The following is a 144179-nucleotide window of genomic DNA, read 5'->3' as shown; positions in this document are numbered from 1 at the left end:
GTGTTTAAATTTGGTCAACTTTTGGTCAAACTTGATCTTTGGGTATGTGAATATGAGCAAATGTGAGTATGAATTCTAGTAACAATTCTATGCAACTTCTCATTCAACCTTTCAAAATGGAGAAATGATGGTCTCTTAAATAGACATTCCTTGAATTCATCAACGGTCACAATTAAAGGTGAAGTTCAATCATAAAAGGAGATTTCCAAATTAAAGGGAGTTAATAGATTTAATTTGAGTAAAATAATGAGTTAACTGATTCAATTTGAGTAGAAAAAGGAGTTAACTAATTTAACTCATTTTTTTATCAATACTGAACTGAAAATTTCCCTTTTTGAACTGAAGAGAGATTTTTTTGAGATATGTCATTTAATAAAATGAGATATGCTCTCATATTTACTTTTTCTATTTAATTAAATAATCTGTAATTATTTAGAGACACTTTTCTTATTTAATTAAATAACTTAACTTAATTAATTTGGAGTGGCTTCTCATTTAATTAAATAACTTTGTTTAAATAATTAGAAGTAAGTACTACATTTAATTAAATAATTTTGTTTAATTATTTCATAATGCTTTTTGAAACTGGCAAACTCAAGTCATCCGTGGTTAAATCTGATCAACTTTTGGTCAAACTTGATCTTTGCGTATGTGAATATGAGCAAATGTGAGTATGAATTTTGACAACAATTTGATGCAAATTCTCATTCAACCTTTCAAAATGATGAGATGAAGGTCTCTTAAATAGACTTTTCTGAAATTCATCAACGGTTGAGATTGATTTCAATCAACGGTCAGGACTAAAGGTGAAATTCAGTCATAAAGGGAGATTTTCAAATTAAAGGGAGTTAACAGATTTAATTTGAGTAAAATAAAGAGTTAATTGATTCAATTTGAGTAGAAAAAGGAGTTAACTGATTTAACACATTTTTGATCAATAATGAACTAGAAATTTCCCTTTTTGAATTGAAGAGAGATTTTTTTGAGATATTTAAGTTAATAAAATGAGATATGGTCTCATAATTTCATTTTCTATTTAATTAAATAATCTTTAATTAATTAGAGACACTTTTCTTATTTAATTAAATAACTTCATTTAATTAATTTTGAATGGCTTTTCATCTAATTAAATAACTTTGATTAATTAATTAGAATTACGTATTGTATTTAATTAAATAATTTCGTTTAATTATTTCAAAATTCTTTTCAAAACTACTCAACTCAAGTCAACCATAGTTAAATCTGGTCAACTTTTGGTCAAACTTGATCTTTGCATATGTGAATATGAGCAAATGTGAGTATGAATTCCAGCAACAATTCGATGCAAATTCTCATTCAACCTTTCAAAATGAAGAGATGAGGGTCTCTTAAATAGACTTTCCTGGAATTCATTAACGATTCAGATCGATTTCAATCAACGATCAGGATTAAAGGTGAAGTTCAGTCATAAAAGGAGATTTCCAAATTAAAGGGAGTTAACGGATTTAATTTGAGTAAAATAAGGAGTTAATTGATTCAATTTTAGTAGAAAAAAGCGTTAATTGATTTAACTCATTTTTGATCAATAGTGAACTGGAAATTTCTCTTTCTGAACTGAAGAGAGATTTTATTGAGATATTTAATTTAATAAAATGCGATATGCTCTCATAATTACTTTTTCTATTTAATTAAATAATCTTTAATTAATTAGAGACACTTTTCTTATTTAATTAAATAACTTCATTTAATTAATTTTGAATGGCTTCTCATTTAATTAAATAACTTTGATTAATTAATTAGAATTAAGTACTCCATTTAATTAAATAATTTTGTTTAATTATTTCAAAATTCTTTTTGAAACTACTCAACTCAAGTCAACCATGGTTAAATCTAGTCAACTTTTGGTGAAACTTGATCTTTGCGTATGTGAATATGAGCAAATGTGAGTATGAATTCAAGCAACAATTCGATGCAAATTTCCATTCAACCTTTCAAAATGAAGAGATGAGGGTCTCTTAAATAGACTTTCCTGGAATTCATCAACGATTCATATCGATTTCAATCAACGGTCATGATTAAAGGTGAAGTTCAGTCATAAAGGGAGATTTCCAAATTACAGGGAGTTAACATATTTAATTTGAGTAAAATAAGGAGTTAATTGATTCAATTTGAGTAAAAAAAAGAGTTAATTGATTTAACTCATTTTTGATCAATAGTGAACTGGAAATTTCTCTTTCTGAACTGAAGAGAGATTTTATTGAGATATTTAATTTAATAAAATGAGATATGCTCTCATAATTACTTTTTCTATTTAATTAAATAATCTTTAATTAATTAGAGACACTTTTCTTATTTAATTAAATAGCTTCATTTAATTAATTAGGAATGGCTTCTCATTTAATTAAATAACTTTGTTTAATTAATTAGAAGTAAGTACTCCATTTAATTAAAGAATTTCGTTTAATTATTTCAAAATTCTTTTCGAAACTACTCAACTCAAGTCAACCATTGTTAAATCTGGTCAACTTTTGGTCAAGCTTGATCTTTGCGTATGTGAATATGAGCAAATGTGAGTATAAATTCCAGCAACAATTTAATGCAAATTGTCATTCAACCTTTCAAAATGAAGAGATGAGGGTCTTTTAAATAGGCTTTCCTGGAATTCATCAACGGTTGAGATCGATTTCAATTAACGGTCAGTGTTAAAGGTGAACTTCAGTCATAAAGGGAGATTTCCAAATTAAAGGAAGTTAACAAATTTAATTTGAGTAAAATAAGGAGTTAACATATTCAATTTGTGTAGAAAAAGGAGTTAACTAATTTAACTCATTTTTGATCAATAGTGAACTGAAAATTTTCCTATTTGAACTGAAGAGAGATTTTGTTGAGATATTTAATTTCATAAAATGAGATAAACACTCATAATTACTTTTTCTATTTAATTAAGTAATCTTTAATTAATTAGAGATAATTTTCTTATTTAATTAAATAACTTCATTTAATTAATCAGGAATGGCTTCTTATTTAATTAAATAACCTTGCTTAATTAATTAGAATTAAGTACTCCATTTAATTAAATAATTTTATTTAATTATTTCAAAATTTTTTTCGAAACTAGTCAACTTAAGTCAACCATTTTTAAATCTGGTCAACTTTTTGTCAAACTTGATCTTTGCGTATGTGAATATGAGCAAATGTGAGTATGAAGTCCAGCAACAATTCGATGTAAATTCTCATTCAACCTTCCAAAATGAAGAGATGAGGGTCTCTTAAATAGACTTTCCTGGAATTCATCAACAATTGAGATCGATTTCAATCAACGGTCAGGATTAAAGGTGAAGTTCAGTCATAAAGGGAGATTTCCAAATTAAAGGGAGTTAACAGATTTTATTTGAGTAAAATAAGGAGTTAACTAATTCAATTTTAGTAGAAAAAGGAGTTAATTGATTTAACTAATTTTTTATCACTAGAGAACTGGAAATTTCCCTTTTTGAATTGAAGACAGATTTTGCTGAGATATTTAATTTAATAAAATGAGATATGCTCTCATAATTACTTTTTTTATTTAATTAAATAATCTTTAATTAATTAAAGAAACTTTTCCTATTAATTAAATAACTTCATTTAATTAGTTAGGAATGGCTTCTCATTTAATTAAATAACTTTGTTTAATTAATAAGAAGTAAGTACTCTATTTAATTAAATAATTTCGTTTAAATATTTCAAAATTCTTTTTGAAACTAGTCAACTCAAGTCAACCGTGGTTAAATTTGGTCATCTTTTGGTCAAACATGACCTTTTCGTATGTGAATATGAGCAAATATGAGAATGACTTCCAGCAACAATTCGATGCAAATTCTCATTCAACCTTTCAAAATGAAGAGATGAGGGTCTCTTAAATAGACTTTCCTGGAATTCATCAATGATTGAGATCGATTTCTATCAACGGTCAGGATTAAAGGTGAAGTTCAGTCATAAAGAGAGATTTTCAAATTAAAGGGAGTTAACAGATTTAGTTTGAGTAAAATAAGGAGTTAGCTGATTCAATTCGAGTAGAAAAGGAGTTAACTGATTTAATTCATTTTTTATCAATAGTGAACTGAAAATTTCCCTTTTTGAACTAAAGAGAGATTTTGTTAAGATATTTAATTTAATAAAATGAGATATGCTCTCATAATTACTTTTTTTATTTAATTAAATAATCTTTAATTAATTAGAGACACTTTTCCTATTTAATTAAATAACTTCATTTAATTAGTTAGGAATGGCTTCTCATTTAATTAAATAACTTTGTTTAATTAATTAGAAGTAAGTACTCCATTTAATTAAATAATTTCGTTTAATTATTTCAAAATTCTTTTTGAAACTAGTCAACTCAAGTCAACCATGGTTAAATCTGGTCAACTGTTTGTCAAACTTGATCTTTGCATATGTAAATATGAGCAAATGTGAGTATGAATTCAAGCAACAATTCGATGCAAATTCTCATTCAACCGTTCAAAATGAAGAGATCAGGGTCTCTTAAGTAGAGTTTCTTGAAATTCATCAATGGTTGAGATCGATTTCTATCAATGGTCGAGATTAAAGGTGAAGTTCAGTCATAAAGGGAGATTTCTAAATTAAAGGGAGTTAACGGATTTAATTTGAGTAAAATAAGGAGTTAACTGATTCAATTTGAGTAGAAAAAGGAGTTGACTAATTTAACTCATTTTTTATCAATAGTGAACTGGAAATTTTCCTTTTTGAACTGAACAGATATTTTGTTGAGATATTTAGTTTAATGAAATGAGATACGCTCTCATAATTATTTTTTCTATTTAATTAAATAATATTTAATTAATTAGAGACACTTTTCTTATTTAATTAAATAACTTTATTTAATTAATTAGGAATGGCTTCTCATTTAATTGAATAACTTTGTTTAATTAATTAGAAGTAAGTACTCCATTTATTTAAATAATTTTGTTTAATTATTTCAAAAAAAAATTGAAACAAGTCAACTCAAGCCAATCGTGGTTAAATTTGGTCAAATTTTGGTCAAACTTGATCTTTGCGTATGTGAATATGAGCAAATGTGAGTATGAATTCCAACAACAATTCGATGCAAATTCTCATTCAACCTTTCAAAATGAAGAGATGAGGGTCTCTTAAATAGACTTTCCTAGAATTAATCAACGGTTGAGATCGATTTCAATCAACGGTCAGGATTAAAGGTGAAGTTCAGTCATGAAAGGATATTTTCAAATTAAAGGGAGTTAATGTATTTAGTTTGAGTAAAATAAACAGTTCACTGATTCAATTTGAGTAGAAAAATGAGTTAACTGATTTAACTCATTTTTGATCAAAACTGAACTGGAAATTTCCCTTTTTGAACTGAAGAGAGATTTTATTGATATATTTAATTTAATAAAATGAGATATGCTGTCATAATTACTTTTTCTATTTAATTAAATAGTCTTTAGTTAATTAGAGCCACTCTTCTTATTTAATTAAATAATTTCATTCAATTAATTAGGAATGGCTTCTTATTTAATTAAATAACTTTGTTTAATTAATTAGAAGTAAGTAATCCATTTAATTAAATAATTTTGTTTAATTATTTCAAATTTTTTTTTGAAACTAGTCAACTCAATTCAACCGTGGTTAAATCTAGTCAACTTTTGGCCAAACTAGATCTTTGCATATGTGAATATGAGCAAATGTGAGTATGAATTCTAGCAACAATTCGATGCAAATTCTCATTTAACCTTTCAAAAAGAAGAGATGAGGGTCTCTTAAATAGACTTTTTTGGAATTCGCCAATGGTTGAGATCGATTTCAATCGAGTTAATTGATTTAATTTGAGTAAAATAAGGAGTTAACTGATTCAATTTAATTAAATAATCTTTAATTACTTTTTCTATTTAATTAAATAATCTTTAATTAATTAGAGACACTTTTCTTATTTAATTAAATAAGTTCATTTAATTAATTGGGAATGGCTTCTCATTTAATTAAATAACTTTGTTTAATTAATTAGAAGTAGGTACCCAATGGTTGAGATCGATTTCAATCGAGTTAATTGATTTAATTTGAGTAAAATAAGGAGTTAACTGATTCAATTTAATTAAATAATCTTTAATTACTTTTTCTATTTAATTAAATAATCTTTAATTAATTAGAGACACTTTTCTTATTTAATTAAATAAGTTCATTTAATTAATTGGGAATGGCTTCTCATTTAATTAAATAACTTTGTTTAATTTTGTTTAATTATTTCAAAATTCTTTTCAAAACTAGTCAACTGAAATCAACCGTGGTTAAATCTGTTCAACTTTTGGTCAAACTTGATCTTTGCATATGTGAGTATCAGCAAATGTGAGTATGAATTCTAACAACAATTCGATGCAAATTCTCATTCAACCTTTCAAAATGAAGAGATGAGGGTCACTTAAATAGACTTTCATAAAATTCATCAATGGTTGAGATCGATTTCAATCAATGGTCAAGATTAAAGGTGAAGTTCAGTCATAAAGGGACATTTCTAAATTAAAGAGAGTTAACAGATTTAATTTGAGTAAAATAAGGAGTTAACTGATTCAATTTGAGTAGAAAAAGGAGTTAACTGATTTAACTCATTTTTTATCAATAGTAAACTGGAAATTTCCCTTTTTGAAATGAAGAGAGATTTTGTTGACACATTTAATTTAATAAAATGAGATATGCTCTGAAAATTACTTTTTCTATTTAATTAAATAATCTTTAATAAATTAGAGACACTTTTCTTATTTAATTAAATAACTTCATTTAATTAAGTAGGAATGGCTTCTCATTTAATTAAATAACTTTGTTTAATTAATTAAAAGTAAGTACTCCATTTAATTAAATAATTTCGTTTAATTATTTCATAATTTTTTTCGAAACTAGTCAACTCAAGTCAACCGTGGTTAAATCTGGTCAACTTTTGGTCAAACTTGATCTTTGCGTATGTGAATATGGGCAAATGTGAGTATGAATTCCAGCAACAATTCGATGCAAATTCTCATTCAACCTTTCAAAATGAAGAGATGAGGGTCTTTTAATTAGACTTTCTTGGAATTCATCAACGGTTGAGATCGATTTCAATCAATGGTCAGGTTTAAAGGTGAAGTTCAGTAAAAAAGGGAGATTTCTAAATTAAAGGGAGTTAACAGATATAATTTCATTAAAATATGGAGTTAACCAATTCAATTTGAGTAGAAAAATGAGTTAACTGAATTAACTCATTTTTTATCAATAGGGAACTGGAAATTTCCCTTTTTGAATTGAAGACAGTTTTTGTTGACATATTTAATTTAATAAAATGAGATATGCTCTCATAATTACTTTTTCTATTTAATTAAATAATCTTTAATTAATTAGAGACACTTTTCTTATTTAAATAAATAACTTCATTTAATTAGTTAGGAATGAGTTCTTATTTAATTAAATAACTTTTTTTAATTAATTAGAAGTATGTACTCCATTTAGTCGAATAATTTTGTTTAATTATTTCAAAATTCTTTTCGAAACTAGTCAACTCAAGTCAGTTGTGGTTAAATCTGGTCAGCTTTTGGTCAAACTTGATCTTTGCATATGTGAATATGAGTGTGAGTATGAATTCCAGCAACAATTCAATGTAAATTCTCATTCAACCTTTCAAAACGAAGAGATGAGGGTCTCTTAAATAGACTTTCTTGAAATTCATCAATGGTTGAGATCGATTTCAATCAATGGTCACGATTAAAGGTGAAGTTCAGTCATAAAGGGAGATTTCAAAATTAAAGGGTGTTAACAGATTAAATTTGAGTGAAATAAGGAGTTAAGTGATTCAATTTGGGTAGAAAAAGGAGTTAACTGATTTAACTCATTTTTGATCAATAGTGAACAGGAAATTTCCTTTTTTGAACTAAAGAGAGATTTTGTTGGGATATTTAATTTAATAAAATGAGATATGCTCTCATAATTACTTTTTCTATTTAATTAAATAATCTTTAATTATTTAGAGACACTTTTCTTATTTAATTAAATAACTTCATTTAATTAATTAAGAATGGCTTCTCATTTAATTAAATAACTTTGTTTAATTAATTAGAAGTAAGTACTCCATTTAATTAAATAATTTAGTTTAATTATTTCAAAATTCTTTTCGAAACTAGTCAACTCAAGTCAATCGTGGTTAAATCTGGTCAACTTTTGGTCAAACTTGATCTTTGTGTATGTGAATATGAGCAAATGTGAGTATGAATTCTAGCAACAATTCGATGCAAATTCTCATTCAACCTTTCAAAATGAAGAGATGAGGGTGTAATGCGCCACCAAGGATCCAAGGAATTAACCTAGAATTTCACTAAGTTTTAAAAATAAATTTTTTTTTTTTTTTTATGATAGTAAACATCACATATAACTTATGCACAATAACGGAAGCAATAGCATTGTCTATCTAAAAGTAAACATAACATAAATAATAGATTGCATTCTTTGAGATCCCTTAACGTTGAATTACATACATGAATCCATCTAGTACAACATCCTCATGAAATAATAATGATAAGTCCAATGTTTACACATTACATTTCAAATGCTCATTCATCCACTGTACATGTCACAGGGTATGACAAGCTCAAAAATATACATACATAGAATAAGGTACATCATCCTATTCTAATCCATGATACATCATAGTAGAGATAATCACATGATACAACATCATAGAGAACATATATGTCCATCATAAAGATCAAACATAATAAACTAAGTGCACGGTTCCTCCCAACCGTCAGTAGCATCATTAGACCATTGTGGATCCTAGCCATCCCTCCGTACGTAACATTCCAAATCATCGAAGAGATCATCAGTATTACATAGTAGGAATGTCACTCCTAATAAATACAACATCATATGTAGAAGTAATCTAGCATGAAAATAAAAGCATAAGATAACATCATCTAACATATGCTAATCATCAATGAAAAAGGATACATATCCATCTTCATGAAGGATGCATCAGCCACGATGTCTCAATGAATCTCAAAATGATAAGAGTGAAAAATACACTACCACCTGACCGTGTGGTACCTAAGTGGTCCACTCCCACCGTGCTAAGGAGATAATCTCAAGTCCCAAGCAGGCTATCAAAATCACATAACACATATCTCTATAAGTGTAGGAATCTTAAAAGTATACTAACTCAAAGGTTCCAAACACAAAATCTGACATCTAATCTCTAGAGGCACACAATGACATGTAGGAACCTACCATGCAAGCGGAAAAGTGTCATCGCAATTATCACATACAAGTTACCCCGGCAGTTAGCTAAACTCCACGGGTCCATACTGATTTCATGTGGCCACTAGTATCCTCTCATACTATCGAGGTATACTACGAAATGCAAGGTCGCAACCATGCATCTCACTACTCCCATCCTAGCCTGTACAAGCACTCAAGGCATGGGTGAGAACAAAACACTTATCTTTTTAAGTTCATTCAGTTAGTATTAGGTGTGAATATTATCACTTATTAATCCAACTTACAATGAGTTACCCTGGCAGCCTCTTAGGGCCCCGGCCCCCATTGCAAGCCACTTCCCATCACTACATGCAGATATCCTACCCTAATGCTCATGGACTCATAAATCAAAAAATCACAAAAGATAATCCATAAAATCATCAAATATGCATAAAAGCATCAAATCTCCATGAGCTAACATCCATAGAAAATCATGAACACAACAACTCTCTATTAGCAACTGAAGTATCACTGATAATCAAATATCCAATGGTTCTCAATAACCAACATATATATATATATATATATATATATATATATATATATATATCAATCAAATTGATCGAAGACTCCAAAAATGGTTGAGTCAAACATGTCACATCATGACATCATCAAAATAAATCCACATTACAATCCCATCATGGCGACTAGAAAATAACCAAGGATAACTGATCGATGACCAAAAATAATGGTTAAGTCAAGTGTCTCAAACATAAGAATCTAAACTATAACAATCAGTAATCACAACCAATATATAGAGCATTCCATCACATAACCATAGTTGGGTTTATAAAGATCGAGATTAAAAAATCATCATGTCACCACAATCACATAACCCCCAAGCCTCTGGGAGACATCCTATACTGGTCAACACTAGTCAACCTAAAACCCAATGTAACGCCCTGCCAAGGGATCCAAAGAATTAACCTAGAGTTTCACTAAGTTTGGTAACTTTTTTTATTTTTATTTTTTACATGAAAGTAAATACCATACATAACTTATTCACAATAAAGGAAGCAATAGCAATGTCCATCTAAAAGTAAATATAACATACATAACCGATTTCATTCTTTAAGAATCTCTTAACATTGAGTTACATCTAAATTAACTAACATACATGAATCCATCTAGTACAAAATCCACATGAAATAATAATGATAAGTCCAATGTTCATACATTACATTTCCAAATGCTCAATCATCCATTATACATGTCACAGGGTATGAAGGCTTAAAAGAATATACATATGTGAAATAAGGTACATCATCCTATTCTAATCCATGATACATCAAAGACAATCACATGATACACATGATAAATCATCATAGAATACATATACATCCGTCATAAGATCAAACATAACTAACTAAGTGCACGGTTCCTCCCTACCGTTAATAGCATCATTAGACCATCGTGGGCCCTAGCCATCCCTCTGTGCGTAACATCCCAAATCACCGAAGAGATCATCGATATTAACATAGTAAGAATGTCACTCCTAACATATACAACATCATATGTAGAAAGTAATCTAACATGCAAATATAAGAATAAGATAACATCATCTAACATATGCTAATCATCAATGAAAAAGGATACATATACACCATCATGAAGGACACTTCAACCATGATGTCTCAATGAATCTCAAAATGATAAGAGTGGAAAATACACTACCACCTGACCGCGTGGTACCTAAGTGGTCCACTCCCACCGTGCTGAGGAGATAATCTCAAGTCCCAAATAGGCTATCCAAATCACATAGCACAAATCTCTATAAGTCCAAGAATCCTAAAGGTATACTAAGTCAAGGTTCCAATCAAAAAACTGACATCTACTTCCCAGAGGCACACAATGACATGTAGGAACCTACTATGCAAGTGAAAAAGTGTCATCACATTTATCACGTACAAGTTACCCTGGCAGTTAGCTAAACTCCACGGGTCCATACTAATCTCATGCGGCCACTAGTATCCTCTCATACTGACAAGGCATACTATGGAATGCAAGATCACAACCATGCGTTCTCACTACTCCCATCCTGGCCTATACAAGCACTCAAGGCATGGGCGAGAACCAAAACACTTATCTTTTTAGGTTCATTCAGTTAGTATTAGGTGTGAATGTTATTACTTATTAATCCAACTTACAATGAGTTACCCTGGCAGCCTCTTAGGGCCTCGGCCCCCATTGCAAGCCACTTCACATCACTACATGCAGATATCCTACCCTAATGCTCATGGACTCATAGATCTAAAAATTACAAAAGATAATCCATAAAATCATCAAGTATGGATAAAAGCATCAAATCTCCATGAGAAAACATCCATAGAAAAGCATGAATACAACAACTCTCTATTGGCAACTGAAGTATCACTAATAATCAAAGTATCCAATGGTTCTCAATAACCAAAATATATCTCAATCATACTGATCGAAGACTCCAAAAATGGTTGAGTCAAACATGTCACAACATGACATCATCAAGAATATGTCCACATTTTAGTCCCATCATGGTGATTAGAAAATAACCAAGGATAACTGATCAATGACCAAAAATAATGGTTAAGTCAAGTGTCTCATAAATAAATAAATAAAAATCTCAACTATAACAATCAATATTCACATCCAATACATAAAGCATTTCATCACATAACCATGGTTGGGTTTATAAAGATCGAGATTAAAACATCATCATGGCATCACAGTCACATAACCCCCAAGCCTCTAGTAGACGTCCTATAACTGGTCAACACTAGTTAACTCAAAACTCAAAACAATAGCATAAAGAATACACAATGTAAACACATGTTTTGGTTTTGCTAAGTTTTCAATTTTGAATTCAAATGCAAAAGTCTCAGTTTACGTTTCCAAGTTTAGAGAAAGAATTAGAGGAACATTTTGTACGTTTTTCCATGTATTATTTTTGGATGGATAAAAGTTTTCCTTTCTAAAACTAAAATTCGATTTCCAATTATAATATTTTATTGAAATCGTTCCCCACCAACCTTTTAATTAAATTTGTATTATAAAATGATTCTTTATTATAAAAGATGAGCCCTTGAATCTTTTATCAAACAATAATAATTCAAATTTATAAATTACATATTTACATATTACATATATACATATATATATATATATATATATATATTTAAATATATATATATATATATATATATATATATATATATATACATACATATATAATTTATAAATAATTATTATCGCATTTTATAAAATCGAATAATATTAATTTTGATTTATATCATATAACATATGAAAATCTAATACAATAAAAGTCAAATTTCATAACATTCTTTCCTTTTAACAAAACAAAGCCAAATTATAATATACAAACGCTTATCGAAATCGTATAACATTAAACATATAACATTTGGCAGTTTTTTTTTTTTTAAAAACAAAGTCGTCCGCCTGATATGACGCGGTACCAAGTGCTTGGTACTCTGCTGTCGCAGAGTACTATGGTGATAGCGGGTACAGAGTACCCCTATCGTCGCAGTACCTGTGACGGCAGGTACTTTGTCGGCCTGCGTGGCTCGAAACACAATATTATATATATATTTTTATAACATTTTTAATAAAACATTTCCCCATTGATGCAGTTCGAAATTGAAACAAAATTTTAGCGCTGCGAATAATAAAATGCCCTTGTTTAGTATATATAAAAATATATATATATATATATATATATATATATATATATATATATATATATATATATATATATATATATATATATATATATATATCTATAAATGTATTTGTATATATGCATTCATAGACTTTAATCAAGTTTTAGAGCATATATATATATATATATATAAATGTTTTCTGTATGCAGATTTGACCAATATAAACATGCATATACACAGTTTATTAAAAACCTCTAATTTTCAGAATTCCCCCATAGACCTTTGATCTCCAAAATTTTCAGTAATTAATTCTAATGGGTTTGACTATGAATTTCAACCCTAGCCCCGTTTTCCCTTTTTTTTTTCTATGCATATTAAAATTCTCAAATAAATTTATATGCCCAAATTGAAAATGCATACAATAAAAATATGAAATTCCTCAGAAGACAGATGGAAGACACAAAGAAGATAGGAATGCATGATGCAGAAATAGCATAAGAAAAATCACAAGAATCTACCCGAATTTTGATACTAATTCGCTTTTCCTCAGAAAACCCGCAGAGCAAGCTCCCTTCTTCAAAGTTCTTGAGTCCTCCAATGCTCCAATTGCTCTCCATGCTCTCTCTCCAAGCTTCTATGAATGCCTTAATATAAAGAGCTCACAAGAAACTTTTGGAATGCTTCTTGAAACCGTTGAAAGGTGTCACCAACTAACATGGGTCTTTTCCAACCTTTTTTATGAGTCATAGAATTGTAGACACCTTGTGCTTAATTGATGCACTAACCCCCATGTTTTTGACACATCTTAATTCCCATGCAAGCTTATAACTCTAATTTACTTTTTAAATAATTTCTATTTAAATTTTATAACTTTCATTTTAATTTTTATAACTTTTATTATTATTATTTTATTTATTACTTTATTATTATTTTATAATTATTATTAATTTTAATTTCTATTTTTCTTTTATTTAATTCCTTTTCTCCAATAATTCACATTTAATTAATTACAATCAAAATATCAAAGATCATGATATTTTATTAATTTTTTCAAATAAATAATTTATTAATTAAATCTATTTATTAAGACTTAATTAATAAACAATTCACCATAGACCTCCAAGATAAAATATGAAAATCCATCATAGAACAAATCATACAAAATCAGTCTAAAGGGTTAAAAATCATGAAATATGTCATCCGACACATCCGGTGGGTATTCAACTCTGATACTTGTCCTAACTCACTAGGACAAATGGTTTTTAGGTTTGGGATTTGGACTTGAGAATTTATCTCCCTTCTCTTATCATTGAGATAGTATAATAGGGCACACTCATCCTAGCAATTCAGGGAAGTCGATACCTGGTACTTGCAACCTGCAGAAAACCAATGCATGTACATACAATATATAATGCTAAGCTAAACAAACAATGGCAGGAAGTGGTGCATCATATAGATCCTGACTAAGCAGGTGACTATGACTCCCTTCCTTAACCACATTAGATATGCCATACAATAAGAAAATACGCACACCATACACATGCAAGTATGGGGTAAGTAACCATAATAAATCACATGAGATAATAAACCATCTAACTAATCATCATTAATAACTAAAAACAAAGTAATGATCATCATACATACATGAAATGTAAAGTCTAAATGATCTCATCATATATCAACTGAATCCATATCATAATATCTGATAGTGTCAAAACAACACCACTAAACCATCAACATAAAACTAGTCTGCATAGTCTGATAACAATAAGTCTAGAAAAGATGTGAACGAGAGTAGGCACTACACCCAAAACAATAGCATAACTTATACACAATGTAAACACATGTTTTGGTTTGAATTTAAATGTGGAGATCTCAGTTTAAGTTTCCAAGTTTGAAGAATGAATGGAGAACACATATATTGTTTTTGGATAAATAAAAGTTTCCTTATTAGAACTAAAAAAAAATCCATTTTCAATTAATAACATTTGTTTGATACATCCCCCACTCAACTATCAATTCCTTATTTAATAATTTAAAACATTTAAATTATTAAATATTTGAAAATTATTAAAGAGTCACCTTTATGAAAATAAACCATCAATATAAGTCATTGATCAAATAATAACTTGAATTTATAAATAACATATTTATATATTACATACATACATACATACATATATATATATATATACATATGTAAATATGTTTTCATAAAATCGAATTAACAATTTTTGATTGACTTCATATTACATAGCAATGAGAAATTAAATGTATATAAACGTTTTAACATAAACATTATTATTATTATTATTTGCTTAACATAAACATCAATTAAAACCTCCCAACTCTTGCTGTGGTACGCAGTACCTACGGTCGCAGGCACTGCGCTGACAGTGGGTACGTAGTACCCCTGTCGCCGCAGACCTACGACGGCAGGCCTCTGCCTTTCGCCAGTGCGAGGTACGAAATGTGCCCATGGCATATAATATATAAATTTTTTTCCATGCGATATAAATCACAATGCGAATTAATAAATTTTTCACTGTGATTTAATCAATCGCTCAATTTGATGCATTATATATAAATATACATAGGTATATATATATATATTAGTATATATATATATATATGTATGTATGTATGTATGTATGTATGTATGTATGTATATATATTCAAATTTTATAATAGATCCATAATAAATGTATACATATACATATATATATATATATATATATATATATATATATTTATATATATGTATATGTACATAGATCTGAATATGTACCCATGTATGTTTTTCACAAAGATTATATCTATAATTAAGAATAAGATATTTGCATTATAGAATGCATATAAAGTTCTCCAATTAAATTAATCTACCCACATTGAGAATGCATATAAATATGAAACTTCTCAGAAGACATATGGAAGACACGAAGAAGACAGGGAATGCATGATGTGAAAATAGCAAAAGTAAAATCACAAGAATCTATCCGAATTCTGATGTTAAATCGCTCTTCCTCAGAAAATTCGCAGAGCAAGCTCCTCCTTTCTTCAGAATGCTCGAGTCCTCCAATGCTCCACTTGCTCTCCAAACGCTATGTCTAAGCTTCTATGAATGCTTGAATATAAAGAGCTTTCAGAAAAAATCTAGAATGCTTCTAGAAACAGCTAGAAGGTGTCACCAACTAAGCATGGGTCTTTTCCAACCTTCAAGATGAGCCTTAGCGTTGTAGAAACCATGTGATTAATTGATGCACTAACCCCCATGTTGTTGACACTTGAGAAATAGAGAAGTGCGTTAATTCCCATGCAAGCTTATAACTCCAATTACTTTTTATATAATTTTTATTTAAATATTTATAACTTTCATTTTAACTTTATAACTTTTATTATTATTATTTATTTATTACTTTATTATTATTTTATTATTATTATTAATTTTAATTTCTAATTTTCTTTTATTTAATTCATTTTTTCTCAATTAATTCCATTCAATTAATTATAATCAAAATATCAAATAACATGATATTTTATATTAATCTTCTCAAATGATTAATTTATTAATTAAATCCATTTATTAAGACTTAATTAATAGAAAATTCACCATAGACCTCCAAGATAAAATATGAAAACCCATTATAGAGCAAATCACTCAAAATCAGTCTAAAGGGTTAAAAATCATGAATCATGTCATCCGACACATTCGGTAGGTAAAATAATCAGATACTTGTCCTACCTCACTAGGACAATTGGTTTAAAGGTTTGGGATTTGGACTTAAAAATTTATCTCCCTTCTCTTATCATTGAGATAGTATAATAGGGTACGCTCATCCTGGCAATTCAGGGAAGCCGATACCCAATATCTACAACCTGCAGAAAAACCATGCATATACATACAATATATATAATGCTAAGCTAAACAGATAATGCCAAGAAGTGGTGCATCGTGTAGATCCTGACTAAGCAGATGACTACAACTCCCTTCCTTAACCACATCAAAAATGCCATACAATAAGAAAACACGCACACCATATACATGCAAGTATGGGGTAAGTATCCATAATAAAACACATAAGATAATAAACCATCCATCTAATCATCAATAATAATTGAAAACAGTGTAATGATCATCATGTATGCATAAAATGTAAAATCTAAATGATCTCATCATATAACTACTGAATCCATAACATAAAAATAGTCTATCATAGTCTGAAGATAATAACAATGTCCAGAAAAGATGTAAACAAGGGTAGGCACTACACAGGGTCTCTTAAATAGACTTTCTTAGAATTCATCAACGGTTGAGATCGATTTCAATCAACGGTCAGGATTAAAAGTGAAGTTCAGTCATAAAGGGAGATTTTCAAACTAAAGGGAGTTAACAGATTTAATTTGAGTAAAATAAGGAGTTAACTGATTCAACTTGAGTAGTAAAAGGAGTTAACCAATTTAACTCATTTTTGATCAATAGTGAAATGAAAATTTGCCTTTTTGAACTGAAGAGAGATTTTGTTGAGATATTTAATTTAACAAAATGAGATATGCTCTCATAATTACTTTTTCTATTTAATTAAATAATCTTTAATTAATTAGAGACACTTTTCTTATTTGATTAAATAACTTCATTTAATTAATTAGGAATGACTTCTAATTTAATTAAATAACTTTGTTTAATTAATTAGAAGTAAGTACTCCATTTAATTAAATAATATTATTTAATTATTTTAAAATTCTTTTCGAAACTAGTCAACTCAAGTCAACCGTGGTTAAATCTGGTCAACTTTTGGTCAAACTTGATCTTTGCGTATGTGAATATGAGCAAATGTGAGTATGAATTCCAGTAACCATTCGATGCAAATTCTCATTCAACTTTTCAAAATCAAGAGATGAGGGTCTCTTAAATAGACTTTCCTGGAATTCATCAACGGTTGAGATCGATTTCAATCAACGGTCAAGATTAAAGGTGAAGCTCAGTCATAAACGGAGATTTCCAAATTAAAGGGAGTTAATAGATTTAATTTGAGTAAAATAAGAAGTTAATTGATTCAATTTGAGTAGAAAACGGAGTTAACTGATTTAAATCATTTTTGATCAATAGTGAACTAGAAATTTCCCTGTTTGAACTGAAGAGAGATTTTGTTGAGATATTTAATTTAATAAAATGAGATATGCTCTCATAATTACATTTTCTATTTAATTAAATAATCTTTAATTAATTAGAGACACTTTTCTTGTTTAATTAAATAACATCATTTAATTAATTAGGAATGGCTTCTCATTTAATTAAACAACTTTGTTTAATTAATTAGAAGTAAGTACTCCATTTAATTAAATAATTTTGTTTAATTATTTCAAAATTCTTTTTGAAACTAGTCAACTCAAGTCAACCGTAGATAAATCTGGTCAAGTTTTGGTCAAATTTGATATTTGTGTATGTGACTATGAGCAAATGTGAGTATGAATTCCAGCAACAATTCGATGCAAATTCTCATTCAACCTTTCAAAATGAAGAGATGAGAGTCTCTTAAATAGACTTTCTTGGAATTGATCAACAGTTGAGATCGATTTCAATCAACGGTCAGGATTAAAGGTGAAGTTCAGTCATAAAGGGAGATTTCCAAATTAAAGGGAGTTAACAGATTTAATTTGTGTAAAACAAGGAGTTAACTAATTCAATTTTAGTAGAAAAAGGACTTAACTGATTTAACTCATTTTTTATCAATATTGAACTGAAAATTTTCCTTTTTGAACCAAAGAGAGATTTTGTTGAGATATTTAATTTAATAAAATGAGATATGCTCTCATAATTACTTTTTCTATTTAATTAAATAATCTTTATTTAATTAGAGACACTTTTCTTATTTAATTAAATAACTTCATTTAATTAATCAGGAATGGCATCTCATTTAATTAAATAACTTTGTTTAATTAATTAGAAGTAAGTACTCCATTTAATTAAATAATTTCATTTAATTACTTTAAAATTTTTTTCGAAACTAGTCAACTCAAGTCAACCGTGGTTAAATCTAGTCAACTTTTGGTCAAACTTGATCTTTGCGTATGTGGATATGAGCAAATGTGAGTATGAATTTTGGCAACAATTCGATCCAAATTCTCATTCAACCTTACAAAATGAAGAGATGAGGGTCTCTTAAATAGACTTTCCTAGAATTCATCAACGGTTGAAATCGATTTCAATCAACGGTTAGGATTAAAGGTGTAGTTCTGTCATAAAGGAAGATTTCCAAATTAAAGGGAGTTAACGGATTTAATTTCAGTAAAATAAGGAGTTAAGTGATTCAATTTGAGTAGAAAAAGGAGTTAACTAATTTAACTCTTTTTTGATCAATAGTGAACTGAAAATTTCCCTTTTTGAACTGAAGAGAGATGTTGTTGAGATATTTAATTTAATAAAATGAGATATGCTCTCATAATTACTCTTTCTATTTAATTAAATAATCTTTAATTAATTAGAGACAAATTTCTTATATCATTAAACAACTTCATTTAATTAATTAGGAATGGGTTCTCATTTAATTAAATAAATTTGTGTAATTAATTAGAATTAAGTACTCCATTTAATTAAATAATTTCATTTAATTATTTCAAATTTTTTTTCGAAACTAATCAACTCAAGTCAACCTTTGTTAAATATGGTCAACTTTTGGTGAAAGTTGATCTTTGTGTATGTGGATATGAGCAAATGTGAGTATGAATTCCATAAACAATTCGATGCAAATTCTCATTGAACCTTTCAAAATGAAGAGATGAGGGTCTCTTAAATAGACTTTACTAGAATTCATCAACAGTTGAGATCGATTTCTATCAACGGTCAGGATTAAAGGTGAAGTTCAGTCATAAAAGGAGATTTCCAAATTAAAAGGAGTTAATAGATTTAATTTGAGTAAAATAAGGAGTTGACTAATTCAATTTGAGTTGAAAAAGGAGTTAACTAATTTAACTCATTTTTGATCAATAGTGAATTGAAAATTTCCCTTTTTGAACTGAAGAGAGATTTTGTTGATATATTTAATTTAATAAAATGAGATATGCTCTCATAATTACTTTTTCTATTTAATTAAATAATCTTTAATTAATTAGAGACACTTTTCTTGTTTAATTAAATAACTTGATTTAATTAGTTAGGAATGGCTTCTCGTTTAAAATAAATAACTTTGTTTAATTAATTAGAAGTAAGTACTCCATTTAATTAAATAATTTTGTTTAATTATTTGAAAATTCTTTTCGAAACTAGTCAACTCAAGTCAACCATGGTTAAATCTGGTCAACTTTTGGTCAAACTTGATCTTTGCGTATGTGAATATGAGAAAATGTGAGTATGAATTTCAGCAACAATTCGATGCAAATTATCATTCAACCTTTCAAAATGAAGGGATGAGGGTCTCTTAAATAGAATTTCCTAGAATTCATCAACGATTGAGATCGATTTCAATCAACGGTCAGGATTAAAGGTGAAGTTCAGTCATAAAGGAGATTTCCAAATTAAAAGGAGTTAACGGATTTAATTTGACTAAAATAAGGAGTTAATTGATTCAATTTGAGTACAAAAAGGAGTTGACTGATTTAACTCATTTTTTATCAATAGTGAACTGGAAATTTCCCTTTTTGAACTGAAGAGAGATTTTGTTGAGATATTTAATTTAATAAAATGAGATATGCTCTCATAATTACTTTTTCTATTTAATTAAATAATCTTTAATTAATTAGAGACACTTTTCTTATTTAATTAAATAACTTCATTTAATTAATTAGGAATGGCTTGTCATTTAATTAAATAATTTTGTTTCATTAATTAGAAGTAAGTACCCTATTTAATTAAATAATTTCATTTAATTATTTCAGAATTCTTTACGAAACTAGTCTATAGAAGTCAACCGTGGGTAAATTTGGTCAACTTTTGGTCAAACTTGATCTTTGCATATGTGAATATGAGCAAATGTGAGTATGAATTCCAGCAACAATTTGATGTAAATTCTCATTCAACCTTTGAAAATGAAGAGATGAGGGTCTCTTAAATAGACTTTCCTGGAATTCATCAATGGTTGAGATCGATTTCAATCAACGGTTAGGATTAAAGATGAAGTTCAGTCATAAAGGTAGATTTCCAAATTAAAGGGAGTTAACAGATTTAATTTGAGTAAAATAGGAGTTAACTGATTCAATTTGAGTAGAAAAAGCAGTTAACGGATTCAACTCATTTTTTATTAATAGTAAACTGGAAATTTCCCTTTTTGAACTGAAGCGAGATTTTGTTGAGATATTTAATTTAATAAAATGAGATATGCTCTCATAATTACTTTTTCTTTTTAATTAAATAATCTTTAATTAATTAGAGACACTTTTCTTATTTAATTAAATAACTTCATTTAATTAATTTTGAATGGCTTCTCATTTAATTAAATAACTTTGTTTAATTAATTAAAAGTAAGTACTCCATTTAATTAAATAATTTCATTTAATTATTTCAAAATTCTTTTCAAAACTAGTCAACTCAAGTCAAGCGTGGCTAAATCTGGTAAACTTTTGGTCAAACTTGATCTTTGCGTATGTGGATATAAGCAAATGTGAGTATGAATTCCAGCAACAATTCGATGCAAATTCTCATTCAACTTTTCAAAATGAAGAGATGAGGGTCACTTAAATAGACTTTCCTGGAATTCATCAACAGTTGAGATCGATTTCAATCAACGGTCGGGATTAAAGGTGAAGTTCAGTCATAATGGTAGATTTCCAAATTAAAGGGAGTTAACAGATTTAATTTGAGTAAAATAAGGAGTTAACTAATTCAATTTGAGTAGAAAAAGGAGTTAACTGATTTAACTCATTTTTGATCAATAGTGAACTAGAAATTTGCCTTTTCGAACTGAAGAGAGATTTTGTTGAGATATTTAATTTAATAAAATGAGATATGCTCTCATAATTACTTTTTCTATTTAATCAAATAATCTTTAATTAATTAGAGACACTTTTCTTATTTAATTAAATAACTTCATTTAATTAATTAGGAATGGCTTCTCATTTAATTAAATAACTTTGTTTAATTAATTAGAAGTAAGTACTCTATTTAATTAAATAATTTTGTTTAATTATCTCAAAAAAAAATTTGAAACTAGTCAACTCAAGTCAACCATGATTAAATCTGGTCAACTTTTGGTCAAACTTGATCTTTGCATATGTGAATATGAGCAAATGTGAGTATGAATTCCAGCAACAATTCGATGCAAATTCTCATTCAACCTTTAAAAATGAAGAGATGAGGGTCTCCTAAATAGACTTTCCTGGAATTCGTCAATAGTTGAGATCGATTTCAATCAACAGTCGGGATTAAAGGTGAAGTTCAGTCATAAAGGGAGATTTCCAAATTAAAGGGAGTTAACAGATTTAATTTGAGTAAAATAAGGAGTTAACTAATTCAATTTGAGTAGAAAAAGGAGTTAACTGATTTAACTAATTTTTTATCAATAGTGAACTAGAAATTTCCCTTTTTGAACTGAAGAGAGATTTTGTTGAGATATTTAATTTAATAAAATGAGATATCCTCTCATAATTACTTTTTCTATTTAATTAAATAATCTTTAATTAATTAGAAATGGCTTCTCATTTAATTAAATAACTTTCTTTAATTAATTAGAAGTAAGTACTCTATTTAATTAAATAATTTTGTTTAATTATCTCAGAAAAAAAATTGAAACTAGTCAACTCAAGTCAACCATGGTTAAATCTGGTCAACTTTTGGTCAAACTTGATCTTTGCGTATGTGAATATGAGCAAATGTGAGTATGAATTCCAGCAACAATTCGATGCAAATTCTCATTCAACCTTTCAAAATGAAGAGATGAGGGTCTCCTAAATAGACTTTCCTGGAATTCATCAACAGTTGAGATCGATTTCAATCAACGGTCGGGATTAAAGGTGAAGTTCAGTCATAAAGGGATATTTCCAAATTAAAGGGAGTTAACAGATTTAATTTGAGTAAAATAAGGAGTTAAATGATTCAATTTGAGTAGAAAAAGGATTTAACTGATTTAACTGATTTTTTATCAATAGTGAACTAGAAATTTCCCTTTTTGAACTGAAGAGAAATTTTGTTGAGATATTTAATTTAATAAAATGAGATATGCTCTCATAATTACTTTTTCTATTTAATTAAATAATCTTTAATTAGGTAGAGACACTTTTCTTATTTAATTATATAACTTTATTTAATTAATTAGGAAAAGGATTCTCATTTAATTAAATAACTTTGTTTAATTAATTAGAAGTAAGTACTCCATTTAATTAAATAATTTCAAAAAAAATTTCGAGACTAGTCAACTCAAGTCAACCATGGTTAAATCTAGTCAACTTTTGGTCAAACTTGATCTTTGCGTATGTGGATATGAGCAAATGTGAGTATGAATTCTAGCAACAATTCGATGCAAATTCTCATTCAACCTTTCAAAATGAAGAGATGAGGGTCTCTTAAATAGACTTTCCTGGAATTCATCAATGGTTGAGATTGATTTTAATCAACGGTCAGGATTAAATGTGAAGTTCAGTCATAAAATCAGATGTCATGCCCAAATCTCGAAGGCAAAAACACACACTAAATTTTTTTTTTTTAAAATAATAATTAAAGTGCTCTACGTTTAAATGATAGATATAAGTTTTAGTACAGGTTCTCTACATTAACCTTCAACAATAAGAAATAATTATTTAAATGACAATGTAATGTATTTGAGTTTAGATCAATTGAAAGTATGTAATCAACAGCAACTATAAATTCCTTAGACAATTATCGATTGACAATCTTAATCGATATAGGAAATTCACTCTAAGAAAACAATAAACTAAAATTAAAACTGAATATATATATATATATATATATATATATATATATATATATATATATATATATATATATATATATATATATATATATATAGATATCTAAAATTTATTAACTTAAACATTCCAACTATTTTAACATAAAAATCAACTATCATAAACTTAGTAATTTTAAATTTAATCCACTAACAACTAAATAAATTCTAACTAATTATGAAATTTAAAGCTTCCTAAAATAATTAAACAATTAAAACAAATCTAAAAACCTAAACTATCTAAATCTAATATCTATACTTAAATAAATTTAAACTGACTTCTCTTAAATTCATTCGAATTATCAAAACAAGAACTCATTAAAAGACATATCGCATCTACCCATACACCTATATAAACTATACTTAATTTTATTCCAATCATAATTTTATAAAAATCAAATAAAACATTTCTAATATAATGACCATATGAATTTAAATTAAGATAATAAAAATATTTCATGAAACGTTATCTACAATTTTTAACAATACTTTAACAAAACTAAAACATTATTAGCTATAATTTTAAAGCAATCATTCTAATTATCATTTTAATAAAGTCTATTAATTAACTAATCATTAATTTAAAACTTTATAAGATAGTAAAACAACTAAATTGATTTAAAACTAAACTAAGTCCAATTGAATTCTATCTTAATTTTTGATACAAAACTAAAATAAACTATATTTGATATAACATAACTAAATTAAATATTCACTATCATCCATATCTTACACTAATCTACATTTCTTAAACTTAATTAAGTTAGTTAACAACTAACTAAATAAAACATAAACTAGCAATAACTAATATTTTTAAACAAAACTAAACTAAAATCAAAAAACACTTAATGCTAAACTAACCTACCTACTCTAACCACTAACCAACAACCTACTAACCCTACTATACCCCCCCATACCCCACTTGCTTGGGCAAATTCCCAAGTGGGGTGCGCTGCCCCATGCCTGCAAGCACAAACCCAAGTGGCGTATGTTGACCCCCTTTCCCATCAAACGTGGGGTGGTGACCATATTCAAGGGGGAGGAAAAGTATTAAAGCAAACATCTATCCATGTTTTAAAACAATTAAAACTCCCATCCCTAAAAGAGGTGAGCACTCAAAATATTAGGAAAAGATGGGAGATGGGATGGGGGGACAGAATGACGTCACCCTCCCATCAGCCACCCTCTTACCACAAACACTATCTACTATGCATTTTTCAATACATGCGTTCATAAAAGATAAAAGAGGTGGAACAAAAGCAAGGTTTGCTATCTTTGTTTAACAAAAAACCTAAATGTTTTTCCCCACAAGTTGAGTACCCATTTTCAAAAGAAGATGGGGATGGGACAATGGTGACATCATCACATGATGACTAAAGACTTTGCAAGGCTTAAAACTTATTTAAAGAGCATCTTAGGATTTGACGCCCAAGGAGGGATGGTAAGCATTAAAAAGATAAAGTTTTTGTGGTAAGAAGGATATTAGAAGCTAGGATATTTAGATTTTTATAAAGTATTTTTTAAAAATCATTGAGGGTCTATTATAATATTAGACTATAATAGTATGAACTCACTGTTTTTTTTTGCCATACAATTTCTAGAATGATATATGTGCTACTACAGGCCTTATTTTTTTTTTCCATGCATTTGAAACTTACTTGTAGGTTTAAGTCTTGCTATGGAGTTTTATAGGATTGGTGTTTTTAATTCATAATGATATTAACTTATCACCGTATTATGTATCATGCTCAACAAAAATCAACTATTGCAAGATCATCAAAATCTACGTAAATTTCTTATGAATTCCTAAATACTATGCATTTCAATAATACCCACATTACATGAAAAAATCATCTACATATTCATTTAAGTATCTATTATAACTGATGGAGCAAAACTTGAATAACATAGTGACTAAACTAGTCTTAAGGCATTTGAGAAAATAAGGAGATCGGGATGATGATGTTCTATTCATTTTAAGGGAGTATCTAACACACAAATTTCTTGCGAATTTACTTCCAACACAAACAACCATGAACTAAATCATATCAAACCCAAAGGAGATACCATACATTTACAAATTGAATCTTGCATAATTGAACATCCTCATTTCATCTTGTCTTTGATATACATTAATATGGAGAAATAAAATACGAAAACTCCAAGAGAAGCAAAAATTACTCAATCACTTATTTTATTAACAACCTGATTCAAGGGCTCAACCGGGAAAGAATTGGGAAGAAAACCCGGCTTCGTTGCCAATCCAACAAAGTTTGAAATACAACTTACATAGGGTTTCAATCCTAAATCACAACAATTTTAATTGGATTTTCTTCATGACCCTCATCAAGGGATTCATAACAATTTTTGCATCATATTTCTAGTACCTTGGAGGGAACAGAAATTGACCGGATGACAACCAAGCATACCCAAGAGCCAATCAAACATACATATTCATACATGATTTACACAAAGGGATTTACAATGAATCAACACTAAGGAAAGGTGGATTCTTCCAACCAGGAGAAGTCAAGCACAACACCAATAGATGCCCAATCGGGGCCATATACCAAGAACTTCCATTCTTCCATTTCAACATAGCATAATCATATAAGGTTTGTGCTGACAGGTAGGGGCCCATAACACCCTACCCTTTCTCCGTCTTCTCATCCTAAGAAGAGACTCTACACTGGTTGGAGTCCAACTAAACAGACCTTTCTCAAAATTGGTCACTTCTGCCCTCTCCAAGGGTGAGTAATACCAAAACACCCATGCAAGAAAAATCTCAACATTGCAAACATGAACATGAAAGGAAATCATCCAAAAATAACATGGTTTTCAAAGCTTCCCAACATACCCACAAACATACAAACATTGAAACAACAAAAAAGTAGCATAAGCATGAAACAAGAATGAAATCTGAACAAGGGAGATGACAATTCCTACCTGCACAATGAGGTAATGGCAATGAACAAATTTGAGTAGCGTTTCCCTTTCCTTGCTTCAACCTTCAAGAACTCCTCTCCAAATGTAGAGATTGGGTAACCCCCTCAACTAGTCCAATGAAGGCCTCTAAATAAGCCTCTAACTCAAGCACCCAAAAGGAGTAATAACTACTTCCACCCACATAAAAATTTTAGAAACTCCTAACTCAACCTACACTATGGTTAAACTAAAAGTGGAGATGAGGTGAGGTAACTCAAGATAACCATGGTCAATTTTCGCACAAAGGCAAAAAGAGACTTTTTGAGTGACCTCAAAAGTCAATAAAAGGGGCTTAGGGGTTGGAAAAGACCCCTAACCCATACCCATACCCTTTGGGTATAATTATATCATGTTTTAAGCCTTAGGAAAAAGGTATAGAGCCAAAAAAACTCTAAGAATAAAATAGGACCTTCCAACACTCTATCATTGCAGATTAAACACTAATCCGGATTAAGGGAAGACTAACCTCGATAAGAACCCAAAAGCATACTAACACAAACTAAACCAACTTGGGTCCAAAGGTTAAACAACTAACCCTAAATAGCACACTGAAGGACATGAACAATTTACGACTGTCAAGCGACACTAAAAGAATCATAATTACGAACATTAACATTTACTGAACATAGAAAGATACATACATACATCTCAACATAAAATACGTGAATTACGAACAACAAGGTTTCCAAAATTAACACATAGAAATCATTTCTATTCCTTTGTCGATTTCCTTGACTAAAATGTCTGCACGCTCATTGCACACATCAGTAGTCCCAAAAATCACATGTACATATATACGTATCAAAAATTCACATAAATTGAAACAATCATCAATCAGGGTTACTTGCATCCTACTTATATTCTTCATCATAACGATTCCAAAATCAATGTGTTAATCCTACATTTTACTTAATTCCTCAACATATATATACATAAAGCATTAAATGACGGACATCAATATCTGAAAATAACATCACACAATATGAAATAATATGATATGATCAAGTATCTGATAACGTCTCGACATCTCAAATCACGAGTAACAAAAAGATAAAGTAACAACTAAGGCTACGAAGGGTCGGGGCGAGGCCTCAACTTTTGGTCAAACCTGATCATTGCGTATGTGGATATGAGCAAATGCAAGTATGAATCCCAGCAACAATTCGATGCAAATTCTCACTTAACCTTTCAAAATGAAGAGATGAGGGTCTCTTAAATAGACTTTCCTAGAATTCATCAATGGTTGAGATCGATTTCAATCAATGGTCAGGATTAAAGGTGAAATTCAGTCATAAAGGAAGATTTCCAAATTAAAGGGAGTTAATAGATTTAATTTTAGTAAAATAAGAAGTTAACTGATTCAATTTGAGTAGAAGAAAGAGTTAACTGATTTAACTCATTTCTGATCAATAGTGAACTAGAAATTTCCTTTTTTGAACTGAAGAGAGATTTTGTTGAGATATTTCATTTAATAAAATGAGATATGCACTCATAATTACTTTTTCTATTTAATTAAATAATCTTGAATTAATTAGAGACAGTTTTCTTATTTAATTAAATAACTTCATTTAATTAATTAGCAATGGCTTCTCATTTAATTAAATAACTTTGTTTAATTAAATAGAAGTAAGTACTCCATTTAATTAAATAATTTAATTTAATTATTTCAAAATTCTCTTCGAAACTAGTCAACTCAAGTCAACCGTAGTTAAATCTGGTCAACTTTTGGTCAAACTTGATCTTTTCGTATGTGGATATGAGCAAATGTGAGTATAAATTCCGACAACAATTCGATGCAAATTCTCATTCAACCTTTCAAAATGAAGAGATGAGGGTCTCTTAAATAGACTTTCCTGAAATTCATCAACGGTTGAGATTGATTTCAATCAATGGTCAGGATTAAAGGTGAAGTTCAGTCATAAAGGAAGATTTCCAAATTAAAGGGAGTTAACATATTTAATTTGAGTAAAATAAGGAGTTAACTGTTTCAATTTGAGTAGAAAAAGGAGTTAACTGATTTAACTCATTTTTGATCAATAGTGAACTGAAAATTTCCCTTTTTGAACTGAAGAGAGATTTTGTTGAGATATTTAATTTAATAAAATGAGATATGCTCTCATAATTACTTTTTCTATTTAATTAAATAATCTTTAATTAATTAGAGACACTTTTCTTATTTAATTAAATAACTTCATTAATTAATTAGAAATGGCTTCTCATTTAATTAAATAACTTTGTTTAATTAATTACAAGTAAGTACTCTAATTAATTAAATAATTTCATTTAATTATTTTTAAAAAAATTCGAAACTAGTCAACTAAAGTCAACCATGGTTAAATTTGGTCAACTTTTGGTCAAATTTGATCTCTGCGTATGTAAATATGAGCAAATGTGAGTATGAATTCCAGCAACAATTCGATACAAATTCTCATTTAACCTTTCAAAATGAAGAGATGAGGGTCTCTTAAATAGACTTTCTTGGAATTCATCAACGGTTGAGATCGATTTCAATCAACGGTCAGGATTAAAGGTGAAGTTCAGTCATAAAGGAAGATTGCCAAATTAAAGAGAGTTAATAGATTTAATTTGAGTAAAATAAGGAGTTAACTGATTCAATTTGAGTAGAAGAAGGAGTTAACTGATTTAACTTATTTCTGATCAATAGTGAACTAGAAATTTCGCTTTTTGAAATGAAGAGAGATTTTGTTGAGATATTTAATTTAATAAAATGAGATATGCTCTCATAATTACTTTTTCTATTTAGTTAAATAATCTTTAATTAACTAGAGACACTTTTCTTATTTAATTAAATAACTTCATTTAATTAATTAGGAATGGCTTCTCATTTAATTGAATAGCTTTGTTTAATTAAATAGAAGTAAGTACTCCATTTAATTAAATAATTTCGTTTAATTATTTCAAAATTCTTTTCAAAACTAGTCAACTCAAGTCAACCGTGGTTAAATCTAATCAACTATAGGTCAAACTTGATCTTTGTGTATGTGAATATGAGCAAATGTGAGTATGAATTTCGAAAACAATTCGATGCAAATTCTCATTCAACCTTTGAAAATGAAGAGATGAGGGTCTCTTAAATAGACTTTCTTGGAATTCATCAATGGTTGACATCAATTTCAATCAACGGTCAAGATTAAAGGTGAAGTTCAGTCATAAAGAGAGATTTCCAAATTAAAGGGAGTTAACAGATTTAATTTGATTAAAATAAGAAGTTAACTGGTTCAATTTGAGTAGAAAAAGGAGTTAACTGATTTAACTCATTTTTGATCAATAGTGAACTGGAAATTTCTCTTTTTGAACTGAAGAGAGATTTTGTTGAGATATTTAATTTAATAAAATGAGATATGCTCTCATAATTACATTTTCTATTTAATTAAATAAGCTTTAATTAATTAGAGACACTTTTCTTATTTAATTAAATAACTTCATTTAATTAATTAGGAATGGCTTCTCATTTAATTAAATAACATTGTTTAATTAATTAGAAGTAAGTAATCCATTTAATTAAATAATTTCTTTTGATTATTTCAAAAAAAATTTGAAACTAGCCAAATAGACTCAATCGTGATTAAATCTGGTCAACTTTTGGTCAAACTTGATCTTTGCGTATGTGAATATGAGCAAATGTGAGTATGAGTTCCAGCAACAATTCGATCCAAATTCTCATTCAACCTTTCAAAATGAAGAGATGAGGGTCTCTTAAATAGACTTTCTTGGAATTCATCAACGATTGAGATCGATTTCAATCATCGGTCAAGATTAAAGGTGAAGTTCAGCCATAAAGGGAAATTTCCAAATTAAAGGGAGTTAACGGATTTAATTTGAGTAAAATAAGGAGTTAACTGATTTAACTCATTTTTTATCAATAGTGAACTAGAAATTTCCCTTTTTGAACTGAAGAGAGATTTTGTTGAGATATTTCATTTAATAAAATGAGATAAGCTCTCATACTTACTTTTTCTATTAAATTAAATAATCTTTAATTAATTAAAGACACTTTTCTTATTTAATTAAATGTCTTCATTTAATTAATTAGGAATGGCTTCTAATTTAATTAAATAACTTTGTTTAGTTAATTAGAAGTAAGTACTCCATTTAATTAAATAATTTTGTTTAATTATTTTAAAATTCTTTTCGAAACTAGTCAACTCAATTCAACTGTGGTTAAATCTTGTCAACTTTTGATCAAACCTGATATTTGCGTATGTGAATATGAGCAAATGTGAGTATGAATTCCAATAGCAATTTGATGCAAATTCTCATTCAACCTTTCAAAATGAAGAGATGAGGGTCTCTTAAATAGACTTTCTTGGAATTCATCAATGGTTGAGATCGATTTACAATCACCGGTCAGGATTAAATGTGATGTTTAGTTATAAAGGGAGATTTCCAAATTAAAGAGAGTTAATGCATTTAATTTGAGTAAAATAAGGAGTTAATTGATTCAATTTGAGTAGGAAAAGGAGTTAATTGATTGAACTCATTTTTTATCAATAGTGAACTGAAAATTTCCCTTTTAGAACTGAAGAGAGATTTTTTTGAGATATTTCATTTAATAAAATGAGATATGCTCTCATAATTTCTTTTTTAATATAATTAAATAATATTTAATTAGTTAGAGACACTTTTCTTATTTAATGAAATAACTTTATTTAATTAATTAGGAATGGCTTCTCATTTATTTAGATAACTTTCTTTAATTAATTCGCAATAGGTACTCCATTTAATTTTATAATTTCGTCGAATTATTTCAAAATTCTTTCTGAAACAAGTCAAAGAAAGTCAACTGTGGTTAAATTTGGTCAACTTTTGGTCAAACTTGATCTTTGCGTATGTGAATATGAGCAAATGTGAATATGAATTCCAACAACAATTCGATGCAAATTCTCATTCAACCTTTCAAACTGAAGAGATGTGGGTCTCTTATATAGACTTTCTTGGAATTCATCAACGGTTGAGATTGATTTCAATCAACATTTAGGATTAAAGGTGAAGTTCAGTCATAAAGGGAGATTTCCAAATTAAAGGGAGTTAACGGATTTAATTTGAGTAAAATAAGGAGTTAACTAATTCAATTTGAGTAGAAAAAGGAGTTAACTGATTTAACTCATTTTTGATCAATAGTGAACTGAAAATTTCCCTTTTTGAACTGAAGAGAGATTTTGTTGAGATATTTAATTTAATAAAATGAGATATGCTCTCATAACTACTTTTTCTATTTAATTAAATAATCTTTAATTAATTAGAGACACTTTTCTTATTTAATTAAATAAATTCATTTAATTAATTAGGAATGGCTTCTCATTTAATTAAATAACTTTGTTTAATTAATTAGAAGTAAGTACTCCATTTAATTAAATAATTTCGTTTAATTATTTCAAAATTCTTTTCGAAACTAGTCAACTGAAGTCAACCATGGTTAAATCTGGTCAACTTTTGGTCAAACTTGATCTTTGCGTATGTGAATATGAGCAAATGTTGTTATGAATTTCGACAACAATTCGATGCAAATTCTCATTCAACCTTCCAAAATTAAGAGATAAGGGTCTCTTAAATAGACTTTTCTTGAATTCATCAACGGTTGAGATCGATTTCAATCAACGGTCAGGATTAAAGGTGAAGTTCAGTCATAAAGGGTGATTTCTAAATTAAAGGGAGTTAACAGATTTAACTCTTTTTTGATCAATAGTGAACTGGAAAATTCCCTTTTTCAACTGAAGAGAGATTTTGTTGAGATATTTAATTTAATAAAATGAAATATGCTCTCATAATTATTTTTTCTGTTTAATTAAATAATCTTTAGTTAATTAGAGACACTTTTCTTATTTAATTAAATAACTTCATTTAATTAATTAGGAATGGCTTCTCAATTAATTAAATAACTTTGTTTAATTAATTAGAAGTAAGTACTCCATTTAGTTAAATAATTTCGTTTAATTATTTCAAAATTCTTTTCGAAAGTAGACAACTCAAGTCAACCGTGGTTAAATCTGATCAACTTTTGGTCAAACTTGATCTTTGTGTATGTCAATATGAGCAAATGTGATTACGAATTTTGGCAACAATTCGATGCAAATTCTCATTCAACCTTTCAAAGTGAAGAGATGAGGATCTCTTAAATAGACTTTCCTAGAATTCATCAACGATTGAGATCAATTTCAATCAACGGTCAAGATTAAAGGTGAAGTTTAGTCATAAAGGGAGATTTCCAAATTAAAGGGCGTTAATGGATTTAATTTGAGCAAAATAAGAAGTTAACTGATTCAATTTGAGTAGTAAAAAGAGTTAACTGATTTAACTCATTTTTTATCAATAGTGAACTAGAAATTCCCCTTTTTCAACTGAAGAGAGATTTTGTTGAGTTATTTATTTTAATAAAAATGAGATATGCTCTCATAATTACTTTTTCTATTTAATTAAATAAGCTTTGATTAATTAGAGACACTATTCTTATTTAAATAAATAACTTCATTTAATTAATTAGAATGACTTCTCATTTGATTAAATAACATTGCTTAATTAATTAGAACTAAGTACTCTATTTAATTAAATAATTTCGTTTAATTATTTCAAAATTCTTTTTGAAATTGGTTAAACGGAGTTAACGGATTTAATTTGAGCAAAATGAGGAGTTAACTGATTCAATTTGAGAAGAAAAAGGAGTTAACTGATTTAACTCATTTTTTATCAATAGTAAACTGGAAATTTCTCTTTTTGAACTGAAAAGAGATTTTTTTGAGATATTTCATTTAATAAAATGAGATATGCTCTCATAATTGCTTTTTCTATTTAATTAAATAATATTAAATTAATTAGAGACGCTTTTCTTATTTAATTAAATAACTTCATTTAATTAATTAGGAATGGCTTCTCATTTAATTAAATAACTTTTTTTAATTAATTAGAAGTAAGTACTCCATTTAATTAAATAATTTCATTTAATTATTTTAAAATTCTTTTAAAAACTAGTCAACTCAAGTCAACCGTGGTTAAATCTGGTCAACTTTTGGTCAAACTTGATCTTTGCGTATGTGAATATGAAAAAATGTGAGTATGAATTCCAGCAACAATTTGATGCAAATTCTCATTCAACCGTTCAAAATGAAGAGATGAAGGTCTCTTAAATAGACTTTCCTGGAATTCATCAACAGTTGAGATCAATTTCAATCAACGGTCAGGATTAAACGTGAAGTTTAGTCATAAAGGGAGATTTCCAAATTAAAGGGAGTTAACGCATTTAATTTAAGTAAAATAAGGAGTTAACTAATTCAATTTGAGTAGAAAAAGATGTTAATTGATTTAACTCATTTTTTATCAATAGTGAATTGGAAATTTCCCTTTTAGAACTGAAGAGAGATTTTGTTGAGATATTTAATTTAATAAAATGAGATATGCTCTCATAATTTCTTTTTATATATAATTAAATAATCTTTAATTAATTAGAGACACTTTTCTTATTTAATTAAATAACTTTATTTAATTAATTAGGAATGACTTCTCATTTAATTAGATAACTTTGTTTAATTAATTAGAAGTAAGTACTCCATTTAATTAAACAATTTTGTTTAATTATTTTAAAATTCTTTTTGAAACTAGTCAAAGCAAGTCGATCATGGTTAAATCTGGTCAACTTTTGGTCAAACTTGATCTTTGTGTACGTGAATATGAGCAAATGTGAATATGAATTCCATAAACAATTCGATGCAAATTCTCATTCAACCTTTCAAAATGAAGAGATGAGGGTCTCTTAAATAGACTTTGCTAGAATTCATCAACGGTTGAGATCAATTTCAATCAACGTTTAGGATTAAAGGTGAAGTTCAGTCATAAAGGGAGATTTCTAAATTAAAGGGAGTTAACGGATTTAATTTGAGTAAAATAAAGAGTTAACTGATTAAATTTTTGTAGAAAATGGAGTTAACTTATTTAACTCATTTCTGATCAATAGTGAACTGAAAATTTCCCTTTTTGAACTGAAGAGAGATTTTGCTGAGATATTTAACTTAATAAAATGAGATATGCTCTAATAATTACTTTTTCTATTTAATTAAATAATCTTTAATCAATTAGAGACACTTTTCTTATTTAATTAAATATCTTCATTTAATTAATTTGGAATGGCTTCTCATTTAATTAAATAACTTTGTTTAATTAATTAGAAGTAAATACTCCATTTAATTAAATAATTCATTTAATTATTTTAAAATTCTTTTTGAAATTAGTCAACTCAAGTCAACCGTGGTTAAATCTGATCAACTTTTGATCAAACTTGATCTTTGCATATGTGAATATGAGCAAATGTGAGTATGAATTCAAGCAACAATTCGATGCAAATTCTAATTCAACATTTCAAAATGAAGAGATGAGGGTCTCTTAAATAGACTTTTCTAGAATTCATCAACGGTTGAGATCGATTTCAATCAACGGTCAGGATTAAAGGTGAAGTTCAGTCATAAAGGACGATTTCAAAATTAAAAAGAGTTAACAAATTTAATTTGAGTAAAATAGGGAGTTAACTTATTCGATTTGAGTAGAAAAAAGAGTTAACTTATTTAACTCATTTTTTATCAATAGTAAACTGGAAATTTCCCGTTTTGAACTGAAGAGAAATTTTGTTGTGATATTTAATTTAATAAAATGAGATATGCTCGCATAATTACTTTTTCTATTTAATTAAATAACTTCATTTAATTAATAAGGAATGGCTTCTCATTTAAGTAAATAACTTTCTTTAATTAATTAGATGTAAGTACTCTATTTAATTAAATAATTTTGTTTAATTATTTCAAAATACTTTTCGAAACTAGTCAATTCATGTCAACCGTGGTTAAATTTGATCAACTTTTGGTCAAACTTGATCTTTACATATGTGAATGTGAGCAAATGGGAGTATGAATTCTAGCAACAATTCGATGCAAATTCTCATTCGACCTTTCAAAATGAAGAGATGAAGGTCTCTTAAATAGACTTTCCTTGAATTCATCAACGGTTGAGACCGATTTCAATCAACGGTCAGGATTAAAGGTGAAGTTCAGTCATAAAGGGAGATTTCCAAATTAATAGGAGTTAACGGATTTAATTTGAGTAAAATAAGGAGTTAACTAATTCAATTTGAGTAAAAAAAGGAGTTAACTAATTTAACTCATTTTTGATCAATAGTGAACTGGAAATTTCCCTTTTTGAATTGAAGAGAGATTTTGCTGAGATATTTAATTTAATAAAATGAGATATGCTCTCATAGCTACTTTTTCCATTTAATTAAATAATATTTAATTAATTAGAGACACTTTTCTTATTTAATTAAATAACTTCATTTAATTAATTAGGAATGGCTTCTCATTTAATTAAATAACTTTGTTTAACTACTTAGAAGTAAATACTCTATTTAATTAAATAATTTCATTTAATTATTTCAAATTTTTTTTCAAAACTGGTCAACTCAAGTCAACTATGGTTAAATCTGATCAAGTTTTTGTCAAACTTGATCTTTGCGTATGTGAATATGAGCAAATGTGAGTATGACTTCCAGCAAAAATTCGATGCAAATTCTCATTCAACCTTTGAAAATGAAGAGATGAGGGTCTCTTAAATAGACTTTCCTGGAATTCATCAACGATTGAGATCGATTTCAATCAACAGTCAAGATTAAAGCTGAAGTTCAGTCATAAAGGGAGATTTCAATATTAAAGGGAGTTAATGGATTTAATTTGAGTAAAATAACGACTTAACTGATTCAATTTGAGTAGAAAAAGGAGTTAACTAATTTAACTCATTTTTGATCAATAATGAACTAGAAATTTCCCTTTTTGAACTAAAGAGAGATTTTTTTGAGATATTTAATTTAATAAAATGTGATATGCTCTCATTATTACTTTTTCTATTTAATTAAATAATCTTTAATTAATTAGAGACACTTTTCTTATTTAATTAAATAACTTCATTTAATTAATTAGTAATGGCTTGTCATTTAATTAAATAACTTTGTTTAACTACTTAGAAGTAAGTACTCCATTTATTTAAATAATTTCATTTAATTATTTCAAAATTCTTTTCAAAACTAGTCAACTCAAGTCTACCGTGGTTAAATCTTGTCAATTTTTGGTCAAACTTGATCTTTGGGTAGGTCAATATGAGCAAATGTGAGTATGAATTTCAACAACAATTCGATGCAAATTCTCATTCAACATTTTTAAATGAAGAGATGAGGGTCTCTTAAATAGACTTTCCTGAAATTCATCAATGATTGAGATCGATTTCAATCAACGGTCAGGATTAAAGGTGAAGTTAAGTCATAAAGGGAGATTTCCAAACTAAAGAGAGTTAACAGATTTAATTTGAGTAAAATAAGGAGTTAACTGATTCAGTTTGAGTAGAAAAAGGAGTTAACTGGTTTAACTCATTTTTTATCAATAGTGAACAGAAAATTTCCCTTTCTGAACTGAAGAGAGATCTTGTTGAAATATTTAGTTTAATATACTGAGATATGCTCTCATAATTATTTTTTATATTTAATTAAATGATCTTTAATTAATTATAGACACTTTTTATATTTAATCAAACAACTTCATTTAATTAATTAGGAATGGCTTCTCATTTAATTAAATAACTTTATTTAATTAATCAGCAGTAAGTACTCCATTTAATTAAATAATTTCATTTAATTATTTTAAAATTCTTTTCGAAACTACTGAACTCAAGTCAACCGTGGTTAAATCTGGTAAACATTTACACAAACTTGATCTTTGCATTTGTGGATATGAGCAAATGTGTGTATGAATTTCAGCAACAATTTGATGCAAATTCTCATTCAACCTTTCAAAATGAAGAGATGAGGGTCTCTTAAATAGACTTTCCTGAAATTCATCAACGGTTGAGATCGATTTTAATCAACGGTCAGGATTAAATGTGAAGTTCAGTCATAAAGGAAGATTTTCAAATTAAAGGGAGTTAACAGATTTAATTTGAGTAAAATAAGGAGTTAACTGATTCAATTTGACTAGAAAAAGGTGTTATCCGATTTAACTCATTTTTTATCAATAGTGAACTGGAAATTTCCCTTTTTGAACTGAACAGAGATTTTGTTGAGATATTTAATTTAATAAAATGAGATATGCTCTCAAAATTTCATTTTCTATTTAATTAAATAATCTTTAATTAATTGGAGATACTTTTCTTATTTAATTAAATAAATTCATTTAATTAATTAGGAATGGCTTCTCATTTAATTAAATAACTTTATTTAATAGAAGTAAATACTCCATTTAATTAAATAATTTCATTTAATTATTTAAAAATTCTTTTTGAAACTAGTAAACTCAAGTCAACCGTGGCTAAATCTGGTCAACTTTTTGTCAAACTTGATCTTTGCTTATGTGAATATGAGCAAATGTGAGTATGAATTCTAGCAACAATTCGATGCAAATTCTGATTTAACCTTTCAAGATGAAGAGATGAGGGTCTCTTAAATAGACTTTTCTAGATTTCATCAACGATTGAGATCGATTTCAATCAACGGTCAGGATTAAAGGTGAAGTTCAGTCATAAAGGGAGATTTCCAAATTAAAGGGAGTTAAGAGATTTAATTTGAGTAAAATATGGAGTTAACTGATTCAATTTGAGTAGAAAAAGGAGTTAACTGATTTAACTCATTTTTTATCAATAGTGAACTGAATATTTTTCTTTTTGAACTGAAGAGAGATTTTGTTGAGATATTTAATTTAATAAAATGAGATATGCTCTTATAATTATTTTTTCTATTTAATTAAATAATTTTTAATTAATTAGAGACATTTTTCTTATTTAATTAAATATCTTCATTTAATAAATTAGCAATGGCTTCTCATTTAATTAAATAACTTTGTTCAATTAATTAGAAGTAAGTACTCCATTTAATTAAATAATTTTGTTTAATTATTTCAAAATTCTTTTCGAAACTAGTCAAATCAAGTCAACCGTGGTTAAATCTGGTCAACTTTTGGTCAAACTTGATTTTTGCGTATGTGAATATGATCAAATGTGAATATGAATTCCAACAACAATTCGATGCAATTTCTCATTCAACCTTTCAAAATGAAGAGCTGAGGGTCCCTTAAATAGACTTTCTTAGAATTCATCAACAATTGAGATCGATTTCAATCAACGTTTAGGATTAAAGGAGAAGTTCAATCATAAAGGGTGATTGCCAAATTCAAGGGAGTTAAAGGATTTAATTTGAGTAAAATAAGAAGTTAACTGATTCAATTTGAGTAGAAAAAGGAGTTAACTCATTTAACTCATTTTTTATCAATAGTGAACTGGAAATTTCCCTTTTTGAACTAAATAGAGATTTTGTTGAGATATTTAATTTAATAAAATGAGATATGCTCTCATAATTACCTTTTCTATTTAATTAAATAATCTTTAATTAATTAGAGACACTTTTCTTATTGAATTAAATATCTTCATTTAATAAATTAGCAATGGCTTCTCATTTAATTAAATAACCTTTTTCAATTAATTAGAAGTAAGTACTCCATTTAATTAAATAATTTCATTTAATTATTTCAAAATTCTTTTCGAAACTAGTCAACTCAAGTCAACCGTGGTTAAATCTGGTCAACTTTTCGTCAAACTTGATATTTGCGTATGTGAATATGAGCAAATGTGAGTATGAATTCCAGCAACAATTCGATTCAAATTCTGATTCAACCTTTCAAAATGAAGAGATGAGGGCCTCTTAAATAGACTTTCTTGGAATTCATCAATGGTTGAGATCGATTTCAATCAACTGTCAGGATTAAAGGTGAAGTTCAGTCATAAAGGAAAATTTTCTAATCAAAGGGAGTTAACGGATTTAATTTGAGTAAAATAAAAAGTTAACTGATTCAATTTGAGTAGAAAAAGAAGTTATCTGATTTAACTCTTTTTTTATCAATAGTGAACTGAAAATTTCCCTTTTTGAACTGAAGAGAGATTTTTTTGAGATATTTAATTTAATAAAATGAGATATGCTCTCATAATTACTTTTTCTATTTAATTAAATAATCTTTAATTAATTAGAGACACTTTTCTTATTTAATTAAATAACTTCATTTAATTAATTAGGAATGGCTTCTCATTTAATTAAATAACTTTGTTTAATTAATTGGAAGTAAGTACTCCATTTAATTAAATAATTTCATTTAATTACTTCAAAATTCTTTTCGAAACTAGTCAACTCAAGTCGACCGTGGTTAAATTTGGTCAACTTTTGGTCAAACATGATCTTTGCGTATGCGAATATGAGCAAATGTGAGTATGAATTTAAGCAACAATTCGATGCAAATTCTTAGTCAACCTTTCAAAATGAACAGATGAGGGTCTCTTAAATAGAGTTTCCTAAAATTCATAATCAATTATAACTCATTGCTATATATATATATATATATATATATATATTATATAGCATTGATGTAAAAACATACATTAATAGTTTGTTAGACCCAACAAACATTAATAAATAAACTAATCACAACTATAAATAGTCGATCTAGAGAATCTTTACATAAACCTCATTAGTTAATATCTAACTAACTCTTAACACCATTAAGGTGTATCAATAATTTACATGACGAATTAAGAATAACATATTAATTCAATCCATAGCATTGTTATGATATAACAATGACTCCCTAAGTTGATTCATATAAACATGTAGCTCACCATTTACGATTAGAATATTATATTAATAACTCAATTAGGACTTGATGAAATATTATCAAAATTTGAAGCACTTAATGGAATTATCGATAACCATTCCATAATTAAAATTGATCTAAGGCTTATTAATATACTCTAATTATTAATCAATCTCAATTAAATTTAATTGAATTAATTAATAATTATAGAAAACTAACTATACTTATCATTTATTATTAGTTTTTTAATCTTAAACAATTATTAATAAATGATCATTCCAATATTATAGCGATTAATATTTGAATCATATCTTCGTTCATTTAATCAACTAGTCAAAGAATATCAAATCCTCCATATCAATATCTCTTTCTATGTGATCTACATCAACAAATTATTATTAATCAATAATTCATAATCAATTATAACTCAATGCTATATATATATATATATATATATATATATATATATATATATATATATATATATATATATATATATATATATATTATAGCATTGATGTAAAAACATACATTAATTTTCAATATAAAACTGTATTAATTATCTAAAAATTTAATTAGCTTGAGTATTCAAATCTCATTAATATTATATTATGTATATACATATATATACATATATATAACAATTAATATTATATATATATATACATATACATTTACAACAACACATTACAATTAATAAAAATCGAATCGCATCACATAACAAACTGATGTATGAAAGTATCAACTCCACGTTTTTAAAAGCATGGCGTAGGCTTTAAAGCCGTGGCCAATCGTACATACATAGTGGGCCTTTAAATGATTGAGGCCTGCAAATCGCAGGTACCCTGCGATGATGCAAGTACTCTGCGATCACGTAGAGCCTGCATCTGATGTCACCGCCCGTAAAGGAATGAAGGGGGGGTGTGGTGGTTAAAACCCCACCCACCCATATATATATATTTTCTTTTAATAAAATGTTCGTAGTAATGTTTACTATTGTGTGCTAAAACATGAGATTCGGATTTATTAAATAAATTTTTCCATTTCGACTTTACAAAGATATATATACATATATGTATATATGTATATACGTACATGTATGTATGTATATATATATATATATATATGTATATATATATACACACTATTGCTATCAATTATTATTGCATTTAAAATATATATATAATTATTTATATGCAAATTTATAAAGGGAAATATATACTCAAATTTAAAGGCTTAAGCAAGAATTCTTCCCTTTAAATAATTGTTTTCTAAACATATCCATTAATTCATCCAATGTATTTAACTATAAATTTGAAATCATCTTTCTCAATTTAATTCTAATTCGAACCCAAACCCGTTTAGATCTATTGTCTCTTTAATTGCATCTAGGGTTTTCTAATGTTTCCTTCTCAACCAAATAAATACATATCTAGATTCTAATTCAAATTGCAAATTCATTCATGGAATATAATCAGAGACATATAACATAATGATGAAGATAGGAAGAGAAATGGTGCAAAGAGAATATGCAAATATCACGAGTGCGCCTGGACACTGATGCTAATTTGCCATGCCTCAGAAGTCCATAGAAAATCCTTTCTTTCTCCATCATTTGCAATCCTTCCAAGATCCAAGCCAACTGAGAATCTCCAAGTGGCTAAAAATGCTAGACGAAGCATGGAAGCATATAGAAGCATATGAGCATGAAGAAGAATATGAGCTTGTAGCTTGTAGCTTCCATTAAGCTTCTACTTCAGCTTGTCCAAACACACTAGGAGCACCTCTATTTAAAGGCCTCTAAGATGCATCTAGAGTGTCTCTAGAAACAACTAGAAGATAAGCATGACAACCAAGCATGGGTCTTCTCCAACCTTCTAGATGAGTCTTAAGGTTGTAGACACCATGTGCTCAAATAAAATGCTAACTTCTAAATGTAGACAACTTGTGCAAACTTAGAGTGCAAACTCCAGTATTGTCTACATGACAACTCCCGAGAATTTGCAAACTCCTATGTGAGCAAATATTAAAATAATGCACATTAATTAATATAATATTTACTTTTACTCTTTTCAATTTAATTTATTTATTTATTAAATCTCATGCACTAACTTTAATAATTCCACTTTTCAATCTTAATATATTTATATTTTAATCACATGAAATTTAGAATCTTTTAATAATTTTAAATATATTTTCCACTTTTGAATTTCATTTCCAAAATTTAATTGCTAAAATATTTATTAGCTTTAATAATAATATTATTTAGTCATTTATTTAAAAATGAACTCCAAATATATTATTATTAAAATAAATATTGTCACATTCCAAATTTAAACTTTTAACTTTTTATTTTCAAATTTAATTATTTTATTTAATTAATTTCTTAATTAATTAAATAAAATAAATATTAAAATACTATATTAATTTTTCATTAAATTAAACCATTAATTAAATCTTTTAAGTAGGCTTAATTAATAGAAAATAAATCAAAGACTCACAAGGTAAAAATATGAAAACCCATCAAAACCAAAATACATACAAAATCAAACCAAGGGTTAATATCACGAATTATGTCATCCAACATATTCAGAGGGTACTCAACTCGGATACTTGTCCTAATTTTACAATTAGAACAAATGGTTTAAAGGGTTGGGATTTGGACTTGAGAATTTATCTCCCCTCTCTTATCATTGAGATAGTGTAATAGGGTACGCTCATCCTGGCAATTCAGGGAAGTTGATACCCAGTACCTGCAACCTGCATAAAAACCATGCATGTACAAACACAATATATACTAAGCTAAATAGGCAATGGAAGGAAGTGGTGCATCGTGTACATCCCGACTAGCAGGTGACTACGACTCCCTTCCTTAACCCATCAGACACGTCGTACAAAAGAAAACAGGCAAAGCAAACACACACACCATACACATGCAAGTATGGGGTAAATATCTATAATAAAACACATATGATAATAAATCATCTTACTAATCATCATTAATGACTGAAAGCAATGTAATAATCATCATCAATAATTGTGAATACTAAAAATAATCATCATACATACATGAAATGTAGAGTTTAAGTAGTCTCATCACATAATAAACTGAATCCATAGCACAATATCTGATAATCTCAAAAGAATGCTACTAACCAACAACATAAAATTAGCTCTAAAAGAGTTCAACAATGTTAGCAAAATGTGAACTAGGGGCAGACACTACAGAATTCCAGTAACAATTCGATGCAAATTCTCATTCAACCTTTCAAAATGAAGAGATGAGGGTCTCTTAAATAGAGTTTCCAGGAATTCATCAACGGTTGAGAATGATTTTATTCAGCGGTCAGGATTAAAGGTGAAGTTTAGTCATAAAGGTAGATTTCCAAATTAAAGGGAGTTAATATATTTAATTTGACTAAAATAAGGAGTTAACTGATTCAATTTTAGTAGAAAAAGGAGTTAACTGATTTAACTCATTTTTTATCAATAGTGAACTGAAAATTTCCCCTTTTGAACTGAAGAGAGATTTTGTTGAGATATTTAATTTAATAAAATGAGATATGCTCTGATAATTACGTTTTCTATTTAATTAAATAATTTTTAATTAATTCGAGACACTTTTCTTTTTTAATAAAATAACTTCATTTAATTAATTAGGAATGGCTTCTCATTTAATTAAATAACTTTGTTTAATTAATTAGAAGTAAGTACTCCATTTAATTAAATAATTTCGTTTAATTATTTAAAAATTCTATTCGAAACTAGTCAACTAAAGTCAATTGTAGTTAAATCTGGTCAACTTTTGGTCAAACTTGATATTTACGTATGTGAATATGAGCAAATGTGAGTATGAATTCCAACAACAATTCGATGCAAATTCTCATTCAACCTTTCAAAATGAAGAGATGAGGGTCTCTTAAATAAACTTTCTTGGAATTCATCAACGGTTGAGATCGATTTCAATCAACGGTCAGGATTAAAGGTGAAGTTTAGTCATAAAGGGAGATCTTCAAATTAAAGGGAGTTAACAGATTTAATTTGAGTAAAATACCGAGTTAACTGATTCAATTTGAGTAGAAAAAAAAGTTAACTGATTTAACTCATTTTTTATCAATAGTGAACTGAAAATTTCTCTTTTCGAACTGAAGAGAAATTTTGTTGAGATATTTAATTTAATAAAATGAGATATGCTCTCATAATTACTTTTTCTATTTAGTTAAGTAATCTTTAATTAATTAGAGACACTTTTCTTTATTAATTAAATAATTTCATTTAATTAATTAGGAATGGCTTCTCATTTAATTAAATAACTTTTTTTAATAAATTAGAAGTAAGTACTCAATTTAATAAAATAATGTCGTTCAATTATTTCAAAATTCTTTTCAAAACTAGTCAACTCAAGTCAACCATGGTTAAATCTGGTCAAATTTTGGTCCAACTTGATCTTTGCGTATGTGAATATGAGAAAATGTGAGTATGAATTCCAGCAACAATTTGATGCAAATTCTCATTCAACCTTTGAAAATGAAGAGATGAGGGTCTCTTAAATAGACTTTCCTGAAATTCATCAACGGTTGATATCGATTTCAATCAACAGTCAGGATTAAAGATAAAGTTCAGTCATAAAGGGAGATTTCCAAATTAAAAGGAGTTAACAAATTTAATTTGAGTAAAATAAAGAGTTAACTGATTCAATTTGAGTAGAAAAAGGAGTTAACTGATTTAACTCATTTTTGATCAAAAGTGAACTGAAAATTTCCCTTTTTCAACTAAAGAGAGATCTTGTTGAAATATTTAATTTAATAAAATGAGATATGCTCTCATAATTACTTTTTCTATTTAATTAAATAATTTTTAATTAATTAGAGACACTTTTCTTATTTAATTAAATAACTTCATTTAATTAATTAGGAATGGTTTTGCATTTAATCAAATAACCTTGTTTAATTAATTAAAAGTAAGTACTCCATTTAATTAAATAATTTCATTTAATTATTTCAAAATTCTTTTCGAAACTAGTCAACCCAAGTCAACTGTAGTTAAATCTGGTCAACTTTTGGTCAAACTTGATCTTTGCGTATGTGAATAAGAGCAAATGTGAGTATGAATTCCAACAACAATTCGATGCACATTCTCATTCAACCTTTCAAAATGAATAGATGAGGATCTCTTAAATAGACTTTCTTGGAATTCATCAACGATTGAGATTGATTTCAATCAACGGTTAGGACTAAAGTTTAAGTTTAGTCATAAAGGGAGATTTTCAAATTAAAGGGAGTTAACAGATTTAATTTGAGTAAAATGCGGAGTTAACTGATTCAATTCGAGTAGAAAAAAAAGACAACTGATTTAACTCATTTTTTATCAATAGTGAACCGGAAATTTTCCTTTTTAAACTGAAGAGAGATTTTTTTGAGATATTTAATTTAATAAAAAGAGATATGCTCTCATAATTACTTTTTCTATTTAGTTATATAATCTTTAATTAATTAGAGACACTTTTCTTTATTAATTAAATAACTTCATTTAATTAATTAAGAATGACTTCTCATTTAATTAAATAACTTTGTTTAATTAATTAGAAGTAACTACTCCATTTAATTAAATAATTTTGTTCAATTATTTTAAATTCCTTTCAAAACTAGTCAACTCAAGTCAACCCTGGTTAAATCTGGTCAAATTTTGGTCAAACTTGATCTTTGCATATGTGAATATGAGCAGATGTGAGTATGAATTTCAGCAACAATTTGATGCAAATTCTCATTCAACCTTTCAAAATGAAGAGATGAGGGTCTCTTAAATAGACTTTCTTAGAATTCATCAACGGTTGAGATCGATTTAAATTAAAGGTTAGGATTAAAGGTGAAGATCAGTCATAAAGGGAGATTTTCAAATTAAAGAGAGTTAGCAGATTTAATTTTAGTAAAATAAGGAGTTAAATGATTCAATTTGAGTAGAAAAAGGAGTTAACTGATTTAACTCATTTTTGATCAATAGTGAAGTGGAAATATCCCTTTTTGAACTGAAGAGAGATTTTGTTGAAATATTTAATTTAATAAAAGGAGATATGCGCTAATAATTACTTTGTCTATTTAATTAAATAATCTTTAATTAATTAAAGGCACTTTTCTTATTTAATTAAATAACTTCATTTAATTAATTAGGAATGGCTTCTCATTTAATTAAATAACTTTGTTTAATTAATTAGAAGTAAGTACTCCATTTATGTAAATAATTTCGTTCAATTATTTCAAAATTCTTTTTGAAACTAGTCAACTGAAGTCAACTGTGGTTAAATTTGGTCAACTTCTGGTCAAACTTAATCTTTGCGTATGTGAATATGAGCAAATGTGAGTATGAATTCCAGCAACAATTCGATGCAAATTCTCATTCAACCTTTTAAAATGAAAAGATGAGGGTCTCTTAAATAGACTTTCCTAAAATTCATCAACGGTTGAGATCGATTTCAATCAGCAGTCAGGATTAAAGGTGAAGCTCAGTCATAAAGGGAGATTTTCAAATTAAAGGGAGTTAACAGATTTAATTTCAGTAAAATTAGGAGTTAACTTATTCAATTTAAGTAGAAAAACGAGTGAACTGATTTAACTCATTTTTCATCAATAGTGAACTCGAAATTTCCCTTTTTGAACTGAAGAGAAATTTTGTTGAGATATTTGATTTAATAAAATGAGATATGCTCTCATAATTACTTTTTCAATTTAATTAAAAAACTTCATTTAATTAATTAGGAATGGCTTCACATTTAATTAAATAACTTTGTTTAATTAATTAGGAGTAAGTATTTCATTTAATTAAATAATTCCGTGTAATTATTTCAAAATTCTTTTCAAAACTAGTTAGCTCAAGTCAACCGTGGTTAAATTTGGTCAACTTTTAGTCAAATTTGATCTTTGCGTATGTGAATATTAGTAAATGTGAGTATGAATACCAGCAACAATTTGATGCAAATTCTCATTCAACCTTTCAAAAAGAAGAGATGAGGGTCTCTTAAATAGGCTTTCCTGTAATACATCAACGGTTGAGATTGATTTCAATCAACGGTTAGGATTAAAGGTGAAGTTCAGTCATAAAGGGAGATTTCCAAATTAAAGGTAGTTAACAAATTTAATTTGAGTAAAATAAGGAGTTAACTGATTCAATTTGAGTAGAAAAAGGAGTGAACTGATTTAACTCATTTTTTATCAATAGTGAACTGGAAATTTTCCTTTTTGAATTGAAGAGAGATTTTGTTGAGATATTTAATTTAATAAAATTAGATATGATCTTATAATTACTTTTTCTATTTAATTAAATAATCTTTAATTAATTAGAGACACTTTTCTCATTTAATTAAATAACTTCATTTAATTAATTAGGAATGACTTCTCATTTAATTAAATAACTTTATTTAATTAATTACAGGTAAGTACTCCATTTAATTAAATAATTTTCTCTAATTATTTCAAACTTTTTTTTGAAACTAGTCAACTCAAGTTAACCGTGGTTAAATCTGGTCAACTTTTGGTTAAACTTGATCTGTGCATATGTGAATATGAGCAAATGGGAGTATGAATTCCAGTAACTACTCGATGCAAATTCTCATTCAACCTTTCAAAATGAAGAGATGAGGGTCTCTTGAATAGACTTTCTTGAAATTCATCAACGGTTGAGATCGATTTCAATCAACGGTCAGGATTAAAGGTGAAGTTCAGTCATAAAGGGAGATTTCCAAATTAAAGGGAGTTAACATATTTAATTTCAGTAAAATAAGGAGTTAACTGATTCAATTTGAGTAGAAAAAGGAGTTAATTGATTTAACTCATTTTTGTTCAATAGTGAATTTCAAATTTCCCTTTTTGAATTGAAGAGAGCTTTTTTTGAGATATTTAATTTAATAAAATGAGATATGCTCTCATAATTATTATTTTTATTTAATTAAATATTCTTTAATTAATTAGAGACACTTTTCTTATTTAATTAAATAACTTCATTTAGTTAACTAGCAATGGTTTCTCATTTAATTAAATAACTTTGTTTAATTAATTAGAAGTAAGTAGTCCAATTAATTAAATAATTTTATTTAATTATTTCAAAATTATTTTCGAAACTAGTCAACTCAAGTCATCTTGCTTAAATCTGGTCAACTTTTGGTCAAACTTAATCTTTGCGTATGTGAATATGAGCAAATGTGAGTCTGAATTCCTACAACAATTCGATGCAAATTCTCATTGAACTTTTCAAAATAAAGAGATGAGGGTCTTTTAAATAGACTTCCTTGGAATTCATCAACGGTTTAGATCGATTTCAATCAGCGGTCAGGATTAAAGGTGAAGTTTAGTCATAAAGGGAGATTTCCAAATTAAAGGGAGTTAATAGATTTAATTTGAGTAAAATAAGGAGTTAACTGATTCAATTTGATTAGAAAAAAGAGTTGACTGATTTAACTCATTTTTTATCAATAGCGAATTAGAAATTTCCCTTTTTGAACTGAAGAGAGATTTTGTTGAGATACTTAGTTTAATAAAATGAGATCTTCTCTCATAATTACTTTTTCTATTTAATTAAGTAATCTTTAATTAATTAGAGACACTTTTCTTATTTAATTAAATAACTTCATTTAATTAATTGGGAATGGCTTCTCATTTAATTAAATAACCTTGTTTAATTAATTAGAAGTAAGTACTCTAGTTAATTAAATAATTTTGTTTAATTATTTCAAATTTTTTTCGAAACTAGTCAACTTAAGTCAACCGTAGTTGAATCTGGTCAACTTTTGGTCAAACTTGATCTTTGCGTATGTGAATATGAGAAAATGTGAGTATGAATTCTAGCAACATTTCGATGCAAATTCTCATTCAACCTTTCAAAATGAAGAGATGAGGGTCTCTTAAATAGACTTTCCTGGAATTAATCAACAGTTGAAATCGATTTCAATCAATGGTCAGGATTAAAGCTGAAGTTCAGTCATAATGGGAGATTTCACAATTAAAGGGAGTTAATAGATTTAATTTGAGTAAAATAAGGAGTTAACTGATTCAATTTGAGTAGAAAAAGGAGTTAACTAATTTAACTCATTTTTGATCAATAGTGAAATAGAAATTTCCCTTTTTGAACTAAAGAGAGATTTTGTTGAGATATTTAATTTAATAAAATGAGATATGCTCTCATAATTAGTTTTTCTATTTAATTAAATAATCTTTAATTAATTAGAGACACTTTTCTTATTTAATTAAATAACTTCGTTTAATTAGTTAGGAATGGCTTTTCATTTAATTAAATAATTTTGTTTAATTAATTAGAAGTAAGTACTCCATTTAATTAAATAATTTCATTTAATTATTTCAAAATTATTTTCGAAACTAGTCAACTCAAGTCAACCGTTGTTAAATCTGGTCAACTTTTGGTCAAACTTGATCTTTGCGTATGTGAATATGAGCAAATGTGAGTATGAATTCCAGCAACAATTTGATGCAAATTCTCATTCAACCTTTCAAAATGAAGAGATGAGGGTCTCTTAAATAGACTTTTCTGGAATTCATCAACAGTTGAGATCAATTTCAATCAAAGGTCAGGATTAAAGGTGAAGTTCAGTCATAAAGGGAGATTTCCAAATTAAAGGGAGTTAACAGATTTAATTTGAGTAAAATAAAGAGTTAACTGATTCAATTTGAATAGAAAAAGGATTTAACTGATTTAACTCATTTTTGATCAACAGTGAACTAAAAATTTCCGTTTTTGAACTAAAGAGATATTTTGTTGAGATATTTAATTTAATTAAATGAAGATATTTAATTTAATTTTGAAACTAGTCAACTCAAGTCAACTGTGGTTAAATCTGGTCAACTTTTGGTCAAACTTGATCTTTGCATATGTGAATATGAGAAAATGTGAGTATGAATCCTGGCAACAATTCGATGCAAATTCTCATTCAACTTTTCAAAATGGAGAGATGAGGGTCTCTTAAATAGACTTTCTTGGAATTCATCAACGGTTGAGATCGATTTCAATCACCGGTCAGGATTAAAGGTGAAGTTCAGTCATAAAGGAAGATTTCCAAATTAAAAGGAGTTAACAGATTTAATTTGTGTAAAATAAAGAGTTAACTGATTCAATTTGAGTAGAAAAAAGAATTAACTGATTTAACTCATTTTTGATCAATAGTGAACTGGAAATTTCCCTTTTTGAACTGAAGAGAGATTTTGTTGAGATATTTAATTTAATAAAATGAGATATGCTCTCATAATTACTTTTTTCTAATTAATTAAATAATCTTTAATTAATTCGAGACACTTTTGTTATTTAATTAAATAACTTCATTTAATCAATTAGGAATGGCTTCTCATTTAATTAAATATCTTTGTTTAATTAATTAGAAGTACTCCATTTAATTAAATAATTTCATTTAATTATTTCAAAATTCTTTTTGAAACTAGACAACTCAAGTCAACTGTGGTTTAATTTGGTTAACTTTTCCTCAAACTTGATCTTTGCGTATGTGAATATGAGGAAATGTGAGTATGAATTCCGGCAACAATTCGATGCAAATTCTCATTCAACTTTTCAAAATGAAGAGATGAGGGTCTCTTAAATAGACTTTCCTGAAATTCATCAACGGTCAAGATTGATTTCAATCATCGGTCAGGATTAAAAGTGAAGTTCAGTCATAAAGGGAGATTTCGAAATTAAAGGGTGTTAACAGATTTAATTTGAGTAAAATAAGGAGTTAACTAATTCAATATGAGTAGAAAAAGCAATTAACTGATTTAACTCATTTTTGATCAATAGAGAACTGAAAATTTCCCTTTTTGAACTGAAAAGAGATTTTGTTGAGAAATATAATTTAATAAAATGAGATATGCTCTAATAATTACTTTTTCTATTTAATTAAATAATCTTTAATTAATTAGGGACACTTTTCTTATTTAATTAAATAACTTCATTTAATTAATTAGGAATGGCATCTCATTTAATTAAATAGCTTTGTTTAATTAATTAGAAGTAAGTACTCCATTTAATTTAATAATTTCATTTAATTATTTCAAAAAAAAATTCGAAACTAGTCAACTCAAGTCAACTGTGGTTAAATCTGGTCAACTTTTGGTCAAACTTGATCTTTGCGTATGTGAATATGAGCAAATGTGAGTATGAATTCTGACAACAATTAGATGCAAATTCTCATTCAACCTTTCAAAATGAAGAGATGAGGGTCTCTTAAATAAACTTTCCTAGAATTCATCAACGGTTGAGATCAATTTCAATCAACGGTCAAGATTAGAGGTGAAGTTCAGTCATAAAGTGAGATTTGCAAATTAAAGGGAGTTAACAGATTTAATTTAAGTAAAATAAAGAGTTAACTGATTCAGTTTGAGTAGAAAAAGGTGTTAACTGATTTAACTCATTTTTGATCAATAGTGAACTAGAAATTTCCCTTTTTGAAATGAAGAGGGTCTTTGGTGAGACATTTAATATAATAAAATGAGATATGCTCTCATAATTAATTTTTCTATTTAATTAAATATTCTTTAATTAATTAGAGACACTTTTCTTATTTAATTAAATAACTTCATTCAGTTAATTAGCAATAGTTTCTCATTTAATTTAATAACTTTGTTTAATTAATTAGAAGTAAGTACTTCATTTAATTAAATAATTTTATTTAATTATTTCAAAATTCTTTTCGAAACTAGTCAACTCAAGTCAACTTGCTTAAATCTGGTGAACTTTTGGTCAAACTTGATCTTTGCGTATGTGAATATGAGCAAATGTGAGTATGAATTCCAGCAACAATTCGATGCAAATTCTCATTCAACCTTTCAAAATGAAGAGATGAGGGTCTCTTAAATAGACTTTCCTGGAATTCATCAACGGTTGAGATCGATTTCAATTAGCGGTCAGGATTAAAGGTGAAGTTTAGTCATAAAGGGATATTTCCAAATTAAAGGGAGTTAACAGATTTAATTTGAGTAAAATAAGGAGTTAACTGATTCAATTTGAGTAGAAAAAAGAGTTGACTGATTTAACTCATTTTTTATCGATAGCGAATTAGAAATTTCTCTTTTTGAACTGAAGAGAGATTTTGTTGAGATATTTAGTTTAATAAAATGAGATATGCTCTCATAATTATTTTTTCTATTTAATTAAGTAATCTTTAATTAATTAGAGACGCTTTTCTTATTTAATTAAATAACTTCATTTAATTAATTGGGAATGGCTTCTCATTTAATTAAATAACTTTGTTTAATTAATTAGATGTAAGTACTCTAGTTAATTAAATAATTTTATTTAATTATTTCAAATTTTTTTTTGAAACTAGTCAACTCAAGTCAACCGTGGTTAAATCTGGTCAACTTTTGGTCAAACTTGATCTTTTTGTATGTGAATATGAGAAAATGTGAGTATGAATTCTAGCAACAATTCGATGCAAATTCTCATTCAACCTTTCAAAATGAAGAGATGAGGGTCTCTTAAATAGACTTTCCTGAAATTCATCAATGGTTGAGATCGATTTCAATCAGCGGTCAGGATTAAAGGTGAAGTTCAGTCATAAAGGGAGATTTCCAAATTAAAGCGAGTTAATAGATTTAATTTGAGTAAAATAAGGAGTTAACTAATTCAATTTGAGTAGAAAAAGGAGTTAACTAATTTAACTCATTTTTGATCAATAGTGAATTGGAAATTTCCCTTTTTGAACTAAAGAGAGATTTTGTTGAGATATTTAATTTAATAAAATGAGATATGCTCTCATTAATTACGTTTTCTATTTAATTAAATAATCATTAATTAATTAGAGACACTTTTCTTATCTAATTAAATAACTTCATTTAATTAGTTAGGAATGGCTTCTCATTTAATTAAATAATTTTGTTCAATTAATTAAAAGTAAGTACTCCATTCAATTAAATAATTTCGTTTAATTATTTCAAAATTCTTTTCGAAACTAGTCAACTCAAGTCAACCGTGCTTAAATTTGGTCAACTTTTGGTCAAACTTGATATTTGCATATGTGAATATGAGCAAATGTGAGTATAATTCCAACAACAATTTGATGCAAATTCTCATTCAACCTTTCAAAATGAAAAGATGAGGGTCTCTTAAATAGACTTTCCTGAAATTCATCAATGGTTGAGCTCAATTTCAATCAATGGTCAGGATTAAAGGTGAAGTTTAGTCATAAAGGGAGATTTCCAAATTAAACGGTGTTAACAGATTTAATTTGAGTAAAATAAGGAGTTAACTGATTCAATTTGAGTAGAAAAAGGAGTTAACTGATTTAACTCATTTTTTATCAATAGTGAATAGGAAAATTCCCTTTTTGAACTGAAGAGAGATTTTGTTGAGATATTTAATTTAATAAAATGAGATAAGCTCTCATAATTACTTTTTCTATTTAATTAAATAATCTTTAATTAATTAGAAACACTTTTCTTATTTATTTAAATAACTTCGTTTAATTAGTTAGGAATGGCTTTTCATTTAATTAAAGATTATTTAATTAAATAGAAAAAGTAATTATGAGAGCATACCTCATTTTATTAAATTAAATATCTCAACAAAATCTCTCTTTAGTTCAAAAAGGGAAATTTCTAGTTCACTATTGATCAAAAATGAGTTAAATCAGTTAACTCTTTTTTTTACTCTAATCGAATCAGTTAACTCCTTTTTTTACTCAAATAAAATCTGTTAACTCCTTTTAATTTGGAAATCTCCCTTTATGACTAAACTTGTAACGCCCCGCCAAGGGATCCAATGAATTAACCTAGTTTTTCACTAAATTTGGTAACATTTAAAAAAAAAAAAAAATAACATGAAAGTAAATACCACATATAACTTGTACATAATAACGAAAGAAATAGCAGTGTCCATCTAAAAGTAAACATAACAGACATAATCGATTTCATTATTTAAGAATCCCTTAACGTTGAGTTACATCTAAATTAACTAAAATACATGAATCCATCTAGTACAACATCCACATGAAATAATAATGATAAGTCCAATGTTCATACATTACATTTCCAAATGCTCAATCATCCACTGTATATGTCACAGGGTATGAAGGCTTAAAAGAATATACATATGTGAAATAAGGTACATCATCCTATTCTAATTCATGATACATCAAAGACAATCACATGATACATCATCATAGAATACATATACATCCATCATAAGATCAAACATAACTAACTAAGTGTACGGTTCCTCCCAACCGTTAATTAGCATCATTAGACCATCGTGGGCCCTAGCCATCCCTCCGTGCGTAACATCCCAAATCACCGAAGAGATCATCGATATTATCGTAATAAGAATGTCACTCCTAACATATACAACATCATATGTAGAAAGTAATCTAACATGCAAATATAAGCATAAGATAACATCATATGACATATGCTAATCATCAATGAAAGGATACATATCCACCATCACAAAGGACGCATCAACCACGATGTCTCAGTGAATCTCAAATGATAAGAGTAAAAAATACACCACCGCCTAACCGCGTGGTACCTAAGTGGTCCACTCCCACCGTGTTGAGGAGATAATCTCAAGTCCCAAATAGGCTATCCAAATCACATAGCACAAATCTCTATAAGTCCAGGAATCCTAAAGGTATATTAACTCAAGGTTCCAATCACAAAATTGACATCTACTTCCCAGAGGCACACAATGACATGTAGAAACCTACTATGCAAGTGAGAAAGTGTCATCACATTTATCATGTACAAGTTACTCTGGCAGTTAGCTAAACTCCACGGGTCCATATTGATCTCATGTGGCCACTAGTATCATCTCATACTGACAAGGCATACTATGGAATGCAAGGTCGCAACCATGCATTCTCACTACTCCCATCCTAGCCTATACAAGCACTCAAGGCATGGGCGAGAACCAAAAAACTTATGTTTTTGGGTTCATTCAGTTAGTATTAGGTGTGAATGTTATCACTTATTAATCCAACTTACAATGAGTTACCTTGGTAGCCTCTTAGGGCCTTGGCCCCCATTGCAAGCCACTTCCCGTCACTACATGCAGATATCCTACCCTAATGCTCATAGACTCATAAATCTCAAAATTATAAAAGATAATCCATAAAATCATCAAATATGCATAAAAGAATCAAATCTCCATGAGCAAAAATCCATAGAAAATCATGAACACAACAGCTCTCTATTGGCAACTGAAGTATCACTGATAATCAAAGTATCCAATGGTTTTCAATAACCAAAATATATCTCAATCATATTGATCAAAGACTCCAAAAATGGTTGAGTCAAACATGTCACAACATGACATCATCAAGAATATATCCACATTTTAGTCCCATCATGGCGACTAGAAAATAACCAAAGATAGTTGATCGATGACCAAAAATAATGGTTAAGTCAAGTATCTCATAAATAAAAAAATCTCAACTATAACAATCAGTATTCACATCCAATACATAGAGCATTCCATCAAATAAACATGGTTGGGATATAAAGATCAGGATTAAAACATCATCATGGCATCACAGTCAACACTAGTCAACCCAAAACCCAAAACAATAGCATAAAGAATACACAATGTAAACACATGTTTTGGTTTTGCTAAGTTTTCAATTTTGAATTCAAATGCAAAAGTCTCTGTTTACTTTTCCAAGTTTAGAGAAAGAATTAGAGAAACATTTTGTACGTTTTTCCATGTATTATTTTTGGATGGATAAAAGTTTTCCTTTCTAAAACTAAAATCCGATTTCCAATTATAATATTTTATTGAAATTGTTCCCCACCAACCTTTTTATTAAATTTGTATTATAAAATGATTCTTTGTTATAAAAGCTGATCCCTTGAATATTTTATCAAACAATAATAATTCAAATTTATAAATTACATATTTACATATTACACACACACACACACACACACACACATATTTATATATATATATATACATACATATATAATATATAAATAATTATTATCGCATTTTATAAAATTGAATAATATTAATTTTGATTTATATCATATAACATATGAAAATCTAATACAATAAATGTTGAATTTCATAACATTCTTTCCTTTTAACAAAACAAAGCCGAATTATAATATACAAATGCTGGTTGAAATCGTATAACATTAAACATATAATATTCGGCAGTCTTTTTTGAAAAAAAAAGTCATCTGCCTGATATGATGCGGTACCAAGTGCTTGGTACTCTGCTGTCGCAGAGTACTATGGCAACAGCGGGTACAGAGTACCCCTGTCATCACAGTACCTGCGAGAACAGGTACTCTGCCAGCCTGCGTGGCTCAAAACACAATATTATATATATATTTTTTATAACATTTTTAATAAAACATTTCCCCATTGATGCGGTTCAAAATTGAAATAAAATTTCATCGCTGCGAATAATAAAATGCCCTTGTTCAGTATATATATATATCTATGAATGTATTTGTATATATGCATTCGCAGACTTTAATCAAGTTTTACAACATATATATATATATATATATAAATATTTTCTGTATGCAGATTTGACCAATATAAACATGTATATACATACTTTATTAAAAACTTCTAATTTTCAGAATTCCCTCATAGACCTTTGATCTCCAAAATTTCCAATAATTAATTCTAATGGGTTTGACTATGAATTTAAACCCTAGCCTCGTTTTCCTTTTTTTTTTGCTATGCATATTAAAATTCTCAAATAAATTTATATGCCCAAATTAAAAATGCATACAATAAAAAATATGAAATTTCTCAGAAGACATATGGAAGACACGAAGAAGATAGGAATGCATGATGCGAAAATAGGATAAGAAAAATTACAAGAATCTACTCGGATTCTAATGCTAATTCATTTTTTCTCAAAAAACCCGCAGAGCAAGCTACCTTCTTCAAAGTTCTTGAGTCCTCCAATGCTCCAATTGCTCTCCATGCTCTCTCTCTAAGCTTCTATGAATGCCTGAATATAAAGAGCTCTCAAGAAACCTTTGGAATGTTTCTTGAATCCGCTGAAAGGTGTCACCAACTAAGCATGGGTCTTTTCCAACCTTTTTTATGAGTCATAGAATTGTACTCACCTTGTGCTTAATTGATGCACTAACCCCTATGTTGTTGACACATGTTAATTCCCATGCAAGCTTATAACTCCAATTTACTTTTTAAATAATTTCTATTTAAATTTTATAATTTTCATTTTAATTTTTATAACTTTTATTATTATTATTTTATTTATTACTTTTGTCATGCCCAAACTTAGGGCAAAAACACACCAACAATTTATATATATATATATATATATATATATATATATATATATATATATATATATATATATATATATATATATATATATATATATATATAAAGTTAATATTAATTAAACCCACTAAGTTGATAAGTTTAAATTAGTTAAAAACGCATGTACATTGCAAGACAATTAATACATTTCCCTCAATAGTGTCCTGATAATTTCATAAAAGTTTATAACCAATGGGTATGAATAGATCGTTTAAACTGAGCATTCATTTTTAACTTGATTTCGATCTTTGTTTCGTTATTACTTTTCTTTAAAACAGTTATACAATTTGCCATTTACCTTGTAATAACCCTTGCAAAATTCAACTAAAAAAAATTCATTCTAGGTTAATCCAATTATTTGCTTAACATCTAAAGTCTATACTAAACTTTTAAATTAAAACTAATTATTTCTCTAAAAGTAAATACTAACATATTTATTAAATCTAATATAACAACATATATTAAATCCAGGATAATATTATATAATCAATATAGTTAATTAAATCATAAACAATAATTTTACATTATTTTAAATCAATTCATCCTCTTTATACTTACCCCATAGTTAACATTATACCAAACAATAATCATATAAATCTTAAGTTAAACCAAATAATACAACCAATAACAAAGCTAATTAATTTTCAACTGAAATCTAACACTATTATCAATCTAACATTAATTATCCAAGTAGCATATACTAAATACCCTTTAACTAATACTAAAAAAATTAATACGATTAACAACATATCCTAACAAACATCTTAATAAACTTGAATTAACTATCTCCGAAGGCTTAATAGCTAATGAAAAGAAGAAAAAAATAAATAATTAAATAAATACTAATTAATTAATATACAATAAAATAAATTACTAAAAAGAATTAATTAAATTACTAATAAAAAAAGTAAAAACTAACTAAACTTAAAAACTTTTAAAAACTATCCTAACAACTAACTTACCCCTCTACTAACTAAATTAAAACAAGCCCAAACTTATTAACTACACCACTAAACTCTTTTAACTACACTCCTGCGCCTTAAATTATGCCGCCCACATGGGCAAGGACTTAAGCAAAATGCAGCCCAAGGTTTTACATATGCTGACCAAGCTTTATGCATGGAAAAAGTCAAATGGCTTAGGAAAAAGCATAGCATGAGGTGGTTGAAAATTTTAAACAGCCAGTACACATTTGAAGCTGCCCCATGCTTTATTCCATTTGCTAAATGATGGTTATGTCAGGTATGACAGAGGGTACGTGATCCCAAGGCAGGCAGAGAAGTCGCATGGGATGGGGAACATGGGATATTTCAACCCTTTAACAAGCAGTTTCCCTTAATTTAAGAACTAACTTCAAACTTCCCATCCTCCTTGTCATGTCGTGTGGTTAATGGGGCTGCATAAATTTAATTGAAAGCATGGGTTATGTCAGCATTTATTTCACAGACTTTAGTTATAAGTCAAATCTACTCCTTGTTCAAAAACTGACGCCTAGAAATGTGAGGGGTAGTTAAGACTCAGGATACAAAGGAGGGATAATTGCTAAAAGTTTATTTGGTAAGACTTTGGATATTTACAATTATTAATTAGTATTTCTTTTTCCAATTTTTTTTTTAAATTTAAATTTTGAAATAAGAGATCTACAGAGAATATTCTCTATTCTACCATGATTTAATTTCTTTTCTCATGCAAAATCCAGAGAGCATTTTTCTCTTGGAAATTTTCTTTTGAAGCTTTATTTTTTTATAAGCATAGATTACAAGGTAATGGATATATTTATTTTCTTTTGTTCTACAAGGAATATATTAATAGAATAGATTTATAACAAGAAGTTAATATTTGGGTCACAATAATGCATGATAAATTTGATCTCCTAGATAACTTAAATTGCAATAAATCAACCATAGCCATTGTTTTCTTTCCTCAATCATAATTTTCATTTTGAACATAAAAGGAACTAGAAAATTTTGCTTACTAAACCATCATCATTTCATCCTAATTTTTGATGTGCATCCATCCAAAATAATGTGTTACAAAATTTAATCACATGACCAACAATTATGCTCAAAACACCAATTTTATTGGCAAACCTGATTCAAGGCTCAGCCGGGAAAGAATCAAGAAGAAAACCTGGCTTCATTGCCATATACAATAAGGTTTAAAATACAAATTTACAATAGGATCTCAATCCCAAATTTCAACAATTTTATCAAATTTTCTTCATGATCAAATCAAGGAGTTTGTAATATTTTCTGAATCTCATTTCAAGAACCATGGAGGAAACCAATATCTGATCGGGTGACAACCAAGCAGAACCAAGAGAACATCAAGCATGCATAATCATACATGGTTTACACAATAAGATTCACAATGAATCAAAACTAGGGAAAGGTGGATTCTTCCAATAGGAGAAGTCAAGCACAACACCCATTCAGATGCCCAATTGGGGCTAATAACCAAGAACTTCCATTCTTCCATTTAAACTTGCCATACTCATACCAGGTTTGTGCTGACGGGTTGGGGCCCATAACACCCTACCCTTTATCCCTCTTCTCTTCCTGAGAAGAGACTCTACACAGGTTGGAGTCCAACTAAATAGACCTTTCCCAAAATTGGTCACTTCTGCCCTCTCCAAGGGTGAGTAATACTAAAACACCCATGTAAGGAAAACTCAAAAATTGCAAACATAAACAAGAAAGGAAAACAACCAAAAATGACATGATTTTCAAATCTTCCCACAACCATATAAATAGTGAAACAACAACAAGATAACACGAACATGAAACCAAACATAAAAACTGAATAAGGGAGATGAGAATTTCCTACCTTCACAAAGAGGTAATGGCAATGAACAAGTTTGAGTAGAGTATCCCTTCCCTTCCTTCCTTCAAGCTTCAAGAAAACTTCTCTAAATGTAGAGATTGGGTAACAACCAACTAGTCCAAGGAAGGCCTCTAAATATGCCTCCAACTCAACCACCCAAAAGGAGCAATAACTATTTCCACCCACTAGCAACTCTAGAAACTCCTAACTCAACCTACACTATGGTTAAACCCTAAGTGGAGATGAGGTGAGGTAACTCAAGATAACCATGGTCAATTTTCGTACAAAGGCAAAAAGGGACTTTTTGGGTGACCTCAAAAGTCAAAAAAAAAGGGCTTAGGGGTTGGAAAAGACCCCTAACCCATACCCATACCCTTTGGTTAGAATAATAACAAGTTTTAAAGCCTAGGAAAGAGGTTTAGAGTCAAATAAAATCTAGGAATAAAATAGGTCCAACTTACTACTTTAACTTGCAAATAAGCACTAATCCGGATTAAGGGATGACTAACCTTGATTAAGAACCTAATAGAAAACTAACACTAACTTGAACCAACTTGAGTCCAAAGGTTAAACAATTAACCCTAAAATGCACACCGAAGCACATAAAAATTTTTCAAGTGTCAAGCGACACTGAAAGAACATAATTACGAACATTAACATTCACTGAACAAGGAAGATGCATACATACATCTCACAATAAAAAATAAAAAATAAAGTGAATTACGAACAACAAAGTTTTCAAATTTAGCACATAGAGATTAGTTTTTTTCCTCCGTAGGGTTTCTCAGCTAAAATATCTGCACACTCATTGCACACATTAGTAGTCCCGTAAAATCACATGTACATAAATGTATACGTATTCATAAATTCTCATAAATTAAAACATACATCAATAAGGGTTTCTTCATCCTACTTAATTCTTAACCATTTAAAATGTCTTAAATCAAAGTCTCGATCCTACCTTTACTGATTTCATCAACATACATATACATGAAACATTAAATGACAATCATCAAATATATCTGAAAATAACATCACACAACATGAAATAATAAAATATGTTCTAAGCATCAGATACTGTCTCGACATCTCGAGTTGTGAATAACAAAATAAGGGTAATGTATCACTATGCTACGATGGGTCGGGGTGAGGCCTCACAACTTTATTATTATTTTATAATTATTATTAATTTTAATTTATAGTTTTCTTTTATTTAATTTCTTTTCCCCAATAATTCACATTTAATTAATTACAATCAAAATATCAAAGATCATGATATTTTATTAATTTTTTCAAATAAATAATTTATTAATTAAATCTAATTATTAAGACTTAATTAATAAACAATTCACCATAGACCTCCAAGATAAAATTTGAAAACCCATCATAGAACAAATCATACAAAATCAGTCTAAAGGGTTAAAAATCATGAAATATGTCATCCGACACATCCGGTGGGTATTCAACTTTGATACTTGTCCTAACTCACTAGGACAAATGGTTTTTAGGTTTGGGATTTGGACTTGAGAATTTATCTTCCTTCTCTTATCATTGAGATAGTATAATAGGGTATGCTCATCCTGGCAATTCAAGGAAGTCGATACCCGGTACCTGCAACCTGCAAAAAAATCATGCATGTACATACAATATATAATGCTAAGCTAAACAGACAATGGTAGGAAGTGGTGCATCGTGTAGATCCTGACTAAGCAGGTGACTACGACTCCCTTTCTTAACCACATCAGATACACCATACAATAAGAAAATACACACTCTATACACATGCAAGTATGGGATAAGTAACCATAATAAAACACATGAGATAATAAACCATCTAACTAATCATCATTAATAACTGAAAACAATGTAATGATCATCATATATACATGAAATGTAAAGTCTAAATGATCTCATCATATATCAACTAGATCCATATCATAATATCTGATAGTGTCAAAACAACAACACTAAACCATCAACATAAAACTAGTCTACATAGTCAGATAACAATAAGTCTAGAAAAGATGTGAAGGAGGGTAGGCACTACAGAACTTCAACTTTAATCTTGACAGTTGATTGAAATCGATCTCAACTGTTGATGAATTCTAAGAAAGTCTATTTAAGAGACCCTCATCTCTTCATTTTGAAAGGTTGAATGAGAATTTGCATCAAATTGTTACTGGAATTCATACTCACATTTGCTCATATTCACATACACAAAATTCAAGTTTGACCAAAAGTTGACCAGATTTAACCACAGTTGACTTGAGTTGACAAGTTTTGAAATTTTTTTTGAAATAATTAAATGAAATTATATAATTAAATGGAGTACTTACTTCTAAGTAATTAAACAAAGTTATTTAATTAAATGAGAAGCCATTCCTAATTAATTAAATGAAGTTAATTAATTAAATAAGAAAAGTGTCTGTAATTAATTAAAAATTATTTAATTAAATAGAAAAAGTAATTATGAGAGCATATCTCATTTTATTAAATTAAATATCTCAACAAAATCTCTCTTCAGTTCAAAAAGGGAAATTTCCAGTTCACTATTGATCAAAAATGAGTTAAATCAGTTAACTCCTTTTTCTACTCAAATTGAATCAGTTAACTCCTTATTTTACTCAAATTAAATCTGTTAACTCACTTTAATTTGGAAATCTCCCTTTATGACTGAACTTCAACTTTAATCCTGACCGTTGATTGAAATCGATCTCAACCGTTGATGAATTTTAGGAAAGTCTATTTAAGAGACCCTCATCTCTTCATTTTGAAAGGTTGAATGAGAATTTGCATCGAATTGTTGCTGGAATTCATACTCACATTTGCTCATATTCACATACACAAAGATCAAGTTTGACAAAAAGTTGACCAGATTTAACCACGGTTGACTTGAGTTGACTAGTTTCGAAAAGAATTTTGAAATAATTAAACCAAATTATTTAATTAAATGGAGTACTTACTTCTAATTAATTAAACAAAGTTATTTAATTAAATGAGAAGCCATTCCTAATTAATTAAATGAAGTTATTTAGTTAAATAAGAAAAGTGTCTCTAATTAATTAAAGAATATTTAATTAAATAGAAAAAGAAATTATGAGAGCATATCTCATTTTATTAAATTAAATATCTCAACAAAATCTCTCTTCAGTTCAAAAAGGGAAATTTCTAGTTTACTATTGATAAAAAATGAGTTAAATGAGTTAACTCTTTTTTCTAATCAAATTGAATCAGTTAACTCCTTATTTTACTCAAATTAAATCTGTTAACTCCCTTTAATTTGGAAATCTCCCTTTATGACTGAACTTCACCTTTAATATTGACCGTTGATTGAAATCAATCTCAACCGTTGATGAATTTTAGTAAAGTCTATTTAAGAGACCCTCATCTGTTCATTTTGAAAGGTTGAATGAGAATTTGCATCGAATTGTTGCTGAAATTCATACTCACATTTGCTCATATTCACATACGCAAAGATCAAGTTTGACCAAAAGTTGACCAGATTTAACCACTGTTGACTTGAGTTGACTAATTTTGAAAAGAATTGTGAAATAATTAAATGAAATTATTTAATTAAATGGAGTACTTACTTCTAATTAATTAAAACAAGTTATTTAATTAAATGAGAAGCCATTCCTAATTAATTAAATGAAGTTATTTAATTAAATAAGAAAATTGTCTCTAATTAATTAAAGATTATTTAATTAAATAGAAAAAGTAATTATCAGAACATATCTCATTTTATTAAATTAAATATCTCAACAAAACCTCTCTTCAGTTCAAAAAGGGAAATTTCCACTTCACTATTGATAAAAAATGAGTTAAATCAGTTAACTCCTTTTTTTACTCAAATTGAATTAGTTAACTCCTTATTTTACTCAAATTAAATTTGTTAACTCCCTCTAATTTGAAAATCTCCCTTTATGACTGAACTTCACCTTTAATCCTGACTGTTGATTGAAATCGATCTCAACCGTTGATGAATTCTAGGAAAGTCTATTTAAGAGACCCTCATCTCTTCATTTTGAAAAGTTGAATGAGAATTTGCATCAAATTGTTGCTAGAATTCATACTCACATTTACTCATATTCACATACAAAAAAATCAAGTTTGACCAAAAGTTGACCAGATTTAACCACGGTTCACTTGAGTTGACTAGTTTCGAAAAGAATTTTGAAATAATTAAACAAAATTATTTAATTAAATGGAGTACTTACTTCTAATTAATTAAACAAAGTTATTTAATTAAATGAGAAGCCATTCCTAATTAATTGAATGAAGTTATTTAATTAAAAAAGAAAAGTGTCTCTAATTAATTAAAGATTATTTAATTAAATAGAAAAAGTTATTATGAGAGCATATCTCATTTTATTAAATTAAATATCTCAACAAAATCTCTCTTCAGTTCAAAAAGGAAAATTTCCTGTTCACTATTAATAAAAAATGAGTTAAATCAGTTAACTCCTTTTTCTACTCAAATTGAATCAGTTAACTCCTTATTTTACTCAAATTAAATCTGTTAACTCCCTTTAATTTGGAAATCTCCTTTTATGAGTGAACTTCACCTTTAATCCTAACCGTTGTTTGAAATCGATCTCAACCATTGATGAATTCCAAGAAAGTCTATTTAACAGACCCTCATCTCTTCATTTTGAAAGGTTGAATGAGAATTTGCATCGAATTGTTGCTGGAATTCATACTCACATTTGCTCATATTCACATACACAAAGATCAAGTTTGACCAATAGTTGACCAGATTTAACCACGGTTGACTTGAGTTGACTAGTTTCAAAAAGAATTTTGAAGTAAACAAAATTATTTAATTAGATGGAGTACTTACTTTTAATTAATTAAACAAAGTTATTTAATTAAGTGATAAGCCATTCCTAATTAATTAAATGAAGTTATTTAATTAAATAAGAAAAGTGTCTCTAATTAATTAAAGATTATTTAATTAAATAGAAAAAGTAATTATGAGAGCATATCTCATTTTATTAAATTAAATATCGCAAAAAAATCTCTCTTCAGTTCAAAAAGTGAAATTTCCAGTTCATTATTGATCAAAAATGAGTTAAATTAGTTAACTCCTTTTTTTACTCAGATTGAATCAGTTAACTCCTTATTTTACTCAAATTAAATCTGTTAACTCACTTTAATTTGGAAATCTCCCTTTATAACCAAACTTCACCTTTAATCCTGACTGTTGATTGAAATCGATCTCAACCATTGATGAATTCCAATAAAGTCTATTTAAGAGACCCTCATCTCTTCATTTTGAAACGTTGAATGAGAATTTGCATCGAATTGTTGCTGGAATTCATACTCACATTTGCTCATATTCACATACGCAATATCAAGTTTGACCAAAAGTTGACCAGATTTAACCATGGTTGACTTGAGTTGACTAGTTTCGAAAAGAATTTCAAAATAATTAAATGAAATTATTTAATTAAATGGAGTACTTACTTGTAATGAATTAAATAAGAAGCCATTCCTAATTAATTAAACGAAGTTATTTAATTAAATAAGAAAAGTGTCTCTAATTAATTAAAGATTATTTAATTAAATAGAAAAAGTAATTATGAGAGCATATCTCATTTTATTAAATTAAATATCTCAACAAAATCTCTCTTCAGTTCAAAAAGAAAAATTTTCAGTTCACTATTGATGATAAATGAGTTAAATCAACTAACTCCTTTTTCTACTCAAATTGAATCAGTTAACTCCTTATTTTACTCAAATTAAATCTGTTAACTCCCTTTAATTTGGAAATCTCCCTTTATGACTAAACTTCACCTTTAATCCTGACCGTTGATTGAAATCGATCTCAACAGTTGATGAATTCCAAGAAAGTCTATTTAAGAGACCCTCATCTCTTCATTTTGAAAGGTTGAATGAGAATTTGCATCGAATTGTTGTTGGAATTCATACTCACATTTTCTCATATTGACATACGCAAAGATCAAGTTTGAACAAAAGTTGACCAGATTTAAGCACGGTTGACTTGAGTTGAGTAGTTTCGAAAAGAATTTTGAAATAATTAAACAAAATTATTTAATTAAATGGAGTCCTTACTTCTAATTAATTAAACAAAGTTATTTAATTAAATGAGAAGCCATTCCTAATTAATTAAATGAAGTTATTTAATTAAATAAGAAAAGTTTCTGTAATTAATTAAAGATTATTTAATTAAATAGAAAAAGTAATTATGAGAGCATATCTCATTTTATTAAATTAAATATCTCAACAAAGTCTCTCTTCAGTTCAAAAAGGGAAATTTCTAGTTCACTATTGATCAAAAATGAGTTAAATCAATTAACTCCTTTTTCTTCTCAAATTGAATCAGTTAACTCCTTATTTTACTCAAATTAAATCTGTTAACTCCCTTTAATTTAGAAATCTGCCTTTATGACTGAACTTCACCTTTAATCCTGACAGTTGATTGAAATCGATCTCAACCGTTGATGAATTCTAGGAAAGTCTATTTAAGAGACCCTCATCTCTTCATTTTGAAAGGTTGAATTAGAATTTGCATTGAATTATTGCTAGAATTCATACTCACATTTGCTTATATTCACATATGCAAAGATCAAGTTTGACCAAAAGCTAACTAGATTTAACCACGGTTGACTTGAGTTGAGTAGTTTCGAAAAGAATTTTGAAATAATTAAATGAAATTATTTAATTAAATGGAGTACTTACTTATAATTAATTAAACAAAGTTATTTAATTAAATGAGAAGCCATTCCTAATTAATTAAATGTAGTTATTTAATTAAATAAGAAAAGTGTCTCTAATTAATTAAAGATTATTTAATTAAATAGAAAAAGTAATTATGAGAGCATATCTCATTTTATTAAATTAAATATCTCAACAAAATCTCTCTTCAGTTCAAAAAGGGAAATTTCCAATTCACTATTGATCAAAAATGAGTTAAATCAGTTAACTCCTTTTTCTACTCAAATTGAATCAGTTAACTCTTTATTTTACTTAAATTAAATATGTTAACTCCCTTTAATTTGGAAATCTCCCTTTATGACTGAACTTCACCTTTAATCCCAACCGTTGATTGAAATCGATCTCAACCGTTGATGAATTCCAGCAAATTCTATTTAAGAGACCCTCATCTCTTCTTTTTGAAAGTTTGAATGAGAATTTGCATCGAATTGTTGCTGGAATTCATAGTCACATTTGCTCATATTCACATACGTAAATATCAAGTTTGACCAAAAGTTGACCAGAGTTAACCACGGTTGGCATGAGTTGACTAGTTTCGAAAAGAATTTTGAAATATTTAAACAAAATTATTTAATTAAATGGAGTATTTACTTCTTATTAATTAAACAATGTTATTTAATTAAATGAGAAGCCATTCCTAATTAATTAAATGAAGTTATTTAATTAAATAAGAAAAGTGTCTCTAATTAATTAAAGATTATTTAATTAAATAGAAAAAGTAATTATGAGAGCATATCTCATTTTATTAAATTAAATATCTCAACAAAATATCTTTTCAGTTCAAAAAGGGAAATTTCTAGTTCACTATTGATCAAAAATGAGTTAAATCAGTTAACACCTTTTTCTACTCAAATTGAATTAGTTAACTTCTTATTTTACTCAAATTAAATCTGTTAACTCTCTTTAATTTGGAAATCTCTCTTTATGACTGAACTTCACCTTTAATCCTGACCATTGATTGAAATCAATCTCAACCGTTGATGAATTCTAGGAAAGTCTATTTAAGAGACCCTCATCTCTTCATTTTGAAAGGTTGAATGAGAATTTGCATCGAATTGTTGCTAGAATTCATACTCACATTTTCTCATATTCACATACGCAAAGATCAAGTTTGACCAAAACTTGACTGTATTTAACCACGGTTGACTTGAGTTGACTACTTTCAAATTTTTTTTTGAAATAATTAAATGAAATTATTTAATTAAATGGAGCACTTACTTCTAATTAATTAAACAAAGTTATTTAATTAAATGAGAAGCCATTCCTAATTAATTAAATGAAGTTATTTAATTAAATAAGAAAAGTGTCTCTAATTAATTAAAGATTATTTAATTAAATAGAAAAAGTAATTATGATAGCATATCTCATTTTTCTAAATTAAATATCTCAAAAAAATCTCTCTTCAGTTCAAAAATGGAAAGTTGTAGTTCATTATTGATCAAAAATGAGTTAAATCAGTTAACTCCTTTTTCTACTCAAATTGAATTAGTTAACTCCTTATTTTACTCAAATTAAATCTGTTAACTCCCTTTAATTTGGAAATCTCCCTTTATGATTGAACTTCACTTTTAATCCTGACCGTTGATTGAAATCGATCTCAATCGTTGATGAATTCTAGGAAAGTCTATTTTAGAGACTCTCATCTCTTCATTTTGAAAGGTTGAATGAAAATTTGCATCGAATTGTTGCTGAAATTCATACTCACATTTTCTCATATTCACATACGCAAAGATCACGTTTGACCAAAAGTTGACCAAATTTAGCCACGGTTGACTAGTTTCAAAGAGAATTTTGAAATAATTAAAGAAAATTATTTAATTAAATGGAGTAGTTACTTCTAATTAATTAAACAAAGTTATTTAATTAAATAAGAAGCCATTCCTAATTAATTAAATGAAGTTATTTAATTAAATAAGAAAATTGTCTCTAATTAATTAAAGATTATTTAATTAAATAGGAAAATTAATTATGAGAGCATATCTCATTTTATAAAATTAAATATCTATACAAAATCTCTCTTCAGTTCAAAAAGTGAAATTTCCAATTCATTATTGATAAAAAATGAGTTAAATCAGTTAACTCCTTTTTCTACTCAAATTGAATTAGTTAACTCTTTATTTTACTCAAATTAAATCTGTTAACTCCCTTTAATTTGAAAATCTCCTTTTATGACTGAACTTCACCTTTAATCCTGACCGTTGATTGAAATCGATCTCAACCGTTGATGAATTCCAGGAAAGTCTATTTAAGAGACCCTCATCTCTTCATTTTGAAACGTTGAATGAGAATTTGCATCGAATTGTTGCTGGAATTCATACTCACATTTTCTCATATTCACATACGCAAAGATCAAGTTTGACAAAAAGTTGACCAGATTTAACCACGGTTGACTTGAGTTGACTAGTTTTGAAAAAAAATTTAAATAATTAAACAAAATTATTTAATTAAATGGAGTACTTACTTCTAATTTATTAAACAAAGTTATTTAATTAAATGAGAAGCTATTCCTAATTAATTAAATGAAGTTATTTAATTTGTGAGTCCTCACCCAATTCGTCATAGTACCAATTAGATAATTGCATTACGGTGATTTTAATCCTATGTTTGATACACTTTTAAGAATATAGGGTTATGTCATTTTAATATCTGCATTTTGATGATCCGCAATTACCTCTGCATATGATGACCTAATTGATGCATTTAATGATTCTATTTCATGTTGTAAGCTATTGACATTGCTTTAATAGAAATTGAATGGTAGAAATGCTTGTAATATAAGAAGGTAATGTTGAAGTGGAAATTAGAATTAAAAGATAAATTTTGTTATGCATTGAGCCCTAACCCGCATACCTAGGGATTCAATAGTTATGGATTCAACATCTTGTTGTAGAATATGAAGTTATTCAGAATATTAAATTGACCATGTTATGTTGATAAGTAAAGTTTAGTTTTATAGTGTTTTGAACATTTTACATGGAAATTGTTAGAAGAAGTAATGTAATTATAAGGTATGAAGTATGGAACTCAAATGTCGAATGTGATATGTAAGTTTTGATATTTTAATATTTTCAAGGTTATATTTGAAATGATTAAGAAAGGGAAAGTTAATTTGAGATGATGAAATATATACAAGTCTAATGTTGAATGAGATAATGATTAATTTTACATATGCTTATATGATTTTCTTGGACTACTGACGCTCGAGTTTAGTGTGCAGGAATTTGACCATGGGTTAAAGGGGAATTAAGGCTCAAACTACTACAAAGATGACATAACCAAGGTTGAATCAGTGGAAATGATTCAAACCTAATTGTAATGTGTTTTATTTCGTATATGTGAATTGTATGTGTGCGTAGTAGCCTAGTTCATTTATTATTGTAAAACAATTCTCTTTTTTTAATATAATGTGATATTTTGTGTGTGTCACTTGACACTTGTGCTTTTTATGTGATATGACATGTTATTCTTCAATGGATCATGTGGCCACCTTATTTTGTGATAAATGCCTTAATTAAGGAATTTGATTATTGCCTTAGTCGGTAAAAGGACAAGGTCATCACCTTGGGGAATTTGAAATTTGAATCACGTAGCTTTGGGAGGGTCATAAAGTAACTTTAAGGTAAGTTGGGATTAAAATTAACCCCACCCATGTTAGTACTATAGGCTAGGGAGCTATTAATGACTTCTAGGGTGTCTAGTGGACCTAGGAGACCCCATGAAAATGAGATTCTTTATGGAATCCGAAAATGAGAAACCACTTGGCCACTCTCTAATTTTAGAGATAGTTAGGTTTTGAAGGGAGAGGAGGGGAGCTCTACTGCAACTATCCTTACCCTGGCTTGGACCAAGGTTGGTATCTCAAGCTTGCTTCCTTTCCTTTTTCTTTCTTTTAGCATGGTTAAGCCAATCTGCAAGTGTGGAGTTTATCAATGTTGTATGCATTGTGGAGTAGCATTCATGTGAGTGTTTGAATGGTGTTCATTTCATGTAGATTAGTGTGACACCATTGTGCATCTTGTTATATTGTGTGGAGTATTGTGAGTATGAGGTTTGGATTTCCTCTATTTCCTTGTTGCATTATGGGTGTTGATATTGTGTTGTGATAATGTGATGTGCTCTTGAAAATCTTTTGTTTTATTGCTACTTGGTTTTGTTTTCTTGTTATGCTTGAGTGTTCTTATGGGTGTGGGACTTACACTCACCCTTGTGGAAAGGGAAGAGAAGTCCAGGGTGAACGGGCAGTAGTTGGATTGCATAGTTGAGGACCTTGGATTATGGGCTCCATTGTATGCCATTGTCATATTCATATTTTTCCTTGGAGGAGGATAAGAAAAAAAAAAATGGTGAGGAAGGAAGTAACTGACGTATGGGTTTGTAGGAAGCTAAAGCTGTTGGTTGTGTGTGGTGGAGGATGTTGTGTTGGTAGTGTGTGTGGTGGAAGATGTTTATGAAGCCCCGAAAGGGCATGATATTATGAATCCCCACAAGGGCCTTGTATTTTGTTGATTTAGCCCTGAAAGGGCATGAGTTTTATGGCAAATATGATATGAAATGGTAAACCTTGTTGTGTTTCCACCTTCACCCTATGTTCAAGGTTCCAATGGTGAGCCTTTGTGAAATATCCTTGGGATGGGATTTGTTGCAGTTTTGTTATGTGGTGTATATGTTTCTTACAAGTGTGTATGTGGATTTTGTTTGAGCCTTATTCCCCTAGCGTGGGGGTGGTCTCTTTGAGGCCTATGGTTGGGCGGAAAGCACCCATGGTCCTTGTTGTTTTGTTGTGATGCATTTGCAAGTTCTTAGAGAAAAATCTTGGAAACCTAGAGTCCTTGTTATCTTCCATGTCCATAGGAGGAGGAGACAATATTGCATTGAGATGAGATACAGAGAAAAACTCCATTTTTTTATGTGAGCCTAAAAGTATTGTAAGAGAAAGCTACTATCTTGGTTCGATTTTCAAAGGAAAGGTTGTGAGTGCTCATGTGTAGTAAAAGTATTTTCCATTGTGTATATTATGATATGTTGACTTCACCACCTTTTTGTGTATCATGAGGGTATCACTGAAGATAATTTATTGTAATAATATTGTTGTTTCATTTTATGGTAACACCAATCAAAGATCCAAATTACTTGATGTTCTTGAGTGGAATGCAAAAGAAATTTGATATCATAGAAGAGATAATATTCATATGAGGGATTATCCTGGTGGATTGCTATTATTATTTTAGTTCCATTGTTTACCAATTGTGAATGTACATTCAAATCTAGATCTGCATAAGAAGATAACTTTGAAAAAATGGTTTCGAAATTTCATAATTCATAGATAGGGATAATTCAGATAACTTCATATAAAGTCTTGTCATGAAATGTTGAGTTATTGGATTAAGTTAATGTTTTGAATGCTAAATGAATCACAATTTTAAAACTATACTTAGTTTATAATTATCTCCTAATTATCCTTGCAATAACTTACCTTGAATATTCTAGATTACAGAAGAAGAAAATCAAGTGATGATATAAAATATACAAGACTTAAGACATAAGTTTACTGTAGGTGCACATTTTATCCTCTGGAAAATGTATGAGAAAGTAAAATAAATCTCTTCTCTTAATACAGACATTAAAATATTCAAGAGTATTCCTTAGACTACTAGGACCCTATAACCTATAAAGCATATTTTAACAAAATAAACTAAACATCATATTAATTGCATTAGAAGGGACCTCATATGAGACACATAACTCGAGTTAACACCCTATCAAATCAAAAGAAACTTTTTTTTAAAAAAATAATACAATGCTCATGTTAAACAAACCTAAACTAGCACCAAGTAAGATTTTAAACAAGACATAGCGTGACAAACAACCTACTATATTATCTACCCTAGGCTAGCATGGGTTGGTGAATGAGAAAACAATTTAATATGCTATGGAGACCAAGGTATTTAATTTCTCTGACATGACCAAGACTTATTTCATCCACCTATTCCCTAGGTGCTTTGTGCCTTCAAATATTATATTGGAATACCATGCAAGTTTATGACATAATTCTGACAAGAGGGAATGGCTTCCATTTTGTCCTTGACGCCTTGATTTGCCTTGGAAGAAGTTATGGCATTTTATATGTCTTTCTTCACCCACCTAATTAAGACTAGGATAAACTCCACGCTGCCAACAATATGGGACCAAGTAGCAAGTTGATTTAACATGGGAATTCAAAATGTATATCTTCTAGCTCAAAATTAATAGGATTTGACTCATGGAAAAGGCGCCTATGCTTGTCTTAGCCAAAACTTTGGTAAGTGAGTCCACCATGGAGAGAAACCCAAGGAATTTGCTTGGTCTATGGGTAAGTAAAGAAGATTATGGGGTAGTAGTATGTGGGTAGTAGGGTGATTTGGAACTTTGCTAGAGAAAAAGTACTTCATCTTCTTAAAAGAAATGTGAGTGGGGTCAAGTTAATGTACTATGACTAATAGGGTATTTTAGATAGATGGATAGTTAATATGTTCATATGCATTCATTTTGTTACCTTAGTATTAGTAAGGATAGATTATCTTTTAAAATCATTCTTTTATGATATATGTTTATATAAATGAATTGATCATTCTTTTCACTACAATTTCAATTGTAGTAGGTATTGACCCTAATATTAAAATGTGATGTCGCTTGCATTAGAGATATAATATGAATAATAAATAGATAATTCAATCTTAATAACTATGTCAATGAAATATGTAAGTTGGGATATGAAAAAAATAAAAATATACACCCATTGATTTTGGGAACATTTTAAATACTCTAGAAAAGTGTTAATTATGTATATATTGTTATTTGAATCGATTGCCTAGAGGAGAATACTTGGCATCAAAGTTGATGATAGTTCTAATGGGTGGTTAATCAAGGGTTACATGCATTGAAGAAATGTTAACTCATATGACAAATTAGTAAAGATGACATTGAAATGTGGAGTACAGATTGATGTAGTAGGTATGAGTATTCTCTTTCCAAACCCTGGGTCAGTAGATGTCAGAGGGATGTCCAACTCAGTGATGATATAGTTTTAACACACATATGTCTTTTGGAGGTTATTTAGGCTTATGAAATTAATTAATTAAGAATAATAATAATAATAATAACTTTTAAATTAAAAAAAAATTGTGCTTAATGTACATTTAGGGTAAATTTAGGGCATGACATAATTAAATAAGAAAAGTATCTCTAATTAATTAAAGATTATTTAATTAAATAGAAAAAGTAATTATGAGTGCATATCTCATTTTATTAAATTAAATATCTCAACAAAATCTTTCTTCAGTTCAAAAAGGGAAATTTCCAGTTCACTATTGATCAAAAATGAGTTAAATCAATTAACTCCTTTTTCTACTCAAATTGAATCAGTTAACTCCTTATTTTACTCAAATTAAATCTGTTAACTTCCTTTAATTTGGAAATCTCCCTTTATGACTGAACTTCACCTTTAATCCTGACCATTGATTGAAATCGATCTCAACCGTTGATGAATTCCAAGAAAGTCTATTTAAGACACCCTCATCTCTTCATTTTGAAAGGTTGAATGAGAATTTGCATCAAATTGTTGCTGGAATTCATACTCACATTTGCTCATATTTACATACGCAAAGATCAAGTTTGACCAAAAGTTGACCAGATTTAACCACGGTTGACTTGAGTTGACTAGTTTCAAAAAGAATTTTGAAATAATTAAACAAAATTATTTAATTAAATGGAGTACTTACTTTTAATTAATTAAACAAAGTTATTTAATTAAGTGAGAAGCCATTCCTACTTAATTAAATGAAGTTATTTAATTAATTAAGAAAAGTGTCTCTAATTAATTAAAGATTATTTAATTAAATAGAAAAAGTAATTATAAGAGCATATCTCATTTTATCAAATTAAATATCTCAACAAAATCTCTCTTCAGTTCAAAAAGGGAAATTTCCAGTTCACTATTGATAAAAAAATGAGTTAAATTAGTAAACTCATTTTTCTACTCAAATTGAATCAATTAACTCCTTATTTTAGTCAAATTAAATCTGTTAACTCCCTTTAATTTGGAAATCTCCCTTTATGACTAAACTTCACCTTTAATCTTGACCGTTGATTGAAATCAATCTCAACTGTTGATGAATTCTAGGAAAGTCTATTTAAGAGACCCTCATCTCTTCATTTTGAAAGGTTGAATGAGAATTTGCATTGAATTGTTTTTGGAATTCATACTCACATTTGCTCATATTCACATACACAAAGATCAAGTTTGACCAAAAGTTTACCAGAGATCTCCTATCATTCACTCCCCCACCAGGAATCTGGTTATTAGCCTCAATATTATCAAGACGTTTGAGAATTCTTTGAAGTACCAAAGCTTGGTCTGCCTAATTATTCTGGTTGTTACCAACCCCAACATTCGGATCAAACTGATCATTTCCAGCATCATTTTGGTACCTAGGACCTCTACCACGGCCCCTACCTCTGCCTTTGCCTCTGCCTCTGCTAGCAAGGTCATCCTAAGGGATACTGCGTCCTCGAATTCCTCTAGTGACAAGAGGAATGATAGCAACCTAGAAACAAAAATCTATTAATAATGCATCGATGACGGGTTAAACCCTATAACCCAAAAGTCCTGGTTATTCTGAACCTGGCTCTGATACCAAATGTAATGCTACACAAGACATAACCAAAAGAATCTAAAACAAAATACAATTCCTTAAACGCAATAATTTTTTTTTTTATAAAATAATCTCAACACAAGTTCCAATACAAGGACAGAATCACTCTTATACAGAAAAGTTCCCAATGAAAGAGAATATCGTCCAAATACATTTTCATTACAATAAGAATACATAAAGAGTTCAGAACTATAATGAAATACAATTTCATTTCTTGACACCTATGTCCAATATAGGAATCCTAACTACTGATTAAAAAAAAAAACTTCGATAAACATCCTTAGCTACTTGAAACTTGAAGCACCTGAAAATCACATAGAAAGCAACATAACACAAATAGGGGCTCAGTACATACTGAGTTTAAAAGTGAAATCCATCTGCATACATGTTAGCACCAACATATAGATATCCAAAAATAGATTTCTAATCCATCTAACATAGTGCAAATCTAGTAATAATATGCAAGAAGTAAACAATTACTTTGCATTGCTAAATTAAACCCGCACCAAGAATAACTCATAAATGAAACATATATATTCTGAGGTGTCATCGTTATGGCACTAAGTTTTTGCATCCAAATATGGTATGGTCTTAGTCATCATATAATGGTATTCTCTATTTTACTTGTCATTGACTGAATAGAGACATGCCTTTTCTCCGTACTTAACCATATAGGTTTAAGTCATAGGGAAGGCCAATTATCTTTTATGTGAAATTAACCCACCCAATTTATTTTTAAGTTATCACTAAATTAATTAACTGAATAGGATAAACCAAATTCAGCCACCTTGATATACGTTCATCACAACTATTCTTAAACAAACTTCAAACAGATTTACTAAGAATGCACATGTAATGAATAACTATTCAATATAACCTGTAATACTACATTCCTTATCAAATCGAAACACATCCTCTTCTGCCAATTTCGAAAGTAAACTTAGGTCATTACAACAACAAAAACCAAAACTATAATACGAAGATCCCATAAATATAATTACACCGACTTAACAATTTAATGACATTTATTGAACCTTAATACTATACAATTGAATACCGCTGATATAACAAACTAACTTATCCTTCGTAATGACTAAGATATTAAAGTAATTTATGATAATAATGAAATTTCATTAATCACATATCATAAATTCACCTTTTTATTTGAAAACAACTTTTTGTTCAACAATGAATTCTAACAGTTCTGTAATCAAATATGTAACAAAATACATCTTTTGAAATAAAAGACTTCTATTTTAAAGCATTTAATTTCAACAAAAACATATTAAAGCTAATGAAATAATTCTTATCCATTTACACATTCTTGACAGATTACCTATCTTCAAGGTTTCTTCAATATTTATACAGAGATCAAAGACAATGATGTCGACTTAACATCTGTATATATATATATATATATATATATATCATTCTAATGCAAATTATTTTGTTTCACGAAAAGTTTTCATGTAAATCTTTTAGCATTTTACACAACTATTTAACAATATGTCAATACCCTGATTATATATGTATGTTTGTTTTCAAAATTACAATTTATACGTTATGTCAAAATATCATTCCTGTCAGTGATAAAAAATGAACAGAATACAACTTCCTTTGAAAATATTTAACAAAGATTGACTAATGCTTTTAACATGTTTACTGCCGACTGTTCTTACTGAAATTAACTACAACCTATAGTTCCATATTGACATTAAAACCAACTGTATACAATATCATCGAACAGGTCAATTTAATAATAGAATTTCCAAATCAAATTTCATTTGTGACACAAGACAAATGTTTGACAAAATGTCGTTGTTGGAAAATGAAGATGGGGTAACTGAGAGGGGAGGGGTCAATCAGTTACCACAAAAACAAATTCAACAGTCCCAAAGATGCCTTAAACTTAGTTGCTGCTGCTACTTGTTAAACACATAAATTGCTGCTTAAAACTAGATAGATGTTTAGTTAATTTATTAAGCATTTACTGAAATAAGCAACCATGCAAAAGAAAGCAATCATGAACACAATAGACACCAGATTTACGTGGAAACCCAATATGGGGAAAACCACCAGCAACTAGTCACCAATTTTCACTCTTCTGAAGTGAGCCCTGTTAGGAGCCAACCCTGTTAAAGGTTACAAAACACACTATTAGGTGTGACCCTGTTAGAGGATTTAATCACCCTGTTAGGAGTGGCCTTGTAAGAGGTCTTTAGAACAATTCAACTGAATTGCCACCCTGTTAAAGGATTTATGGAATGGCTGTTAAACCAACTCTGTTAGGAGATTTTGGAATCACTATTACAATGGTTAGAAAGCAACAATGAATGATCTGAAAATACATGCAACTTATCTTGCTGAATACAGATCTTAGTTTAGCTCCACAAGGTTCTTACTGATTAAATATATCTTTGCAGCTCCAAGATTTCCCTCTGCTCAACTCTTCTTAGGCACACGCAAGTCTCTTCCTTGCACTTCCTTGCACTATCCGTATCTACTCTCTATTCCACACTTTTCCGCATCTTGAGCACCTCTTTATATACTATACATAATACCAGGTTGGCCCAACCAACTTGACAAAACATATTTCATAGTCAGCTTGAACTAACAATCAAAACAAAAATTCTTCACTGGCCGACGTTGCTCGGTTAATACAGAACAAAAAAAAAAAAAAAAAAATTGCTTCCTGTGTTAACCGGCAGAACTCGATAAAAACTACAATTATCGGGGAATTCGGTAAACCTGCCACTTCCTTTGGAAACCGACTAGACTCGGTAAAAGCTGTCTTCGATTACCGAGTGAGCTCGGTGAAAACTAAGCTTTCCTTAGCTTACCGTGCGAACTCGGTTAACACTAACCGTCCGCTACAAAATCCTTTGATACCCGAGTGATCTCGGTAAGAACTAAACTTTCCTTAGCTTACCGTGAAAACTCGGTTAACACTAACTCACCGTGTGACATACAGGAATGCTCGGTATACACTGCAAAAGGCCTTACTGACCGACTGAGCTCAGTAGACTCTATAAATTGTTTTTTTGACCGACAAAACTCGGTAGACTCTGTCTGATAACTGATATGGAATTTTTGTAACATCAAAGACAATACACAATTACTTAATTGTATCCAACAATCTCTCTCTTTGGCATTGATGGCAACACAACATGTCATAGCAGAAATGAAATTTGAAAGAAAGTCTACAGCAACACAACACAATTAATAATTCTCCCTCTAAGATAGAGAACTCTCCCTCTTACAGTAATCTCCCTCTGTGAAGAAATTACATAATCAAATTTCGGAAAGATATGATAGTAAAACTCTCCCTCTTTGAAAACACATGCCAAAGACAATCCAATTTCAATGAATTTCATTGTACCTTTAGTACTTATTCATATGCAATATTTCCTTGATTTGCTGCATCAACTGATGATTGTTCAATTTTGTAAGAGTTGATGCATCACTAAAACTTATTTTTAGTGAACTTCAGATAGGGGAATAACCCCTAACTTACCTCTGAGATACAAAAATGTATCCTTAGGTAAAGGCTTTGTGAATATGTCAGCAATCTGTTCCTTTGAATGGACATATTCCAATCTGATTTCCTTGTCCTGCACCAATTCTCTGACAAAGTGATACTTGATTGCAATGTGCTTAGTCTTAGAATGCATTACTGGATTCTTAGATATGTTGATTGCACTTGTATTATCACAAAACATGACAACTAGTTCCTTGATTTCCATCTTCATGCCTTGTAGTAATTGCTTGAACCAAACAATATTAGAACAGTTTACTGCTGCAGCAACATACTCTGCCTCTGCTGTTGATTGAGATGTACAATTTTGCTTTTTGCTTGTCCAAGAAACCAACCTCTTTCCAAGAAAGAATGCACCTCCACTTGTGCTTTTTCTATCGTAAAGGTTTCCTGCCCAATCAGCATCAGTAAACACTTTTAAGTCTAGGTTTCCTCCAAATTTATACCATAATCCATAATCTTCAGTTCCTTTCAGATATCTCATTATCCTCTTGATTGCCATCATGTGATTTTCTCTTAGTTTGGCTGAAAATCTTGCCACAATTCCAACTACAAGAGCAATATCTGGCCTAGTATGAACTACATATTGCAACTTTCCAATCATAGATCTATACAATGTCTAATCTATTTCCTTTGAATCATCTTCTTTGGTAAGTTTTAGTCCAGTACACATGGGAGTTCCAACTGGTTTACAGTCTTCCATACCAAACTTTTTCAATATCTCTTTGATGTATTTTGCTTGAGTGATGTAGATGCCATTCTTGTTCTGCTGAATTTGAAGTCCAACAAAGAATTTGATTTCACTGAACATTGACATTTCAAATTCCTTGCTCATTTGTTCTAAAAATTCTTTGCAAAGATCATCATTCCCTGTGAAAATAGTATCATCTACAAATATTTCTGCCAGGACAATCTTATTTTCTGGTCTTTCCTTGATATACAAACTACTGTTATCATTATTTCTTTGAAATCCAATTTGAATAAGATAGCTATGCAATCTTTCATACCATGCTCTAGGGGCTTGTTTCAGACCATACAATGCCTTGTGCAATTTGCAAACCATGTTCTTTTTATCTGGATCTATAAAACCTTCAGGTTGTTCAATGTAGACTTCTTCATCCAGTATACCATTTAGAAATGCTGACTTGACATCCATCTGATAAACTTTAAAACCTTTGTAAGCAGCATATGCTAATAAGGTTCTAACACCTTCCAATCTAGCAACGGGAGCAAAAGTTTCTCCATAATCTATGCCTTCCTCTTGAGAATATCCTTTGCACACTAATCTAGCTTTGTTTCTTGATACTTTACCATTTTCATCCAACTTATTTCTGAAAACCCACTTTGTACTGATTACATTTTTGTCTTTAGGCCTGGGTACAAGAGTCCATGTCTTGTTTTTCTCTATCTGCTCTATTTCTTCATTCATTGCTTCAATCCAATTATCATTTTCTAATGCATCTTTGATAGTTCTAGGTTCAAAATCAGCAAGTAATCAAGTACCTTTCAACTTACTTCTTGTGATGGTTCCTTCAGATTTATTTCCAATGATCTGATCTGCTGAATGATGTCTCCTGACATATTTGGCTAGAACAGGTTCTTTTTCTTTTGGATGAATCTTGTCGTTATCTTCTTGCATTTCTCCTTCATGCTCAGTTTGGTCTGGCTCGGTATCAACTAGCTCGGTATGCACATGCTCGGTTACCTCTGGCTCGGTAATCTCTAACTCGGTATTTTTCAACTCGGTAGATGTTGGCTCAGTAGATGTTTCCTGCAACTCGGTTAGTGATGACTTGGTAGAAGAAGGTTTCTGATTCTCAGATGCAGTTGATATTATATCCAGTTCACTGAAGATGAATCTTTTGTAATCTTCTGGTTCTCTTCTGCTTTCTTCTTCAGTCTTTTCTGGAAACTCATCAACTTTTACATTTATACTTTCTATGACTTTGTGAATAGATAAGTTCAAGCATCTATATGCTTTACTCTTGCATGAGTATCCAAGAAATATAACTTCATCACCTTTTACATCAAATTTACCTTTTCTAGATTCTTTCAAAATATAACATTTGCTTCCAAATACTTTCAGATAACTTACATTGGGTTTATAGCCATACCATAATTCATAGGGAGTTTTGAATGAGTCCTTTTTTAACTGTACTCGGTTTAAGGTATGAACTGCTGTACTGATAGCCTCCTTCCAGTATTTGATAGCAACACTCTTTTCTATCATCAAGGTTCTTGCACAATCCATGATGGATCTGTTCCTTCTTTCAGCTATGCCATTTTGTTCAGGAGTACCTGGTGCTGAAACCTATCTTTTGATTCCTCTTTCAATACAAAAGTTATTGAATTCATGTGAAATAAATTCACCACCTCTGTCTAACCTTAGGCATTTCAATCTTTTCCCTGTTTCTTTTTCTACTCTTGCCAAATACCATTTGAACTTTTCAAATGCTTCTGATTTGTTCCTTAGGTACATGACGGTCATCATTCTTGAATAATCATCAACAAAAAGAATAAAATATTTTTCACCAGTATAGCTTTTAGTTTCAATAGGTCCACATAAGTCAGTATGCACAATTTCTAATAAATCTTCAGACTGATAATTTTTGCTTTTGAAACTAGACTTACCCATCTTTCCAATTTGACAATTCTTGCATAAACCGACCTCTGGTTTCTTTAAATCAGGAATGCCTCTCACTTTCTTGAATTTTCTTATCTTTACCAAATTGTCAAAATTCAAATGACATAACCTTTTATGCCATAACCAACTTTCTTCTACTTGAGCAATAAAACATGAATGTTCATCAAGTTCAAGATAGAACAAGTTACCTTTAGTTTGAGTACCAGATCCAATCAGCTTTCCTTTACCGTTCAGCAGTCTTGCTTTGCCTTGGATGAATTCTACTTTGAGTCCATTATTGAGTAACTGTGCCACACTCAAAAAATTGTGCTTTAGGCTTTCTACCCAATAAGCATTATCACATACAAGTTCCTGGGTTAGAGTGATTCTTCCTTTTCCTTTGATGCAACAAGGTTCATTGTTTCCAAATCTTACACTGCCACCATCATACTCTTCAAATTGATCAAACTTTGTTTTATCTCCAGTCATATGATGTGAGCAGCCACTATCAATGATCCAAGTATCATTCTTACTTATGTGAGAGATGAGTGCCATTTCTTCATTGTCAGATTCATCTTTTACAGCAATGTAAACAATCTCATCCTCTTCTTCATCATTAGAATCATTAGAATCTTTAGCCATAAAACATGATTTCTTACTTTTATCCTTAAATGATTTGAGATCTTTCTTACTGTTCCATTTATTATCTTTCTTTTCATCTTTATCTTTCTTGTTTGGACACCTTGCAACAATATGACCGACTTCTTCACATGAAAAGCAGATTAGGGGTACTTTACCTCTGTATTTACCTCTTCCTCTTGAATATTTCTTTGCAAGTAGAGCTTCAATTACTCCAAGGTCGCTGTCAAAACTCTAATCTGATTGATCTTCACTCTCTGACTAAGATTCCTTCTTCTTCTTGCCTTTGTCCTTGAGTGAAAGCTTGGCTTCAAATGCAGACTCAATGTTCTTTGTAGCTGAAACATAATTATCAAAATTATCTAGTTCAAATGCTATCAATCTTCCAACTATGGCCTCTAAGTTTATCTTGTGATTGGCCTCACACCTTCTTTCTTGAATGGCTGATACCCTGATGGCATAAACTGGAAGTAGAGTTCTAAGAACTTTACTTATGACTGTCTCTTCACTGATACTTCCTCCAGAAGTTTTGATAGCACTGACACATGCTTTAATTCTTTCAACATATTTGGCAATGTTTTCATCTTCTTTCATTTTCATCTGATCGAACTGTCCTCTCAAACTTTCAGCTTTGGCTCTTCTGACATTGTCATCTCCACCATAGATCTCTTTCAGTCTTTCCCACATTTCATAGGCAGTAGTGCAGTCCTTGACATCATCAAACTCTTCATAACTCAAGGAAGGTGCAATATCAATCATCATAATGCTATGAGTCTTCTTTATAGCAATGTCATTGACTGATAATGTACCTGATGGTTCTTCATATTTCTCATCAAGATATTTCAGACTAGTGTCACCAATGAAAGCTAGATGAAGTCTCATTAATCCTTGCCATGCTAAGAAGTTGTTTCGATTAAGCCTTGGGATTTCCCTCTTGTAAGACATCTTGATCTTTGGCTTAGATCTTTGAAATCTCCTCCTAAAAGCACCAAAAGGTTTGATACCAATTGTTGGAAAATGAAGATGGGGTAACTGAGATGGGAGGGGTGAATCAGTTACCACAAAAAAAAATTCAACAATCCCAAAGATGCCTTAAACTTAGTTGCTGTTGCTACTTGTTAAACACATAAATTGCTGCTTAAAACTGGATAGATGTTTAGTTAATTTATTAAGCATTTACTGAAATAAGCAACCATGCAAAAGAAAGCAATCATGAACACAGTAGACACCAGATTTATGTGAAAACTCAATATGGAAAAAACCACCAGCAACTAGTCACCAATTTTCACTCTTCTGAAGTGAGCCCTGTTAGGAGCCAACCTTGTTAAAGGTTACAAAACACACTGTTAGGTGTGACCCTGTTAGAGGATTTAATCACCTTGTTAGGAGTGGCCTTGTAAGAGGTATTTAGAACAATTCAACTGAATTGCCACCCTATTAAAGGATTTATGGAATGGCTGTTAAACCAACTATGTTAGGAGATTTTGGAATCACTGTTACAATGGTTAGAAAGCAACAATGAATGATCTGAAAATACATGCAACTTATCTTGCTGAATACAGATCTCAGTTTAGCTCCACAAGGTCCTTACTGATTAAATATATCTTTGCAGCTCCAAGATTTCCCTCTGCTCAACTCTTCTTAGGCACACGCAAGTCTCTTCCTTGCACTTCCTTGCACTATCCGTATCTACTCTCTATTCCACACTTTTTCGCATCTTGAGCACCTCTTTATATACTATACATAATACCAGGTCAGCCCAACCAACTTGACAAAACATATTTCATAGTCGGCTTGAACTAACAATCAAAACAAAAATTCTTCACTGGCCGACGTTGCTCGGTTAATACAGAACCAAAAAAAAAAAAAAAAATTGCTTCCTGTGTTAACCGGCAGAACTCGATAAAAACTACAATTACCGGGGAATTCGGTAAACCTGCCACTTCCTTTGGAAACCGACTAGACTCGGTAAAAGCTGTCTTCGATTATCGAGTGAGCTCGGTGAAAACTAAGCTTTCCTTAGCTTACCGTGTGAACTCGGTTAACACTAACCGTCCGCTACAAAATCCTTTAATAACCGAGTGATCTCGATAAGAACTAAACTTTCCTTAGCTTACCGTGCAAACTCGATTAACACTAACTCACCGTGTGACATACAGGAACGCTCGGTATACACTGCAAAAGGCTTTACTGACCGACTGAGCTCGGTAGACTCTGTAAACTATTTTCCTGACCGACAAAACTTGGTAGACTCTGTCTGATAACTGATATGGCATTTGTGTAACATCAAAGACAATACACAATTACTTAATTGTATCCAACAGTCGTTGCCTTCAATTCCTACTAACAATACTTCAGAAACAAAACATCACCGTCTACGAATGGATTATAACCGCTATGCACTAAGATTTTGACATCCTAAATACATATGTTGAACATTGTATTCATTCATGGATAACATAAACACAAAATCCCAACAACACAATGTTTGAAAACTCATATTGCTCAATATCCAAATATGGATACGTGTAGAGCTTGACTCCAATTGTCCAACCCTACATATACCCACACTTGCGTATCGACAAGTGTAACTTAAAAATGAACTTCCCAATTTCCTTAAAACAAAATTAGCACCCATAATAGTAAAATGGTAAAGGTTAGGAACTGCCCCCTACCTCAAAACTCAGTAGATGAATAAAAACGTTCAACTCAGAGCTCCAAAATTTTGCTCGACTCCGAAGCCCCAATCAGAACAAAATCTCCACAATGCAAAACAACTGAAACCAAATTTCCAACCGCAAGAAAACTTCTATTGAGTTCCCTTTTTCTCAATTACATAAGCAAGAAAATCCTTCCAACAGAAACCCCACATCTTGCCGGAAACCCAACAACAACACACACAGGTGTTACTTGAAACAGAGGAAAAAGGCCCTAATTCAGGTCATTTCCATCGAAATCCTCTTTCAAACAGCAAAGGCCGACATTCCTTCAAGGATAGTAAAGCCTCCATAAAAGAGCATTTAATAAATCTGCAACTCCCAAAGAGTTGTGCATACAGCTTTCCTAATAGCCTCTGCCATTTTGGCCTCAAAAAAATAATAAACATTTTTTTTACCTATTCAAATCATGCAAAACCCTCTAGGGTTTTATGGTAAATGGTTTTATTCAAATATAAATAATAAGTGCATAAAAAAATCACCCCCAATGGTTATTGCCATAGTATTTAAACATTGCAAGCTCCCAAAACCATTACTCCACACAAGAATTTATGTGAATATATGTGCGAATATCTCATACCTATATTTATATGAATTTTGTGTGTGACTTATCAAATTATCCCTTTATATAATTATATTCACAAGTTAAGAACTTAAAGGCATGGAATAAACTTCTCGAAAATAATAAAGATAGCAATATACCTGAGAAATTCCTAATAATACCAGAATGCATTTGTCATACATGTACCAAATATGTTTTCTTTCCATATACATAGTTACATAAAAACACAAAAGAGTTTTACAAACATCCTTTTAACATTATGCTCACAATCTAATATACTTGTAGAAGAATATAAAAATAAAATGTACCAATACATAAGTTATACCAGATCAACTTGAAGATACCAATTCTGATTTTCACAAGCATAGCCATAACTAGAAATCCTATAATTACAATCCTGTAACAAGAATTCCATGAAAACATTAATTCTAATCAAAACTTGATTCAGTTTAGAGATAAAATGATGTATTTCAAAATCAACACTACAACTAAAACAGATCAGCTGTAAACCCGAGAACAGTCCAATTGCAATACAAAAGTAGTATCCAAAATATATGTATCTCATAAAACCAAAACTTACCTATCTGATATAACAAAATAGTGTTCAAAATATAAAATCTCCCAACCACAGAACTTGTGTCAAAACAACATCTGAAGTGAATAAAGAGAAACAGGAAGAAGTAGGGTCAGGCATGACACCCTCCCCCACTAAGGTTCGACTTTCTCTTGGAAGTCAACAAATAAATGCGGATGAGCGGTTCTCATCATTTCAATATCCTCCCAGGTAGTAGATGCTTCATCATTGGGGTCCCATAAGACTTTTACCTGCCTTATTTCTCTTCCTCTTAAACTCATAGTTTTGCTATGTCTCTTTTCATTCCAGGCCAATAATAATGCTGCTTAAGGTCAGCATGCATTTTCTTGACACCTAGATGAGCTGAATATGGTGCCTTGTGTGCTTCAACCATAATTAGATTTCTCAAATCCCCCAGCTCAAGAATGTACACATTCCCTCTATACAACAACAAACCTTAAGGATTCACAAAATACCCCTCAAAACGTCCTTCCAAGACGCTGCCACTGTCCATAATAGCCTTAACATCCTGAACCCAATGATCTGCAGAAAGGTTCTGTAAGATCCTATCCTTAGGATCCATTGAAAGAATCAAAGAAGATAGTTCATGTCGCCTTCTGCTAAGAACATCAACAACCACGTTCTCCTTCCCTTGCACATATTTAATCTCGAAGTCATATTCACACAGGAATTCCATCCATCTTCACTGCCTAGTGTTGAGGTCTGGTTGCGTGAAAAGATACTGAAGACTTCGATGATCTGAATGTAACTCAAAACGTTGACCTAGAAGAAAATGCCACCACTTGGTCAAAGCATGCATAATCGCAACAAGTTCGAGATCATGAGTAGGGTAATTCACCTCATGACTCTTAAGTTTTTTGGACTCATAAGCTATAACACATCCCTCTTGCATTAAAACTGCCCCTATGCCATCCAATGATGCATCAGTGCAAACCACGAACTCCTTAGCTAAATTAGGGACCGCTAGAACTGGTGCATTGGTCAAACAATCCTTTAGTTTTTGAAATACTGCCTCACACTCAACTGTCCACACAAATTTCTTCCCTTTTCTTCCCTTTTCTCTGAAGAGATGTGATAGGATCTGCTATTCTGGAGAAATTTAATACAAATCTATGGTAATAGCTTGCTAAGCCCATGAAACTTCAAACCTCGGATAAATTTGTAGGTTCTGACCAATTTACAATAGCCCAAATTTTGGATGGATCCATAGAAAATCCATCACTAAAAATAATATGCCCTAAGTAACAAATCTCCAATTTGAAGAATTTGCACTTTTCAGGATTGGCATACAATCTGTTCCTACGAAGGCATTCCAAAACCTGCTCTAAATGCTACTTGTGCTCCTCAACAAAGTTGGATTAAACCAAAATGTCATCCAAAAAAACCACCATGAACTTGTTAAGGTAAATTCTGAACACACCATTCATCAGACTCATGAACACAGAAGGTGCATTAGTTAAGCCAAAAGGTACCACTGTGAACTCAAAGTGTCCATACCTGGTGCAAAAAGCTGTCTTATGGATATTAGCTTCCTGGATTCTTAGCTGATGATATCCAAATTTTAGATCAATCTTAGAAAAGATTCAGGCACTCTTGACCTGGTCAAACAAGTCATCAATTCGAGGCAAAGGATACCTATTCTTAATAGTGACTTTGTTCAACTGTCTATAATTGATACAAAGTCTTAAAGAACCATCTTTATTCTTGACAAAGATCACCAGAGCACCCCAAGGTGAAACACTAGGATGAATCAAACCTTTTTCCAAAAGCTCTTCCAACTGAAACTTAAGTTCAACCATCTCTTGAGCTGTCATTCTATAAGGAGTCTTGGAAATTGGTTCCGTTCTTGGCACTAAATCGATCCAAAAATCAATTTCTCTCTTCGGAGGTATCCCAGGAATCTCCTTAACAAAAAAATCTGAAAAGTTCTACAAAATAGGATGATCGAGAGAAGAACTCTTAACTACTGAATCTTCTAAGTTGTTTACCAAAATGGCAAACAAACTGCAGCCTTTCCGAGCACACCTTGCCAATTGCTTGGCAGAAATTGTCCGCAAAGAGATAGGTCTCTTGATTCCTATGATAACTCTGGCTGATCCAGAATCATCAATGCAATAGATTGACTTATCTTTGCAATCCAAAATAGCTTGGTGTTGTTCTAACCAATCCATACCCAAAACTATTTCATACGATCCTAAAGGTATAACCCTAAAGTTCACTAAAGTTGAGAAAGATTTCATACAAATCTTTCAGTCAAGAGCAATAATATCAACGTTTACCTTAGACCCTGATGCTAACTCCACTTGCCATCTATTCCTTGCCTTAACCATAGGTATATCACAATGTGCAACTAAAGCAGAAGAAATGAATGAGTCTGTAGCTCCTGAGTCAAATAAGATAGAAACTTTCATACCTTAAGTATTACCTTTAGCTTCTATAACTGAGTTCTGGTGTTCAGCTTGCTTCTAATCCAAAGTTGCAAAGATATGATGGTTCCTGGCAGAATCACCAATTGTCACTTCAGACCTAGCTGGCTTAGGTCCAACCTTCGGTGTATCCCAATTAGGACACTGAGACTGATAGTGCCCTAACTATCCATAATGAAAGTACTCAATAGATTTCTTGAATCCCATATTCTGACCAGAAGGTTTAGGAGATGGCTTGTTACTCTGCACACTCTGAGGCGATTGAGATTGCTTAGGCTGTTCTGAACCTTTGGAGTTCTTATCAAACTTCCTCTTCTTGAATTTTCCACCTGAAAATCCAATTTTCGAACTACTCTATGGAGGCTTCTGATTCTTACTAACATCCGGAGTAGGTGAGTTCATGGTGGTTTTGTAAGCAGCCCCATGATAACCAGACTTCATCTCAATTAACTTTTCTCACTCTAAGGCTTCTTGTATAGTCAAAGGTCAGAAAGTTTTCACTTCCTCCCCAATTTTGGGCATAAGCCCTCTGATGAAATGTTGTATCATGGCCTTATCATTTTCAGCCCACCCAGAAAACTTCTTAAGTTCAAAGAACCTTCGTTCGTAAGGTTCCATTGTAGAGCCAATCTGCATGATCTGAAAGAACTCCGTAGCATGGGCCTAACACCAATATTCAGACATGAATCTCTCCTTGAAGCACTCAACAAAAAGTTCCCATGTGACCAGGGAGATATCAATGCCAACCTTTTCCAACTCCTGTTCCCACCACAAGGAACCAAATCCTCTCGAATGCATAACTGACCATCTGACCTTCACGTTACTCAGGTAACGGTGTAAGACAAAACATCGCTCAATATTCAGTAGCCAAGCTTCTGCCGTTGTACCCTATTCCATACCATAGAACAATGGTCCTTTCATCTTGGATAGGTCCTTGAGCTGAGCTCTTGCCACTGGATCTTCTTCTACATGAAGATTAACACCCTACACAAGAGGTCTCCTATCATTCACTCCCCCACCAAGAATCTGGTTATTAGCCTCAATATTATTAAGACTTTTCAAAAATCTCTGAAGTACTAAAGCCTGGTCTGCTTGATAATTTTGGTTGGTACCAACCACAACATTATGATCAAACTGATCATTTCCAGCATCATTCTGGTACCTAGGACCTCTACCATGGCCCCTGCCTCTACCTTTACCTCTTCCTCTTCCAGCAAGGTCATCCTTAAGGATACTGTGTCCTCGAATTCCTCTAGTGACGGGAGGCATGATAGCAACCTAAAAATAAAAATCTATTAATAACGCATCGATGACAGGTTAAACCGTATAACCCAAAAGTCCTGGTTATTTTGAACCTAGCTCTGATACCAAATGTAATGCCACACAAGACATAACCAAAAGAATCTAAAACAAAATACAATTCCATAAATGCAATATTTTTTTTTATAAAATCATCTCAACATAAGTTCCAATACAAGGACTGAATCACTCTTATACAGAAAAGTTCCCTATGAAAGAGAATATCGTCCAAATACATTTTCATTACAATAAGAATACATAAAGAGTTCAGAACTATAATGAAATACAATTTCATTTCTTGACACCTATGTCCAATGTAGGAATCCTAAATACTGATTAAAAAAAATAACTTCGATAAACATCCTTAGCTACTTGAAACTCGAAGCACCTGAAAACCACATAGAAAGCAACATAACACAAATAGGGGCTCACTACATACTGATTTTAAAAGCGAAATCCATCTGCATACATGTTAGTACCAACATATATATATATCCAAAAATAGATTTCTAATCCATCTAACATAGTGCAAATCTGGTAATAATATGCAAGAAGTAAACAATTACTTTGCATTGCTAAATTAAACCCGCACTAAGAATAACTCATAAATGAAACATATATATTCTGAGGTGTCATCGTTATGGCACTAAGTTTCTGCATCCAAATATGGTATGCTCTTAGTCATCATATAACGGTATTCTCTATTTTACTTTACATTGACTGAATAGAGACATGCCTTTTCTCCATACTTAACCATATAGGTTTAAGTCATAGGTAAGGCCAATTATCTTTTATGTGAAATTAACCCACCCAATTTATTTTTAAGTTATCACTAAATTAATTAACTGAATAGGATAAACCAAATTCAGCCACCTCGATATACGTTCATCACAGCTATTCTTAAACACACTTCAAACAGATTTACTAAGAATGCACATGTAATGAATAACTATTCAATATAACCTGTAATACTACATTCCTTATCAAATCGAAACACATCCTCTTCTGCCAATTCCAAAAGTAAACTTAGGTCATTACAACAACAAAAACAAAAACTATAATATGAAGATCCCATAAATATAATTAAACTGACTTAACCATTTAATGACATTTATCGAACCTTAATACTATACAATTGAATATTGCTGATATAAAAAGCTAATTTATCCTTCGTAATGACTAAGATACTTAAGTAATTTATGATTATAATGAAATTTCATTAATCACATATCATAAATTCACCTTTTTATTTGAAAACAACTTTTTGTTCAACAATGAATTCTAATAGTTCTGTAATCAAATATGTAACAGAATACATCTTTTGAAATAAAAAACTTCTATTTTAAAGCATTTAATTTCAACGAAAACGTATTAAAGCTAATGAAATAATTCTTATCCATTTACGCATTCTTGACAGATTACCTATCTTCAAGGTTTATTCAATATTTATACAGAGATCAAAGACAATGATGTCGACTTAACATCTGTATATATATATATATATATATATATATATATATATATATATATATATATATATCATTCTAATGCAAATTATTTTGTTTCACAAAAAGTTTTCATGTAAATCTTTCATCATTTTACACAACTATTTAACAATATGTCAATACCCTGATTATATATGTATGTTTGTTTTCAAAATTACAATTTATACGTTATGTCAACATATCATTCGTGTTAGTGATAAAAAATGAATAGAATACAACTTCCTTTGAAAATCTTTAACAAAGATCGACTAATGCTTTTAACATGTTTACTGCCAACTGTTCTTACTGAAATTAACTACAACCTATAGTTCCATATTGACATTAAAACCAACTATATACAATATCATCGAACCTCAATTTAATAATAGAATTTCCAAATCAAATTTCATTTGCAACACAAGACAAATGTTTGACAAAATGTCGTTGCCTTCAATTCCTACTAACAATACTTCAGAAACAAAACCTCACCGTCTACGAATGGATTATAACTGCTATCCACTAAGATTTTGACATCCTAAATACATACGGTGAACATCGTATTCATTCATGGATAACATAAACGCAAAATCCCAACAACACAATGTTTGAAATAACATATTGCTTGATATCCAAATATGGATACGTGTAGAGCTCGACTCCAATTGTCCAACCCTACATATACCCACACTTGGGTATCGACAAGTGTAACTTAAAAATGAACTTCCCAATTTCCTTAAAACAAAATTATCACCCATAATAGTAAAAGGGTAAAGGTTAGGAACTGCCCCCTACCTCAAAACTCAGTAGATGAATAAAAACGTTCAACTCAGAGCTCCAAAATTTTGCTCGACTCTGAAGCCCCAATCAGAACAAAATCTCCACAATGCAAAACAACTGAAACCAAATTTCCAACCGCAAGAAAACTTCTATTGAGTTCCCTTTTTCTCAATTACATAAGCAAGAAAATCCTTCCAACAAAAACCCCACATCTTGCCGGAAACCCAACAACAACACACACAGGTGTTACTTGAAACAGAGGAAAAAGGCCCAAATTCAGGTCATTTCCATCGAAATTCTCTTTCAAACAGCAAAGGCCGACATTCCTTCAAGGATAGTAAAGCCTCCATAAAAGAGCATTTAATAAATCTGCAACTCCCAAAGAGTTGTGCATATGGCTTTCCTAATAGCCTCTGCCATTTTGGCCTCAGAAAAATAATAAACATTTTTTTTACCTATTCAAATCATGTGAAACCCTCTAGGGTTTTATGGTAAATGGTTTTATTCAAATATAAATAATAAGTGCATAACAAAATCACCCCCAATGGTTATTTCCATAGTATTTAAACATTGCAAGCTCCCAAAACCATTACTCCACACAAGAATTTATGTGAATATATGTGCGAATATCTCATACCTATATTTATATGAATTTTTTGTGTGACTTATCAAATTATCCCTTTATATAAATATATTCACAAGTTAAGAACTTAAATGCATGGAATAAATTTCTCGAAAATAATAAAGATAGCAATATACCTGAGAAATTCCTAATAATACCAGAATGCATTTGTCATACATGTACCAAATATGTTTTCTTTCCATATACACAGTTACATAAAAACATAAAAGAGTTTTACAAACATCCTTTTAAAATTATGCTCACAATCTAATATACCTGTAGAAGAATATAAAAAATAAAATGTACCAATACATAAGTTATACCAGATCAACTTGAAGATACCAATTCTGATTTTCACAAGCATAGCCATAACTAGAAATCCTATAATTACAATCCTGTAACAAGAATTCCATGAAAACATTAATTATAATCAAAACCTGATTCAGTTTAGAGATCAAATGATGTATTTCAAAATCAACACTACAACTAAATCAGATTAGCTGTAAACCCGAGAATAGTCCAATTGCAATACAAAAGTAGTATCCAAAATATATGTATCTCATAAAACCAAAACTTACTTATCTAATATAACAAAATAGTGTTCAAAATATAAAATCTCCCAACCACAGAACTTGTGTCAAAACAACATCTGAAGTGAATAAAGAGAAACAAGAAGAAGTAGGGTCAGGCATGACACCCTCCCCCACTAAGGTTCGACTTTCTCCTAGAAGTCAACAAATAAATGGGGATGAGCGGTTCTCATCATTTCAATATCCTCCCAGGTAGTAGATGCTTCATCATTGGGGTCCCATAAGACTTTTACCTGCCTTATTTCTCTTCCTCTTAAACTCATAGTTTTGCTATGTCTCTTTTCATTCCAGGCCAATAATAATGCTGCTTAAGGTCAGCATGCATTTTCTTGACACCCAGATGAGCCGAATATGGTGCCTTGTGTGCTTCAACCATAATTAGATTTCTCAAATCCCCCAACTCAGGAATGTACACATTCCCTCTATACAACAACAAATCTTCAAGATTCCCAAAATACCCCTCAAAACGTCCTTCCAAGATGCTGCCACTGTCCATAATAGCCTTAACATCCTGAACCCAATGATCTGCAGAAAGGTTCTGTAAGATCCTATCCTTAAGATCCATTGAAAGAATCAAAGAAGATAGTTCATGTCACCTTCTGCTAAGAACATCAACAACCATGTTCTCCTTCCCTTGCACATATTTAATCTCAAAGTCGTATTCACATAGGAATTTCATCCATCTTCACTGCCTAGCATTGAGGTTTGGTTGCTTGAAAAGATACTGAAGATTTTGATGATCCGAATGTAACTCAAAACGTTGACCTAGAAGAAAATGCCGCCACTTGGTCAAAGCATGCATAATCACAACAAGTTCGAGATCATGAGTAGGGTAATTCACCTCATGACTCTTAAGTTTTCTGGACTCATTAGCTATAACACGTCCCTCTTGCATTAAAACTGCCCCTATGCCATCCAATGATGCATCAGTGCAAACCACAAACTCCTTAGCTAAATCAGGGACCGCTAAAACTGGTGCATTGGTCAAACATTCCTTTAGTTTTTGAAATGCTGCCTCACACTCAATTGTCCACACAAATTTCTGCCCTTTTCTCTGAAGAGATGTGATAGGATGTGTTATTCTAGAGAAATTTAATACAAATCTATGGTAATAGCTTGCTAAGCCCATGAAACTTCAAACCTCAGATAAATTCGTAGGTGCTGGCCAATTTACAATAGCCCAAATTTTGGATGGATCCATAGAAATTCCATCACTAAAAATAATATGCCCTAAGTAACAAATCTCCAATTTGAAGAATTCGCACTTTTCAGGATTGGCATACAATCAGTTCCTATGAAGGCATTCCAAAACCTACTCTAAATGCTACTTGTATCGACAAGTGTAACTTAAAATTGAACTTCCTAATTTCCTTAAAACAAAATTAACACCCATAATAGTAAAAGGGTAAAGGTTAGGAACAACCCCCTACCTCAAAACTCAACAGATGAATAAAAACGTTCAACTCAGAGCTCCAAAATTCTACTTGACTCTAAAGCCCCAATCAGAACAAAATATCCACAATGCAAAACAACTGAAACCAAATTTCCAACCGCAAGAAAACTTCTATTGAGTTCCCTTTTTCTCAATTACATAAGCAAGAAAATCCTTCCAACAAAAACCCCACATCTTGCCGGAAACCCAACAACAACACACATAGGTGTTACTTGAAACAGAGGAAAAAGGCCCAAATTCAGGTCATTTCCATCGAAATTCTCTTTCAAACAGCAAAGGCTGACATTCCTTCAAGGATAGTAAAGCCTCCATAAAAGAGCATTTAATAAATCTGCAACTCCCAAAGAGTTGTGCATACGGCTTTCCTAATAGCCTCTGCCATTTTGGCCTCAAAAAAACAATAAACATTTTTTTTACCTATTCAAATCATGCGAAACCCTCTAGGGTTTTATGGTAAATGGTTTTATTCAAATATAAATAATAAGTGCATAACAAAATCACCCCCAATGGTTATTGCCATAGTATTTAAACATTGCAAGCTCCCAAAACCATTACTCCACACAAGAATTTATGTGAATATATGTTTGAATATCTCATACCTATATTTATATGAATTTTAATTATCCGTTTATATAAATATATTCACAAGTCAAGAACTTAAAGGCATGGAATGAAGTTCTCAAAAATAATAAAGATAGCAATATACCTGAGAAATTCCTAATAATACCATAATGCATTTGACATACATGTACCAGATATGTTTTCTTTCCATATACACAGTTACATAAAAACACAAAAGAGTTTTACAAACATCCTTTTAACATTATGCTCACAATCTAATATACTTGCAGAAGAATATAAAAATCAAATGTACCAATACATAATTTATACCAGATCAACTTGAAGATACCAATTCTGGTTTTCACAAGCATAGCCATAACTAGAAATCCTACAATTACAATCTTGTAACAAGAATTCCATCAAAACATTAATTCTAATCAAAACCTGATTCAGTTTAGAGATCAAATGATGTATTTCAAAATCAACACTACAACTAAAACAGATCAACTGTAAACCCGAGAACAGTCCAAATGCAATACAAAAGTAGTATCCAAAATATATGTATCTCATAAAACAAAAACTAACCTATCTGATATAACAAAATAGTGTTCAAAATATAAAATCTCCCAACCACAAAACTTGTGTCAAAACAACATCTTAAGTGAATAAAGAGAAACAGGAAGAAGTAGGGTCAGGCATGACAGAATTCATACTCACATTTGCTCATATTCATATACGCAAAGATCAACTTTGACCAAAAGTTGACCAAATTTAACCACGGTTGACTTGAGTTGACTATTTTCGAAAAGAATTTTGAAATAATTAAACAAAATTTTTTAATTAAATGGATTACTTACTTCTAATTAATTAAACAAAGTTATTTAATTAAATGAGAAGCCAGTCCTAATTAATTAAATGAAGTTATTTAATTTGCGAGGCCTCACCCAATTCGTCATAGTACCAATGAGATAATTGCATTATGGTGATTTTAATCCTGTGTTTGATACACTTTTAAGACTGTAGGGTTATGTCATTTTAATATCTGCATTTTGATGATCCGCAATTACCTCTACATATTATGACCTAATTGATGCATTTAATGATTCTATTTCATGTTGTAAGCTATTGACATTGCTTTAATAGAAATTGAATGGTAGAAATGCTTGTAATATAAGAAGGTAATGTTGAAGTGGAAATTAGATTAAAAGATAAATTTTGTTATGCATTGAGACCTAACCCGCATACCTAGGGATTCAATAGTTATGGATTCAGCATCTTGTCGTAGAATATGAGGTTATTCAGAATATTAAATCGACCATGTTATGTTGATAAGTAAAGTTTAGTTTTATAGTATTTTGAACATTTTACATGGAAATTGTTAGAAGAAGTAATGTAATTATAAGGAATGAAGTATGGAACTCAAATGTCGAATGTGATATGTAAGTTTTGATATTTTAATATTTTGAAGGTTATATTTGAAATGATTAAGAAAGGGAAAGTTAATTTGAGATGATGAAATATATGTAAGTCTAATCTTGAATGAAATAATGATTTATTTTACATATGCTTATATGATTTTCTTGGACTACTGACATTCGAGTTTAGTGTGAAAGAATTTGACCATGGGTTGAAGGGGAATTAAGGCTCAAACTACTACAAACATGACATAACCAAGGTTGAATCAGTGCAAAAGATTCAAACCTAATTGTAATGTGTTTTATTTCGTATATGTGAATTGTATGTGTGCGTAGTAGCCTAGTTCATGTATTATCATTAAACAAGTCATTTTTTTAAATATAATGTGATATTTTGTGTGTGTCACTTGACACTTGTGCTTGTTATGTGATATGACATGTTATTCATCAATGGATCATGTGGCCACCTTATTCTGTGATAAATGCCTCAATTGAGGTATTTGATTATTGCCTTAGTCAGTAAAAGGACAAGGTCATCACCTTGGGAATTTGAAATTTGAATCACCAAGCTTTGGGAGGGTCATAAAGTAACTTTAAGGTAAGATGGGATTAAAATTAACCCCACCCATGTTAGTACTATAGGCTAGGGAGCTATTAATGAACTCTAGGGTGTCTAGTGGACCTAGGAGACCCCATGAAAATGACATTGTTTATGGAATCCGAAAATGAGAAGGATATATATATATATATATATATATATAGAGAGAGAGAGAGAGAGAGGTATGGCTAAATGAGAAACCACTTGGCCACTCTCTAGTTTTAGAGACAGTTAGGTTTTGGAGGGAGAGTAGGGTAGCTCTACTACAACTATCTTTACCCTAGCTTGGACCAAGGTTGGTATCTCAAGCTTGCTTCCTTTCCTTTTTCTTTCTTTAAGCATGGTTAAGCCAATATGCAAGTGTCGAGTTTATCAATGGAGTATGCATTGCATTGCATTATGGAGTAGCATTCATGTGAGTGTTTGAATGGTGTTCATTCCATGAGGATTAGTGTGACACCATTGTGCATCTTGTTATATTGTGTGGAGTATTGTGAGTATGAGGTTTGGATTTCCTCTATTTCCTTGTTGCATTATGGGTGTTGATATTGTGTTGTGATAATGTGATGTGCTCTTGAAAATCTCTTTTTTTATTGCTACTTGGTTTTGTTTTCTTGTTGTGCTTGAGTGTTCTTATGCGTGTGGGACTTACACTCACCCTTGTGGGAAGGGAAGAGAAGTCCAGGGTGAACAAGCAGTAGTTGGATTGCATAGTTAAGGACCTTGGAGTATGGGCTCCATTGTATGCCATTGTCATATTCATATTTTTCCTTGGGGGAAGATAAGAAAAAAAAAAATGGTGAGGAAGGAAGTAACTGAATTATGGGTTTGTAGGAAGCTAAAGCTATTGGTTGTGTGTGGTGGAGGATGTTGTGTTGGTAGTGTGTGTGGTGGAAGATGTTTATGAAGCCCCGAAAGGGCATGATATTATGAAGCCCCAAAAGGGCCTTGTATTTTGTTGATTTAGCCCCGAAAGGGCATGAGTTTTATGGCAAATATGATATGAAATGGTAAACCTCCTTGTGTTTCCACCTTCACACTATGTTCAAGGTTCCAATGGTGAGCCTTTGTGAAATATCCTTGGGATGGGATTTGTTGTAGTTCTGTTATGTGGTGTATATGTTTCTTACAAGTGTGTATGTGGATTTTGTTTGAGCCTTGTTCCCCTAGTGCGGGGGTGGTCTCTTTGAGGCTTATGGTTGGGTGGAAGGCACCCATGGTCCTTGTCATTTTGTTGTGATGCATTTGCAAGTTCTTAGAGAAAAATCTTGGAAACTTCAAGTCCTTCTTATCTTCCATGTGCATAGGAGGAGAAGACAATATTGCATTGAGATGAGATAGAGAGAAAAACTCCATTTTGTTATGTGAGCCTAAAAGTATTGTAAGAGAAAGCTACTGTCTTGGTTTGATTGTCAATGGAAAGGTTGTGAGTGCTCATGTGTAGTAAAAGTATTTTCCATTGTGTATATTATGATATGTTGACTTCACCACCTTTTTATTTATCATGAGGGTATCACTGAAGATAATTCATTGTAATAATATTGTTGTTTTATTGGATGGTAACACCAATCAGAGATCCAAATTACTTGATGCTCTTGAGTGGAATGCTAAAGAAATTTGATATCATCGAAGAGATAATATTCATAGAAAGGATTATCGTGGTGGATTGCTATTATCATTTTAGTTCCATTGTTTACCAATTGTGAATGTACATTCAAATCTAGATCTGCATAAGAAGATAATGTTGAGAAAATGGTTTCTAAATTTCATAATTCATAGATAGGGATAATCCAGATAACTTCATATAAAGTCTTGTCATGAAATGTTGATTCATTGGATTAAGTTAATGTTTTGAATGCTAAATGAATCACAATTTTAAAACTATACTTAGTTTATAATTATCTCCTGATTATCCTTGCAATAACTTACCTTGAATATCCTAGATTACAAAAGAAGAAAATCAAGTGATGATATAAAATATACACTTAAGACATAAGCTTGTTGTTGGTGCACATTTTATCCTCTGGAAAATGTATGAGAAAGTAAAATAAATCTCTTCTCTTAATACAGACATTCAAATATTCAAGAGTATTCGTTAGACTCCTAGGACCCTATAACCTATAAAACATATTTTAACATAATAAACTAACCATCATATTAATTGCATTAGAAGGGACCTCATATGAGACACATAACTCGAGTCAACACCCTATCAAATCAAAAGAAACTTAGAAAAAAACAAAATACAATGCTCATGTTAAACAAACCTAAACTAGCACCAAGTAATATTTTAAACAAGGCATAGCATGACAAACAACCTACTATATTATCTACCCTAGGCTAGCATGGGTTGGTGAATGAGAAAACAATTTAATATGCTATGGAGACCAAGGTATTTAATTTCTCTGACATGACCAAGACTTATTTCATCCACCTATTCCCTAGGCACTTTGTGCCTTCAAATATTATATTGGAATACTATGCGAGTTTATGACATAATTCTGACAAGAGGGAATGGCTTCCATTTTGTCCTTGATGCCTTGATTTGCCTTGGAAGAAGTTGTGGAATTTTATATGTCTTTCTTCACCCACCTAATTAAGACTAGGATAAACTCCATGCTGCCAACAATATGGGACCAAGTAGCAAGTCAATTTAACATGGGAATTTGAAATGCATATCTTCTAGCTCAAAATTAATAGGATTTGACTCATGGAAAAGGCTCCTATGCTTGTCTTAGCCAAAACTTTGGTAAGTGAGTCCACCATGGAGAGAAACCCAAGGAATTCACTTGGTCTATGGGTAAGTGAAGAAGATTATGGGGTAGTAGCACGTGGGTAGTAGGGTGATTTGGAACTTTGCTAGAGAAAAAGTATTTTATCTTCTTAAAAGAAATGTGAGTGGGGTCAAGTTAATGGACTATGACTAATAGGGTGTTTTAGATAGATGGATAGTTAATATGTTCATATGCATTCATTTTGTTACTTTTGTATTAGTAAGGATAGATTATCTTTTAAAATCATTCTTATATGATATATGTTTATATAAATGAATTGATCATTCTTTTCACTACAATTTCAATTTTATTAGGTATTGACCCTAATATTAAAATGTGATGTCGCTTGCATTAGAGATATAATATGAATAATAAATAGATAATTCAATCTTAATAACTATGTCAATAAAAGATGTAAGTTGGGATATGAAAAAAATAAAAATATACACCCATTGATTTTGGGAACATTTTAAATACTCTAGAAAAGTGTTAATTATGTATATATTGTTATTTGAATTGATTGCCTAGAGCAGCATGGTTGGCATCAAAGTTGATGATAGTTCTAATGGATGGTTAATCGAGGGTTACATGCATTGAAGAAATGTTAACTCATATGACAAATTAGTAAAGATGACATTGAAATGTGGAGTGCAAATTGAAGTAGTAGGTATGAGTATTCTCTTTCCAAACCCTGGGTCAGTAGATGTCAGAGGGATGTCCAACTCAGTGATGATATAGTTGTAACACACATATGTCTTTTGGAGGTTATTTAGGCTTATGAAATTAATTAATTAAGAATAATAATAATGATAAGAATAATAATAATTTTAAAAAAAAAATTGTGCTTAATGTACATTTAGGGTAAATTAGGGCATGACATTTTTGTATTAGAGCCTAGTTGAAGCACTGGGCATTGATGGGTCCATAAACAAATGTAAAATTTAAATGTTACCTTTAAAAGAGAAAAACTTCAATTGACTCATCTTTTAAGCTAGTATCTGCTATGAGAAAGTCAAGTAAAGCATAACACCCTTATTGTTCTTGACCTGTTGATAAGATAACCTTTGACCAATTTTTTTTATAAATGACTTTTAATCATATTAAATAGATTATTCTAAATGATACTAACCAATATAATTCTCCTAGTACTAGGTAAATTTTTTCATCATTGTAATAATAATTTCATTAATACTAAAATAAAATAATTAACCCTAATAATACATTCACCAAACCCTTCTCTCACTACTTATAGATTTAGTACAAGCCATTGTCATAAAATTACTATAAATAAGGACTTACATATAGATCTAAAGAGTTATATAGATAGCATCAAGGAGCTAGCATTTTCCTTATCTCATAGGTGAACAATGATCTATCATTAGTGTCATTCTCAACTTCAAGATAAGACATATATAAAAACATTTACCTCTAACATTCCTAGATGAAAGATCTTTCTGAAGCACTACTAATATTATTATAGTGAAAATAAGAAAAGAAAGAAATCAAAAATAAACAAGAATTGAATTTCAATTAAAAGATTAAATTTATTTTATAAGATTTTACTCTTTTTTTTAAAATAAATAAATATAATCTATACAGTTTCGCTTTTAACTAACATTAGCTAAACTTGTATTTCTTTACTCATTCCATTGATAAAGGAATACTAAGTTAATATTATGTGTCAAAAATGTTCTTATATGCCTTTCACATTTGTCAGTGCATGTAAGAGAGCTTAGTGACCATAGATTGAACTAGAATGAAGGAATTGTAAAGAAAATAAATGCAAGATTTATCTAAGATTTTCTATGCAAGTAAATGAATATAAACTAGATGAAATACAAATTTAATATAAGAGTTAGTAAGAAAACATTGAAGCTAGAACATGTAAAATGAAAGTATTGAATGAGAATGTAATAAACTGTTTTAAAAAGCACAAAAATGGAGTACTCAAACTGATAGAGTTTATTCATTCACAAATTTCATCCTCTCAAATGAGAGACATAAGTTCCCAATTTATAGAGAAATCCAAAATAAATCAATGGTGTATATCAATTAGATGAATGGTGGAGATTGAATGAACATTCACTTTGAAATGGAAGTTTCCATTTAAGAGAGAGTTATTTGATTTGTTTCCTTGTTCTTTTTAAAATCACTCAATGTTTCCATTTTTTTGTATAAAAACAAATCAAAAGAAGATTTGGGAGATTTTGTTAAAATTATGTCTCATATTTTGAATATTTAAATTCAAATAATATATATATGTAGATGTTTAATTCAAATAAGTAATAAATTCATTTTGCATGTAATTTTAGAAAATATCAAAATTAATATAATCAAAGTATTAGGAAAATTAAATTAAATTAATTGATTTAGTGGGTTTAATAGCCAAGATGTCAATATTCATGAGCTTATTATTTTATTTATATTTAATTCTTTATTAATTCTTATAGTGATTTTTGTAGATTAATGATTTTCTGTAATTGATATTTAAATCAAATAGAGTCAATTGGGACTAGAAATGCCTAATAAATTAGGATTTTGTTGATCATTAGAAAGATTAGGAGTAAGTTAGTTTTTGAGACCAATTTGAGGTATTATAAATATAAAAATACAAGGTATACTATCCATTATATTATGATCCAATTTAATACTATTCCTATAACTAACAACATTAACTATTTATGATTAATTGTACATATATGACAATTATAATTGATTATCATTAATAATAGTGTTGAAGGGTCTAGGTGTCATAAAAATATAGCATATAAATTAGGGTAGTGTACATGTTGGATAAGCTGGATAATTACTTATTTAGGCACATCCATTTGGACACAATTCAAATTGGGAATCTAGGTTTCAAAAAGAATTTACATGTTACTTTATAGATATCATGCTTACCCTCAAGGATAGGATGTTAAATTGAATCATTGATAAAGGATATTTCTATAGTAAGGTTGCGTAAGCATATGTTTCCTTCTGAGATCAACTATTAGCAGAGTTTAGTTACAACACTAGGTGCCTAACCCATTATGTTTCAACATATGCAATAAATGACAACTTGGTGTAAAATGTATTAGTACACCCAATTAAACCACGAACTATGGATGAAGCAGTTTGAGACATAGGGGGATATGAGACTTCTTAGTAAGCCATTAGTTCCATAAAACAACAATGTATCCTCTTCTCCACCAGGGAACCTTGGTATGGCTATGTTATTTCTGTGAGCTTCATATTTGATGTGAATTCTTGTTGGTCATTTGTTCAAACTTTACATTTATATCATCTTTATTTCTACCAATAATTTGGCACTTCACATTTCATTAGATTTCTTGAATTTGGTCCCATTGTGCCTTAGGGACATGTCTTGTGTTATTTGAAAGTTTACTAATGTGGCCACATACGTATTATTTTCTTGTAAAATATTCCTTTTATTTGTGAGTTTCTTTTGAGGCATTTTCTTGGATTGTATTGAAATGGCCATCCCAAGGAGAATCCTTGACAAACCATTTAGGGAATTAATGTACCTATAAAATTTCTATTTATCCATTGAAAAGTTGCTTCACAAGATTTCTAAGACACTAACCCCTTTGTATGTCATAATTATGGAATAAGGACCAACCTCTTTTACCATAGGTATGTTATGTATATTAAACTAGTTAAGACCATAGATGCCTGTTATGTTGGGGACCCTAAGCAAGGATGTATGAAATTTAGTAGTTATACCTTAGTAAAGAAAGGATTGGATTACTTGGCACCAACAGTAGAATACTCAAGTAGGGTCAGCTCTGATAATTACAACATAGGCAATAACACAATAATGATACCTAGTTGATGAACTCCAGGAGGAGGTTCATGCCTAGGGGGGGAGGATGTGAGGCCTCACCCAATTCATCATAGTACCAATGAGATAATTGCATTATGGTGATTTTAATCCTATGTTTGATATTCTTTTAAGACTGTAGGGTTATGTCATTTTAATATCTACCTTTTGATGATCCACAATTACCTCTGCATATTATGACCTAATTGATGCATTTAATGATTCTATTTCATGTTGTAAGCTATTGACATTTCTTTAATAGAAATTGAATGGTAGAAATGCTTGTAATATAAGAAGGTAATGTTGAAGTGGAAATTAGAGTTAAAAGATAAATTTTGTTATGCATTGAGACCTAACCCGCATACCTAGGGATTCAATAGTTATGGATTCAACATCTTGTCGTAGACTATGAAGTTATTCAAAATATTAAATTGACCATGTTATGTTGATAAGTAAAGTTTAGTTTGATAGTATTTTGAACATTTTACATGGAAATTGTTAGAAGAAGTAATGTAATTATAAGGAATGAAGTATGGAACTCAAATGTCGAATGTGATATGTAAGTTTTGATATTTTAATATTTTGAAGGTTATATTTGAAATGATTAAGAAAGGGAAAGTTAATTTGAGATGATGAAATATATGCAAGTCTAATGTTGAATGAGATAATGATTTATTTTACATATGCTAATATGATTTTCTTGGACTACTGATGCTCGAGTTTAGTGTGCAGGAATTTGACCATGGGTTGAAGGGGAATTAAGGCTCAAACTACTACAAACATGACATAACCAAGGTTGAATCAGTGGAAAAGATTCAAACCTAATTGTAATGTGTTTTATTTCGTATATGTGAATTGTATGTGTGCGTAGTAGCCTAGTTCATGTATTATCGTAAAACAAGTCATTTTTTTAATATAATGTGATATTTTGTGTGTGTCACTTGACACTTGTGCTTGTTATGTGATATGACATGTTATTCGCCAATGGATCATGTGGCCACCTTATTTTGTGATAAATGCCTCAGTTGAGGAATTTGATTATTGCCTTAGTCAGTAAAAGGACAAGGTCATCACCTTAGGGAATTTGAAATTTGAATCACCTAGCTTTGGGAGGGTTATAAAGTAACTTTAAGGTAAGTTCGGATTAAAATTAACCCCACCCATGTTAGTACTATAGGCTAGGGAGCTATTAATGACCTCTAGGGTGTCTAGTGGACCTAGGAGACCCCATGAAAATGACATTGTTTATGGAATCCGAAAATGAGAAGGATATATATATAGAGGTATGGCTAAATGAGAAACCACTTGGCCACTCTCTAATTTTGGAGACAGTTAGGTTTTGGAGGGAGAGGAGGGGAGCTCTACTGCAACTATCCTTACCCTAGCTTGGACCAAGGTTGGTATCTTAAGCTTGCTTCCTTTCCTTTTTCTTTCTTTTAGCATGGTTAAGCCAATCTGAAAGTGTGGAGTTTATCAATGGAGTATGCATTGTGGAGTAGCATTCATGTGAGTGTTTGAATGGTGTTCATTCCATGTAGATTAGTGTGACACCATTGTGCATCTTGTTGTAATGTGTGGAGTATTGTGAGTATGAGGTTTGGATTTCCTCTATTCCCTTGTTGCATTATGGGTGTTGATATTGTGTTGTGATAATGTGATGTGATCTTGAAAATCTGTTGTTTTATTGCTACATGGTTTTGTTTCCTTGTTGTGCTTGAGTGTTCTTATGGGTGTGGGACTTACACTCAACCTTGTGGGAATGGAATAGAAGTCCAAGGTAAACAGGCAGCAGTTGGATTGCATAGTTGACGACCTTGGATTATGGGCTCCTTTGTATGCCATTGTCATATTCATATTTTTCCTTGGGGGAGGATAAGAAAAAAGAAAAAAAAATGGTGAGGAAGGAAGTAACTGAAGTATGGGTTTGTAGGAAGCTAAAGTTGTTGGTTATGTGTGGTGGAGGATGTTGTGTTGGTAGTGTGTGTGGTGGAAGATGTTTATGAAGCCCCGAAAGGGCCTTCTATTTTGTTGATTTAGCCCCGAAAGGGCATGAGTTTTATGGAAAATATGATATGAAATGGTAAACCTCCTTGTGTTTCCACCTTCACCCTATGTTCAAGGTTCCAATGGTGAGCCTTTGTGAAATATCCTTGGGATGGGATTTGTTACAGTTTTTTTATGTGGTGTATATGTTTCTTACAAGTGTGTATGTGGATTTTGTTTGAGCCTTGTTCCCCTAGCACGGGGGTGGTCTCTTTGATGCCTATGGTTGGGCAGAAAGCACCCATGGTCCTTGTTGTTTTGTTGTGATGCATTTGCAAGTTCTTAGAGAAAAATCATGGAAACTTGGAGTCCTTGTTATCTTCCATGTGCATAGGAGGAGAAGACAATATTGCATTGAGATGAGATAGAGAAAAAAACTCCATTTTGTTATGTGAGCCTAAATGTATTGTCAGAGAAAGCTACTATCTTGGTTTGATTGTCAATGGAAAGGTTATTAGTGCTCATGTGTAGTAAAAGTATTTTCCATTGTGTATATTATGATATGTTGACTTCACCACCTTCTTGTGTATCGTGAGGGTATCACTGAAGATAATTCATTTTAATAATATTGTTGTTTTATTGGATGGTAACACCAGTCAGAGATCCAAATTACTTGATGCTCTTGAGTGGAATGCAAAAGAAATTTGATATCATAGAAGAGATAATATTCATAGGAAGGATTATCGTGGTGGATTGATATTATCATTTTAGTTCCATTGTTAACCAATTGTGAATGTACATTCAAATCTAGATCTGCATAAGAAGATAATGTTGAGAAAATGGTTTCTAAATTTCATAATTCATAGATAGGGATAATCCAGATAACTTCATATAAAGTCTTGTCATGAAATGTTGAGTTATTGGATTAAGTTAATTTTTTGAATGCTAAATGAATCACAATTTTAAAACTATACTTAGTTTATAATTATCTCCTAATTATCCTTGCAATAACTTACCTTGAATATCCTAGATTACAGAAGAAGAAAATCAAGTGATATATAAAATATACAAGACTTAAGATATAAGCTTGCTGTAGGTCCACATTTTATCCTCTAGAAAATGTATGAGAAAGTAAAATAAATCTCTTCTCTTAATAAATACATTAAAATATTCAAGAGTATTCCTTAGACTCCTAGGACCCTATAACCTATAAAGCATATTTTAACATAATAAACTAACCATCATATTAATTGCATTAGAAGGGACCTCATATGAGACACATAACTCGAGTCAACACCCTATCAAATCAAAAGAAACTTTAGAAATATATATATATACAATGCTCATGTTAAACAAACCTAAACTAGCACCATGTAATATTTTAAACAAGACATAGCATGACAAACAACCTACTATATTATCTACCCTAGGCTAGCATGGGTTGGTGAATGAGAAAACAAACTAATATGCTATGGAGACCAAGGTATTTAATTTCTCTAACATGACCAAGACTTATTTCATCCACCTATTCCCTAAGCGCTTTGTGCCTTCAAATATTATATTGGAATACTGTGCAAGTTTATGACATAATTCTGACAAGAGGGAATGGCTTCCATTTTGTCCTTGACGCCTTGATTTGCCTTGGAAGAAGATATGGCATTTTATATGTCTTTCTTCACCCACCTAATTAAGACTAGGATAACCTCCACGCTGCCAACAATATGGGACCAAGTAGCAAGTTGATTTAACATGGGAATTTGAAATGCATATCTTCTAGCTCAAAATTAATAGGATTTGACTCATGGAAAAGGCGCCTATGCTTGTCTTGGCCAAAACTTTGGTAAGTGAGTCCACCATGGAGAGAAACCCAAGGAATTCACTTGGTCTATGGGTAAGTGAAGAAGATTATGGGGTAGTAGCACATGGGTAGTAGGGTGATTTGGAACTTTGCTAGAGAAAAAGTATTTCATCTTCTTAAAAGAAATGTGAGTGGGGTCAAGTTAATAGGCTATGACTAATAGGGTATTTTAGATAGATGGATAGTTAATATGTTCATATGCATTCATTTTGTTACCTTAGTATTAGTAAGGATAGATTATCTTTTAAAATCATTCTTTTATGATATATGTTTATATAAATGAATTGATCATTCTTTTCACTACAATTTCAATTGTAGTAGGTATTGACCCTAATATTAAAATGTGATGTCGCTTGCATTAGAGATATAATATGAATAATAAATAGATAATTCAATCTTAATAACTATGTCAATGAAAGATGTAAGTTGGGATATGAAAAAAATAAAAATATACACCCATTGATTTTGGGAACATTTTAAATACTCTAGAAAAGTGTTAATTATGTATATATTGTTATTTGAATCGATTGCCTAGAGGAGAATACTTGGCATCAAAGTTGATGATAGTTTTAATGGATGGTTAATCGAGGGTTACATGCATTGAAGAAATGTTAACTCATATGAAAAATTAGTACAGATGACATTGAAATGTGGAGTACAGATTGAAGTAGTAGGTATGAGTATTCTCTTTCCAAACCCTAGGTCAGTAGATGTGAGAAGGATGTCCAACTCAGTGATGATATAGTTGTAACACACATATGTCTTTTGGAGGTTATTTAGGCTTATGAAATTAATTAATTAAGAATAATAATAATAATAATAATAATAATAATTTAAAAAAAAAAATTGTGCTTAATGTACAGTTAGGGTAAATTTAGGGTATGACATAATTAAATAAGAAAAGTGTCTCTAATTAATTAAAGATTATTTAATTAAATAGAAAAAGTAATTATGAGAGCATATCTCATTTTATTAAATTGAATATCTCAACAAAATCTCTCTTCAGTTCAAAAAGGGAAATTTCCGTTTAATAATTGATAAAAAATGAGTTAAATCAATTAACTCCTTTTTCTACTCAAATTGAATCAGTTAACTCCTTATTTTACTCAAATTAAATCTGTTAACTTCCTTTAATTTGGAAATCTCCATTTATGACTGAACTTCACATTTAATCCTGACCGTTGATTGAAATTGATAAAATGAAAGTGAATTGGAGTTATAAGCTTGCATGGGAATTAGCGCACTTCTCTATTTCTCAAGTGTCAACAACACAGGGGTTAGTGCTTCAATTAAGCACATGGTGTCTACAACCGTAAGGCTCATCTTGAAGGTTGGAAAATACCCATGCTTAGTTGGTGACACCTTTCAACAGTTTCTAGAAGCATTATAGATGTTTCTTGAAAGCTCTTTATATTCAGGCATTCATAGAAGCTTAGAGATAGCGTTTGGAGTGCAATTAATTAGGAATGGCTTCTCATTTAATTAAATAGCTTTGTTTAATTAATTAGAAGTAATTACTCCATTTAATTAAATATTTTCGTTTAATTATTTCAAAATTCTTTTCGAAACTAGTCAACTCCAGTCAACCATGGTTAGATCTAGTCAACTTTAGGTCAAACTTGATCTTTGCGTATGTGAATATGAGAAAATGTGAGTATGAATTCCAGCAACATTTCGATGCAAATTCTCATTCAACCTTTCAAAATGAAGAGATGAGGGTCTCTTAAATAGACTTTCCTGGAATTCATCAACGGTTGAGATCGATTTCAATCAATGGTCAGGATTAAAGTTGAAGTTCAGTCATAATGGGAGATTTCACAATTAAAGGGAGTTAATAGATTTAATTTGAGTAAAATAAGGAGTTAACTGGTTCAATTTGAGTAGAAAAAGGAGTTAACTAATTTAACTCATTTTTGATCAATAGTGAAATAGAAATTTCCCTTTTTGAACTGAAGAGAGATTTTGTTGAGATATTTAATTTAATAAAATGAGATATGCTCTCATAATTACTTTTTTCTATTTAATTAAATAGTCTCTAATTAATCAGAGACAATTTTCATATTTAATTAAATAACTTCATTTAATTAATTAGGAATGCCTTATCATTTAATTAAATAACTTTGTTTAATTAATTCGAAGTAAGTACTCCATTTAATTAAATAATTTCGTTTAATTATTTCAAAATCCTTTTCAAAACTAGTCAACTCAAGTCAACTGTGGTTAAATTTGGTCAACTTTTGGTCAAACTTGATCTTTGCTTATATGAATTTGAGCAAATGTGAGTATGAATTCCAGCAACAATTCGATGCAAATTCTCACTCAACTTTTCAAAATTAAGAGATGAGCGTCTCTTAAATAGACTTTCCTGAAATTCATCAACAGTTGAGATCGATTTCAATCAACGGTCAAGATTAAAGGTGATGTTCAGTCATAAAGAGAGATTTCCAAATTAAAGGGAGTTAACAAATTTAATTTGAGTAAAATAAGGAGTTAACTGATTCAATTTGAGTAGAAAAATGAGTCAACTGATTTAACTCATTTTTTATCAATAGTGAACTGAAAATTTACCTTTTTGAACTGAAGAGAGATTTTGTTGAGATATTTAATTTACAAAAATAAGATATGCTCTCATAATTACTTTTTCTATTTAATTAAATAATCTTTAATTAATTAGAGACACTTTTCTTATTTAATTAAATAACTTCATTTAATTAATTAGGAATGGCTTCTCATTTAACTAAGTAACTTTGTTTAATTAATTAGAAGTAAGTACTCCATTTAATTAAATAATTTCGTTTAATTATTTTAAAATTCTTTTCGAAACTGGTCAACTCAATTCAACCCTAGTTAAATCTAGTCAACTTTTGGTCAAATTTGATATTTGCATATGTGAATATGAGCAAATGTGAGTATGAATTCCAGCAACAATTCGATGCAAATTCTCATTCAACCTTTTAAAATGAAGAGATGAGGGTCTCTTAAATAGACTTTCCTAAAATTCATCAACGGTTGAGATCAATTTAAATCAACGGTCAGGATTAAAGGTGAAGTTCAGTCATAAAGGGAGATTTTCAAACTAAAGGGAGTTAATAGATTTAATTTGAGTAAAATAAAGAGTTAACTGATTCAATTTGAGTAGAAAAAGGAGTTAACTGATTTAACTCATTTTTTATCAATAGTGAACTGGAAATTTCCCTTTTTGAACTGAAGAGAGATTTTGTTAAGATATTTAATTTAATAAAATAAGATATGCTCTCATAGTTACTTTTTCTATTTAATTAAATAATCTTTAATTAAATAGAGAGACTTTTCTTATTTAATTAAATATCTTTGTTTAATTAATTAGAAGTAAGTACCCAATTTAATTAAATAATTTCATTTAATTATTTCAAAATTCTTTTTGAAACTAGTCAACTCAAGTCAACCGTGGTTAAATCTGGTCAACTTTTGGTCAACCTTGATCTTTGCATATGTGAATATGAGCAAATGTGATTATGAATTCCATCAATAATTCGATGCAAATTCTCATTCAACCTTTTGAAATGAAGAGACGAGGGTCTCTTAAATAGAATTTATTTGAATTCATCAACGGTTGAGATCGATTTCAATCAATGGTCAGGATTAAAGGTGAAGTTTAGTCATAAAGGGAGATTTCCAAATTAAAGGAAGTTAACATATATTATTTGAGTAAAATAAGGAGTTAACTGATTCAATTTGAGTAGAAAATCTAGTCAACTGATTTAACTCATTTTTGATCTATAGTGAACTGGAAATTTCCCTTTTTGAACTGAAGAGAGATTTTGTTTGGATATTTAATTTAATAAAATGGGATATGCTCTCATAATTACTTGTTCTATTTAATTAAATAATCTTTAATTAATTAGAGATACTTTTCTTATTTAATTAAATAACTTCATTTAATTAATTAGGAATGGCTTCTCATTTAATTAAATAACATTGTTTAATTAATTAGAAGTAAGAACTCCATTTAATTAAATAATTTCATTTAATTATTTAAAATTTTTTTTCGAAACTAGTCAACTCAAGTCAACCATGGTTAAATTTAGTCAACTTTTGGTCAAACTTGATCTTTGCGTATGTGAATATGAGCACATGTGAGTATGAATTTCAGCAACAATTTGATGCAAATTCTCATTCAACCTTTCAAAATGAAGAGATGAGAGTCTCTTAAATAGACTTTCCTGGAATTCATCAACGATTGAAATCGATTTCAATCAACGGTCAAGATTAAAGGTGAAGTTTAGTCATAAAGGGAAATTTCCAAATTAAAGGAAATTAACAGATTTAATTTGAGTAAAATAAAGAGTTAACTGATTCAATTTGAGTAGAAAAAGGAGTTAACTGATTTAACTCATTTTTTATCAATAGTGAACTGAAAGTTTTCCTTTTTGAACTGAAGAGAGATTTTGTTGAGATATTTAATTTAATAAAATGAGATATGCGATCATAATTACTTTTTCTATTTAATTAAATAATTTTTAATTAATTAGAGGCACTTTTCTTATTCAATTAAATAACTTCAATTAATTAATTAGGAATGGCTTCTCATTTAATTAAATAACTTTGTATAATTAATTAGAAGTAAGTACTCCATTTAATTAAATAATTTCGTTTAATTATTTCAAAATTCTTTTCAAAACTAGTCAACTCAAGTGAACCGTGGTTAAATCCGATCAACTTTTTGTCAAACTTGATCTTTGCGTATGTGAATATGAACAAATGTGAGTGTGAATTCCATAAACAATTCAATGCAAATTCTCATTCAACCTTTCAAAATGAAGAGATGACGGTCTCTTAAAAAGACTTTCTGGAATTCATCAATGGTTGAGATCGATTTGAATCAACGGTCAAGATTAAAGGTGAAGTTCAGTCATAAAGGGAGATTTCCAAATTAAAGGGAGTTAACATATTTAATTTGAGTAAGATAAGGAGTTAACTGATTCAATTTGAGTAGGAAAAGGAGTTAACTGATTTAACTCATTTTTTATTAATAGTGAACAGAAAATTTCCCTTTTTGAACTGAAGAGAGATTTTGTTGAGATATTTAATTTAATAAAATGAGATATGCTCTCATAATTACTTTTTCTATTTAATTAAATAATCTTTAATTTATTAGAGACACTTTTCTTATTTAATTAAAAAACTCCTTTTAATTAATTATGAATGGCTTCTCATTTAATTAAAAAACTTTGTTAAATTATTTAGAAGTATATACTTCATTTAATTAAATAATTTTGGTTAATTATTTCAAAAAAAATTTTGAAACTAGTCAACTCAAGTCAACCGTGGTTAAATCTGGTCAACTTTTTGTCAAACTTCATCTTTGCGTATGTGAATATGAGAAAATATGAGTATGAATTCCTGCAACAATTCAATGCAAATTCTCATTCAACCTTTCAAAATGAAGAGATGAGGGTCTCTTAAATAGACTTTCTTGGAATTCATCAACGGTTGAGATCAATTTTAATCAACGGACATGATTAAAGGTGAAGTTCAATCATAAAGGGAGATTTCCAAATTAAAGGGAGTTAACAGATTTAATTTGAGTAAAATAAGCAGTTAACTGATTCAATTTGAGTAGAAAAAGGAGTTAACTGATTTAACTCATTTTTTTATCACTAGTGAACTGAAAATTTCCCTTTTTGAACTGAAGAGAGATTTTGTTTAGATATTTAATTTAATAAAATGAGATATGCTCTCATAATTACTATTTAAATTTAATTAAATAATCTTTAATTAGTTAGAGACACTTTTCTTATTTAATTAAATAATTCCTTTTAATTAATTAGGAATGGCTTCTCATTTAATTAAAAAACTTTGTTAAATTAATTAGAAGTATGTACTCCATTTAATTAAATAATTTTGTTTAATTATTTCAAAAAAAATTTCAAAACTAGTCAACTCAAGTAAACTGTGGTTAAATCTAGTGAACTTTTTCTCAAACTTGATCTTTGCGTATGTGAATATGAGCAAATGTGAGTATGAATTCCAGCAACAATTCAATGCAAATTCTCATTCAACCTTTTAAAATGAAGAGATGAGGGTCTCTTAAATAGACTTTCCTGGAATTCATCAATGGTTGAGATCGATTTCAATCAACGGTCAGGATTAAAAGTGAAGTTCAGTCATAAAGGGAGATTTCCAAATTAAAGAGAGTTTATAGATTTAATTTGAGTAAAATAAGGAGTTAACTGATTCAATTTGAGTAGAAAAAGGAGTTAACTAATTTAACTCATTTTTTATCAATAGTCAACTGGAAATTTCCCTTTTGAATTGAAGAGAGATTTTGTTGAGATATTTAATTTAATAAAATGAGATATGCTCTCATAATTACCTTTTCTATTTAATTAAATAATCTTTAATTAATTAGAGACACTTTTCTTATTTAATTAAATAACTTCATTTAATTAATTAGGAATGACTTCTCATTTAATTAAATAACTTTGTTTAATTAATTAGAAGTAACTACTCCTTTTAATTAAATAATTTCGTCTAATTATTTCAAAATTCTTTTCGAAACTACTCAACTCAAGTCAACAATGGTTAAATCTGGTCAACTTTTTGTCAAACTTGATCTTTGCGTATGTGAATATGAGAAAATATGAGTATGAATTCAAGCAACAATTTGATGCAAATTCTCATTCAACCTTTAAAAATGAAGAGATGAGGGTCTGTTAAATAGACTTTCCTGCAATTCATCAACGGTTGACATTGATTTCAATCAACGGTCAGGATTAAAGGCAAAGTTCAGTCATAAAGCAAGATTTTCAAATTAAAGGGAGTTAACATATTTAATTTGAGTAAAATAAGGAGTTAACTGATTCAATTTGAGTACAAAAAAGATTTAACTGACTTAACTCATTTTTGATCAATAGTGAACTAGAAATTTCCCTTTTTGAACTGAAGAGAGATTTTGTTGAGATATTTAATTTAATAAAATGAGATATGCTCTCATAATTACTTTTTCTATTTAATTAAATAATCTTTAGTTAATTAGAGACACTTTTCTTCTTTAATTAAATAGCTTCATTTAATTAATTAGGAATGGCTTCTCATTCAATTAAACAACTTTGTTTAATTAATTATAAGTAAGTACTCCATTTAATTAAATAATTTTATTTAATTATTTCAAAAAAAAATTCAAAACTAGTCAATTCAAGTCAACAAGGTTAAATCTGGTCAACTTTTGGTCAAAATTAATCTTTATATATGTGAATATGAGAAAATGTGAGTATGAATTCCAGCAACAATTCGATGCAAATTCTCATTCAACCTTTCAAAATGAAGAGATGAGGGTCTCTTTAATAGACTTTTCTGAAATTCATCAATGGTTGAGATTGATTTCAATCAATGGTCAGGATTAAAGGTGAAGTTCTGTCATAAAAGGAGATTTCCAAATTAAAGGGAGTTAACAGATTTAATTTGAGTAAAATAAGGAGTTTATTGTATCAATTTGAGTAGAAAAAAGAGTTAACTGATTTAACTCATTTTTGATCAATAGTTAACCAGAAATTTTTCTTTTTGAACTGAAGAGAGATTTTGTTGAGATATTTAATTTCATAAAATGAGATATGCTCTCATAATTACTTTTTCTATTTAATTAAATAATCTTTAATTAATTAGAGACATTTTTCTTATTTAATTAAATAACTTCATTTAATTAATTAGGAATGGCTTCTCATTTAATTAAATAACTTTGTTTAATTAATTAAAAGTAATTACTCCATTTAATTAAATAATTTCGTTTAATTATTTCAAGTTTTTTTCGAAACTAGTCAATTCAAGTCAACCGTGGTTAAATCTGCTCATCTTTTGGTCAAACTTGATTTTTGCGTATGTGAATATCAGCAAATGTGAGTATGAATTCTAGCAACAATTCAATGCAAATTCACATTCAACTTTTCAAAATGAAGAGATGAGGGTCTCTTAAATAGACTTTCTTTGAATTCATCAATGGTTGAGATCGATTTCAATCAACGGTCAGGATTAAAAGTGAAGTTCCGTCATAAAGGGAGATTTCCAAATTAAAGGGATTTAACAGATTTAATTTGAGTAAAATAAGGAGGTAACTGATTCAATTTGACTAGAAAAAGGAGTTAACTGATTTAACTCATTTTTTATCAATAATTAACTGGAAATTTCCCCTTTTCAACTGAAGAGAGATTTTGTTGAGATATTTAATTTAATAAAATGAGATATGCTCTGATAATTACTTTTTCTATTTAATTAAATAATCTTTAATTAATTAGAGACAATTTTCTTATTTAATTACATAACTTCATTTAATTAATTAGGAATGGCTTCTCATTTAATTAAATAACTTTGTTTAATTAAATAGAAGTGAGTACTCCATTTCATTAAATAATTTCATTTAATTATTTCAATTTTTTTTTTGAAACTAGTCAACTCAAGTCAACTGTGGTTAAAACTGGTCAACTTTTTGTCAAAGTTGATCTTTGCGTATGTGAATATGAATATATGTGAGTATGAATTCCAGGAACAATTCGATACATATTCTCATTCAACCTTTCAAAATGAAGAGATAAGGGTCTGCTAAATAGACTTTATTGGAATTCATCAATGGTTGAGATCGATTTCAATCAACGGTCAGGATTAAAGGTGAAGTTTAGTCATAAAAGGAGATTTCCAAATTAAAGGGAGTTAACAGATTTAATTTGAGTAAAATAACGAGTTAACTGATTCAATTTGAGTAAAAATAGGAGTTAACTGATTTAACTCATTTTTTATCAATAGTGAACTGGAAATAACTACTTTTTCTATTTAATTAAATAATCCTTAATTAATTAAAGACACTTTTCTTATTTAATTAAATAACTTCATTTAATTAATTAAGAATAGCTTCTCATTTAATTAAATAACTTTGTTTAATTAATTAGAAGTAAGTACTCCTTTTAATTAAATAATCTCGTTTAATTATTTCAAAATTCTTTTCGAAACTAGTCAACTCAAGTCAACTGTAGTTAAATCTGGTCAACTTTTTGTCAAACTTCATCTGTGCGTATGTGAATATGAGCAAATGTGAGTATGAATTCTAGCAACAATTCCATGCAAATTCTCCTTCAATCTTTCAAAATAAAGAGATGAGGGTCTCTTAAATAGACTTTCCTGGAATTCATTAACGGTAGAGATATATTTCAATCAACGGTCATGATTAAAGGTGAAGTTCAGTCATAAAGGGAGATTTTCAAATTAAAAAGAGTTAACAGATTTAATTTGAGTAAAATAAGTAGTTACCTGATTCAATTTGAGTAGAAAAAGCAGTTAACTGACTTAACTCATTTTTGATCGATAATGAACTAAAAATTTCTATTTTTTAACTAAAGAGAGATTTTGTTGAGATATTTAATTTAATAAAATGAGATATGCTCTCATAATTAATTTTTCTATTTAATTAAATAATCTTTAATTAATTAGAGACACTTTTCTTATTTAATTAAATAACTTCATACAATTAATTATGAATGGCTTCTCATTTAATTAAATAACTTTGTTTAATTAATTAGAAGTAAGTACTCCATTTAATTAAATAATTTTGTTTAGTTATTTCAAAATTTTTTTCAAAACTAGTCAACTCAAGTCAACCGTGGTTAAATCTGGTCAACTTTTGGTCAAACTTGATCTTTGCGTATGTGAATATGAGCAAATGGGAGTATGAATTCTAGCAACAATTCGATGCAAATTCTCATTCAACCTTTCAAAATGAAGAGATGAGGGTCTCTTAAATAGACTTTCCTAAAATTCATCAATGGTTGAGATCAATTTCAATCAACGGTCACGATTAAAGGTGAAGTTCAGTCATAAAGGGAGATTTTCAAATTAAAGGGAGTTAACAGATTTAATTTGAGTAAAATAAGGAGTTAACTGATTCAATTTGAGTAGAAAAAGGAGTTAACTCGTTTAACTCATTTTTGATCAATAGTGAACTGAAAATTTTCCTTTTTGTACTAAAGAGAGATTTTGTTGAGATATTTAATTTAATAAAATGAGATATGCTCTTATAATTACTTTTTCTATTTAATTAAATAATCTTTAATTAATTAGAGACACTTTTCTTATTTAATTAAATAACTTCATTTAATTAATTAGGAATGGCTTCACATTTCATTAAATAACTTTGTTTAATTAATTAGAAGTAAGTAGTCCATTTAATTAAATAATTTCGTTTAATTATTTCAAAATTCTTTTCAAAATTAGTCAACTAAAGTCAATCGTGGTTAAATCTGGTCAGCTTTTCGTCAAACTTGATCTTTGCGTATGTGAATATGAGGATATGTGAGTATGAATTCCAGTAACAATTCGATGCAAATTCTCATTCCACCTTTCAAAATGTAGAGATGAGGGTCTATTAAATAGACTTTCTTGGAATTCATCAACGGTTGAGATCAATTTCAATCAACGGTCAGGATTAAAGGTGAATTTCAGTCATAAAGGGAGATTTTCAAATTAAAGGGAGTTATCAGATTTAATTTGATTAAAATAAGGAGTTAACTGATTCAATTTAAGTAGAAAAAGGAGTTAATTGATTTTACTCATTTTTTATCGATAGTGAACTAGAAATTTCTGTTTTTGAACTGAAGAGAGATTTTGTTGAGATATTTAATTTAATAAAATGAGATATGCTCTCATAATTACTTTTTCTATTTAATTAAATAATCTTTAATTAATTAGAGACACTTTTCTTATTTAATTAAATAACTTCATTTAAGTAATTAGGATTGGCTTCTCATTTAATTAAATAACTTTTGTTTAATTAATTTGAAGTAAGTACTCCATTTAATTAAATAATTTGGTTTAATAATTTCAAAATTCTTTTTGAAACTAGTCAACTCAAGTCAACCGTGGTTAAATCTGGTCAACTTTTGATTAAACTTGATCTTTGCGTATGTGAATATGAGCAAATGTGAGTATGAATTCTAGCAATAATTCGATGCAAATTCTCATTCAACCTTTCAGAATGAAGAGATGAGGGTCTCTTAAATAGACTTTCCTGAAATTCATCAACGGTTGAGATCGACTTCAATCAACGATAAGGATTAAAGATGAAGTTCAGTCATAAAGAGAGATTTCATTAAATAAAATATAGAGTTAACTGATTCAATTTGAGTAGAAAAAGGAGTTAATTGATTTAACTCATTTTTTATCAATAGTGAACAGAAATTTTCCCTTTTGAAACTGAAGAGAGATTTTGTAAAAATATTTAATTTAATAAAATGAGATATTCTCTCATAATTACTTTTTCAATTTAATTAAATAATCTTTAATTAATTAGAGACACTTTTCTTATTTAATTAAATAACTTCATTTAATTAATTAGGAATGGCTTCTCATTTAATTAAATAACTTTGTTGAATTAATTAGAAGTAAGTACTTCATTTAATTAAATAATTTTGTTTAATTATTTCAAAATTATTTTCAAAACTAGACAACTCAGGTCAATCGTGGTTAAATTTGGTCAACTTTTTGTCAAACTTGATTTTTCATATGTGAATATGAGCAAATGTGAGTATGAATTCCAGCAACAATTCGATGCAAATTCTCTTTCAACCTTTGAAAATGAAGAGATGAGGGTCTCTTAAATAGACTTTCCTGAAATTCATCAACGGTTGAGATCGACTTCAATCAAAAGTAAGGATTAAAGGTGAAATTTAGTCATAAAGGGAGATTTCCAAATTAAAGGGAGTTAACATATTTAATTTGAGTAAAATAAGGAGTTAACTGTATCAATTTGAGTAGAAAAAGGAGTTAACTGATTTAACTCATTTTTTAATCAATAGTGAACTGGAGATTTTCTTTTCTGAACTGAAGAGAGATTTTTTTGAGATATTTAATTTAATAAAATGAGATATGCTCTCATAATTACTTTTTCTATTTAATTAAATAATATTTAATTAATTAGAGACACTTTTCTTATTTAATTAAATAACTTCATTTAATTAATTAGGAATGACTTCTCATTTAATTAAATAACTTTGTTTAATTAATTAGAAGTAAGTACTCCATTTCATTAAATAATTTCGTTTAATTATTTCAAAATTCTTTTCGAAACTAGTCAACTCAAGTCAACCGTGGTTAAATTTGGTCAACTTTTGGTCAAAGTTGATCTTTGCGTATGTGAATATGAGAAAATGTGAGTATGAATTCTAGCAACAATTCGATGCAAATTCTCATTCAACCTTTCAAAATGAAGAGATGAGGGTCTCTTAAATAGACTTTCCTGGAATTCATCAATGGTTGAGATCGATTTCAATCAACGGTCATGATTAAAGGTGAAGTTCAGTCATAAAGGGAGATTTTCAAATTTAAGGGAGTTAACAGATTTAATTTGAGTAAAATAAGGCGTTAACTGATTCAATTTGAGTAGAAAAAGGAGTTAACTCATTTAACTCATTTTTGATCAATAGTGAACTGGAAAGTTCCTTTTTTGAACTTAAGAGAGATTTTATTGAGATATTTAATTTAATAAAATGAGATATGCTCTCATAATTACTTTTTCTATTTAATTAAATAATCTTTAATTAATTAGAGACACTTTTCTTATTTAATTAAATAACTTCATTTAATTAATAAGGAATGGCTTCTCATTTAATTAAATAACTTTGTTTAATTAATTAGAAGTAAGTACTCCATTTAATTAAATAATTTTGTTTAATTATTTCAAAATTCTTTTCGAAATTAGTCAACTCAAGTCAACCATAGTTAAATCTAGTCAACTTTTTGTCAAACTTGATCTTTGCGTATGTGAATATGAGAAAATGTGAGTATGAATTCTAGCAATAATTCGATGCAAATTCTCATTCAAACTTTCAGAATGAAGAGATGAGGGTCTCTTAAATAGACTTTCCTAGAATTCATCAATGGTTGAGATCGATTTCAATCAGCGGTCATGATTAAAAGTGAAGTTCAGTCATAAAAAAAGATTTCCAAATTAAAGGGAGTTAACAGATTTAATTTGAGTAAAATAACGAGTTAACTGATTCAATTTGAGTAGAAAAAGGAGTTAATTGAAATAATAATTATAAGTCCAATATTTATAGATTACATTTCAAATACTCAATCATCCACTGTACATGTCACAGGGTATGACAAGCTCAGAAGAATATACATATATAGAATAAGGTACATCATCCTATTCTAATCCATGATACATCAAAGTAGAGATAATCACATGATACACATGATACATCATCATAGAAGTCATATACATCCATCATAAAGATCAAACATAATAAACTAAGTGCATGGTTCCTCCCAACCATTAATAGCATCATTAGACCATTGTGGATCCTAGCCATCCCTCTGTGCGTAACATTCCAAATCACCGAAGAAATCATCGGTATTACATAGTATGAATGTCACTCCTAATAAATAAAACATCATATGTAGAAGTAATCTAACATGCAAATAAAAGCATAAGATAACATCATCTAACATATGCTAATCATCAATGAAAAAGGATACATATCCACCAACATGAAGGATGCATCAGCCATGATATCTCAATGAATCTCAAAATGATAAGAGTGGAAAATACACTACCACCCGACTGCGTGGTACCTAAGTGGTCCACTCCCACCGTGCTAAGGAGATAACCTCAAGTCCCAAATAGGCTATCAAATTCACATAGCACATATCTTTATAAGTCCAGAAATCCTAAAAGTATACTAACTCAAAGTTTCCAACACAAAATTTGACATCTAATCCAAGAGGCACACAATGACATGTAGGAACCCACTATGCAAACAGGAAAGTGTCATCGCTTACCTTGGCAGTTAGCTAAACTCCACTGGTCCATATTGATTTCATGCAGCCACTAGTATCCTCTCATACTAACGAGGCATACTACAGAATGCAAGGTCGCAACCATTCATCTCACTACGCCCATCCTAGCCTGTACAAGCACTGAATGCATGGGCGAGAACAAAACACTTATCTTTTTAGGTTCATTCAGTTAGTATTAGGTGTGAATTTTATCACTTATTAATTCAACTTACAAAGAGTTACCCTGGCAACCTCTTAGGGCCCCGGCTCCCATTGCAAGCCACTTCCTGTCACTATATGCAGATATCCTACCCTAATGCTCATGGAATCATAAATCTCAAAATCAAAAAAGATAATCCATAATAAAATCATCAAATATGCATAAAAAGCATCAAATCTCCATGATCTATCATTCATAGAAAATCATGAACACAACAGCTCTCTATTGGCAATTGAAGTATCACTGATAATCAAATATCCAATGGTTATCAATAACCAAAATATATATCTCAATCATATTGATCGAAGACTCCACAAATGGTTGAGTCAAACATGTCACAACACGACATCATCAAAAATAAATCCACATTACAGTCTCATCATGGCGACTAAAAAATAACCAAGGATAACTGATCGAGGACCAAAATAATGGTTAAGTCAAGTGTCTCATACATAAAAATCTCAACTATAACAATCAGTAATCACAACCAATACATAGAGCATTCCATCACATAACCATGGTTGGGTTTATAAAGATCGAGATTAAAACATCATCATGTCACCACAATCACATAACCCCCAAGCCTCTGGTAGACGTCCTATACTGGTCAACACTAGTCAACCTAAAACCTAAAACAATAGCTTAAAGAATACACAATGAAAATGGATGTTTTGGTTATACCAAGTTTACAAAATGCAGAGATCTCAGTTTTAGTTTCCAAGTTTGAATGGAGGAACACATATATTGTTTTTGGATAAAAGTTTTCCTTATTAGAACTAAAAAAAATCCATTTTCTAATTAATAATATTTGTTCGATACATTCCCCACCAAACTATCAATTCTTTATTTAATAATTTAAAACAATTAAATTATTAAATAGTTGAAAGTTATTAAAGAGTCACCTTTATGAAAATAAACCTTCAATATAAATCATTTATCAAATAATAATAACTTAAATTTATAAATAACATGTTTACATATTATACACACACACACACACACACACACACACACACACACACACACACACACACATACATACATATGTAAATATATAAATAGTTAATACGTTTTCATAAAATCAATTTAACAATTTCGATTGATACCATATTATATAGCAATGAGAATCAATTGCTTATAAATGTTTTAACATAAACATTTTTTTTGCATCACATTAACATTAATTTACTCCCCAAACACTTGTTGCGGTATGCAGTACCTACGGTCGTAGGTACTGCACCGACAGTGGGTACGTATTACCCCTGTTGCCGTAGACTTGCGACGGTAGGTCTCTGCCTTCCGTAGGCGTGGGTACAATTCGTCCCCACAGAATTTCATTATATACATTGATTCATGCGATATGAATCGCGATGCAATTTATTAAATTTCTCCACTGCGATTTATCAATCGCTCATTCGGCGTATTATATATAATATACACAGGTATATATATATATATGTATGTATGTATGTATGTATGTATGTATATATATATGTATGTATGTATATATATATATATATATATATATTCGAATTTTATAATAGATTCATAATAAATGTATACATATGCATATATATATATATATATATATGTATATGTATGTTGATCTGAATATATAACCATGTATGTTTTTTCTTTCACAAAGATTATATCTACAATTTAAAAATAAAATATTTGCATTATAGAATGCATATAAAATTCTTCAATAAATTAATCTACCCATATTGAGAATGCATATAAATATGAAACTTCTCAAAAGACATATGAAAGACATGAAGAAGACAGGGAATGTGTGATGCAAAAATAGCATAATTAAAATCACAAGAATCTACTCGAATTCTGATGCTAAATCACTCTTCCTCAGAAAATCTGCAGAGCAAGCTCCTCCCTTCTTCAGAATTCTCGAGTCCTTCAATGCTCCAATTGCTCTCCAATAGCTATGTCTAAGCTTCTATGAATGCCTGAATATAAAGAGCTTTCAAAAAACATCTAGAATGCTTTTAGAAACAGCTGGAAGGTGTCACCAACTAAGCATGGGTCTTTTCCAACCTTCAAGATGAGCCATAGGGTTGTAGACACCATGTGCTTAATTGATGCACTAACCCCCGTGTTGTTGACACATGAGAAATAGAGAAGTGCGTTAATTCTCATGCAAGCTTATAACTCCAATTCACTTTAATATAATTTCTATTTAAATATTTATAACTTTTATTTTAATTTTTATAACTTTTATTATTATTATTTATTTATTACTTTATTATTATTTTATTATTATTATTAATTTTAATTTTTAATTTTCTTTTATTTAATTCTTTTTCCTTAATTAATTCCCATTCAATTAATTATAATCAAAATATCAAATAACATGATATTTTATATTAATTTTCTCATATAATTAATTTATTAATTAAATCTATTTATTAAGACTTAATTAATAAAAAATTCACCATAGACTTCCAAGATAAAATATGAAAACCCATCATAGAGCAAATCACTCAAAATCAGTCTAAAGGGTTAAACATCACGAATTATGTCATCCAACACATTCAGTGGGTAAAATATCCAGATACTTGTCCTACCTCACTAGGACAATTGGTTTAAGGGTTTGGGATTTGGACTTGAGAATTTATCTCCCTTCTCTTATCATTGAGATAGTATAATAGGGTATGCTCATCCTGACAATTCAGGGAAGTCGATACCTGGTACCTGCAACCTGCAAAAAAACCATGCATGTACATAATATATATATATATATATATATATATATATATATATATATATATATATATATATATATATATATATATATATATATATATATATATATATATATATATATATATATATATATATATATATATATATATATATATATGCTAAGCTAAACAAACAATGTCAGGAAGTGATGCATCGTGTAGATCCTGAGTAAGAAGGTGACTACGAATCCCTTCCTTAACCACATTAGAAATGCCATACAATAAGAAAACACGCACACCATACACATGCAAGTATGGGGTAAGTATCCATAATAAAACACATGAGATAATAATCATCAACTAATCATCAGTAATAAATAAAAACAGTATAATGATCATCATGTATGCATGAAATGTAAAGTCTAAATGATCTCATCTCATAACCTCTGAATCCATAACATAATGTCTAATAGTGTCAAAATAATACCACTAATCCATCAACATAAAACTAGTCCATCATAGTCTGATAATAACAACAATGTCCTGAAAAGATGTGAACGAGGGTAGGCACTACATCCACCCCCCCCTTGGGTTAGGCTTACTCCTGGAAGCCAACAAATAAATAGGGATATAACTCCCTCAATCTAGCTGCATCCTCCCAAGTAGTTGAAGAATCATCAGTAGGGTCCCATTGGACCCTTACCTGCTCAATGGTTCGACCCCTGAGGGTCAACTCCCACTGCTCCAAAATACAAACCAGCTCCAAAGCTAGCTGCTCGTCCTCTACCTGCAACACATTCCAATCAAGAACATGTATAATATCAAGAATATACTGTCGAACTACTGAAACATGGAAAACATCATGAATGCGAGCTGGGCTGGGTAGTAGAGCAAGGAGGTAAGCAACTGGGCCAATCCTTTCCATAATCTTGAATGGTCTCACAAAGCGAGGTGCTAGCTTAAAACCATTTCCATATCAGATCAGACTCTTTCACGATCGCACTCTCAAGAAAACCTTATCACCCACAGCAAACTACTTATCAATCCTATGAGCATTGGCATACTTCTTCTACCTAACTTGTGTTGTAGTCAAGTGCTCACAGATATGCACTACCTGTTGCTCCATATCACGAAGCATCTTAGGACCCAATAGGATGCGATCCTCAAGACTATCCCAACTCAATGGTGTACGACAAGGACGTCCATATAATGCCAGACATGGTGCCATGCCAATAGAACTATGATACCCATTGTTGTAAGCAAACTCTACTAGGTAGAGATAATCCTCCCAATGTGTCTACCTATCCATCACATACATCCATAACATATCCTCCAAAACCTGATTCACCCTCTCTGTCTGACCATCAGTCTCTGGATGATATGTTGAACTGAAGTTTAACTGCGCTCCAAGCTCATGCTACTGTGATGTCCAGAATGCAAATGTGAATACAGGATCCCTATCAGAAATGATCTTTCTAGGAATACCATGTAACCTCACAATATCATGCATAAAGACATTAGCTGCAGAAGCTGCTATGTAGGAAGACCTAATCGGTGAAAAATGCACCACCTTAGTCAACCGATCAACGGTGACCATGATACCATCATGACGTTAGACTGTCATAGGTAATCCCATAATGAAATCCATAGAGATGATATCCCACTTCCAAGAAGGAATAAGATTAGGCTGCAAAAGTCCAGCCGGGTGCTGATGTTCTGCCTTAACTCTTTGACACTCAAGGCACCTAGCCACAAAATCAACAATATCTCACTTCATCCTAGACCAAAAGAACAAATGTTTCAAATTAGCATGCATCTTCTTGACACTTGGATGTGCTAAGTAAAGTGTACGATGGGCTTCTGCTAGTATCAAGGTGCAAAGCTCATCTGAAAATGGCACATAAATTCTCTCCAAATGTCTCAAAAGACCATCTGACTTTTGAACATAACTTGCAAACTCACCTTCCAGAGATCTTCCTGAATCAATCTCTCTGCACACTTCCTAATACCAAGAATCTGTAGGAAGTGCTTGAAGAATCCGACTCCTTAAACCCACACTAAGAGTCATCGATGATAACACATGTCTCCTGCGACTCAAAGCATCCGCCACCACATTCTCCTTACCCTAAATGTACTTAACCTCAAAATCATACTCGCATAGAAACTCCATCCATCGCCTCTGGCGGGCATTCAAATTAGACTAAGTAAAAATGTACTGAAGACTATGATGATCGCTATGTAGCTCAAATTTGTGTCCCAACAAGAAATGTCTCCACCTTGTCAAAGCATGAACCACTACTGATAACTCAAGGTCATGCGTAGGATAATTTAACTCATGATCCTTGAGCTTGCATGATTCATACGCAATCACCCGCCCATTCTGCATCAACACTGCCTCAGTCCCTTCAAGAGAAGCATTTGTACATACCATGAAATCACCTTCTGGATCAGGTACAGCTAGAATCGGTGCACTGGTCAAAAGCTCTTTGAGCTTCTGAAAAGCTTCCTCGCATTTTTCTATCCATACAAACTTCTTTCCTTTCCTTTGAAGAGAAGTGATAGGATGTGCTATCCTAGAGAAGTTTTGGACAAATCTACGATAATAACCGGCTAAACCCATGAAGCTACGAATTTTTGACACATTAGTTGGTGTAGGGCAATCTATTATTGCCTGAATCTTTGCAGGATCCACTGAAAAACCATCATCTGAAATAACATGCCCTAAATACTGAATCTCTATTTTGAAGAATTTGAATTTAGCTGCATTAGCATAAAGCTGATTGTCTCTCAAACACTGCAATACCAACTGCAGGTGTTCCTCATGCTCCTTCTAAGTCCTAGAATATACGAATATGTCATCAAGAAACACGATAACAAACCTGTCCAGATAAGATCGAAACACACCATTCATCAAACTCATGAAAACTGATGGAGCATTAGTCAATCCAAAAGGTACCACTGTGAAATCATAATGCCCATAATGAGTTTAAAAAGTAGTCTTCTGAATATCTGCTTCCTTAATGTGAAGCTGGTGGTATCCTGACTTAAGGTCAATCTTGGAAAATACTGTAGCTCCCTTGATCTGATCAAATAAGTCATCAATCCTAGGTAAAGGATACCTATTCTTAATAGTCACCTTATTCAACTGTCTATAGTCAATACAAAGGCGCAAAGAACCATCTTTCTTCTTCACAAACAGCACTGGAGCTCCCCATGGTGATACACTAGGTTGAATGCTCCCTTTGGCCAGAAGTTCCTCTAGCTAAAGACGTAGCTCACCCAATTCTTGAGTAGTCATGCGATAAGGAGCTTTAGAGATAGGCTCTACTCCAGGAATCAGATCAATACTAAAGTCAATGTCCCTCTTTGGAGGCATGCTTGGAATCTCACTTGGAAAGACATCTGCATACTCCTGCAAAATCGGGTGATCCAAAGTCTCCCTTATGGGATCTTCTTCATCAAGATCATTTACCATAATAGCAAATATCTGACATCCCCTATGGAAACTTCACTTCAATAGCATAGCAAAAATCATCCCCAGAGATATAGGCCTCGGTATCCCAACTATGTGCACATCATTCCCTTGGTCATCTTGGCACATAATAATCTTCTTCCTACAATCTATACTGGCTCTATGAGATCCAAGCCTGTCCATGCCTAGAACCACATCATAGGAACCAAGGGGTATGACTTGAAGATCTACTACCGTATCAAAGCTTCTTAAGCTAAGCCCACACCTATGAACTATAGAGTCTGTGGAAACCTTAATGCCTGAGGCTAGTTCCACTTGCCAACCATGATCTTGCTTCACCGCATCCAGCTTACCCTTAGAAACTATAGATGGTGAAATAAATGAATCTATAGCTCTTGAATCAAACAATACTAAAAGAGATATACCTCTAATAGCACCTGTGGTCTCAACCACTATTCCTTGATGATCTGCCTGACGCTGATCAACTACTGCAAAAACTCTATGAGCTCTACCTACATCACCCACTATAGGCTCTGAAACTATAGGTCTAGGTCCTGAGAACTGAGGTGCTCACTGAGGACACTGAGCTACATAATCTCCAATCTAACGACATGAAAAACATTCCATATTCTGCTGGAACCTCTTCCCATAGGTGGTACATTAGATTGTTGACGACTGTTCCTGCTCACAAAAGACTGGCTACTCTGAGCTAGCTGATTGGTCTGATTCTATTTATTGCATTGAGCATTGTGGTTGTTCTTTGTGTTAGAACCTTTACCACCGCCTTAAGCTTGAGAATTTGAGCCCTTCTGTTGTTGTGTCTGCTGAGACTACTGATGATACTGTTTGCCCTTAGAGAAAGAAAACTTCTTGTTACCACCTGAATTGTAGTTGCTTTTAGATCCTGATACCGCTGGGGCTCCTACAAAACCACCTTGACCAAGGTTGACACTTTTCTCAACAAGGATAGCTCGATGCACTACATCCTTGAGGGTTTTTGGCTCAAATACCTTAACTCCCCCAATAATATGGTTATTCAATCCCCTAATAAAATGTTGTGTCAACTAAGCTAAATTTTCACTGAACCCTGAAAAAGACATAAGCTCATAAAACTTACACTCATACTCGGTCATTGACAAAGTGTACTATCTGAGATTATGAAATTCATTAGCCCTTTGCTATTTCCATTCCTCTGGTAGGAATCGTTCACAAAAACTCTCTAGGAATAACTCCCATGTAACACTGCTCATATCGATTCCCAACTTCTTCTCCTCTATTGTCCACCAAGTGGCCCAAAAATTCTCTAAATTAGAGATTGCAAATCTTGCCTTAACATTGTTGTCGAACTCCTGCATGGCAAAAATCCTGTCGAGAGAAATAAGCCACTGCTCAGCCACATAACTAGAACCTTGCCCATTGAAAGGCTTAACTTTAGATCTTGAAAGATCCTTCATCTGAGTGGACATGATGGACCTCTGACGATCCTTCTGAGGACTTCTAGATGTGGGTCTATGCTCTTGTTCTATCTAATGCACTTTAGGTAGTTCTTGAATAGGAGGTAGACGTTCTAGAATAGTCTACATCATCTATCTCAAACTGACCTCTTCAGACTTAGCTTGATCCTCTCTACGACTCTCTTCCTTCTGCCTACTAGAGTGCTCTTTCCTGCTCTCTACATGAGCTGATCCTTCATGGACAGACTCATGGACACTGATAGTTCTACGATGACCACAGGCTCTACCACGACCTCTACCACGACCTCTAATAGAAGACCTAGTCTCAGATACCATCCTACAATAGTACAAGGAACTAAGTTCAGTTCTATGTCTAGGTTTAAGTAAAATTTCCAATTTTGAAACTAAGAGTTGAAGTGTGAAAAATATTCAAGTAACAATTCACCTAGATCAAGTTTGGAAAGGTACACTTAATAGTTCAAAGTTCTAGTTATTCCAAAGTACCCAGAGCTTCCAATGTAGAAACTCAGGCTCTGATACCAAATGTAATGCCCCGCCAACGGATCCAAAGAATTAACCTAGAATTTCACTAAGTTTAGTAGCATTTTTTTTTTTTTTGAAAGAAAATACCACATATAACTAATGCACAATAATGGAAGCAATAATAATGTCCATCTAAAAATAAACATAACATAAATAATAGATTACATTCTTTAAGATCCCTTAACATTGAATTACATACATGAATCCATTTAGTACAACATCCACATGAAATAATAATGATAAGTCCAATGTTTATACATTACATTTCAACTGTATATGTCACAGGGTATGACAATCTCAAAAGAATATACATATATAGAATAAGGTACATCATCCTATTCTAATCCATGATACATCAAAGTAGAGATAATCACATGATACACATGATACATCATCATAGAAGTCATATAAATCCATCATAAAGATCAAACATAATAAACTAAGTGCATAGTTTCTCCCAACCATTAAGAGCATCATTAGATCATCGTGGATCTTAGCCATCCCTCCGTGCATAACATTCCAAATCACCAAAGAGATCATCGGTATTACATAGTAGAAATGTCACTCCTAATAAATACAACATCATATGTAGAAGTAATCTAACATGCAAATAAAATCATAAGATAACATCATCTAACATATGCTAATCATTAATGAAAAAGGATACATATTGACCATCATGAAGGATGCATCAGCCACGATATCTCAATGAATCTCAAAATGATAAGAGTGGAAAATACACTACAACCGGACCGCGTGGTACCTAAGTGGTCCACTCCCACCGTGCTAAGGAGATAACCTCAAGTCCCAAACAGGCTATCAAATACACATAGCACATATCTTTATAAGTTCAGGAATCTCAAAAGTATACTAACTCAAAGGTTCCAACACAAAATCTGACATCTAATCCCAAAGGTACACAATGACATGTAGGAACCTACTATGCAAGCCGGAAAGTGTCATCGCAATTATCACGTACAAGTTACCCTGGTAGTTAGCTAAACTCCATGGGTACATACTGATTTCATGCAGTCACTAGTATCCTCTCATACTAGCGAGGCATACTACGAAATGCAAGGTCACAACCATGCATCTCACTACTCCCATCCTAGCTTGTACCAGCACTCAAGGCATGGGTGAGAACAAAACACTTATCTTTTTAGGTTCATTCAGTTAGTATTAGGTGTGAATGTTATCACTTATTAATCTAACTTACAATGAGTTACCCTGGAAGCCTCTTAGGGCCTTGACCCCCATTACAAGCCACTTCTTGTCACTACATGTAGATATCCTACCCTAATTCTCATGGAATCATAAATCTCAAAATCACAAAAGATAATCCATAAAAAAATCATCAAATATGCATAAAAAGCATCAAATCTCCATGAGCTATCATCCATAGAAAATCATGAACACAACAGCTTTCTATTGGCAACTGAAGTATCACTGATAATCAAATATCCAATGGTTCTCAATAATGAAAATATATATCTCAATCATACTGATCGAAGACTCCAAAAATGGTTGAGTCAAACATGTCAAAACATGACATCATCAAAAATAAATCCACATTATAGTCCCATCATGGTGACAAGAAAATAACCAAAGATACTGATCGATGACCAAAATAATGGTTAAGTCAAGTGTCTCATACATAAAAATCTCAACTATAACAATCAGTAATCACAACCAATACATAGAGCATTCCATCACATAACCATGGTTGGATTTATAAAGATTGATATTAAAACATCATCATGTCACCACAATCACATAACCCCCAAGCCTCTGGTAGACGTTCTATACTGGTCAACACTAGTCAACCCAAAACCCAAAACAATAGCTTAAAGAATACACAATGCAAACACATGTTTTGGTTATACCAAGTTTACAAAATGTAGAGATCTCAGTTTTAGCTTCCATGTTTGAATGGAGGAACACATATATTTATTTTGGATAAAAGTTTTCCTTATTAGAACTAAAAAATATCAATTTTCCAATTAATAATATTTGTTTGATACATTCCCCACCAAACTATCAATTCTTTATTTAATAATTTAAAACAATTAAATTATTAAATAGTTGAAAGTTATTAAAGAGTCACCTTTATGAAAATAAACCTTCAATATAAATCATTTATCAAATAATAATAACTTAAATTTATAAATAACATGTTTACATATATATATATATATATATATATATATATATATATATATATATATATATATACATATGTAAATATATAAATAGTTAATACATTTTCATAAAATTGATTTAACAATTTCAATTGACACAATATTATATAGCAATGAGAATTGATTGTTTATAAACGTCTTAACATAAACGTTTATTTTGCATTACATTAACATTAATTTACCCTCCCAAACACTTGTTGTGATACGTAGTACCTGCAGTCGCAAGCACTGCGCTGACAGTGGGTACGTAGTACCCTTGTCGCCGCAGACCTGAGATGGTAGGTCTCTGCCTTCTGTAGGCATGGGTACAATTCGTGGCCATGGCATTTCATTATATACATTGATTAATGCGATATGAATCGCGATGCGATTTATCAATCGCTCATTCGGCGTATTATATATAAATATATATAAGTATATATATATATATATATGTATGTATGTATGTATATGTATGTATATATATAGATATATGTATGTATATATATATATATATATTCAAATTTTATAATAGATTCATAATAAATGTATAAATATGCATATATATATATATATATGTATGTATGCTGATCTGAATATATAACCATGTATGTTTTTTTTTTTCCCAAAGATTTTATCTACAATTTAAGAATAAAATATTTGCATTATATAATGCATATAAAATTCTACAATAAATTAATCTACTCATATTGAGAATGCATATAAATATGAAACTCCTCAGAAGACATATGGAAGACACAAGGAAGACAGGGAATGTGTGATGCGAAAATAGCATAGTTAAAATCACAAGAATCTATCCGAATTCTGATGCTAAATCGCTCTTCCTCAAAAAATCCGCAGAGAAAGCTCCTCCCTTCTTCAGAATTCTCGAGTCCTCCAATGCTCCAATTGCTCTCCCAACACAATGTCTAAGCTTCTATGAATGCCTAAATATAAAGAGCTTTAAAAAAACATCTAGAATGCTTCTAGAAACAACTAGAAGGTGTCAACTAAGCATGGGTCTTTTCCAACCTTCAAGATGAGCCATAGGGTTGTAGACACCATGTGCTTAATTGATGCACTAACCCCCGTGTTGTTGACACATGAGAAATAGAGAAGTGCATTAATTCTCATGCAAGCTTCTAACTCCAATTCACTTTAATATAATTTCTATTTAAATATTTATAACTTTTATTTTAATTTTTATAACTTTTATTATTATTATTTATTTATTACTTTATTATTATTTTATTATTATTATTAATTTTAATTTCTAATTTTTTTTATTTAATTCTTTTTCCTCAATTAATTCCCATTCAATTAATTATAATCAAAATATCAAATAACATGATATTTCATATTAATTTTCTCAAATAATTAATTTATTAATTAAATCTATTTATTAAGACTTAATTAATAGAAAATTCACCATACACTTCCAAGATAAAATATGAAAACCCATCATAGAGCAAATCACTCAAAATAAGTCTAAAGGGTTAAAAATCATGAATTATGTCATCCAACACATTCGGAAGGTAAAATATCCAGATACTTGTCCTACCTCACTAGGACAATTGGTTGAAGGGTTTGGGATTTGGACTTGAGAATTTATCTCCCTTCTCATATCATTGAGATAGTATAATAGGGTACGCTCATTCTGGCAATTTAGAAAAGTCGATACCCGATACCTACAACCTGCAGAAAAACTATGCATGTACATACAATATATATATATATATATATATATATATATATATATATATATATATATATATATATATATATATATATATATATATATGCGCTAAGCTAAACAAACAATGGCAGGAAGTGGTGCATCGTGTAGATCCTGACTAAGCAGGTGACTACGACTCCCTTCCTTAACCACATTGAAAATGCCATTCAATAAGAAAATACGCACACCATACACATGCAAGTATGGGGTAAGTACCCATAATAAAACACATGAGATAATAATCATCAACTAATCATCAATAATAACTGAAAATAGTATAATGATCATCATGTATGCATGAAATGTAAAGTCTAAATGATCTCATCTCATAACCTCTGAATCCATAACATAATGCCTGATAGTGTCAAAACAATACCACTAATCCATCAACATAAAATTAGTCCATTAGAGTCTGATAATAACAACAATGTCCAGAAAAGATGTGAATGAGGGTAGGCACTACAGAATATGAGCAAATTTGAGTATGAATTTTAGCAAAAATTTGATGCAAATTCTCATTCAACCTTTCAAAATGAAGAGATGAGGGTCTCTTAAATAGACTTTCCTGAAATTCATCAACGGTTGAGATCAATTTCAATCAACGGTTAGGATTAAAGGTGAAGTTTAGTTATAAAGGGATATTTCCACATTAAAGGGAGTTAACGGATTTAATTTGAGTAAAATAAAGAGTTAACTGATTCAATTTGAGTGGAAAAATGAGTTAACTAATTTAACTCATTTTTTATCTTTAGTGAACTGGAAATTTCCCTTTTTGAACTGAAGAGAGATTTTGTTGAGATATTTAATTTAATAAAATGAGATATGCTCTCATAATTACTTTTCCTATTTAATTAAATAATCTTTAATTAATTAGGGACACTTTTCTTATTTAATTAAATAACTTCATTTAATTAATTAGGAATGGCTTCTCATTTAATTAAATAACTTTGTTTAATAAATTAAAAGTAAGTACTCCATTTAATTAAATAATTTCGTTTAATTATTTTAAAATTCTTTTCAAAACTAGTCAACTCAAGTCAACCGTGGTTACATCTGTCAACTTTTGGTCAAACTTGATCTTTGCGTATGTGAATATGAGAAAATGTCAGTGTGAATTCAAGCAACAATTCGATGCAAATTCTCATTCCACCTTTCAAAATGAAGACATGAGGGTCTCTTAAATAGACTTTCCTAGAATTCATCAACGGTTGAGATCGATTTCAATCAACGGTCAGGATTAAAGGTGAAGTTTAGTCATAAAGGGAGATTTTCAAATTAAAGCGAGTTAACAAATTTAATTTGAGTAAAATAAGGAGTTAACTGATTCAATTCTAGTAGAAAAAGGAGTTAACTGATTTAACTCATTTTTGATCAATAGTGAATTGGAAATTTCCCTTTTTGAACTGAAAAGAGATTTTGTTGAGATATTTAATTTAAAAAAATTAGATATGCTCTCATAATTACTTTTCTATTCAATTAAATAATCTTTAATTAATTAGAGACACTTTTTTTATTTAATTAAATAACTTCATTTAATTAATTAGGAATGGCTTCTCATTTAATTAAATAACTTTGTTTAATTAATCAGAAGTAAGTACTCCATTTAATTAAATAATTTTGTTTAATTATTTCAAAATTCTTTTCGAAATTAGTCAACTCAAGACAACCATGGCTAAATCTGGTCAACTTTTGGTCAAACTTGATATTTGCGTATGTGAATATGAGCAAATGTGAGTATGAATTCTCATTCAACCTTTCAAAATGAAGAGATGAAGGTGTCTTAAATAGACTTTCCCAGAATTCATCAATAGTTGAGATTGATTTCAATCAATGGTCAGAATTAAAGGTGAAGTTCAGTCATAAAGGGAGATTTTCAAATTAAAGGGAGTTAACAAATTTAATTTGATTAAAATATGGAGTTAACTGATTCAATTTGTGTAGAAAAAGGAGTTAACTGATTTAACTCATTTTTGATCAATAGTGAATTGGGAATTTCCCTTTCTGAACTGAAGAGAGATTTTGTTGAGATATTTAACTTAATAAAATGAGATATGCTCTCATAATTACTTTTTCTATTTAATTAAATAATCTTTAATTAATTAGAGACACGCTTCTTATTTAATTAAATAACTTCATTTAATTAATTAGGATTGGCTTCTCATTTAATTAAATAACTTTGTTTAATTAATTAGAAGTAAGTGGTGGAAATGAGAATGGAGTAACTGAGAGGGGGAGGGGGTGAATCAATTACCACAAAAACATTTCACAGTCCATTAGATGTCTAAAAATCTTGATCTTGGTTACAGATTACTAAAACTTGATAATGCAACAAATACTAATAATTATTAAGAACTGGTAACCAAAACAATTCAGCAATCATGAACACTAAAGACACCAAATTTAACGTGGAAACCCAATATGGGAAAAACCACCAATGTAACTAGTTACTATTTTTCACTCTTATAAAGAGAGCCCTGTTAGGAGCCAACCCTGTTAAAGGTTACAAAACACACTGTTAGGTGTGACCCGGTTAGAGGATTTAATCACTCTGTTAGGAGTGGCCTTGCTAGAGGTCTTTAGAACAATTCAACTAAACTGTCACCTTGTTAGAGGATTTACAATAGGGCTGTTAAACCCACTATGTCAAGAGATTTTGAGTTCACTGTTACAATGGTTAGAAAGCAACAATGAAGTGACCTGATATAATGTGCAACTTATCTTTGCTGATTGCAGGTCTCTATTATGCTTGACTGGATCCTTACTGATCACATACAACTTTGCAGCTCCTTCAACGCATCTGATCTTTCATCAAACATTTGCTTATATGTTCAATATTTGCACTCTTATGCATTCAAATTCTTTCTTAAATCGAATTCACAACTTGATCTTTCATATATACCTTACAAATTATCTTAGTCGGCTAAGAATTACAAACCAACAAATCCCTTTACTAGCCGACACTACTTGGTTAATACTGTTCAGAAAATAATTCCTGTGTTAATCGACTGAGCTCGGTTAATACAACAAACTCCGTGACATCCCTTTAATCGCCGAGAGAACTCGGTAAGTATAGATGACCGAGTGAGCTCGGTAGAAACTGTTTTTGCCAAATTCCCTTTGGACACCGAGTGAACTCGGTAAGTACTAACTTTCCTTTGCTTGCCCTCCTATCTCAGTAAAAACTAACTTTTCTTTGGTTACCTTCCCAGCTCGGTAAACACTAACTTTTCTTTGGTTACCTTCTCAGCTCGGTAAACACTAACTTTTCTTTGCTTATATTCCCAGCTTGGTAAACACTTTGTCATAGTTTCTTTCAATCATCGAGTGGGCTCGGCAAGTACTGAACTTCCTTCGTTAACCAAGTTAGCTCGGTAGAAGCTATCTTTACAATGTAATATTTAGCAATGCTTGGTAGACTCTGTAAACGACTATGCTTACCTTCTGATCTTAGTAGACTCTGTCTGATGACTGATATGACATTTGTGTAACATCAAAGACAACACTCAATTAACCAATTGTATCCAACAATCTCCCTCTTTGGCATTGATGGCATCACAACATGTCATAGCAGAATGAAATTTGAAAACAAGTCCTTCTTTTAGTGCAACACTATATGTCAACGTAATACTTCTCCCTTTTAGATAGAAACTTCTCCCTCTTTTAGTAATCTAACTCTGTGAAAGAATTGGATAACAGAAAGATATGACAGTTTTATTATCCCTCTTTGACAACACATGCCAAAGACAATATAACACAGTAAAAGCTCTTTTTGTATGCCAAAAGTACTTCTCAACTGGATTACAGTGTACCTCATGTACAGATTCATATGCAATGACTTCAATACTCTGTTGCATCAACTTGATTGATTTTCAACTTATCATAGGTTGATGCATCACTTCAAACTTTATTTTAGTGAACTTCAGATAGGAGTGTGATCCCTAACTTACCTCTGAGATACAAGAATGTATCCTTAGGTAATGGCTTTGTGAATATGTGAGCAATTTGTTCCTTTGTATGCACATATTCTAGTCTGATCTCCTTGTCCTGCACCAATTCTCTGACAAAATGATATTTTATTGCTATGTGCTTGGTCTTGGAATGCATTACTAGATTTTTGGATATGTTGATTGCACTAGTATTGTCACAGAACATAACAACTGGTTCTTTGATTTCCATCTTCATTCCTTGTAATAACTATTTAAACCAAACAATGTTGGAACAGTTTACTGCTGCAGCAACATACTCTGCCTTTGCTATGGATTGGGATGTACAATTCTATTTTTTGTTTGTCCAATAAACCAATCTCTTTCCAAGAAAGAATGCTCCTCCACTTGTGATTTCTCTGTCATCAAGATTCCCTGCCCAATCAGCATCAGTAAAAACTTTCAAATCAAAATTACCTCCAAATTTGTACCATAGCCCATAATTTTTAGTTCCTTTTAAATATCTCATTATTCTCTTGATCGCCATCAGGTGAGTTTCTCTTGGTCTTGCTGAAAATCTTGCAACAATACCAACTGCGAGAGCAATATTTGGCATGGTATGAACTACATACTGCAATTTTCCAATCATAGATCTATACAATGTTTGATCTACCTCTTTGGATTCATCATCTTTTGTAAGTTTCAATCCAGTACACATGGGAGTACCAACAAGTTTACAGTCCTCCATACCAAACTTTTTCAATATCTCCTTGATGTATTTTGACTGAGTGATGAAGATGCCATTTTTATTCTGTTGGATTTGAAGACCAACAAAGAATTTTATGTCACCAAACATAGACATTTCAAACTCCTTGTTCATTTGTTCTAAAAATTCTTTGCAAAGATCATCATGCCCTGTGAAAACAATATCATCTACAAATATTTCTGCCAAGACAATCTTATTATCTGGACCTTCCTTTATATACAAGCTACTATTATCATTAGCTCTTTGAAAATCAATCTGAATAAGATAATTATGCAATCTTTCATACCATGCTCTAGGAGCTTGTTTCAGACCATACAGTGCCTTGTGTAGTTTGCAGACCATGTTCCTTTTATCTGGATCAACAAAACCTTCAGGTTGTTCAATGTAAACTTCTTCATCCAGTATTCCATTGAGGAATGCTGACTTGACATCCATCTGATAAACTTTGAATCCTTTGTGAGTAGCATATGCAAGTAAGGTTCTGACTCCTTCCAATCTTGCAACAGGAGCAAAAGTTTCAACATAATCTATACCTTCTTATTTTGAGTATCCTTTGCATACCAATCTTGCTTTGTTTCTGGATACCTTACCATCTTCAGTCAACTTGTTTCTGAATACCCACTTGGTTCCAATTATATTCTTGTCTTTGGGCCTGGGTACAAGAGTCCATGTCTTGTTTTTCTCTATCTGTTCTATTTCCTCATTCATTTCCTCAATCCAACTATCATTTTCCAGTGCATCCTTAATACTTCTAGGTTCAAAATCAGCAAGTAAACAAGTATTTTTCAACTTACTTCTTATCAAGGTTCCTTCAGATTTGTCTCCAATGATCTGATTTGGTGCATGATGTCTTCTGACATATTTTGCTAATACAGGTTCCTTGCCTCTTGAATGAATTTCATTATTATCCTTTTGTTCTTCAGATTCTTGTTGTTCTGGCTCGGTAGATATTGGCTTGGTTGACTCAGACTCGGTAGAAACTTGGTCGGTAGTGTCTGAAAGTTGCTGAGGCTCGGTTTGAACTATTTGCAACTCGGTTACTGAAGACTCGGGAGTTGAGGATTCTTGAGTGAACGATATACTTGGTATAGTATCTAGTTCAATGTAAATAAATCTCTTGTAGTCTTCAGGTACCTTTTTGCTTTCTTCTTCTGATTTGTCTGCAAACTCAGCAATTTTCACATGTGCACTTTCTATGACCTTTTGAGTGGATAGATTTAAACATCTATATGCTTTGCTTTTGCAAGAATATCCCAAAAATATTCCTTCATCACCTTTTACATCAAATTTTCCTTTTCTAGATTCTTTCAAAATATAACATTTGCTTCCAAATACTTTCAGATAACTTACATTGGGTTTGTGGAAATACCATAATTCATAGGGAGTCTTGAATGAGTCCTTTTTCAGCTGCACTCGGTTTAATGTATGAACTACAATGCTGATGGCTTCCTTCCAGTATTTGATAGCAATGTTCTTTTCTATCATTAGGGTTCTTGCACAATCCATAATGGATCTATTTCTTCTTTCAGCTATTCCATTTTGTTCTGGAGTTCCTGGTGCCAAAACTTGTCTTTTAATACCTCTTTCAATGCAGAAGTTATTGAATTCATGTGAAATGAATTCACCACCTCTGTCTGACCTTAAACATTTTAGTCTTTTTCCTGTTTCTTTTTCTGCTCTTGCCAAATACCATTTAAATTTTTCAAATGCTTCTGATTTATTTCTTAGATACATGACAGTCATCATTCTTGAGTAATCATCAACAAAGAGAATGAAAAATTTCTCTCCAGTATAGCTTTCTATTCCAATAGGTCCACATAAATCAGTATGCACAATTTCTAATATATCTTCAGATTGATAGTTTTTACTTTTAAAACTAGTCCTTCCCATTTTACCAATCTGACAGTTCTTGCATAGACCAACCTCAAGTTTCTTAATGTTAGGAATGCCTCTTACTTTCTTGAATTTGCTTATTTTTATCAGATTATCAAAATTGACATCACACAACCTTTTATGCCATAACCAACTCTCTTCAATTTGAGCAATAAAATAGGAGCATTCACCAAGTTCTAGATAGAATAAGTTACCTTTAGTTTGGGTGCCAGATCCTATCAGTTTTCCTTGCTCATTCAACAGTCTTGCCTTTCCATGCATGAATTCCACCTTGAATCCAGTATTGAGTAACTGTGCCACACTTAGCAAATTATGTTTGAGACCTTCAACCCAATAGGCATTGTTACAAACAAGTTCTTTGGTTAGACAGATTCTTCCTCTTCCTTTTATGAAACGAGGTTCATTATTACCAAACCTTACACTGCCACCATCATATTCTTCAAACTGATCAAACTTAGTTTTATCACCAGTCATATGATGTGAGCAACCACTGTCTATAATCCATGTATCATTCTTACTTATATGAGAGATAAGAGCAATTTTATCTTCCTCATCATTGTCAGAATCATCTTTAACATCAATATAAACAATTTCATCCTCGCTATTATCAGAATATTCAGAATTTTCAGCCATGAAACATGATTTCTTACCTTTGTTCTTGAATGATTTGAAATCTTTCTTGCTATTCTATTTATGATCCTTCTTTTTATCATTGTTCTGCTTGTTCAGGCACCTAGCTGCAATATGACCAATTTCTTCACATGAAAAACATATTAGAGGAACTTTACCTTTATATTTTCCTCTGCCTCTGGAGTATTTTCTTGCTAGAAGAGCTTCAATTACTTCAAGATCACTGTCTGAGCTTAGATTTGATTCATCTTCACTTTTTGGCTGAAGTTTCTTTTTGTTTTTCTCCTTGAGTGAAAATTTGGCATCAAATGCTGATTCCATGTTCTTGGAAGCTGGAACATAGTTGTCAAAGTTATCTAGTTCAAATGCAGTTAATCTTCCAACTATGGCCTCAAGATTTATCTGATGATTTGCTTCACATCTTCTTTCCTGAATTGCAGACACTCTGATTGCATAAACGAGAAGCAAGGTTCTGAGAACTTTGCTTACAACTATTTCTCCTTTGATGTCACCACCAACTGCCCTGATTCCACTTATACATGTTTTAACTCTTTCAACATACTTTGCAATGTTTTCATCTTCTCTCATCTTCATTTGATCAAATTGTCATCTTAAACTTTCTGCTTTTGCTCTTCTCACATTGTCATCGCCTCCATAGATTTTTTTTAGCTTGTTCCACATTTCAAATGCGATTTTGCAGTCCTTAATTTCATCAAATTCTTCATAGCTGAGAGCAGATGCTATGTCTATCATCATGTTGTTGTGAGTTTTATTTTCAGCAATATCATTGAGTGAAAGTGTGCCAGAAGGTTCTTCATATTCTTCTTCAAGGTATTTCAGTCCAGTATCACCGACAGTAGCCAGATGAAGTTTCATCAGTCCTTGTCATGCTAAGAAGTTATCTTTATTAAGTTTTGGAATTTCGCTTTTGTAAGACATCCTGATCTTTTGCTTAGATCCTTGAAATCTTCTCCTGCAAGTACCAAAAGCTCTGATACCAATTGTTGGAAATGAGAATGGAGTAACTGAGAGGGGGAGGGGGTGAATCAGTTACCACAAAAACATTTCACAGTCCCTTAGATGTCTAAAAATATTGATCTTGGTTATAGATTACTGAAACTTGATCATGCAGAAAATACTAATAATTATTAAGAACTGGTAACCAAAACAATTCAGCAATCATGAACACTAAAGACACCAGATTTAACATGGAAACCCAATATGGGAAAAACCACCAATGTAACTAGTTACTATTTTTCACTCTTCTGAAGTAAGCCCTGTTAGGAGCCAACCCTGTTAAAGGTTACAAAACAAACTGTTAGGTGTGACCTAGTTAGAGGATTTAATCACCCTGTTAGGAGTGGCCTTGCTAGAGGTCTTTAGAACAATTCAACTGAACTGTCACCTTGTTAGAGGATTTACAATAGGGCTGTTAAACCCATTCTATCAAAAGATTTTGAGTTCACTATTACGATGGTTAGAAAGCAACAATGAAGTGACCTGATATAATGTGCAACTTATCTTTGCTGATTGCAGATCTCTGTTATGCTTGACTGGATCCTTACTGATCACATACAACTTTGCAGCTCCTTCAACACATCTGATCCTTCATCAAACATTTTCTTATATGTTCAATATTTGCACTCTTATGCATTCAAATTCTTTCTTATATCAAATTCACAACTTGATCTTTCATATATACCTTACAAATTATCTTAGTCGGCTAAGAATTACAAACCAACAAATCCCTTTACTGACCGACACTGCTTGGTTAATACTGTTCAAAAAATAATTCCTGTGTTAACCGATTGAGCTCGATTAATACAGCAAACTCCGTGACATCCCTTCAATCGCTGGGAGAACTCGGTAAGTATAGATGACCGAGTGAGCTCGGTAGAAACTGTTTTTGCCAAATTCCCTTTGGACACCGAGTGAACTCGGTAAGCACTGACTTTCCTTTGCTTGCCTTCCTATCTCGGTAAAAACTAACTTTTCTTTGGTTACCTTCCCAGCTTGGTAAACACTAACTTTTCTTTGGTTACCTTCTCAGCTCGGTAAACACTAACTTTTCTTTGCTTATCTTCCCAGCTTGGTAAACACTTTCTCACAGTTTCCTTCAATCACCGAGTGGGCTCGGTAAGTACTGAACTTCCTTCGTTAACCAAGTTAGCTCGGTAGAAGCTATCTTTACAATGTAATATTCAACAATGCTTGGTAGACTCTGTAAATGACTATGCTTACCTTCTGAGCTCGGTAGACTCTGTCTGATGACTGATATGACATTTGGGTAACATCAAAGACAACACTCAATTAACCAATTGTATCCAACAGTAAGTACTCCATTTAATTAAATAATTTCGTTTAATTATTTCAAAATTCTTTTCAAAACTAGTCAACTCAAGTCAACCATGGTTAAATCTGTGTAATGGGCACCCCTGGATGTCCCAAAAAACTAAACCAAATTGCTGAAAGGAATTATGTCAAACAGTTTGCATTCAACTTCTTAAAACCCCTTATAACTTC

The sequence above is a fragment of the Cupressus sempervirens genome, chromosome 9, assembly GCF_028749045.1.
Source record: "Cupressus sempervirens isolate cs-2001-9-10 chromosome 9, ASM2874904v1, whole genome shotgun sequence".
Lineage (NCBI taxonomy): Eukaryota > Viridiplantae > Streptophyta > Pinopsida > Cupressales > Cupressaceae > Cupressus > Cupressus sempervirens.
The sequence above is the reverse complement of the archived record's forward strand: the minus strand, read 5'-3'. Positions refer to the sequence as shown.